General features: G+C 42.1%; 2 protein-coding genes across 4 annotated transcripts; both read left to right on the forward strand.

Moving 5' to 3' along the window:
* Positions 1-23,182: 23,182 nt before the first annotated feature.
* LOC124149597 (endothelin-converting enzyme homolog) lies at positions 23,183-71,183 on the forward strand. 2 transcript variants are annotated; one of them, XM_048385408.1, is made up of 25 exons: positions 23,183-23,326; positions 38,136-38,225; positions 39,567-39,706; positions 40,751-40,843; positions 40,991-41,035; positions 44,424-44,459; positions 44,925-45,086; positions 45,957-46,040; positions 47,692-47,891; positions 48,562-48,741; positions 51,734-51,820; positions 52,505-52,638; positions 53,818-53,911; positions 55,994-56,122; positions 56,715-56,813; positions 57,957-58,034; positions 59,099-59,202; positions 60,804-60,862; positions 61,318-61,369; positions 63,645-63,712; positions 64,960-65,084; positions 66,327-66,392; positions 68,763-68,858; positions 69,182-69,258; positions 70,441-71,183. In XM_048385408.1, exons 2-25 carry the CDS (start codon positions 38,164-38,166, stop codon positions 70,538-70,540), a joined length of 2,370 nt encoding a protein of 789 aa, XP_048241365.1. In that variant the 5' UTR covers positions 23,183-23,326; positions 38,136-38,163; the 3' UTR covers positions 70,541-71,183. The 2 variants fall into 2 exon arrangements, with proteins under 2 accessions (XP_048241365.1, XP_048241366.1); XM_048385409.1 differs by lacking the exon at positions 40,991-41,035.
* Positions 71,184-77,469: 6,286 nt separating this feature from the next.
* Positions 77,470-106,700, forward strand: LOC124149593. Of its 2 annotated transcripts, none has more exons than XM_048385423.1 (10): positions 77,470-77,584; positions 87,062-87,161; positions 88,482-88,616; positions 92,718-92,789; positions 93,675-93,735; positions 96,205-96,320; positions 98,112-98,220; positions 103,244-103,299; positions 104,253-104,445; positions 106,475-106,700. In XM_048385423.1, the coding sequence occupies exons 1-10, from the start codon at positions 77,481-77,483 to the stop codon at positions 106,516-106,518; spliced, it is 990 nt and encodes a 329-aa protein (XP_048241380.1). In that variant the 5' UTR covers positions 77,470-77,480; the 3' UTR covers positions 106,519-106,700. The 2 variants fall into 2 exon arrangements, with proteins under 2 accessions (XP_048241380.1, XP_048241381.1); XM_048385424.1 differs by lacking the exon at positions 77,470-77,584 and adding an exon at positions 83,851-83,976.
* The last annotated feature ends 22,298 nt before the right edge of the window (positions 106,701-128,998 follow it).

Here is a 128,998-nt window from a genome sequence, read left to right on the forward strand (position 1 = left end):
TCAGACACAGTGTACTGACTCCGAGAGCCCACTGAGATACCATGCCACAGTTTAACATGGATACCCCACTCCGACACAGTGTACTGACGTTGTTCCGTGACTTGCTCACTGCCATAATCGTACCATGACGTGGTTTGTTGCCTATAATATCAACCGGGTTGCCTGGTCAAGACTTGATTAAAGACTTGGAATAGTGCTTAGTGGGACAATAAACAACAAACAAACCGTATTCAGTACTGTAATCACAGATCAAACTATTTGTTTTTGTTTAACGCCACATTTAACGCAAGGTTCCAGCTATATGGCGGCGGTCTGTAAATAATCCACCCTGGACTGGACAATCCAGTGATTGACATCATGCGCATCAATCTACGCAATTGGGATACGACGACATTCAAACTATCTTGGATAAATTGAATTTTTCTATTGGTTGAAAAGAATAGCTGAAACGTATGTATTTAGATTATTTGTCAGCGATCGATAGCTCATGACTCGAAGTAGCTCATCCCTTTTAAGCCCAGAAGCATTTATCAATTATGTTGAGTCAGCTACAAAAGAAAGACTTGTTTTGGCCGAGAAATAAAAAAACAGGTAACCGAGACACACATATAGTGTCTTGAGTTGACGTGTTATACTGCAGTTACGTTATGGTCATTCATGGTGGGATTGGGGGCGCGGGTGGCCCAGTCGTCCAAGGCGCCGCGATTCGCTGTGCAGAGTTGCGTCCCTTGGGTCCGCCAGAAACCTATGATTGTAGGTTCGAATCCCGGTTCGCCCCGATTATGTTTCTAGGTTTGTCAGCACCATACCCGTGCTCGTGGGTTTCACCGAAGTGGTAAACGTCTGAGACCTGTATCACTTCGGGCTTTATTCCAACATTAAGCTGACACGCCGCGATATGACTAGAATACTGTTAAAAGCGGCGTTAAACCCAACTCACTCACTCATGGTGGGACTGGTCAAGCGTGTCTAATGGTCACGGGGCCGAATCCCATTCTCTCCGATTATCCAGTTTATTATCTGTTATTCTTTTCTGATAAATACCCAGGACCAATTCGTCACCATACCTTTATTTCGGAAGTGATTCTCAGCACATTTTTTCACACTCGTCAGAGTAATTTAACTGGAGATATTTGCGTCTAGCTGTTAGAATCAGACTCCAAAAGAACCTATAGTAACTAACAGGTCAGGGTTTTTATCCTAATGGAATGGAGATATTATACACTGGATAATCGAGGATGGAGTCCCTAGTAGACAAATCTTTCGATGAACGGAATATGTTTATTAAAATATGTTTATCAACGTCAGTGTATATTGTGATGACAATATTAAGCCCATGTCAAAACACTATGACGAGCATGTCGACATACTTACTACATCCTCACATACTGCACAATGAAACATTCATTGAAAGATAAACAAACAAAATATTTTAGAAACGGTCTTAATGACCCCTTTGAGAATCTGGGCAGGTGAGCTCCAGTGCCGCACGCAGGTAGTAAGCGCCGGTGTCCCGGTATGAACTCTCCCCCCGGAGATTTTATACCGGTACAGATTCTTCCCCGGAGAATCTGTTCTGAAATAAAATCTCCCCCGGGCGGATATATTTCGCGCCCCCCTCAGTATAAAGTCTCCCCCCTGATTATTCGGTTTGTTGCATTGTCTTTAAGTACTATATTCTTTAAATAGTTATCTTTAATGTAAGGAGGGTTACTTTAAACATAGATTATGAAATATGGTCATAATGAATTGATATTTCAGCATATTTTATTTGGTAACTGTACCTTCCACCCTAAAATAATTATAAGACATAATCATACCTCAGTTATTGAACTGCATGGCAAGTATTTATAAAACGACCAGGGGAGGAAATATTCTGGGGGGGGGGAGAGATTTTATTTCGCAGCGTGGGTGAGAGTTTATTTCGTGAGGGGTGGAACTGTACCGGTATAAATTCGCCGGGGGGAGATTTTATTCTGGGGGCGAATATATTTCGCGACACCGGCTGAAGGGAATCACGTGATACAATATGTGACGTGGCCTATCGGTGTTCATGCTACAAGCCTCTGGTGGTTCTGCCTGGTACATACTCAATATTGATAGACTGTCGTTAAAAAGGAAATATCTCTGTTCGCGTCGTAAAATAACATCCTTTCACTCACGAACTCTGTAATGGTCAGTTGGGTATGGCTAGCTGCAGTTGGCGCGTCTTTGCAACTGTTTCCTGTGTACACAAAGCGGTGGTCAGTGGTGTGCAATGCACGATTTCCTGCTGCAGCTGCACGAGTGCCAATGCCGGATGTTGGCGCCACCTGTTGCAATGGGTAATATTAGGGTTTGAACTATTTTCCACGTGAGACATTGGTCATGTGATATATATTTGGACTGATAGAGATTATAGCATTCGTATGTGTGTCATTCTGATTTTAAAATGGTCCCTGTCGGATTGGAAATACATCCCCGTGAATTATTAGTATACACCCACGAATATAAGAACCTCATGAATTTTCCGCGATTTGTTCTACTTGCAAGTAACGAAGATAAAAGTGTCAACATGACGTCGACAATAATAGATTGTGACGTCATTATGCATAACGTAAACAATGGTGGCTACATTACATCAATATTGACGTAGGGCACGTGAAATAATTACACGTGTGCTTTGTATTTAAGAAATAAACGGCGAGTGGGAGTTGTTTATCGTGCAATAAAACACTAGTGTTTTATTGTACTATGAACAACGACCACGGATCGTTTAGTTTTTATATGAGATATCAATGATATGTACAGTCTCTTTAGGATGATGATAAAATGTATATCGTTCGGCCGTTTAGCGTTTATCTGCGTTGCCCAGCTACATCTATGGGGAACAATTCACTAGACACTCCCCTCTCAAAAATAACGTCGTCCAATTTACGACGTCATCAGGTTGCATGTGCATGTTAGAATCTTCAGAAATGACGTCATGACAGATGTTTATATAGTGAAATAAAATTACTCTTCGTTCTTCACTGTTCTTTGCGATTTATCGAGCACAAATGGAGCATCCAACGTAAGTCTAGATATCTGTCGCGACAGTTTAAACTGACTTCATTTCACCACGCGTAACATTTTACGTTAAATCAAATTGAAAGTCGCGAAAGTGGTCGGGTGCGTCACGCTCAGGGGGACCCTCGATCTATCGGTAGTCGTACATTGCAAACTTATATAACGCGATTATATAATGTCTGTAGTAGCTCTATGCATAACTAAAATAGACAACAAAGCGAATTTGATCCGTGTGACTATCTTGTTTGGTTTAATAAAATGTTGTAAATATCTCGTCATGAGATTCCTAAAACTCCGTCTCGTAACGTTCTGTGAAAGTGAATGACGTCTCATGGTGTTTTATGAATGAAAAAAAGTAGTTCCGGTGTGACAGAGGTCACGGTTATCCAATCAAAACGAATAAAACGAGGTCAACCTTGTACGACACACGTCACACTCCGTCGCAATGGTGCCTCAGCATAACACCACTGCCACAGGCTAATTTGCATATCACGTGACCGGACTTTTCTCTTGTTTGTAAACAAACGCGCTTTTTCAGAAATCAGTATAGAACGGAATAATGCAAGTATTTGGGGGCGCTTTACATATTGTTTTGCATATTTTAACTATATAGATATGCTACTACAACTGCGACAGTGAGTTGCATGACAATATATATTTATGCATCAAAGTGACCGTGTCGCTAGCTCTCCGTTGGGCTTCGATGACAGCACGTGGAGCCGTACAACCAATGTAAACATAGGATAACTACGCAAAAACAATTAGATCTTTACGTATTTGCATACTTTCTCAATGAAAATTAACCATTCCTTGACATTTGTTTATGAAAATGTGTAGACTTGTCAAACATGAAACGGATGAAAAGCATATGCAATATCTTGAATGGACTGTGAAGGATGTGACGAAACGTCACATGGCGCTGGCCTGTGGCAGAGGTACTATGCTAGCTGGCTGCCGGCCGCATGGAACTCTGGGTAGGAGGGATTCAGTAACCCATGCTTGCCGTAAAAGGGGACTATGCTTGTCGTAAAAGGCGACTAACGGGATCGGGTGGTCAGGCTCGCTGACTTGGTTGATGCATGTCATCGACCTCAAATGCTCGGATCGATGCTCATGATATTAATCACTGGATTGTCTGGTCCAGACTCGATTATTTTACAGACCGCCGTCATATAGCTGTAATATTGCTGAGGGCGGCGTTAAACAACAAACCAACCAACGTATGTACAGCGCGAAATACTGAAACAATCTTGAGTTATAAACTGTTAGGTCACTGAGTTTATTGTCCATCGATTGCTATGGACTCAAGTTGTCACGGAACATCTTCTACAGTCGCTAGATAACACGAGACCTCACCATGAGTTAAAAAAGGAACTCTAATGGTCGTAACTGCACGCACTTCCGTGTTTAAGTGCCAAATGAATGGCATTTCGCCGTCGTTTGTTTGATATTTTATTTTGTGTTTTTTTTTACATTCGCAACACATTCGCATTCAGAAGGAAGTCCTAGGCACCGCGTCCCTGAATGGCTCCGAGTACAGCAGACATATTTCACGCAAGCCGTTCCATTTTCAACTGTGCGATCAGTTGTCTAAACCGTTTTAGATGGAGTGGGTGAATATTGTGTTGTGCCGCAATCAACCAATTCCAGCTGTATCACAGAGTCTTGTAATAAAAAATAAGATCCTTTTTCTATCAGCTTACTCGTGGTCGAGACTTTCATGTAGTGGCAAACATCTCGGGAATTAGGGATTCCCCACATTTTAAACTGACGCGCCGTGATGTATATTCTTCACCTGCCGAATGATGCACACACTGTCTAGAGACCATAATAATACTCACCGCCAAAAGAAACGACAACCATAGAAACATATAGGGAAGTATGTAAGAGATGTTTCCAATGTGTCCCACTTTATGACAAAACCAACAATCAGTCAAGTGTTACCACAGAGTGCCTTTATTCTTATCACGATATGCTGCACATGATTTCCAAACTTTACACGCTAATCCTGCACGAGACAAATGGCGCTCATGGATCTATGACGTCACATGTGATGCGTTCATGAGCGTCGGTTCACACAACATACCATATGATGGCTGTGCACGGAACCAATCTAAAATCTCGTGACTATGAGAACATTATTAATATTATTAACCAACATGCATGGTATTCTCGTCCCTTTTGTCGATGAGTATATATACAGATGCTTTCATCTTACTTAGCCCATGTAAGACTGGTTCATGAGAGATCAATGGCCCTCTTGTGGTTGACGAAAATCGACGTACTGGTTCCATGGGGCTATCTTCACTTAATGATATCTCACGGGCCCAAGACCTATTCTAACCCGCCTTAGGACGTTATCCGGGAGTTACATATGGTCCCCGTGGGGATTCCGGGTTAGAACTGATCCCCACCAACTGGTCGGTCATACAGACCCTGAAACAAATATACTCAATACATCCCATGCAAGTCTATGATAGTGGGTAAATCTAGATTAATGTTTCTGAAAACGAAGAGCGTCTCTGGGTTTCTTTTCATTATATTTTACTAAGATAACAAAATTTAACAACTCTTATTTTTGTAATATATTTCCATTTCCGAGACTAGATCAACCCATCAAGCTATAGCTTTCGTTAGAGGCGATTTGATGGATAGGGTGATAATGCTCGGTGACTTATCTGACTGCGGGTCATCGTCATGGACGGATCGATGCTCATAATATCAATCACTGGTTTGTCTTGTTTAGACTCGTTTATTTGCAGGGCGCCGTTATATCTTCAATAATTATCTTAGGGTTGTCAAAGAACACATAAACTTTATTCAGTATTGTTTGTGATTGAACACGTTCCTCCAATGATCATATCAGCGTTAACCACGGTTTTTTTTATCACTGTGCTAACGTTGAAGTGCCTACATACAGTACTATCTTACGTTGGTCATGTTTTAAGGCATGTGTGTGAGTATTGGTCGCTTTTTCTGTTATAATCTATATAGAAACAATATCACGGCAGTGGAAGCCAAAGTTGTACCCAGATACGATCTTGGTCATATGCATAGACACCAATACCTAAAACCTCTTATGTGGGTTCGGAAAAAAAGACCTAAACAAATGTCTGGTAACTGAACTTTTGATGTCTTAAATTCATTTTCACCTGCTGTAAACATGTGTTTTGGTCAGACATGTTTAGATCAAAACAAGATTAGGAATGTGTTTAAATCCTAAACGGAAAACATATTTGGTGTGTTCTATCTGAACGCATTTAGGTCTAAACAAGGTAGTCCAATCAAATAGTCCAGCTATATGATGGTGGTTCGTGAATAATAGGGTCTGAGGATATCTTGAACATCGATCTACGCAAATGACATACGATGACATGCATCAACCAAGTCAGCGAGCCTGACCACCAGATCCCTTCTTACCACAAGCATAGACGCCTTTTACGGCAAGCATGGGTTGCTGAAGACCTATTCTATCCCGGAACTTCATGGGTGTTAAACATGTTTGATTCATATTATATGAAATATTAGATGCACTATTGTGTCTCTACATCCTCATTCTATAATATGCTGCACCACCTATGACAGGGAAAAACATATCTTTCCATCATACACAAGACAAATGTTCCTGATCTTTTAAGTGTATATTTAAATAGAATAACATCTGATGATCTCTATCAAACGTTGAGGGGTATGGTTAAAATCGGTCTATATATGAAGTACGTTTTGGAACTACAGTAAACTACGGATATAACGAACTCAAAGGGACCACTAATTTTAGTTCGTAATAACCGTAGTTCGTAATATGCATATATACAGCATATATTCATTAAAAGGCCGGGACTAAAAAATAATCTCGTTATATCGGTCAGTTCGTTATAAGCGTGTTCGTTATAAACGTAGTTTATTGTATATTCTCATATGATGGTTCATTGTCGCCAAAGACAAAATACAAATTCAATTGCAGTTATTAAACACCCAAAACAAATCGCAGGGAAACAAAACTTCACAGTCCCACAACACATTCCGTTGATAGATACAATCAAAATGATACCAAACCGTTTTCAAATACAAATTTCAGATAAAGAGTATTCAAATTAGCAATTACCCTGCCATAAAACGTTCACGGGCAATGTGGACTTAATATTCCGATCACTTCAAAGTAAAAACCTCTATTCACATCATCATACAGGCCTAAATTGATGTTATCGAAGACGCAAATGTCATTGGCAACACTGAATAGCACCGATATCCGCGGCAAGCGGTCCCCGAAAGACAACGTTTAGCTGCAGATTGACCCCCGGGCAATCTTCTCGCTCGGATTGACATGAATTTCCGTGTGTGCACACATCATCTAACTTCTATAAAGGCGGGGAATATCATACCGACCTACTGGACATTTAATCAGCGTTGTTTGGCTTTGTCTGGGACGGCCGTCTCTCGTTGGCCACGCGCGACATCACGGGTTAGCGCAGTTGACTGTGTGGTGGGCTGTGGACAGTAAGGCTGTATGGAAAAGTTGGCTTCCTGTTCTGTGACCCCGTGGGGGACGGTTCAGAAGGGGACCCCAGCATCCTTGCTTGACCCTGTGGGGATTCAGAATAGGTTCTCGTCACCCGTGTTTTTCAGCAAGCGTTGTTGTTTCTCTGTGGGAATAAATCCTGTCAGAATAATCCCCATGCAGCCCCCAAATCACACTGTAGTGAGTGAGTGAGTGAGTGAGTGAGTGAGTGAGTTGGGTTTAACGCAGCTTTTAACAGTATTCCAGTTATATCACGGCGAGTCAGCTTAATGTGGGAGGAAAGCCCGAAATGATGCAGGTCTTAGACGTTTACCACTTTGGCGAAACCCACGAGCACGGGTATGGTGCTGACAAACCTAGAAACATAATCGGGGCGAACCGGGATTCGAACCCACAATCATAGGTTTCTGGCGTGCCCAAGGGACGCAACTCTGCACAGCGAATCGCGGCGCCCCAAATCACGATGTATGGCCACAGATCCATGGTAAAGGGAGGTGAGGTGGAAATGGGGTTTAACGTCGCGTCCAAGATTATTGCATTTATATAGTGACGTGCATGCACGTGTGTGTGTGTGTGGCTGCGTGTACTAGTCCGGACTAATGCCGATTTATAGTGCTAGCCCACTGAGATACCACGCCGCAGTTTAACATGAATACCCACCCAGACATAGTACTTGTTTTAGTCCCGTAATGCCGATGCGCCAGGCAGGGTATCAACAAGTACCATCTTTTAACGTCTTTTGGTGTAACGTAGCCGGGAATCGAACCCCGAACCTTTCGCTCTCCTGGCGGACGCTCTACCACTAGACCACGGAGGCGGTCACATGATGTACAGAAGCGGCTGTAGAGTTTACAATAATGCAGTTCCTAACTTAGCATAACATATAAACAATGTAAAGTTTAGAGTTATCTTCTTGTTGGTACATGACATAAATGAAGTAACTGTGTCTATACTTTGATGTACATAATATTATTTTCATAATTCATCGTATCTGTAGCAAACTAACAAACAATATTTCCATCTTAAACTCGTCCAAAGAACAATGGATACATGATAATAAATCTCTATGTATTGTCATGTGTGTGCCAACTACTCAATAATCTATTCGTGTGTCAACTAGTAAATAGTCTATGCGTTACATCTGAATTGTGGCAAAGATATTCCTCATTTACAAAGATTAACATTCAAAATATTGTATTCTGCCGATATATGATAATTTATAAAGATTATACTTCACATTTGTTTGAGGAATCTACAATGGATCTCGATTTTTGAAAGTACACATCTGTACGAGTTTGACTTATCGATTATAATAACTCATTGTGATTCCTGTAATAGAATTTGATTTTTCCAGATTGTGGATGTATTGTTTGTTTGTTTGTTGTTTAACGCCACTCTTAGCAATATTCCAGCTTTATGACGGCGGTCTGTAAATAATCGAGTCTTGGCCAGATAATCTAGTGATTGACATCATGAGCATCGATCCACGCAATTGGGATACCAGGGCATGCATCAACCAAGTCAGCGAGCCTGACCACCCGATCCCATTAGTCGCCTCTTACGACATGCATAGTCGCCTGTTACGGTCAGCATAGGTTGCTGAAGACCTGTTCTACCCCGGATCTTCACGGGTGGATTAAACTATGAAGCCGAAGCTGCATGTCGAGTGTGTGTTACAGAACCTCGGAACTCCTGACAACGAGTTTGATGAGACTGCGCAGGTCGTTCACGTCTGTTAGCGATCCTGGCATGGCTAAGGGAAGCAACTGTTTTCAGCGAAATGCAAGGCGTTAGAACGTTGAGCCTCCCATACCAAGTATTGCATTTTGTAAATTAAACAAGTATTACATATGTATCAAGGATCGTAAGTTTATTATGTCTTATCTGTATCGTACCGCCTCCGTGGTCTAGTGGTAGGGCGTCCGCCCGGAGAGCGGAAGGTCCGGGGTTCGACCCCCGGCCGCGTCATACCAAAAGACGCTAAGAAGATGGTACTTGTTGTTACCCTGTCTGGCGCTCGGCATTAAGGGGCTAAAACAATGACTGGTCGGCTCGGAGACAGTATACTGTGTCTGAGTGGGGTATTCATGTTAAACTGCGGCATGGTATCCCAGTGGGCAAGCACTATAAATCGGCATCAGTCCGGACTAGTACAAGCAGCCACACACACACACACGTGCATGCACGTCGCTATATAAGTGCAATATTCTTGAACGCGACGTTAAACCCAATTTCACCTCACCTCTTATCTGTATCCAATGATTTTATACAAACTCGTTTTGTTTATTTCTGTCAACGTTACATCGCTAGTTCCTCTTCAGGGTAGCTGCCTCTGTCTGAACTCAACACGTTGCCTTCAGCCCGCTGCGCGTCACACATCATGATGACTTGTGCTGAAATTACAAATAGGACTAATTCACGTTGAAAACAAAGTATACATATTCTTTTTTCAAAATGGCGGCGATGTGAGCAGACGACAGGAAGTCAGTGTATTCCTACGCGGTGTGTAACAACCTCTCACGTCATTACGCTGTTTGAAGGAGGAGGGGAAAAGCAAGCAATCGTCTTGTTATGTAATTCGCGTGCCCTTGAAGTGAAAACTGACGCACGTAATTGAAGCGATTGGTGAAATATTGAGCGGAAGGAACGAGCCCTAGGACTTAATCCGCCGAACTGGGATGAGGGAAGGTCTATGCTTTAGCTGCAGTGGAAGACAGCTGACATTGAGAGCTTCAATCGCATGGTGAAATTGCTCAAACGCATCGACATCCTTTTGTGTACTTTAACTCACAATATTACACTAAGCTACGTTGACGAATTTGATGATGTGATAGAGGTTTCAAATTCTCTCTTATAAATACCTGAGGTGTAGTTGGTCAGGCGTTCTGACATGTGGAATTATATTGATTTGAGTTTGTGAATTAGGTTTCTTAAAAATCGTACACATCATTTCACTTGAGGAATTGGTCTAGACGATCAGGAGCGAAGTGAGAAGATCGCATAGACGTATTGTTTGCCTGTCTCAGAAAGAATAATTTGAAAACTGGAAGCTTTTGTCTCGGCGTGAGAGTGATCTTAGTGTCCAGTCGGGCCTTAAGTCAACTCTGGTCCGTTAAACTTGGTGTTATTTACATGTAACCCGCCAGGAAAATATCAGATGCTTTTTTTTGTCTCTGAGTGAGACTGGGAACGATGCTTTTGAAGCTTCGTAGACTTTTCGATCCTTTTCCTTGGCAGTTGTCAATATTTCAGAATTCATGGAATGCCAGTGATTAAATTTATTGGTTCCTACTTCTTCTAAATCTCAAGAGAGTTTATTAATGCCTACTCTTTGAAATTAATGTTTTGACAAGAGGAGTGAGTGATATTTTTAACGCATCAATCAACAAAACAACATGGCCACGAATATGAGAAGCTATTCATGATCAGGAACTCATAACCATTACCAGCGGGTGACATTTCCATCTAAATACAGGAACGACTCGTCGATGTCAACTTATATGCATATAACACTACGAAGGTACTCGTTACAAGTAAATTATCAACATTTGAGCACATCATCATTATGTAATCATAGGCGTCAATTTCAAATATTAACACTGTAATGCCCTCCAAATATAGTCAGTATAATGGAGGTGACCTCCATATATAGACAATATGATGTGATATGTCCTTCAGATTTAGACAATATGATGTGAGATGTCCTCCAAATATAGACAATATGATGTGAGATGTCCTTGAAATATAGACAATATGACATGAGATGTCCTCCAGATTTAGACAATATGATGTGAGATGTCCTCCAAATATAGACAATATGATGTGAGATGTCCTTGAAATATAGACAATATGACATATGATGTCCTCCAGATATAGACAATATGACAAAAGATGCCCTCCACATAGAGACAATATCTCATGTCCTCCAAATATAGTCACTAAAATGTGAGATGCCATACACACCGAGTATAACTTGTCAATAACTTTTCTCTCAAATATATTCTGAGTTTCTCTCGAAATATAAACTAAATATTATTAGTTGCAGCTGTTGCAGCCAGTACACATACATGCGCACACGGCAACCAGCTTGCACCATTGATGTAAGGTGTGCTTGTTAATTAGGCTGGCTTGGATATTGGCAGGTGATTAGAAGGTATATCCTGCCTTTGACGTAATTAAATCAATCTCAGTAAATTGAGTGTGAAGAGTTGATAGTTTGCGAGGGCTGGTCTGTGAACGCTACTTTTCTATTTTGAACTGTCCGAGTCATCGAGGGAATTGTATGCTTAATTTAGATACTTGGGACCCCAAATGAGTTCGAGACAAACGGAAATTCGACACCCCCAGCTCGAAAGATCCGAGTATAAATGATCGCAGGAATTCGCAGGGACCGGAAAGTGTAGTTCAAACAATCGGGAAATCGACATCGACAAATTCATGTTCGACACAACGTTAACTGGATGAGTGTGGTTTTACGCCGCTTTTAGCAATATTCGAGCAATATCACGGCGGGGGACACCGGAAATGGGCTTCACACATTGTACCCATGTCGGGAATCGAACCCGGGGCTTCGGCGTGACGAGCGAACGCTTTAACCACTAGGCTACCACACCGCCCCTCGATTCGACGAGGTTCGACTCTATGAGTCAACAATGAGAGTTGTACAGTGTCGTTAAACATGTATTTGAATTATGCACTTAGTTGTTCATTTGTACCCAGTATTCATTTTAGCCAGTACACGTCTTGTTGACCTTACATATGCATAATACCATGAGCTAAGCACATCCCCAGTACAGTTCTTATAGCCAGTATATATGCATTATACAATGGGAAGTGTATCTCACCAGTACAGCTCTTTGTGCCAGCATAAACGCATTATATAATTGGAGGTGTGTATCATTTTGCCAGTATATATGCATTATACAATGGGAAGTGTATATCACCAGTACAGCTCTTTTTGCCAGCTTATACGCATTATATAATTTGAGGTGTATATCATTTTGCCAGTATATATGCATTATACAATGGGAAGTATATATCACCAGTACAGCTCTTTTTGCCAGTATATATGCATTATATAGTTGGAGGTGTATATCATTTTGCTAGCACATACGCATTATACAATCATAAGTGTATATCACCAGTACAGCTCTTTTCTCCAGTATAATTATTATGTGTGCGAAGGGAGGTGTAAAAAGAATAGTTTGTTTCTTTCATATTCTCATATTATTAATGTCTCCCTTTTCACAAACAAACGACGAGCGCTACTGATACATTTGTACCAAAGATTTCCTGTTTGTGTCTGACAAAAAAATCAGGAAACGAAGATTCCGAAGATTCGCCGATCCGAAACATTTCGCCGTATCTACTGTGAACAGTTGCCGATCAATCACTGACTAGTTGTAAAACCTATTGCTGATTGATCGGCGATCATACGCTAAATCCAAATATGGGCAGAAGTAGTTGCACCGGTCTCAGCGATCGCCAAGAGGTTGTATCGCGGTCGCATTGTCTGTGTGAGTGTAGCTTTAAACAACAAACAAGGAACGCAACTCTGCAAAGCGAATTGCCACGCCTGTAACGACTAAACCGATGATCACAGGGAAGGTGACTTGAGACGTGGGTTGTAACTGCACGTGCTTGCAGTGTGTCATCTTTTCTGATACTCGTAAACCGCTCAACGTGGGTTCGAATGTTTCTAGGTTTGTCAGCACCATACCCGTGCTCGTGGGTTTCACCGAAGTGGTAAACGTCTGAGATCTGCATCACTTCGGGCTTTCCTCCCACATTCAGCTGACAACGTGATATAACTGGAAATACTGTTAAAAGCGGCGTTAAACCCAACTCACTCACTCACTTTCATACTCGTTTTCACTAGTTTCCTGAAGATTCCGGGGTAGAATAGGTCTTCAGCAACCCATGCTTGCCGTAAAAGGCGACTATGCTTGTCGTAAGAGGCGACTAACGGGATCGGGTGGTCAGGCACGCTGACTTGGTTGATACATGTCATCGATCCCAATTGCGTAGATCGATTTTCATGATATTAATCACTGGATTGTCTGGTCCAGACTCGATTATTTACAGACCGCCATCATATAGCTGGAGTGAGTGAGTATGGTTTTACGCCGCTTTTAGCAATATTCCAGCAATATCACGGCGGGGGACACCAGAATTGGGCTTCACACATTGTACCCATGTCGGGAATCGAACCCGGGTCTTCGGCGTGACGAGCGAACGCTTTAACCACTAGGCTACCCGACCGCCCCTCATATAGCTGGAATATTGCTGAGTGCAGCGTTTAACAACAAATCAACCGACCAACCAACCTTAGTGGTGTTGGTTAGGTGAGTTCCCGCAACTTCTATCCAAATGTTGATGACCTTAGGTGGATTTCATAAATTTGATAACTTTACAATCGAGAATTTATTTCAGGGTTTTAACAGTGCATTGTCACTGTCAGTGTCATGCCATGGTACACTGACCTATGGCAGAACGTGCATCACTAGTCAAGATTGTTTGTGAAAAAGGGAATTTGGCTGGTTGATATTGAATTAATTAGATTATCAGTTTACGCTTGTGTTGCATGGAATGAGTGATTGAGTAATTTGGTTTAACGCCGCTTTGAACAGTATCACTTTTACTCCCACGTGTCAGTTTGATGTGGTAAGAAATCCCGAAGTGATACAGGTCACAGACGTTTACCACTTTGGTGAAACCCATGAGCTAGGGTATGTCGAGAAACATAATCGGGGCGATCAGGATTTGAACCCACGGCCATAGGGTTCTGGCGTTCCCAAGGGACGCAACTCTGCACAGCGAATCGCGGCGCCTTAGACGACTGGGCCACCCGTGCTCCCCTTCTATGAAATCAAGATTCCCCCGTACTGAGCTTGACCCATCTTCCGAAGGGAAGGGAGTTAACTGACTATAAAAGTCCAGTTTCCACCCTTGCCGAACTAGGCTGGTATTATGGAGTTACATTTTGGCTGGACTAACGAGTCTATGCATAGTCCAATCAAAATCGTGCAACGAAATCGAAATCCGGTTCGTAGACTGTCGTGCAGATTTCGGTCGATTTCAGGATTTGCAAAGCATGTGCACCGCCGACTCGTTGTCAACAGATATTTTCAAAATCTTTTTATGTTTTTAATCAAGGTGCTCACGCATTGCGCGATGTAAGACCCGTTTTATCACAACATAGACCTTGTTTATCCATCAGATCGTCTTGACTGGGCGCCACTGTTTTGTTTGAAGCAAATGCAAATGTTACGAGAGGTGGAATCTGATTGGTCTTAAGGAGAGGCTTAGAAGGGACATAACTCGGAATAGCCACTGGTGGCGCTACAATAGAGCCCAGGAATTCCAGCCTCGCTCGGCAAAGGTGGAAACTGGACTTTTAAAGCCAGTTAACTCTCTTGCCTCGGGAAGATGAGCTTGACCCGGAAACGTCTTGAACCAGACAGATAACAGATACCTGTATCAGATAACAGAAAACCTCTACAGTATTAATAAAACCTCTACACCTTGAACATTAGACTAAAATCTAGTCTCTGAAATGAACATATCGTACATAAAAAAAACAGTTGTTCAGTTATCTTAATAAAAATATAATAAAAAGGAGCCAAGTGACTCTCTCCTGATACCGCAGTGATCTAGACTTGCCAAACATTATAGACTTGCATGGGCTGTATTTGATATATATTTGTATCAGGGTCTGTAAGACAGACTACTTGAACATACATGCAGTTGTTGACACTAGGTATAAACACAACCCTGTCTACCCTGGTGTGTATCTGGATGTCGGGTTTTTTTCAATGGAAGCCAGACATCACTTAGACAGCAATGTCTCCCGGTCAAGTCTATGAGATGGCATTTGTCCTAAACTTCATCTGTACCATTTCTTGTTCAGAGTGAGTGAGTGAGTGAGTGAGTATGGTTCTACGCCGCTTTTAGCAATATTCCAGCAATTTCACGGCGGGGGGCGCCAGAAATGGGCTTCACACATTGTACCCATGTCGGGAATCAAACCGGGTCTTCGGCGTGACGAGCGAACGCTTTAATCACTAGGCTACCCCACCGCTGCTTGTTTAAAAGCATAATTCAAGACGTCAAAGCCAGAAGATAACAAGTCTCGATTATCCGCAGAAACAGACTACATGAGGCTTGAAAGTCAAAACAGTGGTGAAAAGGATATGACCGGTTCATAAAAAATCAGTACGGTGTCATTTTTACAAGGATGCTTTTACAAGGATGTTCTTGATTTCCAAAACATTTATGGATTTCCTTTCATTACACATGATCAGAAACCTTAAGCCTGTTATAGATGGGGGTCTAAGTTTGTAGACAGAAAAATAATCAATAATTGACACCCTGGTGTATTATAGTCCGTTTTCTGCAAAATTGAAATGATGAAATGCAAAATAAATATATATCTGAAAGAAACAATTCGTCTTAAATGGAATTAAAGTTATTTATTTGTCCATACCTACAGTAAACTACGATTATAACGAACTCAAAGGGACCACTTATTTTATTTCGTAATAACCGTAGTTCGTTATATGCACATATACAACATATATTCATTAAATGGCCGGGACTAAAACATAAGCTCGTTATATCGGTCAGTTCGTTATAAGCGTGTTCGTTATAACCGTAGTTTACTGTACTCTTCACCATCATTTCGTGTTGAAATAAATGGAAAAGTTTTTTTTAACTATCATGTAATTGTTGGTGGTTTGACGAGTTGTGTCTCGGATTTATATGTACAGTAAACTACGGTTATAACGAACTCAAAGGGACTGCTAATTTCAGTTCGTTATAACCGCAGTCCGTTATAAATATATATACAGCATAACTACAGCACATAGTCGGGACCAAAAAAGTAAGTTCGTTATATCTGTCAGTTCGTTATAAGCGTGTTCGTTATAACCGTAGTTTACTGTATTTTGCTTTTCATCGGTACGATTTTTCAGCATACGGACTGTAGTAATTTTTCCAGGCAGAATTGAAACGTCAGTAATATATGTGCGTCCTACATGACTCACAATGTAAACTATGTGTCTCGATTTGCGAGGTGAAGTGAAAGGGTTTAAAGTCGCGTTCAAGATTTATATAGCGACGCGCATGCACATGTGTGTGCTGTTTAAACTAGTCCGGACTAATGCCGGTGTTATCATGCTAGCCCACTGAGATACCATGCCGCAGTTTAACCTGAGTACCCGACTCAGACACAGTATACCCGGAGCCGAATGGTCCTTGTTTTAGCCCCTTAATGCCGAAGGCCAGGCAGGGTAACAACAAGTATCAACTTCCAACGCATTTCGGTATGACGCGGTCGGGGATCGAACCCCGTACCTTCCGCTCTCCGAGTGACGCTCTACCACTAGACCACGGAAACGGTCTGGGTCTGTATGTGTGATAGTTAGTGTCAGGTACGTCCCTGGAACATATTGAAACCTTCTTAAAATGTTTCAGTGACCATAGAGACCACAGATATGGATCTGTGCATGTCAACAACAACAACAACAACAACAACAACAACAACAACAACGACGACAACAACAACAACAACGACAACAACAAAAACCAGTGCATACAATGAAATGCTCAAGAAATCATGTTGTCTAGTATTGGTCTTAACTATTATTTACTGACAGGTAATAGAAAGTTTTACAATTTTGTGTTTTTATGTTTACTGAAAATTTAAAGAAACTTGTTAAATTCGATTATGCGTATCTAACCATCACTCATTTCTGCAACAGTTTGTACAATGTTATCTATGGCTGGGTAATTTTTGTGTAAAAATAAATTGGTTCAATAAAGACTGGGGTAAGACATGTACATACAACCACATGCCCCGTACCTTGTTTGAAAATGTAAATTTGTGCCGAAAGACGCAAACGTTTCAGAGATAAGATGTATAAGATACCCACAAGCAGTTGTGTATTATGTGATTTATTTCTTAATGTAATTAAGTTTTTTATCAAATTATAATTAAAAAAATAGAACCATGTAGAATTAAGGAAGCGAATTTATGGTTGCAACTTCTTTATTATGAGGAACGCAACGTTTCGGAGTATATGCTTACCCCTTCATCAGGTGAATGAATGCTATGAGGCAGAGTGCATAGATATATTATGTACATGTAAGAACAACAAACGTAATAAGGTAACAAAAGGTCTAAACTCAATTATCTGCTGGCTTCCCTTGTTACGTTTCCAACTTTTGTTAACTTATTACTTTTGTTGTTCTTAAATATACATATATCATCATCATCATCAGGTGAATGAATGCTATGAGCCAGAGAGCATATATATATATATATATATATATATATATATATATATATATATATATATATATATATATATATCGCTCATAGCATTCATTCACCTGATGGAGGAGTAAGCATATACCCTGAAACGTTGTGTTCCTAATAATGAATAAGTTGACATCCATAAATTCTCTTCCTTATGTTTATCACTTCTCAATGCCTTTCAAAGACTTCATGTAGAATTATTCCTTGAGTGCTCCCCAAAGGCAAGTACAGTTCATTTTAAGAATATGATATCGCTGACTAAAGATATTTTCAGGTGAAAATCAAACACAAGATACATTCAACTGAGATGTATAATTTTTTTTACCCCTCATTTTACACGCTAATGGACATGGTCTGATCCTTAATATGATGAGGGGGCACGGGTGGCCCAGTCGTCTAAGGCGCTTCGATTCGCTGTGCAGAGTTGCGTCCCTTGGGCACGCCAGAAACGTATGATTGTGGGTTCGAATCCCGGTTCGCCCCGATTATGTTTCTAGGTTTGTCAGCACCATACCCGTGCTCGTGGGTTTCACCGAAGTGGTAAACATCTGAGACCTGCATCACTTCGGGCTTTCCGCCCACATTAAGCTGACACGCCGTGATATGACTGGAATACTGTTAAAAGCGGCGTTAAACCCAACTCACTCACTCAGATGATGATGATGATGTTAGGTTCCTGACTGCTGGGCCTTTTCTTTAGACTGACACGTTAATGTGTGAACCCCTCTTGGCATCCATCATCAACTGTGTCTGTTCGTAACTAAGTGAATTATACTGAATGATAAAAGCGCTGTCTTTTATATGGCGCTTTCTTTTTAATACAAAAACACATCCTGATCGTGACTTGGGTACAGTGTGCAGACCGCTCCCCTCCCCTTCCCAGTTTTCCATCTCCCGTTCCATCTCCTGCTCTGATTTCCCATCGTGAAGTAGGATGTCTGTCTTTATTTCGTACATAAAGAAATAAACATCCTTGTTGCTTCGTAAATAGGTGAGAAACGTGATTGGCCATTTCTTCAATTTCCGCTTGCACCATTCACATGTGTGTATCCAGTCTTCGGGAATGGCGAGTGAGTGAGTGAGTGAGTTGGGTTTAACTCCGCTTTTAACAGTATTCCAGTTATATCACGGCGTGTCAGCTTAATGTGGGCGGAAAGACCGAAGTGATGCAGGTCTCAGATGTTTACCACTTCGGTGAAACCCACGAGCACGGGTATGGTGCTGACAAACCTAGAAACATAATCGGGGCGAACCGGGATTCGAACCAACAATGATAGATCTATTGCGTGCCCAAGGGACGCAACTCTGCACAGCGAATTGCGGCGTCTTATCCCAACTGCATTGATCGATGCTCATGATGTCAATCACTGGATTGTCTGGTCCAGGTTCCATTATTTACAGACCGCTGCCATTAAGCTGGAATATTGCTGAGTGCGGTGTTGAACAACAAACAAACATGTTCACTGTGACGTTGCCGCGGTGATACCTCAAATACCCCATTACGTCTGTCAAGGTCAGCGCCTAGAGAATGTTATGCGAGTCAACGCTGTGTTCTCTGTCTTTGATGTTTTGAGTTTACTGGGCACAGAGGGGAGCTTTTGATTGGGTAGATGTTTTAAGAGCCACCAAATGAATCCCTCATTAGTTTATTTGCAAACTGGTAAATATGTATAACAGACCCAGTTGAAAAAGTAGCTCCATTTCGAAAATTAGAGGCGAGATGAGGTGAAATTATGTTTGACGTCGTTTTTAAGATTATAGCACTTATTGAGCGTGTTGAAATGAGGAGGTGTTAATTGGTCTTGTAGCTGGTATATATACCACTAGTACACCTCTCGTGGCTAGTATATAGACATTAAACAATGATTGAGTGAGAGAGTTGGGTTTAACACCGTTTTTCACAGTATTCCAGTTGTACAACAGCGTGTCAACTTAGAGCCCGAAGTGATGCAGTTCTCGGACGTTTATCACTGTGGTCAAACCCACGAGTCGTTTATTTCTTAGATGAGACATCAACATTATCTACAGCCTCTTTCAGGAGTTAATAATACTTACACAATTTACAAATATTTAATAATTTAAATAATGATGACTCCCTGAATACAATCCGATCTAGGCAGTTTCGGATAAGTCTATCTGATGAACAGGGGGATAAGTTTGTTATTTCCTTAATATTCTCACAACCACAAACAGCTGACGGCCATTATCTGTACCTTTTCTCCTATTACGGAGTGCAATATCTCGGCTACTTTTAGGTGCGATGTTTCGGCCACTGCGTTTATTTGCATTGACCGGCTACACCTAAGAGGAACAACTCACTGTGCTCTCGAACTCTCGAAATAGCGTCGTCCAATTTACGACGTCATTAAGTTGCGAACGTATGTTCGAATCTCCAGAAATAACGTCATGATAGAAGAACGTTTTATCGTGAAATATAATACATGTATTATGAGTTGTGTGTTCATCCATACGGTACTTTGTATGTATATATATGATGATGGTGATGATGATGACTATGATGTTGATGATGATGATGATTGTAGTTAATGTGGTGGTGAGGTGAGGTGAAATGGGGTTTAACGTCGCGTCCAAGATCATTGCACTTATATTGACGACGTGTATGGACACAGTGTATGTGTCTGCTTGTACTTGCGTGAACTAATGCCAGGTATATAGTGGAAAACACTTTATACTGACTCCAGGCAGACCAGTCCTTGCTTTAGCTCCTTATTGCCGAGCGCCAGGCATAGTGACAACAAGTACCATCTTTAACGTCAGTCGAACCCACGACCCTCCGTTCTCCGGACAGACGGTCTATCCACTAGACCACGGAGGCGGTTGAGAATACGGAAGACATTAATACATCTGTCTGGACAATTCTATTCAGATTGTTCATGCTATCTGTAATTCCTAACTTTAATTGGTTCACACAGAGGCTTCAAGCAGCAAAATATGTGTTGAAAGTCTACCACTAGGCCACGGAGGTGGTCTGTAGTTAATGTAAATGCTGTGGTATGTGTATATATCCGTACCGCTCTTTTGCTAGTATATATGCAGTGAGTTATATGTATAAACTTAGCACATATGCAGTGAGTCGTGTATATAAACTTTGCACATATACAGTGAGTCGTGTATATAACCTTAGCACATATGCAGTGAGTCGTGTATATAAACTTAGCACATATGCAGTGAGTCGAGTGTATAAACTTAGCACATATGCAGTGAGTCGAGTGTATAAACTTAGCATATTTACAGTGAGTCGTGTGTATAAACTTAGCACAGATACAGTAAGTCGTGTGTATAAACTTAGCACATATGCAGTGAGTCGTGTGTATAAACTTAGCACATATGCAGTGAGTCGTGTATATAAACTTAGCACATATGCAGTGAGTCGAGTGTATAAACTTAGCACATATGCAGTGAGTCGAGTGTATAAACTTAGCACATATACAGTGAGTCGTGTGTATAAACTTAGCACATATAAAGTGAGTCGTGTGTATAAACTTAGCACATATACAGTGAGTCGTGTATATAAACTTAGCACATATACAGTGAGTCGTGTATATAAACTTAGCATATTTACAATGAGTCGTGTGTATAAACTTAGCACATATGCAGTGAGTCGTGTATATAAACTTAGCATATTTACAATGAGTCGTGTGTATAAACTTAGCACATATGCAGGGAGTCGTGTATATAAACTTAGCACATATGCTGGGAGTTTTGAGTCGTGTATATAAACTTAGCACATATACAGTGAGTTGTGTGTATAAACTTAGCACATATGCAGGGAGTTTTGAGTCGTGTATATAAACTTAGCACATATACAGTGAGTCGTGTGTATAAACTTAGCACATATGCTGGGAGTTTTGAGTCGTGTATATAAACTTAGCACATATACAGTGAGTCGTGTACATAAACTTAGCACATATACAGTGAGTCGTGTGTATAAACTTAGCACATATAAAGTGAGTCGTGTGTATAAACTTAGCACATATAAAGTGAGTCGTGTGTATAAACTTAGCACATATACAGTGAGTCGTGTATATAAACTTAGCACATATACAGTGAGTCGTGTATATAAACTTAGCACATATACAGTGAGTTGTGTGTATAAACTTAGCACATATGCTGGGAGTTTTGAGTCGTGTATATAAACTTAGCACATATACAGTGAGTTGTGTGTATAAACTTGGCACATATACAGTGAGTCGTGTGTATAAACTTAGCACATATACAGTGAGTCGTGTATATAAACTTAGCACATATACAGTGAGTCGTGTATATAAACTTTGCATATTTACAATGAGTCGTGTGTATAAACTTAGCACATATGCAGTGAGTCGTGTATATAAACTTAGCATATTTACAATGAGTCGTGTGTATAAACTTAGCACATATGCAGGGAGTCGTGTATATAAACTTAGCACATATGCTGGGAGTTTTGAGTCGTGTATATAAACTTAGCACATATGCAGTGAGTCGTGTATATAAACTTAGCACATATACAGTGAGTCGTGTATATAAACTTAGCACATATACAGGGAGTCGTGTGTATAAACTTAGCACATATACAGTGAGTCGTGTACATAAACTTAGCACATATACAGTGAGTCGTGTATATAAACTTAGCATATTTACAATGAGTCGTGTGTATAAACTTAGCACATATGCAGTGAGTCGTGTATATAAACTTAGCACATATACAGTGAGTCGTGTATATAAACTTAGCACATATACAGGGAGTCGTGTGTATAAACTTAGCACATATACAGTGAGTCGTGTACATAAACTTAGCACATATACAGTGAGTCGTGTATATAAACTTTGCATATTTACAATGAGTCGTGTGTATAAACTTAGCACATATGCAGTGAGTCGTGTATATAAACTTAGCATATTTACAATGAGTCGTGTGTATAAACTTAGCACATATGCAGGGAGTCGTGTATATAAACTTAGCACATATGCTGGGAGTTTTGAGTCGTGTATATAAACTTAGCACATATACAGTGAGTCGTGTGTATAAACTTAGCACATATGCAGGGAGTTTTGTGTACACCTCACAGCTCCGAGTCCTGGCGTCGCGACCATCTCCCACTCAACGCTCCAGCAGCTCAGAGCAACTAACTCAACTCTCCCTTCCCTCTGGGTCTGCGCTCCCGGGGAGGCAACCAAGACAGGAACGCTACAAGCGCTCCCAGTAAGCATGCCATGTGGAGGGACAAGCCCAGGGAGGTTACAAAGGGGTTTAAAGGAAATCTCTCAACCAAGATATGTGAAGATAAATGCAGGAGAGCCGGATCTCTTATCAGTTGGAGATTATAAATTTAGGTAAGCGAGGCTGCTGGACTCACTTGGATTCTGATAGTGCGAGGGTCGGTGCCGCGTCCTCTTTGACGGACTGGAATATTGAAACCTTTTGCTTACAGGAGAGAAAGGTAAGCACTCGGTGCCAGTACTATATGCAGAGTGACATGTTTGGTATCTATTGATGTGCTAGGATGTTATATATATCACCGGTTTATCACTGTTGACGTCACTACACAGACTCATAGAGTGCCCCTGCTCAAAGTTTTAGTACAAGAAATAGGATTTAATTCCCGGAAATTCTGTAGTAAAACTGTTTCGAAACCTGTAAATACTTTATCACTGTAATAATCGTATCCGTGTCTTCGGGATAAGAGAAACACATGGGTTTCCTGTCTGTTGCGTAATCTCTTTACTGTCGCGCATCTGCCACATCACACTATTTGATCACTGTACCTTTCGCGAAACTGTTAGCTCACCTTACCAACATACACCGTCAGTGAACAGTGACATACATGTCAAAAATAACAATGAACCTATTTCTGTTTAGAATAGATTATTGTGTTTGACAACAATAGGAAATCGCATGGTGCTTGATCCGACATACTTAATACGAGGTGTTTGATAGCACAGTGGATTTTTACGCTTGTCCGGCAGGACAGTTGGGTTGGTGAGGTGAGGTGAGGTGAGGTGAGGTGAGGTGAGGTGAGGTGAGGTGAAATTGAGTTTAACGTCGCGTCCAAGATTATTGCACTTATATAGCGACGTGCATGCACGTGTATGTGTGTGTGTGGCTGCTTGTTCTAGTCCGGACTGATGCCGATTTATAGTGCTAGCTCACTGAGATACCATGCCGCAGTTTAACATGAATACCCCACTCAGACACAGTATACTGACTCCGAGCCGACCAGTCCTTGTTTTAGCCCCTGAATGCCGAGCGCCAGACAGGGTAACAACAAGTACCATCTTTTGGTATAACGCGGCCTGGGATCGAACCCCGGACCTTCCGCTCTCCGGGCGGACGCTCTACCACTAGACCACGGAGGCGGCCACTGGTGGTCGAGACTTTCATGGAGTGGCAAACATCTCGGGAATTAGGGATTCCACACATTTTAAACTGACACGCCGTGATGCATATTCTTTACCTGCCGAATGATGCACACACTGTCTAGAGACCATAATAATACTCACCGCCAAAAGAAGCGAAAACCATAGAAACATATAGGGAAGTATGTAAGTGATGTTTCCAATGCGCACGTGTATGTGTGTGTGTGGCTGCTTGTTCTAGTCCGGACTGATGCCGATTTATAGTGCTAGCTCACTGAGATACCATGCCGCAGTTTAACATGAATACCCCACTCAGACACAGTATACTGACTCCGAGCCGACCAGTCCTTGTTTTAGCCCCTTAATGCCGAGCGCCAGACAGGGTAACAACAAGTACAATCTTTTAACGTCTTTTTGTATGACGCGGCCCGGGATCGAACCCTGGACCTTCCGCTCTCCGGGCGGACGCTCTACCACAAGACCACGGAGGCGGTCCACTTGGGTTGGACTGTCCATTGCAGGGTTAATCACAGCCAAACTGACTAGTCAATGCCAAGCGACGAGTAATGAAAACTGGGTTTATTTTACCCAAATGGATTATAGCTGGACTTCGAGGGATTCCGGGAAAGATGATGTCACATGCAACTGTTTTCTTGTTTCGCGGGGATGGTTGAAACATTCCCTCGTCACGCCGAAGACCCGGTTCGATTCCCGACATGGGTACAAAGTTTGAAGCCCATTTCTGGTGTCCCCCACTGGGATGTTGCTAAAGGCGGCGTAAAAACATACTCACTGAATCACTCTTGTCCCGCGAGACGTGGGCGGTCATACCTTGGGTGGATCGGTGCTCATAACATCAATCACTGGTTTGTCTGAACAGACTCAATCCATTATTTATAGACGTTATATGGGTGGAATTCTGCAGAGCACAGCGTTAAAGTTTTGAATTATGCAATGAGTTTTATTTAGGAATGATATAACAATTACTGCTTATATTCTGTCTAGGAATTATATAACTGCTTATATTCTGTCTAGGAATTATATAACTGCTTATATTTTGTCTGGGAATTGTATAACTGCTTATATTCTGTCTAGGAATTATATAACTGCTTATATTCTGTCTAGGAATTATATAACTGCTTATATTTTGTCTAGGAATTGTATAACTGCTTATATTCTGTCTAGGAATTATATAACTGCTTATATTCTGTCTACTCTGCGCTCACGCAAAAGGCCCGGGCTGGTTCCCACGTAGGTACAATGTTTGAAGCCCATTTCTGGTGTCCCCCGCCGTCATATTGCTGGAATATTGCAAAATGCGGAGTATAACCATACTCCTTCACTCACTCACTACTCTGCACATATGTTGAACATCCTGGTCTGTTGATTTGTACAACGGGTTTTGGGAATCAATGACCTGCTTATAGCCTCTAATGTGTTTACGCAAAAGGAGTCATCATCATATACCGTTATATTATGTGTACATCAATATCAATTGGTGCTTTTTCTATTCGGTATATATGGGGGCACGGGTGGCCCAGTCGTCTAAGGCGCCGCGATTCGCTGTGCAGAGTTGCGTCCCTTGGGCATACCAGAAACCAATGAATCCCGGATCGCTCCGATTATGTTTCTAGGTTTGTCAGCACCATACCCGTGCTCACGCACTATTCGGTATATTACGTATTCTATACTATAATGTTCCTTAAATCAGTCAGATTTCCGAAACAATATGGTATAGCGATGTATTTAAGTCGTAATTCGATAGCGGAATGGGGCAGACTCATGCCATTATTATAGAAGTAATCGTAGCTTTTGATTGTTTGTTGTTTAAAGCCGCACACAGCAATAGTCCAGCTATAGATGTAGATGCTGTGGCAGATGTAGTGATAGTAACAGAGGTTGTAATATCCATCTACTGCCTTCACATTCACGATACGTGCATGCCCAAGATTCATTGAGATCATCGCATTGTGAATACATACGTAGACTACATATATTTGTGAATATAAAACGTAGACTACATACATGTGTGAATACATACGTTGACAACATACATCTATGAATACATACGTTAACTACATACATGTGTGAATACATACGTTGACTACATACATCTGTGAATACATACGTTGACTACATACATGTGTGAATACATACGTTGACTACATACATGTGTGAATACATACGTTGACTACATACATGTGTGAATACATACGTTGACTACATACATCTGTGAATACATACGTTGACTACATACATGTGTGAATACATACGTTGACTACATACATGTGTGAATACATACGTTGACTACATACATGTGTGAATACATACGTTGACTACATACATGTGTGAATACATACGTTAACTACATACATCTATGAATACATACGTTAACTACATACATGTTTGAATACATACGTTGACTACATACATGTTTGAATACATACGTTGACTACATACATCTATGAATACATACGTTAACTACATACATGTGTGAATACATACGTAGACTACATACATGTTTGAATACATACGTTGACTACATACATCTGTGAATACATACGTTGACTACATACATGTGTGAATACATACGTTGACTTCATACATCTGTGAATATGTACGTTGACTACATACATTTGTGAATACATACGTTGACTACATACATGTGTGAATACATACGTTGACTACATACATCTATGAATACATACGTTAACTACATACATGTGTGAATACATACGTTGACTACATACATGTGTGAATACAAACGTTTACTACATATATGTGTGAATACATACGTTGAATACACATATGTGTGAATACATACGTTGACTACATACATGTGAGAATACATACGTTAACTACATATATGTGTGAATACATACGTTTACTACACATATGTGAGAATATGTACGATGACTACACATATTTGTGAATACATACATTGTGTATGAATACATATATATATATATATATATATATATATATACACATATGTGTGAATACATACGTTTACTACACATATGTGTGAATATGTACGATGACTACACATATGTGTGAATACATACGTTTACTACATATATGTGTGAATACATACGTTGACTACACATGTGTGTGAATACATACGTTGACTACATACATGTGCGAATACATACGTTAACTACATATATGTGTGAATACATACGTTTACTACACATATGTGTGAATATGTACGATGACTACACATATTTGTGAATACATACATTGTGTATATGTATATATATGTGTGTGAATACATTTATATATATATACACATATGTGTGAATATGTACGTCGACTACACGTATGTGTGAATACATACGTTTACTACACATATGTGTGAATATGTACGATGACTACACATATGTGTGAATACATACGTTGACTACACATATGTGTGAATACATACGTTGACTGCACATATGTCTGAATACATACGTTGACTACACATATGTGTGAATACATACGTTGACTACACATATGTGTGAATATGTACGATGACTACACATATTTGTGAATACATACATTGTGTATATGTATATATATGTGTGTGAATACATTTATATATATATACACATATGTGTGAATATGTACGTCGACTACACGTATGTGTGAATACATACGTTTACTACACATATGTGTGAATATGTACGATGACTACACATATGTGTGAATACATACGTTGACTGCACATATGTGTGAATACATACGTTGACTGCACATATGTGTGAATACATACGTTGACTACACATATGTGTGAATACATACGTTGACTACACATATGTGTGAATACATACGTTGACTACACATATGTGTGAATACATACGTTGACTACACATATGTGTGAATACATACGTTGACTACACATATGTGTGAATACATACGTTGACTGCACATATGTCTGAATACATACGTTGACTACACATATGTGTGAATACATACGTTGACTACACATATGTGTGAATACATACGTTGACTACACATATGTGTGAATATGTACGATGACTACACATATTTGTGAATACATACATTGTGTATATGTATATATATGTGTGTGAATACATTTATATATATATATACACATATGTGTGAATATGTACGTCGACTACACGTATGTGTGAATACATACGTTTACTACACATATGTGTGAATATGTACGATGACTACACATATGTGTGAATACATACGTTGACTGCACATATGTGTGAATACATACGTTGACTGCACATATGTGTGAATACATACGTTGACTACACATATGTGTGAATACATACGTTGACTACACATATGTGTGAATACATACGTTGACTACACATATGTGTGAATACATACGTTGACTACACATATGTGTGAATACATACGTTGACTACACATATGTGTGAATACATACGTTGACTGCACATATGTCTGAATACATACGTTGACTACACATATGTGTGAATACATACGTTGACTACACATATGTCTGAATACATACGTTGACTGCACATATGTGTGAATACATACGTTGACTACACATATGTGAGAATAAATCCACCGACTCCATAGATTCGATGAAAAGTGAAATTCATCTTCAGTGACTAAACAAGTGCAAGATGTTTCATGAATAGTTAGCTCCTGGGAATGCACTTTAACCACGATGTAATGCCAGGGGTGGTTGTTGTTGTAGAGTGAGCAACCTAGACTATGTTACCACTGTGGATTTTATATATTAAACATTTTGCGTTTAAGCCTTTCTTGAGCCGAACTCATTTGTTTACGAGCAATGTAATCTGCGACAGCAAATGCATTGTTGAACAGAGGCCGTTATAATTACAAAATGTATACTTAAAGTATACGATATGTGACCTGGTGTTTCGTGTGTCTTCGTAAACCGCAGATCTGTGCTCATAATATCGATCACTGGTGTAGCTCTGCTCAGACTTGCTAATTTACAGACAATGGAAATAGAGCTGAAATATTTTTGACTGCTGCTTAAAACAACATTGTTGTTTGTTGTTCAACGCCGCGCTCGGCAATAGTCCAACTATATGACGGCGGTTTGTAAATACTCGTGTCTGTACCAGACAAACCAGTGATTGACATCATGAGCATCGATCCAAGCAATTGGGATACGATGACATGCATCAACCAAGTCAGCGAGCCTGACCACCCGATACAAATATTTCGAGTGAAGTTAAGCGAGTGACAACAACGAAATATCGGAGCAGCATCACGTCAACAAACGTACACACGGACTGACCGTATTTTTCAACAGAAACAATAATTATCTCGGGAAAAGTCGCCCCCTCCAATGTTCTGAAAAACACGACGCATTGTTCCCTCTTCAAGCAGCTGCCGGACTCCCTTGATTTCCAAATAGGGCCTGCTACTAACGCCAACAACGGATTACCGTAATCCCCGCACCAAGCAACTAATGGCCCTGGCTGGCTCTATAGCGCTCTGGCATTACGCTCGGGAACACGTCGGGCATTTCACGGCTCAAGCCACTCGGACGTCATAGGGCAAATCACGACGGAAATATACCTCTGCGGTAACCAGACGTTACGGCCGGTTAAAATACAGTTTTAGTTGAACTTGTTGAACTGTTGGTTCTCGCAGCTATATAGAGATAAGCGCAGGATAGAGTGAGTGAGTGAGTTGGGCTTAATGCCGTTTTTAACAGTATTCCAGTTATATCGCGGCGGGTCAGCTTAATGTGGGAGGAAAGCCCGAAGTGATGCAGGTCTCAGACGTTTACCACTTCGGTGAAACCCACGAGCACGGGTATGGTGCTGACAAACCTAGATACATAATCGGGGCGAACCGGGATTCGAACCCACAATCATAGGGACGCAACACTGCACAGCGAATCGCGGCGCCTTAGACGACTGGGCCACCCGTGCCCCCTTATTGCAGGATAGACATGAGCCCAGTCCATGTTATGGTATGCTCTAGTGACATGAAGCATACCATTTGATTTGACAGATAGAAACGTGTTCAAAAGAATAAAGTATGTCTTTATATTACCATGTGGTAAAATAATGAATTGGTCGAAGGCGCTGCGTTAGTTGTGCAGAGTTGCGTCCCTTTGCTGCTTGGATCTGGTAATCATGGGTTCGAAATCCATTTACATCCCGATTGTGAGTACTCTGTTTGTCATCCTCAGCTCACTAAACAGTGGCAACCATGCATGCAGCCTGCGTCACGTTGTTGTTACATTAACCCTTTAGGCTGATTGAGTATGGTTTTACGCAGCATTTAGCCATATTCCAGCAATATCACGTTCAAGACATCCTCAAGGGTCCCCGGTGGCCAAGTCGCAAGTCGTGAACGTGGGTTCGAATCCCAGTTCGCTCCCGATTTTGTTTCTAGGTTTGTCAGCACCATACCCGTGCTTGTGGGTTTTACTAAAGTGGTAAACGTCTGAGACCTGCATCACTTCGGGCTTTCCTCCCACATTAACCTGACACGCCGTGATACAACTGGAATACTGTTCAAAGCGGCGTTAAACCAAATCACTCACCATGACATCTTGGTAGAGGGTTTGTTTCTGATACCACAGACATCGCTCAGCCTGAATGTAAACCAACCCCTCCCAGGCAAACTGTATGTTATGTACAGACGCGATTAATCCATAGACAAAAGCGCTTGTTTAGAAAGATATTCTTGACCAAAGTTCCAACCGCAATTAATAACAATTATAATAGCTGTATATAAAGACTGTTTGATAACTTTCGTGACGTTTTATTTACAGTTATTTCAGAGATGAAGCGTACTTTGAAATTAAATGCCTGGCATAAGAAAACAAGATTAGAAATTGATAATCAAAGCACGGTACCAATCAGCATTTGATATTTAATCTTTATACGCACAGGAGATAGCCCGCGGAAGAAATCGCAATTAAATTAGACCAATTTGTATTATATTTCTGACTACATAATTTCTCGTTGGCCGTTTTATGATGAAGTACAAAAATACAAGAGTGCGTTTAACGATACATGTCATTGTATCCAGTTCTTGGCGGAGATATATATATATATATATATATATATATATATATATATATATATATATATATATATATATATATATATATATATATCATGGATCTAATTTCTAATTTCAATATATACCATCCAGATTCAGGTTATAGAATGAACTATTTCACAATGATGTTTCTGAAGCTCTGCGCCGAGTACCGTAGGTTCCGAATGAAATCTCCGGGCATCAAAGCTGACAACACAAAGTGTTTATCACCTAAATGCAGATATACTGAAAAGTAGTTCTGCTAAATAGCCTCGAATAGACCATCTAGAAAGCAAAACAGTGTACACTCATTGAACAGAAAGTTCCGCATGGCCACACGCAACTCTTCGGGAGACCACTTCACCACCGTCTCTACCCATGTCCGACGTTGTAAACGTTGTGTAGTAACGTCATCACCGATTTCATCGCTTACTTAGATACAACCTAAAATAGCCGAGTATAATCAGCCCACCGTTGTAGAGCCGTCTCACACTCAGAAAATTCGTATCATTTCGAGCGTGGGTAAAGTTGACCTCTTTAATTCTGAATTAACGCCTGCGAAACATGAAATGGAATTTCCACGTGGATGGCGCGAGATGAGAATACTAGCCCTTAACGCTAGCGTCGCGATACATTCATCGCCGCCTCCGGCCCTGTGGCATAATTTTCAATAACAAACCCCCCTCCTTGAGAAAAGAGCTCATCAAAGGGAGATTATATTGATCACCGAGGAGTAATGTCAAGGTCAAATTAGTGCCGACGTTTCTCGCGAGGAAACGCGTTGGTGACATTTATGTTTTAGGCTTGAGAAATTGTTTCTAGTTGTTAGGTAAGGCCATCCCTAATGGACGCTTGGCTGATTGGAGATTTTCTCATTTTATGCGAAAATCCCTGTAGTACCTTCAGCAAATACGGAACTTTCAGAGCGCAGGGCTGCAAAGCCGATTTACCCATGCCCAAAATAAATACGCATTCCCTTTAGGTTGTGCCATGGACGACATGGTTCTTTGAAGCCATCCTTTGTTTTAACAAGCACTTAATATTATTGAATACCACAAAGCTGATATTTCCAGGGGAACGAGCACCATAGAGGTGATACTTTTCAAATAAATTGATTTTGTCTCCAAGGACTTGATCCTGACAAATATCGATATCGAATGGTTGAATTTACCATCGCTTGGGAGGTTCTCTGTCTCCGCTTGACATTCTTCACCGTTTTGGATACGATCATGACAGCCGTATAAATTACTGCATTCGGTGGTCCTGGCTTAACAATGAACGACTGTATGTTGTGTTACGCCGCAGTGGCTAATATACAAGGAATATCAAGACATATTCGCGTATGGGCCATGAGAACCAGTGGCTGATATCATGAGCAACGGTACGAGCCGTCGGGGAATGATGCCAGACGTTGAGGCAATTCACTCATTGCGACAGTCAGGTCACCATTCTTATGAGACTTTTAGGGGCAGTCGGGTAGCCTAGTGGTTAAAGCGTTAGCTCGTCACGCCGAAGACCAGGGTTCGATTCCCGACATGGGTACAATGTGTGAAGCCCATTTCTGGTGTCCCCCGCCGTGATATTGCTGGAATATTGCTAAAAGCGGCGTAAAACCATACTCACTCACTCACTATGAGACTTTTCGTGACTTTAACCCTACTCCGTGTCTTGTGGACAGAGCGTCTGCCCGGATAGGTCAGTTGGTCAGTTGTTCGATCCCCCTGGCCGCATCAAACCAAACGACGTTTAGAGATGGCACTTGTTGTTACCCTGCCTGGTGATCGGCATTAATGGGGCTAAAACAAGGACTGGTCGGCTCCAAGTCAGTATACTGTGTCTGAATGGGGTATCCATGTTAAACTGCGGCATGGTATCTGAGGGGCTAGCACTATAAACCTGGCGTTAGTCCGGGCAAGTTCAAGCAGCCACATACTATGTCCATGCACGCCGCTTTATACGTGAAATAATCTTGAACGCGATGTTACTCCCCATTTCACTTCTCCCCTGCATTCGTGACCAACTCGTGTTATTCCGGGACAAGCCGAATAGCGACTCGTTCCCCTCATTCGTCACCACTCGCCCCTTTCCGTAGCCTGGAAGAAGACTCGTCCCCCTATCGATGAATGTTATGTGCGAAAATACGACAAACCAATCAGAATGCGCGTATGATTTCAAGTTCTTCGTCAAAGAATCCCTCAGAAATATTTTTGATTTTACATATGTCTTGCATCTAAAAATATACCCAAGACACAGTTAAATGTGTTCAATCATACTGTATAATTGCAGATGTCTCGATGGGCTTTAAATTGCATCTGAAATATATATAATATATGGGGAAATAAATGTGAACCATTACGCAACGAGTTGACAATTGTTTTAGGTATGCCCGTCTGCGCTAAGACGGAACCCGGTCGCAAAAATGGCCATGAGAGGGGCACGAGTCGCTATTCGGCTTGTCCCGGAATAACACGAGTTGGGTCACGAATGTCGTGCCCCTCTCATTGCCATTTTTGCGACCGGGTTCCGTCTTAGCGCAAACGGGCATACCTAAAACAATTGTTAACTCGTTGCGTAATGGTTCACTTATCTTTCCCCATATTATATATATTTCAGATGCAATTTAAAGCACATCGGGACATGCTATGTTATACAGTATGATTGAACACATTTAACTGTGTCTTGGGTATATTTTTAGATGCAAGACATATGTAAAATCAAAAATATTTCTGAGGGATTCTTTGACGAAGAACTTGAAATCATACGCGCATTCTGATTGGTTTGTCGTATTTTCGCACATAACACTCATCGATAAGGGGACGAGTCTTCTTGCAGGTTACGGAAATGGGCGAGTGGTGACGAATGCAGGTTACGGAAAGCTGACTGTGGAGTATTTTAAACTCAAGACAAACACCCACAACGTTATACAGTAAACTACGCTTATAACGAACACGCTTAATACGAACTGACCGATGTAACGAACTTATTTTTTAGTCCTGGTCAATTGCTGTATATATGCTTATGACGAACAACGGTTATTACGAACTATAATTAGTGGTCCCTTTGAGTTCGTTATAACCATAGTTTACTGTGCTTTAGAACTGAAGAGACGAACCAAGACTATACGATACAGATAATATAGCCAACGCCGAGCTTCGTTTTGAATAGTCTCCCTTGGAAAGGTCCATTTCACTCGCTTCGCCGCGTGAGAAAATTTGTGAGTTCTTTATGTCGATTACTTTGTTGGAGTATAATGTACATAAACTGTGACATATATTTCACCAGTTCGCTCGAACACAATGCTAGGGAGGCTAATCGTATCTCAGTCCTAATTGCAGAGGCTGACGGTCGGTTAGGGTTTAGGGTTTCTTTGTGCTGGTGGTCCTTGAAGACTGGACCCCTTGCGTCCAACAGCTGCTCCATTGACCCCTTCATTCTCTTCATTGATGAGGCCGCCTCCGTGGTCTAATGGTAGAGCGTCCGCCCGGAGAGCGGAAGGTCCGGGGTTCGATCCCCAGCCGCGTCATACCAAAAGACGCTAAAAGATTGTACTTGTTGTTATCCTGTCTGGCGCTCGGCATTAAGGGGCTAAAACAAGGACTGGTCGGCTCGGAGTCAGTATACTGTGTCTGAGTGGGGTATTCATGTTAAACTGCGGCATGGTATCTCAGTGTGCTAGCACTATAAATCGGCATCAGCCCGGACTAGTACAAGCAGCCACACAAACACATAGACGCTATATAAGTGCAATAATCTTGGACGCGACCTTGAACCCCATTTCACCTCTTCCCTAATGTCCCCTTAGAGTCGGACCGCCCCCGTGGTCTTGGGTAGAGCGGGTTCGATCCCCGGCCTGCGTCATACCAAAAGAGGTTAAAAGATGGTTCTTATTGTTACCCTGACTGGCTCGCGGCATTAAAGGGCTAAAACAAGGAGTAGTCGGATCGGAGTATACTGTGTCTGAGTTGGGTATTCTTGTTAAACTGCGACATGGTATCTCAGAGGGCTAGCACTATGGTATCGGAGTTGGCCTGACTAGTACAAGGAAACACGGAGATGCACGATCCTTTGCTATTTCCAGGTTGAAAATATGACTTTGTTTTCGTGTTAACCGCTCGTAACAAGTTTCAGTTCATCACATACAATACACCAGGGTAAGTCTATGGCACGGGATCGTTGCTACTTTGTGAGTACAGCGAACGCCGTCGTTGACGAACAAGTGCCGTAATGTGTCGACCTGATTCCCGTGTGAGCAGTTTAGGTCAGTCAATCCAATCGAATGCGCCTCGTAAATCTAACCAATCAACTTGACCCACACATCAGCACATCTGTATTTGCCAGTGCGCAAAATATCACACTTCCGTCTTCCTCAGTGACAAGCGAGCTGTCATCCAAAGTTAATTGGAGGGGCCATTTATGGGTTGAACACCTGCAAAATATTTACAATACTCTTCCAAACGATAATTTATCAATCACTCACTTATGTAAGCGCCGTATGTGTCGTAATGTTTTAGCATTACTTAGTAAGTGATTTATGTATTTGTACGTTTTTCATGGAAGTTTAAAAACTTCATTTTGCTATTTAATTACCACCTAAACAGAACCTCATCACCGAGAATTACATTGTCACAAGTAGGCTGATGAACAAATGGATTTCACTAACACAGTTTCTGAACGGATTGCGCTAAATTGTTTAAAATAAGGTCGCATTTCCTCTATCATTATAAAAATAAATATCTGTAAATATATTTTCGAATCCGGATATGAACAAAGTATTGCCAATTTAATCACATATAATGTTGACTTGTAGATGCAAAGATTCCAATGCTGTGTATGTAGTAATCAATAGTCGCAACCATTCTGGCCCAAACCAAACTGTCTCTCTCAATCCATATATGTTGGAAAAGATCTTGAATACGCAGCTAGATATAACACTTGGCATTTCAGTTTCATTGGGCCTACAAACTAATTTTCTTTGAATTGTTTTGCATATTTTGAAAGCAGTTACTTAGCTCACCTGACCAAAGATCGAGTCAGACGAAGTCCTGCTAGGCCGGCAGTAGAGTGTGCAAGAAGGATATCTAACTATTGGACATCGCAATAATATGGACATAACATTAGACCTTGTATTATTGCCGATAAAGAATCATTGTTTCCAAAAGCCATCAAACATGGGTGTTACTTTTTCTTTTTAACCGGCAGTTTATTATAGACAACTGATTCCGGTTCAGTCAAACCGGTGTTTGGTAGGGCGGGGTACGATGACACACAATCAGCCATGTGGTTCTCTCGCCACGCCGAAGACCCGGGTTCGATTCCCCTCGGGGTACAATGTGTGAAGCGATTTCTCGCCGTGAGAGTGCTGGAATATTGCGGCGTAAAACCATACTCGCTCACTCATTTTAGTCGGCTCTTTCGACCCACCCAGAATTTTTCGGAGAATGTGAAGACTCCAAAACACTGCAGTCTTCTGTTACTCAGATTGTCAGACGGGCTGTATTCATGGTAGCTAACCTGGGTACTCTCCCAATGTCAGTCAACAGATTGGGAGGTACCAAACCTAAGGCACCGAGAACAATGGGGAGTCGGACAACTTGGTTCTTGGGATGCAAGCGTGACATTTCGAAAGCGATGTCTGCATATTTGCCATGTTTTTCCTCAATCTTGTCAATCACATTAGTGTCAAAGGGGTCAGAAAATTCAATGATATAAATGATTTGATTGGATTTATCAAAAAGGATGAGATCAGGTTTTTTGGCCTGGATATGTTTGAGGCTGTATACGGGCCTATTCCAAAGGATTTTGTATTTATCATTTTCCCTGACGCTCTCTTCATATTCTGGGTCATACTATGGATGGACCTCTGTGCCAACAACACAAACATGGCGAAGACGGTAATAAAAGGATCGAGCAACTCCATCATGTCGCTTAAGATACTGTGTCTGTGCATCCTCCACAATGTGTTGGACAGTCTCATTAAATTCATTACATAATCTACATTTCATATTCACATTTTGATGCAAAATCACAAATTGACGGTTTCGAGTTGGAAGTGACTGGTCCTGAGCAGCAAACAGAAAGCCTTCTGTTTTACTTTTGAGGCCAGACGACTTCATCCAAGTGAAGGACTCTGCAACATTGCTGATCTTCTCAACACACTGCACGTAAAATCGATGCAGTGGTCGTTCAGATAGCCTCTCCTTGAAAAACTTGTCTGGGCCGATTTGATATGGCACTTCGCTTGGTTGACACTCATTTCTGTACTATCCAGCAGTACAGAGACATCAACAAAAGCAACACCGACATTGAGATTAAGTCCCACATCCTTGGCTCGTTTTAGGAAACTGTGGAATGCCTTGTTTTCATCATGAGTCTTGACATGCTTTACAAGAGGATGATCAGACAAATAAATGTGTGCAAAAGTGCACAAAACAATTCTATCATGAAGAGCCTCCACATTAATCAGACCACGCCCTCCCATCATAATTGGTAAATATAAGCAATTGAGGGAAGAGCGAGGGTGGTGGGATCTATTGTCTGACACGATTCTTTGTGTGAGGGTGTTAATAACCTGAATTTCCTGTTTCGTCCAATCAACAACATAAAAAGAATACGGAAGGACGGGCACAGCATAAGTATTTGTGGCGTTGACTTTATTGCCAGCGTTCAGCTCTGAACTCCAGATTTTCTTCAGTCTACATTTGTACTCTGCCCGGAGTTTGCCCTTGATATGGGCATTCTGGAGTTTGTTCCACAAGATGGTCAATAACTCCTCCTCCTCCTCCAAGTAAACTGACTGATCCTCACCTCTTCTACCTTGCCACGTTTCAAATGAAGAATTTTGCATTTTTATTATTATTATTATTATTCCAGGTTCGACATCCTTACCTAATCAGCGGTGATGGACGAAAAGGGAGCTAACTCCTACCGGTTGGCGGAGGGGGGAAACGGGGTCGTACCCAGGTTGGTTGCAAGGTTTCCGACAACAAACTTACAAATAATCCCAAAGTGTAGTTGTGGAGATGTGGTAAACACGTGTTATTGTGTCACATGCTGCACTAATTTAATCTGCGATAAGGGGGCACAACGCGCTGTGCAGAGTTGCGTCCCTTGGGCACGCCAGAAACCTATGATTGAGGGTTCGAATCCCGGTTCGCCCCGATTATGTTTCTAGGTTTGTCAGCACCATACCCGTGCTCATGGGTTTCACCGAAGTGGTGAACGTCTGAGACCTGTATGACTTCGGGCTTTCCTCCCACATTAAGCTGACACGCTGTGATATGACTGGAATACTGTTAAAAGCGGCGTTAAACCACACTCACTGACTCATCTGCGATAAACCATATGAAGGGCAATGGGGTAGTCTAATGGTTAAAGCGTTCGCTCGTCACACCCAACACTTGGGTTCTATTCCACACATGGGTACAACGTGGGAGCCCATTTCTGGTGTCCCCCGCCGTGATATTGCTGGAATATTGCAAAAAGCGGCGTAAAACCATAATCACTCTCTGAAGACATGAAAGTGTGCCAACCTGTGCATGTTCCTAGGCTCCAAGATTGAGGCCCCCAGTCTCTTGTGAGGACTTAACAGCCAGCACTGTCAGAATAAATAACACAATCCTAAATTATTGCAAACATTAGCGGTTGGAGTTGAAAAGGTTCATTAATCGTGATCAAACACCACCAAAACACGAGCTAAAAAGAATTACAGAAAAACAGCGCTTGAAACATGGCCGATTTCCAGCGATGAGTAGCGTCCCTTGGTCGTGCCGGGATCCGCTGATTGCGGGTTCTTATCCAAGCGTGGCACCGATTATGGACCTTGATCTGTCAGCACAGTGCCTGTTCGAACCCACATGATCAAATGACATATTATAAAATAATGGGATTTAAAGCAACGTATCTCCTGTTTCGTTCCTTGTTTAACGTCAGTCTTTCTGTCCGTCGTTACTGGGGGCTACGGGTCGCCCCGTTAGAAAAGTCTGCCAATGCTCTGTTTGATTTACAGCGCACTTCAAGACTTGGATGCAAATCTTAAAATCATTTCCTTCATCAATTACCTACATATACGTCTGATATATTTAATCGAACTTGAACACTGAAACAGGGTTCCACATCAAAGTGAAACTCGGATATGGATTTCGGAAAACAAGATGGCGGACCCCACGAAAAACCCCCCGCTTTTGTATTCAATCTAGAAACTTTGGATGAAACAATGTAATGGCATTTAGACTGATATTAAACGGGGGCCGGATGTGGGAATACTGCATTCATCTACTCACTAGAGCGTCTTCTGCATTTAAGTGTATCCTACAAAAGTTCACAAAAGATGACGGGACGGGAGAAGGTGATGCTGTGTTTCTCCGTCTTCCTCGCCATCTGCACCTTCACCCTCATCATCGGCCTTGTTGTCAAACTAGAGATGAAGACAACGTCGGACTGCTGTGAGTACACATCGCCACCTCAAGGTCGGCTCCGTCTCTTCATATCGGAAGCAGGCGAAACGCAAAAAGAGCCGTGAACCAGATAAGCTTCGCCTCTGTCCTACTCATTACCCAACACCCTACCCACCCCACGACGCGCATGCGCAAAAGTCACTTCCTGCAGCGGACTACTTCAGCAGGACAATGCTATTCTTTAAAATGCATTTCAGAAAAACGCAAATTGTATTACTAAAGTTAGATCACCGGGACAAGGGCGCCCTGTCTAAGGCGCCGCAATTCGCTGTGCAGAGTTGCGTCCCTTGGTCACGCAATAGATCTATCGTTGTTGGTTCGAATCCCGGTTTGCCCCGATTATGTTTCTAGGTTTGTTAGCACCATACCCGTGCTCGTTGGTTTCACTAAAGTGGTAAACGTCTGAGACCTGCATCACTTCAGGCTTTCCTCCGAAATCAAGACATTGTGATATAACTTGAAAACTGTTGAAAGTGGCGCTAAAACCAAATCACTCACTCACGGGTATCCAATGTTGCAAATGATATTATACTTGAAGGAACTATATACCTATTCTCCTTGAATCAATTTCCTGAAAAAACTGCTTTTTAGGATCGATTTAAAACAAGTACTCCAGCCCTAATCGGAAATTACAAAGGTAGCAGTTTTAGAAAGTTTTTCTTTAAAGATGGCGACCCATGAAACCGTACCGTTCGAAAGGAAATATGAATCAGACCGCGTCGCGTTTGTATGCGATTCTTTAATTGTCAGGTACTGTAGTACTGATATATCTACCGTCGTCATGTAGCTGGAATATTGCTGAGTGTGGCGTCATCAAACAAACAAACATTGGAGCCATGGAACTGAGTTTGTCATTTTGATGAAGCAGAATGACTCGGAGTTGCTTATAAGAAGTCTGTGGTTCAGTATATGTCAACAACACACCAGTTCCTGTGTGTTTCACCTAATTGGTCAACGTCTATGACCAGCGTCACTTGTGTTATATACCTGAAATACCGTTCAAAGCTCACTCACTCACTGATGTGTTTTCAGCCTCTGGGTCTCCAAGCAGCGTGTCTCCGAATGGCCAGGGCACCGCACAGAACCAGGGACAGGGGCCCCAAACACAAGTTTCCCCCAGACCAAGTAAGTTAGATACAGTGAAACCCTGGTAATCGGGACGGAAACTGTCCGGATAAACACATTTCCGGATTAATGAGTCACTGGTAGAAAGAAGGTAGTGGATAGGCATCGCTCAAAATAATTACAAACGCAACGTTGACTACATTTCAGCACCAGCCCCGCAAAGTACAGGCACACCAGCGACATCGGGTGGACGTGAGTTGGCTAGCAACATCGCCGACTACTATGCAGTATACGCTATTGCGCTTCTTGCAACATGTTTGAAATATTTTACAGCCGTTACATCTACATATTTCTACAACCCAATAACCCCGTGGGACGGAGCATGTCCTAAGCACCTCACGGTTGTCGTAGAGCCGACTAGATTGGGGATCGGGTGGTCAAAATAAAGTATACGCTATTGCGCTTCTTCCAATATACAGCCACACAAAGATCTGAGGACATCCCAGAACGACCTTTCATCCGACCAATGAGAGGTCGCATACCATATCACGAAAGTGACAGTCGGAATGTGTTTTCTAATCATGTAACCTCGAAAAGATTACACGGGGTATTCCAAACGACAGTCGCGGACTGTACGACTGATTCCGTCAAAGTCATCGTCTGTCTGTGGCTTCAATGGAATACACGTTTTAACGGAAGAGACTTTGCATCGCCCGTGGAAACTACTGCCACACAATCTAGGCCGTCTATAAGACATCCAGAATGTTCGTTGTTTAGTTTTCAAATTTTGAATTAAGAACTTTGTCAAAATATTTTTCAAAGCGTAGTATGGAATGGAAATTGACAGTTTGAAACTAGTGCCGTAAAACTCAAGAAAGCTGCGTTCTGATTGGCTAATTGCGACTTCTTGTTAGTTCTTTCATTGGTAGTTCAAAGTTAGCGAAAGGTAGTTCTGACGTGACATGTAATGGGATGTCCTCAAATGTTTGTTTAGCGGTAGCGAGGACTAATATCTGATTTTAATGATATTGTTTGAAACATTCTACACCTGTGAGATATTTCTTTTACACCTACCAATCCCATGGAACAGAACAGGTCGGCGGTACCTCACGCTTGACGTAAGAGACGACTAGACTGGGTATCGGGTGGTCAAAGTGGAATCATGCGCTCTTCCGCTTCTTCGTATTTGTTGAAACATTCTGCAGCTGTTAGATAGTTCTAGACTTTTACACCTTCTTGTCCCCTGAGACAGAAGAGGTCCACTGGGACGTGAGAGTGGTCAAAATGGAGAATACGCTCTTAAATTGTGCTTCTTGCAACATGTTTGAAATATTTCACAGCCACTTATATATTTCCCCATACTTCTGCTACCCACTTCCCCCTAGGGCGGAACATGTCCCAATCTCCTCACGGTTGTCGTGAGAGCTGACCGGCTGGTGGTCACAATGTGTCACAATGTGTGACCTGGTTAACTGTGTGTAATCGTGCTCCATCACGTGGATTGTTACTCAAGCTATCAACCACTGGTTAGCTCCGATTGCAAAAAGGAAGCTTTGGTGAAATTGTTAGAACGCTAAATGCGGCTTCCGAAAATCATTCTCTTACTACACTTGTCACTACATGTCCTACTACATGCGCCAACAACATCCTCTACTACACTTACTACATCTTCCTGTGCTGCTACGGCATCTTGGCCAGTCGCTCAGTCGCCTAAGCGCTGCTATTAAAAATGCTGCTTCCCTACTACTACTACTACTACTACTACTACTACTACTACTACTGCTGCTGCTGCTGCTACTACTACTACTACTACTGCTGCTGCTGCTGCTGCTGCTACTACTACTACTACTACTACTACTACTACCACTATCACTTTCACTAGTGCTCCTCCTACCACTACTGCTACTACTACCACTACTACTGATACCGGCATCACCACCACTACTACTACTACTACTACTACTACTACAACTACCACTACTACTGATACCGGCACCACCACCACCACTACTACTACTACCACTACTGCTACTACTACCACTGCTACTGATACCGGCACCACCACCACTACTACTACTACTACTACTACTACTACTACTACTACTACTACCACTACTGCTACTACTACCACTACTACTGATACCGGCACCACCACCACTACTACTACTACTACTACTACTACTACTACTACTACACATTATATATGTGCTTCTACTGCACGTACCACATCTAGTATGATAAAGATGATTGTTAGGTATGTTTTGGCAATCGTTTTTAACCTGATTTCTGATTTCTTAAGCCAAAGAATTAAAACCGATTCACATTAAAAAAAAGTATACTGTCGTTTGGTGTTGCTTCATCTTCCACTACGACATCTTCTACTACATCTCCTACGTCTAACACTGCTGCTACATCATCTACAACGACAATTACAATACTTGAAACATCTTCCACGACTGGGCACGGGTGGCCCAGTCGTCTAAGGCGCCGCGATTCGCTGTGCAGAGTTGCGTCCCTTGGGCACGCCAGAAACCTATGATTGTGGGTTCGAATCCCGGTTCGCCCTGATTATGTTTCTAGGTTTGTCAGCACCGTACCCGTACTCGTGGGTTTCACCAAAGTGGTAAACGTCTAAGACCTGCGTCACTTCGGGCTTTCCTCCCACATTAAGCTGGCACGCCGCGATATAACTGGAATACAGTTAAAAGCGGCGTTAAACCCAACTCACTCACTCACTCACTCTTCCACTACGACATCTTCTACTACTACTACTACTACTACTACTACTACTACTACTACTACTACAGCTACTGCGTCTAACACTACTGCTACACTCTATAACTACAGTACTTGCTTCACCTTCCTCTACGACATCTTCTACTACAGCTACTCCAGCTATTACTACAGCTACTACGTCTAACACTGCTGATTACTATTAACAACTACTACTACTGCACATACAGCTGCTGCTGTTACTACTACTACTACTACTATATCTAAACTGCTGCAACTACATCTACAGCTACAATAATTGCGTCCTCTTTAACAACGACATTTGCTGCCACAACTACTACGGCTACAGCTGCTGCTGCTTCTGCTGGTCATATTAGAGTGTATTTCTTCCGTAAAACTATTACTACATACATATACTAACGTCATTACCTGGTCACAGCAGCTACTTCTACTACAGTAACATCAACGTCAACTTCACCAACTACCTTGCTGATGCGGCAGATACCTGACTCTCCCATATAGCTGACCTGCCGTGATACAACTGAAAAAACTGTTTTAAAAACAGCATTAAACCACATTCACTTTTATTTACTTGTCTTCATTTATAAGGGGTGGCACGGGTGGCCCAGTCGTCTAAGGCGCCGCGATTCGCTGTGCAGAGTTGCGTCCCTTCGGCACGCCAGAAACCTATGATTGTGGGTTCGAATCCCGGTTCGCCCCGATTATGTTTCTAGGTTTGTCAGCACCATACCCGTGGTCGTGGGTTTCACCAAAGTGGTAAACGTCTAAGACCTGCATCACTTCGGGCTTTTCCTCCCACATTAAGCTGACACGCCGTGATATAACTAGAATTCTGTTAAAAGCGGCGTTAAACCCAACTCACTCACTCACTCATTTTGTCTTTCAGGAGCAGCATGTACTTCGAAAGATTGCGTCAGGGAAGGTGAGCTACACAGACAGCGGGAAACATTGTGATAACACAGACTGATGTGCTTGCGAACTGCAAGAGTAATCTGACCCGTCATTCAGTTCCGTTCTTCCCAGGACCTGAATGTGGCGACAGTTTTAACTGTTTAATTTTGGGTTTAATTTTCAAATATTTGTAAGCTGAAAGCTGATCACTTGGTGTGTGGTTACGAATGAATTGTCAAAATGCGCAAAAACGATGAAAATAATCAACCAACCAACCAACCAACCAACCAATCAATCAATCAACCAACCAACCAACCAACCAATCAACCAACCAATCAATCAATTAATCAATCAATCATTCAATCAATCAATTTGGAACAATGAAAGTCCTTTTTAATGAGACAACAACGAAACAACATTGAATGTAAGGGTTTGATTTAGGAATTGTTTGATTTGTTTGATTTGTTTGACTCATTGTCGTGTTCGCACCTTTCAGCTGCCAGTCTAATAAATGCGATAGACTTCACCGTTGATCCCTGTGACAACTTCTATGAGTTTGCCTGCGGGAACTGGATGCGGAGTCGAACTATCCCGGACGACAAGTCGGCCTACCAGAGGTTCACGGAGGTTCGAGACAGCGTCCAGCTCAAACTGAAAGGTGGTGGCACTCCCTTAACCGTGACCTTGACGATGGATAAACCTACTGTGTAATCGGGCATAGGCTGCTAGTGAGGTTTTTCACAATCTCATTAAAATCAGATCTTAGTTCTCGCTACCGCCAAACAAAGATCTGAGGGCATCCCATTACGGGTCACGTCAGACCGACCTTGCGCGAACTTTGATCGACCAATGGAATGACCAATCAGAAGGCAGCTTTCTCGTGCTTTACGGCACTAATTTCAAATTGGCGACTACGCTTCGAAACATATTTTGACAAATTCTCGATTACAAATTTGAAACCTGAACAAACGAACATTCTGGAATGGCTAATAGATGGTCTAGATTGTATGGATTCAGTCGTTAAACCCGTATTTATCATTCGGAGTTAAAGTTTTCGAGGCTGCATTCTGACTGTCACTTTCATAATCTGGTAAGCGACGCTCTGATTGGTCGGATGAAAGGTCATTCTGACGTGACCCCTAATGGGATGTCCTCAGATCTTTGTTTAGCGGTAGCGAGAACTGAGGTCTGATTTTAATGAGATTGTGTTTTTCATGAGGTCAAGTCGTTTATGCGCCGTATTTTCATGTGCAGAGTTGCGTCCCTTAGGCGTTCCAGGATCCTATGATCGCTGGTTCGAATACTCGATTGGATCCGATAATGTTTCTTTGGTTTGTAAGCACCATGCCCCTAATCATGGGTTTTACAAAAGCGAAACGGTCAAAGACCTGACACGCCTTGGCTCGTAGATGAAATACTCTTTATTGCAGCGTTGAACCCAACTCGCTCACTCACTCCCCAAATTACAAATATGAACATTTGCGCAACTTGCGACTCACTCAGAAAGTCATGCTCTGTATTCTTTCAGTTGAGTTGGAGAAACCAATCACTTCCACGGACATCGAAGCTGTTCGAAAGGTCAAGGTCATGTACAAGTCCTGCACCAATGAAGGTGAACACAAACTATTCCTGTTACACTTTTAAGCAAATTTCCATATTCAACTGATGAGAGGGAAGATAACTACCCCCCTAAATCAATTTCGAATGTGACCACCTCGACTAACCCTTCCCCTCAAATCCCACGGCCTTAAACAAACCTAATCTTTCTTCTTAAAAAGCACATTAAGTAAAATCGAAGGATTGAGAATACAATTACAAATTGTTTATAGTTCAAAATCCAACTAGTTTGATTCTGCCTTAAATGCCTAGATATTGATGGAGTCCTTTTTATCAAATCCACCTATAAATTATTTGTCGTCTCCGTGCGATTTTATTCTTAACCGATTCCGATAAACTTGCCATCATCTAGCCGTATGCCCATGTCAATTTACCGGAGTAATCCTCGGGGGCCGGGACGTGGAGAGATGGCGGTCTTTACTGATAAATCACAAGCGTTTTAGTTCAAGTTCAAAAGGGACACAGCGTATCGGTTCCTGCTGTCCTAGGCTTGATGTGCAAATATTGCAAACAACGGCGTAAAACCCAGTTCATTCATTCCCAAGTCATGCATGTTAAACCTACACGTGTGTTTCACTGGTATTTTGACATTTACGCTAAATGGAATCTTGCTTTGGTGGATAATAGAGACTCGTTTGTCAGCACCATACCCGTGCTCGTGGGTTTCACCGAAGTGGTAAACGTCTGAGGCCTGCATCACTTCGGGCTTTCCTCCCACGTTAAGCTGACACGCCGTGATATAAGTGGAATTCTGTTAAAAGCGGCGTTAAACACAACTCACTCACACCAAAATGAGGGAATTGGAGAGCTACGTTGTGTTGACGAGCTGACATTGCCCGACAGTACACCAGCGGTCTGGGTATTTGATATGGACACTCATATTGGTCCCATGGCATAGGCTACCCAGATGAGAACAATCGTACAACTTATATCCTTATATAGAAGCAAGTTTGTTTGTTTGTTTGTTGTTTAACGCCGCGCTCAGTAATATTCCAGCTATATGACGGCGGTCTGTAAATAATCGAGCCTGGACCAGACAATCCAGTGATTGATATCATGAGCATTGATCCACGCAATTGGGATACGATGACACGATTGTATCATCCAAGTCAGATTCTGAAGATCAATTCTAACACGGATCTACACGGGTTTCTGAGCAATTAGACTTGCAGTGGCCATTTTTCCGTTGCGGTCGGACAACATTAAACGTAGCTTTCGGAACTCCCCACTGGGACCCCAGGATAGAACATGTCCCCGGCACCCTATTGACAAGAGACAACTCCAATGGGTCCCCCGTGGGGATTCCGGCTCGAAATGCTCCCCAGCTACCTGTGCTGGTCGTAAGATTCCACAAAATGGATCGGGTTATTTATTTATTTATTTATTTATTTATTTATTTATTTATTTATTTATTTATTTATTGTGTGTGTGTGTGTGTGTGTGTGTGTGTGTGTGTGTGTGTGTGTGTGTGTGTGTGTGTGTGTGTGTGTGTTAGCCCCTTAGTGTCTAGCGCCAGACAGGGTAACAATAATACCATCTTTTAACGTCTTTTGGTATGACGCGGACGGCGGACGCTCTACCACTAGACCACGGAGGCGGTCCCTCATTGATGCCATGTGTTGATATGCCACGGTGACCTGTTGCAGATGTGATCACCAAGCGGGGACTTCACGTGACGGAACCACTGCTGCAGGAGCTTGGCGGGTGGCCGGTGACGGGTGGGTGGGACGAGTCCAAGTTTAACCTTGTTGACCTCCTGGTGAAACTCGGCCTCTACAACAACATGGTCCTCATCGACACTGGCGTCTCCCCCGACGACAAAAACTCCTCTGTCCATATCATAGTGGTAAGATTTTATTATCCCGTGCCTTGACTGAGGCTTTGTCTCTGAAAATATATAATTTTGAAAGAAACAAACAACTCTGTTTAAATTGATAAAGAATCCCAGTGAGAAGGGAGATTCAGAAGTTGTGGAAAATCTAGACTTGCTTCACTATGGAATTACAGTAAGGGTTGGGCAGAGGGGAAAATATTATGGTTCAGGGACTTTGAGACAGGCTTTCCTGCACCCTTTACCAGAAAGCAATCTTAGCTCTGCGATTGTCGTAAATCAGTGTTTAAGATGTGATTAACGGTCGTCTTCGCACTAAGACCTTTTTTCTAAAGATTTTGGTATTTTGCTGAAAAACGAAATAATTAAACTTTCAAATGCGCAAAGATCATTCATAGATTCACCGATACCCCTAGCCGTTTGTGTTCATGTAAATTCTTTCATCATTTTCATATTCACGTCACGTTTTATAAAGATGCCAAATGGAATATAGACAATGTGAAGAGAAAGATATATTTCTCATCCCACGGATCCTTTTTTTCCAAAAACAATTTGAAGTTTCTAACCATCTGCCAAATTTTGGAAAAACATGTATCCGAATACCAACGAATAAAAAAATAAGCACGCGCTTTACAATTTGGTTGCACCGTCATAAAACACTCACTCACTCACTCTCTATCCCTAGATTGACCAGGCCCAGCTTGGCATGCCGTCACGTGACTACTACCTCAAGCCGCGAGGCGACAACCACATCATGGTGTACCAGAACCTGGCGACAGAGGTCGCCGTCCTGTTTGGCGCTGATCGGACACAGGCTGAACAACAGATGAAAGATATGGTGGACTTTGAAATCACCATTGCCAATGTAAGTAACATAGCCAGCTCGCCATAGCAAGACCGCAGCTAGGATTTTCATAATTCGTATTCACTACCTAAAGAAGTTAAGAACAATTAAATTACATGAAAGAATCGGGTGGTTATTTATTTCTTTTGAGTAGTATTTTATTCATAAAATCCAGGTCGCTATAGCAAGACCGCAGCTAGGATTTTCGTAATTCATATTCACTACCTAAAGAAGTTAAGAACAATTAAATTACATGAAAGAATCAGGTGGTTCTTTTGAGTAGTATTTTATTCATAAAATTGATTCGTTAGTCATTCCTCGGTTGTCGTACCACATTTACAACTACTCGAAAGACGTTATGGACACATTCACAGTAATAATGTGAAAGAAAATTAATAATCTTTTGAGTAATATTTCATAATTAAGAATGGACTTCAGTATTTCATATCCCCTTGTTTACGCAAAGTGTGCACACCGTTTTGTACGTCAATATCTCCATATATGAACAAAAACTTTTGAAGTCAGCTCTTATTGAACCATTTAAACAAAAATCTAAAGTCAAAGGTACAGAATCAGTGACATCATGCAAAGCAATAATGAAACACAGCCAACGAACGTGGCCCGCTGGTGGGCGTGGCCTAACCTCTTCAGGTTTATGGAAATGAAACGGAAACGAGAAGTATTACTTGGTTAGCTTATATAATGACATGGAATCACTTGGAATTTATTTATTTAAGGATTGATTGTGTGTGTTTTTTCGGTTCATTGAGGTATGAATCGAAAAATCGATGTGCAAACAGTCAATGCTTATAATTAAAATCGACAACGTAAAACATGTTTTATCTACAATAGTTTAACCACAAACAGGTGTATATATCAAAGAAGACAAAAATGACGACATTGATAACTATTCCAGGTGTAGGAATACATACTGTGGCGTGACATGAATCAGGTGATTGTTAAATTTATGCACATAACTTGACACGCCTACATAGTCAGTAGCCAATCAACGGAGAGTAGGATCAAAACAATGTTCTGTCAATCAAGGCAAGAGGCAAGAAGAAGTGCAACAGTCAGACTGTATAAAAAAAATAACGAACCGGAACAAATATGTCCGGGAGAAGGCGGTTGTTTCAAATGACATGGTCAGTTACCGACAGATTCAAACATAAGTTCCCTGAGAACGGGAAAACCCAGTTAAAAAAAATGCTAGAAATGAAACCCGAAGACATAAAAGTTGTGGAACCGAGCCGAGCGGGAAAAAACAGGCGAGCGAGCCTGCACGTTTGCTGTTTCATTCCTTCTCGGCCTTCGGTCCCAAAGGGTTGTTTAGACAATGAATATGCACGAATTTCGCTAAGTGTCCTGTGCATGACTGTCGATACTCTTCAATAAAAAAGGGAATTCCCTCGAGTGTAATTTTGGGATTTCCCGACATTCCGTAGTAATAAAAGTAGTCCGCCTCAGTGGGCGTGGCTTAAGCTTTTACATTCATTGGGAAATGAATGCAATAACACGTGACCAATTCAACTAATCAAAATTCAGGAATATCAATGAACACAACGGAAATTTAATTATTTAAGGATTGACTGTGTATTTTTTTCGGTTCATTGAGGTATGAATAAAAAAACCGATGTGCAAACTGTATGAATCTGCGTAGCGGATTCTTACAAAAGTTTGCACATCGGTTTTTCGATTCATACCTCAATGAACCGAAAAAAATATACAGTCAATGCTTATAATTAAATTCGACAACGTTAAACATGTTTTATCTACAATAGTTTAACCCAAAACAGTTGCATATATCAAAACAGACAAAAATGACGACATTGATAAACATTCCAGGTGTAGGAATATATACAGTGGCGTGACATGTATCAGGTGATCGTTTAATTTATGCACATAACTTGACACGCCTACACAGTCAGTAGCCAATCAACGGAGAGTGGGATTAAAACAATGTTCATTAGACCTGTCAATTAAGGCAAGAGGCAAAAAGAACTGCAACAGTCAGACTGTAACGAACCGGAAAAAATATGTCGACCGAGAGAAGGCGGCTGTTTCAAATAACATGGTCATTTACTGCGTGATTCAAACATTACTTCCCTGATTACGGTAAAACTCAGTTAGAGAAATGCTAGTTAGACATGAAACCCGAAGACATGAAAGTTGAACCGAGACGAGCGGGGAAAAAACAGTCGAGAGAGCCTGCACGTTTGCTGTTTCATTCGTTTTCGGTTTCAAACGGTTGTTTGGAAAATGAATATGCATGAAAGTCGCTAAATGTCCTGTGCATGACGATATACGTGAGCAGAAAGGGAATTCCCTCGACTGTAATATTGGGATTCCCCGACATTCCGCAGTAATAAAAGTAGTGCGCCGCGGTGGGCGTGGCTTAATTTTTTACATTCATTGGGAAATGAATGCAATAACACGTGACCAATTCAGCTAATCAGAATGCAGGAATTTCCATGAACACAACGAAAATTTAATTATTTTAACATAAACGTACTTCGTAAACAAAGATTGCTTTAATGGTTCTCACGAACCAGGTGTCTTTCCACACGGCAACCATAGCGCCACGGTTATGGTAAAGTTACGTCCAAGGGCTAAAATAAACCAGCATGTTTTCGCGAACACCTGGGCCCACTTGCACAAAGCGATCTTAGCGCTAAGATGATCTTAACTCCCATACTTTAACATAGGCTTACAATAGTCGTAGCGCTAAGATCGCTTTGTGCAAGTTGGCCCTGGTGTCATCACTGATTTTCAGTGATCCATTTACATATTTTTGGACTGCTATTTTGCCCTTTAAGTCCAATGGAATGTGTTTCGGCGGATAATCGAGTCTGATTGTTCTCTGGCGTTGAGGTAATATATTTATATGGGTTATATTGACTGAATAGGTAGAAACTATTCACCTTGATAGTGAGCCTTGTTTAACGTCGTGGCGTTCACCCCAGTAGCAAATCTCAGGTGTTGCTCGCCCTTCACTCATCCTGCTGTGTTCCAGCTGACTGTGGCCCAAGCTGAGAGAAGAAACATGGACAAACTCTACCACCGCATGAGTGTCAGTGAACTGACAGCCTCCATTCCCGGGGTAAGACCAGACAAGTACTGTACGGATATCAGAGAAGTAATATATGGATATCAGAGAAGTAATGTATGGATAACAGAGAAGTAATGCATGGATATCAGAGAAGTAATGAATTGATACTAGAGTACTGTATTGATATCAGAGAAGTAATGTATGGATATCAGAGAAGTAATGTATGGATATCAGAGGATGGATATCTCAACCAAACCTGGTTGTCATATTCGGAACTTCAGCAGTCCTATCACTCAAACATTACTGAGGCATTTGGGTAGCCAAGTGGTCACAGCGTATGCCCGGCTCAAGTCCAATGTGTGAAGCCCATTTCGGGTTTCTGCCTCCGTGATGTTGCTAAATGTGGCGTAAAACCATGCTCACTCACTCACTCACTCACTCAGACCCGTGAAGATCCGGGGTAGAATATGTCTTCAGCAACCCATGCTTGCCGTAAAAGGCGACTATGCTTGTAAGAGGAGACTAACGGTATCGGGTGGTCAGGCTCGCTGACTTTGTTGAAGCATGTCATCGTATCCCAATCATCGATGCTCATGATGTCAATCACTGGATTGTCTGGTCCAGACTTGATTATTTACAGATCGACGTCATATAGCTCGGATATTGCAGAGTGCGGCGTTAAACAACAAACAAACAAAACAAAACACTCACTCACGCTTGTCTGTTTGTATTCAGTTTGACTGGCTAGGGTATCTCAAGGGCGTATTCGAGCCATTCAACCAGACCATCACAGCCTCCGAGCAGGTCGTGGTGTACACGCCTGACTATATCAAGAACATGCTTCAAGTCATCAAGAAAACCCCTTCCAAGTAAGTTTGATTGCACTTATTATCACAGTTGAATTATAACCACGAATTGATGAATTGCCCTCAGGAAAAATGCTTTATGGAGTTGCATCCCTTACCAGTAGCAGGATACACTGGCCGTGTGTCAGAATCCCTGATTCGATTGTGACTTCGTTTATCATCACCTTACATGGGCTCTTTTGTTTCGCCGATGTGGTATACACTTCTTAGACATGCGCCAATACTTTTAATTCGGGGGGGCGGTCGGGTAGCCTAGTGGTTAAAGCGTTCGCTCGTCACGCCGAAGACCCGGGTTCGATTCCCGATATGGGTACAATGTGTGAAGCCTATTTCTGGTGTCCCCCGCCGTGATATTGCTGGAATATTGCTAAAAGCGGCGTAAAACCATACTCACTCACTCACTATCTATAATTCGGGCTTTGGCGGACACGTCATGATGTAACTGAAATTCACTCACTCACTCTTAAACCTCAAACACTATATAACATAACTATTCAAAACCTCACTGAACCCAACCCCCGAACTAGTTCAAATAATTCTTCATCACGATATGGCTGAAATATTGCCAATGTGACGTTAAATCTTAACTCACTCACTCACTCAAATAATCCTTAATTGTTTCAGTTTTGCAATGAGAGATTATTACCACTACGATTCGACCAGCATGACGCCTCTCTAAGCAGAGATTTATTCAGTCCTCTTGGCAGGAAATTTTGAAAAAACCCGTTATTTTGAGCGAATTTCACTTCTACAAAACCATAACATTAGTTATAACTGTATACATTATGCTGAAGATGGTGCCATTACTGCAGCTTGAATTGGGAAATGTGTAATTCCAATTTGGTATTTTTACTGACATTTATTTGCTGCAGATTTAGGGCTGGACTAAAACTTAGTCTCTGAAAATATATTACTTTGACAGAAACAAATAACTCCAATTAAAGAAGCTTATGTGAAATGGGAGATTCAGAACCTGGGTTAAATCTAGACTTGCTTCATTTTGACTTTTGCATTATTTTAATGGCGGAGCCGAAGGAAAATAATATGGTTCAGGGACTGAGAGACTAATTAGGGGCTGAATATCGGCCTCTGGGCAGAGCGAGACAGATCCCCGCAGTGTGTCTGTATCAGCGTGTTAATATGATCTTCTCTTGTAAACTGACCCCCCAATGTCGCCCACAGAACAGTGGTCAATTACCTGATGTGGCGTATCATGATGAATCGTGTGAACAACTTGGACGAGCGGATCCGTGACATCCAGCGAGACTACAACAAGGTACGAGTAGACTACAGATACACTTACTGACGTCACGCTTCCCAGGGGTCACCCTGTGGGAGACAGGGGGCAGGGGCGAAACTACTATTGCAGCAGTAAAGCAATTGCTTACCCCGAAAGAAAGCATAATTTTTGTTTAAACCTAAAAAATATTTTTTATTTTATTTAAGTAAACCTGAAACTCTACACGGTCGAACATGATATTTATTGTCAAACTTGAAAATCGGAATCTTTACGCGCTTTAGGATTTTAGTGGTAGATGGTTTGCTCGCACAATTAGTTTCATCATAATGATAGGTCGGCTCGCGTTCAAATATGAAAATAAATAAATAAATAACCATCACATACAACGAATGAAGATGTAAAAACAAAAAAGTAATATTTTCGATTCGTTTTAATGTTCAAATTTCATTTGACATCCTAGATGTTTCTTGAATAAAAGTCCAAAATGTGTATAAATTACTAAAAAAATATATATAATAAAAGCCTACCATTATTTGTTGCAAATAAAATCTAACATAAACAGTCCAAAAATGCAAGAAATGGCGTTTAAGAGCATCTATTTTTTAAAGGTTTCGGGGGCGGTGGGGAGGGTTCACAGGAACTCGTTATTGGTCAGTATAGGGGTATACATTTTTATTAACTGACCAATAACGAGTTCCCGTGGGAGTGTTGTGTAGGACGGACGTAAGGCTGTACGGACTTCCCTTGTCTTTCGGGAGTGAAATCAGAACCGTTGGAAGCGCTCGGTAAATCACCAACGGAAGTTAAATTTAAGTGCAGTATTTCAGCCATAAAAAATGATGGCAAAGGACAGTAAAATAAGCAATACTATATGACATAAATACTGGATGATGTTGTTGACAGGATCCAGACTTAGGTCTGATGGTAACAGCTGTGGGGAGAGGCTGGTAGATTCACTCCAAGCCGAGACGAATAGTGCTGATATATATCGGAGGATATCATACCATTGTACAACCTCATAACACAAAATATACTCCCCGGGGAGCTGAGAATGACATTCGAGAGCACACTGATCCATTGACCGGGGTAATAATGGTGTAGTGATTTGAGCATACTAGTGTGTGAGTGTGTGTTTGTTTGTTTGTTGTTTAACGCCGCACACACCAATATTCAAGCTATGTGGCGGCGGTCTGTAGATAATCGAGTCTGGACCAGACAATCCAGTGATTAACAACATGGGCATCGATCCATGCAATTGGGATCGATGACATTCATCAACCAAGTCAGCGAGACTGACCACCCGATCCCGTTAGTCGCCTCTTACGACAAGCGTAGTCGCCTTTTACGACAAGTGTGGGGTGTGAGTGTGTGAGTGTGTGAGTTTGTTGAGGTGCGAGTGAGTGAGTTGGATTGAACGCCGCTTTGAACAGTATTCCAGAGACGTCACGATATACTAGTGTTTGGAATCTGGCGCATTATAAATATACTCGGTTTTTAAAGCATACAGAGTTTCTTATTCAATAGGGGCGGTGGGGTAGTCAAGTGGTTAAGGCTTCGCTCGTCACGCCGAAGACCCCGCTTCAATTCCCGACATGGGTACTATATGTGAAGCCCATTTCTGCTGTCCCCCGCCGTGATATTACTGGAATATTGCACAAAAAAAGCGGCGTAAAACCATACTCACTCATCGTCAGTACTATACGGGCTTGTATGTCCTTCGACCATGGATCAACTCGCTGCACATCCCTCTACGGTGGCACTTTATTAAATCTAGCATATTTGGCTTGACTGCGTGGACTTTGCAATCGCTGGGGATTCGTATTACAAGGCAGCAAGCCTGATAGAATTGTTTACCCATGTTAATGAATATTTGATTTTGAAATATTTTAAAAAAAATTGGTGTATTTTAAATTATGAATATGTGTTTAAAGACATGCTTTTATTGTAGCTCATGTGGTTCATGGTTTACTTTTAATGTACGATTTTTTTTATATTGCAATTTTTTTTATTGTATACGTTTTTTCATGAATGTATAACACGCTCCCGTCGTTATATAATGCCGATGCGACGTTAAACGTTAAATCACTCACTCACTATTAAATCCCGTGCTCCGTCCAGGTCATATTCGGAACCAAACGCATGCCGCCAAAATGGAGGATGTGCGTGGACTACGTCAACAACAACATGGGCGACGCCGTGGGCAGACTCTTCATCGACAACTACTTTGACAGGAAAGCCAAGCAAAATGTAAGGGATCATTGCGTAGAATTTGGTGTGGCGTGCTGTTCAAATTTTGACCTTTAAACTCTAAAAAAAATTTTTTTTCTAATTCTTGAATGGACTTATAAAGCTCAGAGGCCGATATTCAGACCTAAAAGTTAGTCTGTCCCACAGTCCCTGAACCATATTTTCCCCCCTCCGCCCAGCCCTTTCTGTAATGCAAAAACCTTTTTGCTACCATCATCATGACACGCCATGATAAAACTGCTGTATACACTCTGTTTTCTCACAATATTAGAAAACATACCACTCGAAAGATATCGAAATTTTGGTTATATCGTATGAAGCGCTCATAAAATATGTGTAATACTGTTGATAAAGGGACACGTTTGGTACAAGTATATACAGTAAACTACGGTTATAACGAACTCAAAGGGACCACTAATTTTAGTTCGTTATAACCGTAGTTCGTTATAAGCATATATACACCATATATACAACCAAAGGGCGGGACTAAAAATAAGTTCGTTATATCGGTCAGTTCGTTATAAGCGTGTTCGTTATAACCGTAGTTTACTGTAGTCTTACCAAGCTGTCACCGGCCTAATTGTCCTTGCAGGCTGTCACGATGATCCGCTACCTGAGGGACTCCTTCGAGAACCTACTGCGGAAGGCGACCTGGATGGATGAGCAGACCCGGAAATACGCCCTTCATAAGGTATATCTGAGATAATGAGTGAGTGAACAGGGTGAAACTACCGCTGTAGCAAAAAAGCAATTGCTTACACCGAAAGAAAGCACAATTATTGTTTACACCTAAAAAAGCAATTTTTTTAAAAGAAGTAAACCTCAAACTCTACACGGTCGAACGTGATATTTATTGTCCAACTTGAAAATCGGAATCTTTACGCACTTTTGGTTTTAGTGGTAGATGGTTTGTGACGAAAGAAAACCGCGCTCACACAATTAGTTTCATTATACTGATAGGTCGGTTCGCGTTAAAATATGATTTTAAAAAACAACAACATTACATACTACCAATGAACATAAGAAAACACATAAAAGTAATATTATCGATTCGTTTAATGTTCAAATTTCATTTGACATCCTAGATGTTTCTTGCAAGAAAGTCCAAAATGTATAAATATTACTAATAAAAAATATAATAAAAAATTACCATTATTCGTAGCTAATAAAATCTAACATAAATTGTCCTAAAATGCAGGAAATTGCGTTTAAGGGCCTCTAATTTAAAAAAACCTTTAACTAGCGGGTTCACATGATAAGATTTGCTTGCGGTTAGAATTAGTCTAGTTGCACCCCTGGTGAGCTGGACAGTTATATCACGGTGTGCCGTCTTCTTGTGGGACCGAAGTGAGTGATTGAGTGAGCGAGTTGGGTTTAACGCCGCTTTTAACAGTATTCCAGTTATATCGCGGCGTGTCAGCTTAATGTGGGAGGAAAGCCCGAAGTGATGCAGGTCTCTGACGTTTACCACTTCGGTGAAACCCACGAGCACGGGTATGGTGCTGACAAACCTAGAAACATAATCGGGATGAACCGGGATTCCAACCCATGTGGGACCGAAGACCGACGTGATGGGGGGTAGACGTGAAATCCACAAACACGGGTATGGTTCAAAGAAACCGGCGAACCTGGATTTGAAACCACGATCATATGTTTCTGGCACAGCCAAGGGACGCAACTCTGCCTAAACTGCAAGGAATTATTCCCTTTTAAACACAACGTATTCATGGGAATTGCGTGGACAGAGCACGCCGGCAAGTTATTGCCACCGCTATCAACCTGCCTTATCGTGATGCACAGCTCCTTAGAATGATAAACATTTTTTCTGTTCCAGGCCGAGGCAATATTGGAGGAGATCGGTTACCCTGACAACATGCTGAATGACACCATTCTCAACGATGAGTATGGGGATGTAAGAAACTTACTTTTTGTGTGTTGCTATGATTTTTTTGTTTGCTTGTTGTTTAACGCCACGCTCAGGAATATTCCAGCTATATGACGGCGGTCTGTAAATAATGAAGTCTGAACCAGACAATCCAGTGATTGACATAAAAAGCATCTATCTACGCAGTTGGGATACGATGACATGCATCAACCAAGGCAGCGAGCCTGACCACCCGATCCCGTTAGTCGCCTCTTACGACAAGCATGGGTTGCTGGGGATCAATTTTAACCCGGATGTTCACGGGACGTTGAGTATGGTACTGTTGTGACAACGCTGTAGTCAGGGTCCGCGAAATCATTTTGGGACAACCAGGGCTTTAAAAGGTTACTTTGTTCACACTCTGGATTTATTTCACAGTTGTTATTTCTTAAAGTCCAAAGTATTTTAACACGGCATTCGATGCAATATACCACATCCACTTTCTATTGACCATGGGGTCAGTGAAATACAAGTCATCGCACCAAGCCGTAACATTGATTATAATAATAATAACATTATTTGAGAACTGTTTCTGATATTTACTGCAGACCTAAGGCCAAATATCGGCTTCTGGGTCGAGATTCATCCCTGCACTACCCTGTCTAACATTCTCACTTCGTCTGAGGATTCATTTGTCAGAAACAAAATATGTAATTGATTTATTTTGTTTTCAAGTTTTTATAATTTTCATGTATTTTCCGGAAATTAAAAAAAATAATTTGTATCATAATTCATCCCCTGAATATATTGTGGTCGGTCCCCAAAACTTAAATGCAAAACTTAAACTGATTAGGATGTTACTTTTTAAGGTGTTCAAAACAGTTACATCTGCGCATATTGTTCTAACCCTAAAGACGGGAAGATTTATTTTTCTTAATTGGTCTTTTTCAAACTCTATTATTGAAAATTGTACGAAATATTTATATCAGTAGTATCCATCTTATTGAACGTTTGTTTCTATGAGCAAATAAAAAAAATACATTTTGTTTTCCTGCATTTTGTTCTAAGAGCAAATAAAAAAAATACATTTTGTTTTCCTTTGGTGTATTCAGGTGGATTTCAACGAGACGACGTATTTTGAGAATGTTCTGACGCTAATGAAGGACCGCGTCAGAGACAACGCCTGGTATCTGCGCCGCCTGGTGGACAGGGAAGAGTAAGGGAGACTACTCCGCATTCGGGTTTATGTAGCTAAGCTTGTAGTTATCCAATCTCATTAAAATCAGATCTTAGTTTTCGCTGCCGCTAAACAAAGATCTGAGGACATCCCATTACGGGTCACGTCAGAACGACCTTTCGCGAGTTTTGACCGACCAATGAAATGACTGACAAGAAATCGACATTAGCCAATCAGAAGGCAGCTTTCTCGAGCTTTACGACACTAGTTTCAACTGGCGACGACGCTTCGAAACATATTTTGACTTCTTCTCGATTACAAAAATTAAAACTGATAAGAAGAACATTCTGGGATGGCTAATAGAAGGTCTAGCTTGTATGGATTCAGTCGTAAAGCCCGTAACTATCGTTCGGAATACCCCGTGTTAAAGTTTTCGTGGCTGCATGATCGGGAATCACATTCCGACTGGCACTTTCATGATCTGGTAAGCGACGCTCTGATTGGTCGGATGAAAGATCGTTCTGACGTGACCCCTAATGGGATGTCCTCAGATCTTTGTTTAGCGGTAGCGAGAACTAAGATCTGATTTAAATGAGATTGGTAGTTATCATCTAGACAGGACCCCAGTCAAGCTGATCTGTACGAGCTAATAAACGGGGTTAAGATTCTGTCGTCATCTGGAGCGGTGACCAGTTATGATCGAGCGCGTGAGTGTGAGTCAGTCAGTCAGTGCTTGTGATTTGATTGTTCGTTGTTTAACGCCGCACTCAGCAATATTCCAGCTTTATGGCGGCGGTCTGTAAATAATCCAGTCTGGGCCTTACAATCGTGGCTGACATCATGAACATCGATCCACGCAACTGGGATACGATGACATGCATCAACCAGTCAGCCAGCCGATCCCATTAAACAGGCATGGGCTGCGGAAGACCTATTATCTAACCGGATCTTCACGGTAGCGAGCTTGTGAGAGTTGAGGAGAATGAGATAATGAGTGAGTGAGTGAGTTGTGTTTAACGCCGATTTCAACAGTATGTCGGCTATATGTCATTATGTCGGCGTATCAGCTACCTTTGGGAGGAAAGACCGAAGTTCTGAAGGTCTTAGACGCGATGACAAACCCAAAAATATTATCAGGGCGAACCGAATTTGGAACCCACGATCATGGGTTTCTGCCACGGCTAACACTGCACAGCTAATTGCGGTGCCTTACATGACTGAACTGTCCTTGCCCTCCCGGCACGTCAGTTTTGATATCTACTTTTTTCATGTGAAAGCGCAGCGCTCGATAAGCGGATACTCTCACAACTAAGGGACGCAACCCTGCATAGCGATTTGCGGCGCCTTAGAGCTCTGGGCCATCAGTGCCGCTCGGAGTCGGGTCACACGCAGACGGTGTTCACTTCGTTATGTGTTACCAGTACATATTAATATTCAGAAGCTAGTTTTTAAGGAAAACAAAAGATTTCAATGTTTCAACACATTAATTTATTTTAGTATTTGTGGCATACAAAGCTTAACATGAATTGTGTTTCATCTTGGGAAATAATTGAGTAGAACAAATCCTGGAACGGATTTTTATTTGATTTTTTTGTCGATTTGTTTCTGTCGATGAATAAACGTGATGGCGTTTGTTTTAGGTGGACGACAACCCCCGCCATTGTTAACGCCTTCTACAGCCCCAACAGAAACTCCATCAGTACGTAGAACTTCGTCATTGGCCTCAGAAATTATGTTTCTTTTTAATTCATGCATTGTAAAATAATAGTTCACAAATATAAAATATGATGCCGTAATTTCCTCTTCAGGAACATAGATGGGTGAGTGAATATTGTTTCTCGCCGTTATTTGTTATTTATTTAAGATTAAGAGTATTGGTAAATTAAGCCTAGGATTATAAGGCTAGGGTTATTGATGAATCCAGGCGAGGATTATATGTAAATCAAGGCTAGGATTATCCATGAATTAATGATTAACGCTAAGATGAGTTCACAGTTAGTCTGACATCCCTTGAGACCAGATAAAGATATTCTTGAATTGTCACGTTGTCCAAGTTGAAAATATCCATCAGGCTTAAATTCTGGACTTTAAGTCACTGTCTTCCTTTGGTGTTACCACGTGACCTTCAAACATGCATTACGTCTGTCCCTCCAGCATTCCCCGCGGCTATACTGCAGCCTCCATTCTACAGCAAGGAATACCCCATGTAAGTACGCTGTGTGGACCGCCTCTTTCTGCCAGGGAGGTGGAGGTCGGCGGTTCGATCCCCTGTCCTCGTACCAGAGACGTTAAAATGTGGTACTTGTTCTTACCCTGCCTGGCGCTCTGCAATATGGGGGCAGTGGGGAAGCCTAGTGGTTAAAGCGTCCGCTCGTCACGCCGAAGCCCCGGGTTCGATTCCCCACATGGGTACAATGTGTGAAGCCCATTTCTGGTGTCCCTCGCCGTGCTATTGCTGAAATATTGCTAAAAGCGGCGTAAAACCAAACTCACTTGGCACTAAGGGTGAGTGAGTGAGTTGGGGCTTAACGCCGCTTTTAACAATATTCCAGTTACATCGCGGCGTGTCAGGAAAGCCCGAAGTGATGCAGGTCTCAGACGTTTACCACTTCTGTTAACCCCATCTTCCCGAGGCAAAAGAGTTAACTGACTTTAAAAGTCCAGTTTCCACCCTTGCCGAACTAGGCTGGAATTACTGGGCTCGATCGTAGCGCCACCAGTGGCTATTACCAGTTATGTCCCTTCTAAGCCTCTCCTATGGACCAATCAGATTCCACCTCTCGTATCACTTGCGTTTGCTTCACACAAAATGGTGGCGCCCGGTCAGGACGATCTGATCCGACAGTTTACGAATCGGATTTCAATTTCGGTGCGCGATTTTGATTGGACTATGCATAGACTCGTTAGTCCAGCCAAAATGTAACTCCATAATACCAGCCTAGTTCGACAAGGGTGGAAACGGGACTTTTAATCTATGTCTATGTTAATCTATGTTAACCTGTGGCGTGGTAGGTCAGTTTGCACTATATGACCTACTATATAAAGTCCGAACTGGTGCTTGAACGTCTCCTCACTCAACGTTGTATGTACAGTGAGACCTCGCTAATCTGGACAAAGTCGTTCTCAACGAAACTATCAACACCCAATGTCCCATCTCGAGGCAAGAGCGTCGACTAAATAACAACCTGCAAACAAATTTTATCCTTTCGAAACTTAATATCTTTTTTGGTATTTCCACTCAAAACCATGTAACAAATCATATTATTATATTAGCAAAAAGATTCATCTACATATCAAACATAAAACAACAAGATTTATCTTTCGAGCAATTTCTTTCACTACTAAAAGACACAATTTGTTTGGAAAGTTTTATCGCTAAACAAAATAATCAATTTAACCAATATGCTCAGAAATGGCAAAACTTACATCTCATAATCTAACGAAGCAGTTGAAACATACTACCTGTTAATTAGTAATCATCTATTTCTTGTAAACAAATATTTATAATCTCCCTCAGTTTGAGAAGACGACATATCCTACACAACCTGCCTGTCCTCACCTATGGAAACTATAACTTGTGTTAATACTGTCATATATTAATACCTACACTTGTAACAATATACATGAAATGGAAAAATAAATAAAAAATGTAAAAAAAAGAAAAAAGAGCGTCGACTAGCCTTTTTATCAAAGTCTTGTTTCCACCCTTGCCACATCAAGCCCACTTTCAAGCATCACTAAATCTGATTGGACAATCGCATATATGGATAGTCCAATCAGAGAACCGCTCACAAAATCTACATCCATGACTGGTACACCTTCGTATGACAGTGATTTACCAGTGCCTGTCCTTGTTGACACGGATATGTATTTTTCATCTTTTAATCCCCCAACGGTTGCCTATGTCTTTGTTTCAGGGATTAAATCGCGGATGTTTTCGTTATCTGATCGACTAGGTCGTCGCCTATGGTAGTCGCCATATTTGTGAAGCTATACGATCTCATTGGATATCGCGTTTCCATTTCAAGGGGCACAACTCGTTATCTACGCGAGGTGGCGCCAGGGTCGAGCCAAGAAACGTGGCCCTGGTGTGGCAAGGGTTAAAACTATGCTTTAATATAGGCTAGTGGGCACGCTTGCCTCGGGAAGATGAATGCAAACGTGCGGTTTATAAACTGTCACGGTTGGTTGGTTGGTTTGTTGTTTAACGCCGCACTCAGCAATATTCCAGCTATATGACGGTGGTCTGTAAATAATCAAGTCTGAACCAGACAATCTAGAGGTTGATATCATGAGCATCGATCCACGCAATTAGGATCGATGACATGTATCAACCAAGTCAGCGAGCTTGACCATTCGATCCCGTTAGTCGCCTCTTACTGACACCCATTGAACTGTTTCTTATGACAGCCACGGAAACGTTTTCTATAACACCAATTGAAGTGTTTCTTATGACAGCCAGTGAAATGTTTCTGTTCCAGGTCCCTTATTTTCGGCGGAATAGGAATGGTCATTGGTCATGAAATCACGCACGGCTTTGATGACGAAGGTACTGTAGACGGTGGACCCACTTTTATGACAAAAAGTTCATATTTTTAAATTCTCAGAATGTGTAACTTGAGTAAACAATTGTGTGTAAAATAAATGTCATGAATGTTACACTCAATATAGATCATCAGTATCACGTTTGCCTCGGGAAGATGAACGAAATCGTGCGGACTATCAACTGTTTAGATTAACAAATCTCGGTTTGTTTGTTTGTTGTTTAACGCCATGCTCGGCAATATTCCAGCTATATCATGGCGGTCTGTAAACAATCGAGTCTGGACCAGACAATGCAGTGATTGATATCATGAGCATCGATCTTCACAATTGGGATACGATGACTGCATCAACCACGTCAGCGAGCCTTACCACACGATCCCATCCCGTTAATCGCCTCTAACCACAAGCATGGGTTGCTGAAAACCATTTCTAAAACAGTATCTTCACCGAGGTCGTTATCGAAAAACGAGCCAAATATGAAATATGTTTTCATAAGCAATCGCCCCTGTACAAGGTGCAGGTCCCAGGACACAGTCAATGCCTCTGTTTGCTGGTGGCGACACGGGTGGCCAGACGCTCAAGGTGCCGCAAATTGTTGTGCAGAGTTGCGTCCCATAGGCGTGCCAGAATGATTGGGCCTATGTTTGTGGGTTCGAATCCCTGATGGGCAATTATGTTTCTAGGTCTGTCAGCACGTGGTCCTGTGCACAGCGCACAGATCACAAATCAGGTGAAGTTAAGCAACGCCGGTCTCGGAGAGTAGTTGATGGGTGACCACGTTCAGAAGCTTGACTCCTGAGAGTTTCTAGGGCTTCGGTCCTGCCCCACACTAAAGCACATGTACCACATGTGGTGTCTCCTTAGGCAAGTGACTTTGTTCGAAATGTGCCTCTGTTCACCCAGCAGTGAGTGGGTACCCGGTAGGATCAGATGGTGGCTGTTAACCTTCTAGCGCCTCACAGGCAGCTTGGGTTGTATACTCCCCAAGGAGCTGAGAATGAAAATCGAGTGCTCACTGATCCATTGACCGGGGTAATAATAGTGTAGCGTTATGAGCATCCACTTGGTGAATGGAATCTGGCACATTATAAATGCACTTATTGTTATTATTAACCGTGCTTGTGGGTTTCACCAAAGTGGTAAACGCGAGAGACCTGAATCACTTCGGGTTTCCCCCCATATCAAGCTGCCAGACGTGAAGATAACTGCAAGTGACTATTGACCCAACTCACGCACTCCCTTTGTATGCAGGTCGCCAGTACGACATGGTGGGGAACTTCCATCAATGGTGGACCAACTCCTCTTTGGCCAAGTTCACCAATTTAGCCAAGTGCTTGGTGGACCAGTATTCCAGCTTCTCCATTAAGGAAGATCATGTGAGTACCTGAGGAGACCATGTGAGTACTTGAGGAGATCATGTGAGTATCTGAGGAGATCATGTGAGTCCCTGAGGAGATAATGTGAGTACCTGAGGAGATAATGTGAGTACATGAGGAGATCATGTGAGTATCCGAGGAAACCATGTGAGTACCTGAGGAGATTAAGTAAGCTTTCCTTAACCACCTTGGTCTCGGTAATCAAGTTTTCCTTTACCTTCACATTTCTCCAAATAGAGCTGATCTTAGCCTTCACAAATTCTCAAAAGTTAAAAGCTATTCTTAACCTTCACTGTTCTTGGGACTTTAGCTATCCTTTACTTTTGAAGTCATCTTTAACCTTCTCAAAATTGAACTGCTCTTAACTTACAAGTGTCCAAAGTTGGCATTTCCTTCACTTCTTGTAAATGTGGAAGCTCCAACATAAACACATTTGTATGGACAAGGAAAATAGTTGTTCCCCAAATTAAATCGTTCACTGTACACGCTGAATGGTCTAAAAGAAAGCGTGTTGCTGTTTCAGAATAAGAGTATGTGTTTTAAAGCACTGGCTATCTTTTGTCTCACGCCACGCCACGCCGCGCCACGGCATGCCACGCCACCCCACCCCACCCCACCCCACCCCACCCCACCCCGCCCCACCCCACGCCACGCCCAACTGCCTTTGCATCGCAAAATAATACATTGTCAGCCCCTTATGAACCTTACAAATGACAAGTCCCAATGACAATGGGAGTCTTAACAAAATCGACCTCCTCCGTGGTCTACTGGTAGAGCGTCCGCCCGGAGAGCGGAAGGTCCCGGGTTCGATCCCCGGCTGCGTCCTACCAAAAGACGTTAAAAGATGGCGCTCGGCATTAAGGGGCTAAAACAAGGAATGGTCAGCTCGGAGTCTGAGTGTACTGTGTCTGAGTGGTGTATTCATGTTAATCTGCGACATCATTGGCCTCAGTGTGCTAGCACTATAAAATTAGTCCAGAGAAGTACAAGCAGCCACACACACATAGCTCGTTCCTATATAAGTGCAATAATCTTGGACGCGACGTTTAACCCCATTTCACCTCACCACCACCTCACCTCACCTCACCTCACCTTAACAAAATGAATCCTCACAAATGTTGTAACACTATGCTATTGTTTATAGTTATCTCAAATGCTTTACTCTTCACGATCCTATGTCTTGCAGTTTTATAGAGAAACGACTCCATTTGTCTTGTGTTTAACATAGGAATTGCATTTCAGGTGAATGGCAAGATGACCCTTGGGGAAAACATGGCGGACAATGGCGGAATCAAGGCATCCTTCGAGGTAGGTTCTGTCTGTCAGACTGGTTGATTTACTCTCAGCTGTATAACCCCGTGGCACGGTCTGTTAATAATCCTGTCTGGGCCGGACAAACCAGTGGTACGATGACACGCATTGATGTGAGCGAGCCTGGCCACGATTCATTTTGATGGTTGCTAGGGACCAATTTGAACCTGGGCCCCGACTGAGATTCCCGGTCTACGACAAGCATGGGGTGCTGGGGATTCCCAGTTGACAAGCATGGGGTGTTAGGGATTCCCAGGTGACAAGCATAGGGTGTTAGGGATTCCCAGTTGACAAGCATAGGGTGTTGGGGATTCCCAGGTGACAAGCATGGGGTGTTGGGGATTCCCAGGTGACAAGCATAGGGTGTTTGGGATTCCCAGGTGACAAGCATGGGGTGTTAGGGATTCCCAGTTGACAAGCATAGGGTGTTGGGGATTCCCAGGTGACAAGCATAGGGTGTTGGGGATTCCCAGGTGACAAGCATAGGGTGTTGGGGATTCCCAGGTGACAAGCATGGGGTGTTGGGGATTCCAAGGTGACAAGCATAGGGTGTTAGGGATTCCCAGGTGACAAGCATGGGGTGCTGGGGATTCCCAGTTGACAAGCATGGGGTGTTAGGGATTCCCAGGTGACAAGCATAGGGTGTTGGGGATTCCCAGGTGACAAGCATGGGGTGTTTGGGATTCCCAGGCTACGACAAGCATGGGGTGTTGGGGATTCCCAGGTGACAAGCATGGGGTGTTGGGGATTCCCAGGCTACGACAAGCATGGGGTGTTGGGGATTCCCAGGTGACAAGTATGGGGTGTTGGGGATTCCCAGGCTACGACAAGCATGGGGTGTTGGGGATTCCCAGACGACAAGCATGGGGTGTTGGGGATTCCCAGGCTACGACAAGCATGGGGTGTTGGGGATTCCCAGGTGACAAGCATGGGGTGTTGGGGATTCCCAGGTTACAAGCATAGGGTGTTAGGGATTCCCAGTTGACAAGCATGGGGAGTTGGGGATTCCCAGGTTACAAGCATAGGGTGTTGGGGATTCCCAGTTGACAAGCATAGGGTGTTGGGGATTCCCAGTTGACAAGCATAGGGTGTTGGGGATTCCCAGGTGACAAGCATAGGGTGTTTGGGATTCCCAGGCTACGACAAGCATGGGGTGTTGGGGATTCCCAGGTGACAAGCATGGGGTGTTGGGGATTCCCAGGCTACGACAAGCATGGGGTGTTGGGGATTCCCAGGTGACAAGCATGGGGTGTTGGGGATTCCCAGGCTACGACAAGCATGGCGTGTTGGGGATTCCCAGGTGACAAGCATAGGGTGTTGGGGATTCCCAGGTGACAAGCATAGGGTGTTAGGGATTCCCAGTTGACAAGCATAGGGTGTTAGGGATTCCCAGGTGACAAGCATGGGGTGTTGGGGATTCCCAGGCTACGACAAGCATGGGGTATTGGGGATTCCCAGGTGACAAGCATGGGGTGTTGGGGATTCCCAGGTGACAAGCATATGGTGTTAGGGATTCCCAGTTGACAAGCATGGGGAGTTGGGGATTCCCAGTTGACAAGCATGGGGTGTTGGGGATTCCCAGGCTACGACAAGCATGGGGTGTTGGGGATTCCCAGGTGACAAGCATAGGGTGTTGGGGATTCCCAGGCTACGACAAGCATGGGGTATTGGGGATTCCCAGGTGACAAGCATGGGGTGTTGGGGATTCCCAGGTGACAAGCATATGGTGTTAGGGATTCCCAGTTGACAAGCATGGGGAGTTGGGGATTCCCAGTTGACAAGCATGGGGTGTTGGGGATTCCCAGGCTACGACAAGCATGGGGTGTTGGGGATTCCCAGGTGACAAGCATGGGGTGTTGGGGATTCCCAGTTGACAAGCATGGGGTGTTTTGACACAAACTGTACCGATAAACAAATGATTTTAAGGAGGGATTCTTTGACCAAAGGACTAGTGAGTGAGTTGGTTTTAACGCCTCTTTTAACAGTATTCCAGTTATATCACGGCGTGTCAGCTTAATGTGGGAGGAAAGCCCGAAGTGATGCAGGTCTCAGACGTTTACCACTTCGGTGAAACCCACGAGCACGGGTATGGTGCTGACAAACCTTGAAACATAATCGGGGCGAACCGGGATTCGAACCCACAATCAAAGGTTTCTTGCGTGCTCAAAGGACGCAACTCTGCACAGTGAATCGCGGCGCCTTAGGCGACTGGGCCACCCGTGCCCCCATCCAAAGGACTAGTAACCATACGAGAGATCTTATTAGTTTGTTGATCGATCGATACGTCAGTCTTGTGGCAGTTTACGGAACGGGGCCAGCGGTAAAGAATGACATTGATACTGATGGAATTGTTACGGTCTGTTTCAGGCTTACCGGAAGTGGGTGTCCGAAAACGGAGAAGAACCGCCACTTCCGGGTTTGGAACTATCACATGAGCAGCTGTTCTTCGTCAACTTTGCTCAGGTAACGGGAGGCGAATATTGTGGCATTAATATCTTCTCTAAATTGGATTCAGCAATAAAAATGTTCTCCATTCTTTGACCTTACTAGCTGCGCACCATGGGAGGATCCTGGATTTTTAATAGGGAGGGGTCCAAAATATCAAAAGTCACTCTCAGATACACTTACTGCCTAAAACATACCACATTTGGTTTTCAAAACGGGCCCACCCACCCCGAAGCCTGGACCCTCCTGTGTGCACACACACCAGATAGCCATTAACGCCCCTTCCGAAACAACCAAGCGTGTCTCATCTTGATTCTTTCTCCACGTGAATTTATTTGCAGGGATGGTGTTCATTGAGCACTGATGCGGCTCTTCACAACCAGATCATCACCGACCCCCACAGTCCCTCCAAGTTCAGGTGAGACAGTCATTGAGGGAGTGGGTTAATTAGGTGTGAGCTGACATGTCTGTTTGATTGTTGTTTAACGCCACACTCAACAAAATTGAAGCGATAATAATCGAGGCAATCCAGTGATGACATCACGAACATCGATCTAATTAATTGAGATACAATGACATGTATCACTGCGAATGACCACCCAATCCCATTAGTCGCTTCTTACGACAAGCAAGGATTGCTGGAGACAAGTTCTACCCCGGATCTTAAGTGTGTGTGTGTTTGTGTGTGTGTGTGTGTGTGTGTGTGTGTGTGTGTGTGGGGTGGGGGGGGGGGGGGGGGGGGGGGGGGGGGGGGTCATTTAACCCTGAAGGGCTTACCTCATTGGTTAGGCAGACAAGGCGTCCGACCTCAGATCAGAAGGTCCGTGGTTCGAACCTGCCCACTGAACCTCAGTAGCCTACTATATGGCCTATACTGTGGAGGGAGGAGTGTGTATAGCAGAGCGTGGAGCCCAAATACCTTCCCGGAACGGAATTTCTCAGCCGCTACATTGACAATCAGCAGTAATATTTTTGTTTTGAAGTAGCCAAGTCGTCTAATACATCGCATTTAGCGTCTCTTAGTGGTGCCAGAAACGTATTATCGTGGGTTCAGATCCTTTTGTCGCCCTAGCCATGTTTTTGGGTTTGTCATCACTGCACCAATGCTCGTGAGTTTCAACAATGTGCTACTTGTTACCCTGTGTCCCTGTTACTCGGCATTAAGGGGCTAAAACTAGGATTGATCGGCTCGGAGTCAGTATACTGTGTCTGAGTGGGGTATTCATGTTAAACTGCGGCATGGTATCTCAGCAGGCTAGCCATATTAACGGGCATAAACCCCGACTAGTACAAGCAGCCTCACACATGTGCATGCGCGTGTCTGTATAAGTACAATAATCTTGAATGCAACATTAAATCCCATTTCACCTCACTCAGGGCTTACTCGCTCCCTGCTTCCCTCACTCACTCACTCACTCACCCACTCACTCACTCACTCACTCACTCTTTCCCTCACTCACTCCTTCCCTCACTCACTCACTCACTCCTTCCCTCACTCACTCCTTCCCTCACTCACTCACTCACCCCTTCCCTCACTCCTTCCCTCACTCACTCCTTCCTTCACTCCTTCACTCACTCACTCTCGTTTCCATGGTTTCAGGGTTATCGGCACAGTGTCAAATTCGGACTACTTCAGAGATGCCTTTAAATGCAGTCCCAAAACCAAAATGAATCCGGACAACAAGTGTGGCGTGTGGTGATTGGCTTAGACATGGAGCAGTCTGATTGGTTGAAAGTTGGCGCAATGTGATTGGTTCACATCTACATGGCAATCGTGTGTTGTGAAAAACTGATATTTCAACAGTGTGGAAAAAACTGTGATTGCGAACAATTACTTGAATGGATAATGGTGATTCCACATGTCAAATCACTCAATTGACGAATTGTGTTTTATGGGGATGATGTATTCTTGAAAATCGAACAGGAACATCACATCAGTTTAGATTACAAGACAAGGAAAGAAAATTCGCTTCGTACAATGAACACTCTCATTAAAATCAGATCTGAATTCTTGCTGACCCTAAACAAAGATCTGAGGACATTCCATGCTTTCTGATTGGCTAATATCGACTTCTTGTTTGTCTTTTCATTGGTCGGTCAAAGTTCGCGAAAGGTCGTCGACGTGATAGGACGTCCTGAGATATTTGTTTATGGGTATCGAGAACTAAGATTTGATTTTAATGAGATTGTGAAATGAAACATGAAGAAAGGTGACTAAATGTATGTTATATATACACATACTGATGAAATAAAATAACGGAACATGTAACAAATGTTTCATATCGACATTATTAAGACAAACAGTAAAATACATGGGCGGATACAGAGGGGGGGGGGGGGGGGAGGTGCGGGGGTGCGCAACCTCCTTTTTATTTCGAAAAAAATCTTTATTTCTGTATAAATTACCACCCTGTCACCACATTATCTTGTGGGTAAATACGGACTTTTGTGCCGTTCCCTTATTTCGGTTCATCAGTATATGTTAGAAACGATCAGGTACTATTGATATTGATATGTCCGTTCTGATATATCTTTGTAGAAGATATTATTGTCTTATGTAATAATATTTATGTACGTCACGTGAGGTTATTGCTAGTTAAACATGTCACTATTTCTATTTTTGTTTGTAAGTAATATATGTTGGTTGTTGGTGTTAAGAAAATATTTGTTTCTGGAGAATGTTTGTTTTGTCTGATGCTTTGGGTGTGATCCATTGGTTCAACGTGTAATTGTTTGATATCGATAATAGTTCAATACAGATTACATAGTTACAGAATAACTCCACAAATCGGAACTACAGATCTGCCCATCGGGAAATAATTGTTTTTATGTGCAAAAAGTGCAGAAATAATTCAAATGATCCGTAATCCCGTGTAACGAATAGAATATTTAATAAAAACATATATCCAAAATAAAGTATACCACGAGTTTCAAAGACTATGAAAGAACATCAAAAGCATGTAGAAAGTCAATATGTATATAGTACATTACAGCTGTGTAATGTGTAAAACTGTTCATGGTATCCGAACAAAAACGTTACTACTGACAGAGACACAAAGACACATGGCGGTCAAAAGTGAGTTTCACAATATCACTGTCACACCAATGGTTGAACACGGCTTTAAAAACTCCGAAAGCACATTTAAAACCAACTTAATACCGAGAATGTCCACATTGGGCATCAATGCACGCCTGAACACGACGTCGCACGATGACCTCAAACGTCGGATGACGTTGGGAGTAATCTGCTGCCATTCAAGGAGACGTTGTTCCAGATCTTGACGTTGACTGGAGCCGTTGGTCGTCCTCTGATCTTTCGGTCAACGAGATCCCATAAAGGGTTCATATCATGAGAACATGCCGGCCAGGGTAAAACGTGAATGGCCACGTTGTTCAGAAAGTTCTGTTTGAGCCTTGCCGTATGCGGTCTCCCATTGTCTTGCTGAGGACAATGCCACTTGGCTGTTGCTGAATGTTGCCGATGGCGATTCAGAGTGTCGTAAATAACAACGAGCCTCGTTTTGACATCACCGCAGATACCGCCCCCAAGTGGCTGAACGTGTTGAACACAATTTGGCACCAAACGTTCACCTACTCGTCTGTATACTCGCTTCCGACCATCATTTCTGTAAAGCAATATCTACTCTAATCGGAGAACATGACCCCGTGATATAACTGGAATAATGTTAAAAGCGGCGTTAAACACAACAAACTCACTCACTCTTATAATATGGCTAGCCCGCTGAGATACCATGGCGCAGTTTAACTCTTATATATATATGTCAGTCGAGTGACTCTGTGTCCCAGTGCCGTCGCTGTCGTTGCCGTCGCTGTCGTTGCCGTCGCTGTAATATAGCGGTTTCGGAGATGAATGTTCCGGATGTGGTGGTCTTCAATGGGCTTTTACGCCTGTCTGTCTGTCTGTTGTAAACGTTGCATCAATCTGGTGATGGTGACACGGGTGCATCCAAGCGTCCTTGCAATGGCGGCGTGCGTGGCTCCATGTTGCGCCATACCAAAGTCTCTTCTCTGTGTAAAGCGGTTAAACGTGACATATTTCCTGGGTGCTCTTGTGTTATGTGTTCATAACGTGCCGGGGCGGTCGAGTAGCCTAGTGGTTAAAGCGTTCGCTCGTCACGCCGAAGACCCGTGTTCGATTCCCGACATGGGTACAATGTGTGAAGCCCATTTCTGGTGTCCCCCGCTGTGATATTGCTGGAATATTGCTAAAAGCGGCGTAAAACCATACTCACTCACTCATAACGTGCCGTATCACCAGTTTTATGCGGCACTTTTGCACGTGCATTTCGTTCTATGTAGCCCAAAGTCGTTTCGGCAAAAAATAATTTTAAATATTCGATCGACCAAAACATGGATTCAGTTTGTTAATCCCTCGTGCGTCTTTGAGCCAATAAATTGCTGAAACTAGAAGGATTCATAGGGTATATATTCTGTTGTTAACTGCGTTTTTTTCTGTATAGATACCAAGAGCTTTTGCTTTTGTGAGGAACAACAGTATGTTTGGATTGAACCATATATGATTGTATATCTGGACTGGATTAGAATATTATGTATGAATGAGTTCGGAACTTGGAGCAGGACCACTCGATGTATTTGACAATAACAATTCTAGTCGCTAGAAGTATCGCCCTAGCCCAACGCCCACAAAGGTTTTTTTTATTCAGCCTCGATTATCCACTGCATGATATCTCCATACTGTTATGATAAATATGATAGTGATGGGGGCTCGTGAAGCCATTTACGGAACACAGCTGTTGTGGTGAATGGGTCCAGGGTATTTACGGTAACAGACAAAAAGACACAATACACTAGATACGCGGGGATGCACTTTTCTTTAACTTGAAATAAAGCTGAAATGCGTCAGTTCCATGGCAATATCGAAAAATGTTCGTATAACATCTCTCAAACAAGGAAGCCATCGACCGATACCCAAAGGTCGCGGGCCTAAAGTAACACGTGACCATAATGCGTTTCAGTGGAATTCCCTTTCTGCACACGGTACCATTTTACAACTGCCAGTTAGGATATGTGTGTAGTGGCTGCAAATAGCACAGTGGCGTAAACCTGTTTGTGCATAGGTCTTCAGCAACCAATGCTTGTCGTAAAAGGCGACTGTGCTTTTCGTAAGAGGCGACTAACGGGATCGGATGGTCAGGCTCGCTGGCTTGGCTGATACATGTCATCGTATCTCAATTGCGTGGATCGATGCTCATGATGTCAATCACTGGATTATCTGGTCCAGATTCGATTATTTACAGACCGCCGTCAAATAGCTGGAATATTGCTGAGTGTGGCGTTAAACCGAAAAAAATAAACAAACAAACAAACAAAACTGTGCAAGCGGGAAAGTCGAAGTTACATCGAGTTTGTGTCAACAAAGTTTCAACCCATTTTTTATTTCGTGATATAAACGGAAAATTCTCTCAGTCTAGTTCCCGGAGTAATCCAAATGGTTATTTGATAAGATGTAGGCCTATCACGAGGGCAATACAATATGATGTACCCTCTTTGTGTCCATTCAGAGGATTCGTCAAACCATATGCCCCGAAGGAAAAGCTACCACGCATGTCTCGTACCACAATTTTAAAACGAATGAGGATTGATAGGACAAGTGTTTGTTTGTCGCCATATTGACTGGTAAGCTCCAGACAACACGTGCAACAAAGTCCATGTTAAGTTACATTATGCGATACCGTTTCGCTGTAAGGAGAGATCGGCAAACTGTCTGTTGCCATGGCGACGTGGTATACAAGTTTTAGTTGTACACGGCAGGACAAAGCAGGGTACATGGAAATTTATCAAAACGTCACATTCAAGTATGTAACATGTAAGATAATACAATGACTTAACTGTATGTGTTGTGTCCATGTTGACGTCTGTACATAATCTGTGTCGGTCTGCAGCCAGTCATCACTAAACAGATTCAGTGTTCTTTACGAAGGATGTAGGACGTGAAGGATACTCCAAGTGTTTGTACCGAATAAACTGTCGTACCGTATCGGGTGTGTTGTGTTCTTTGACATCATAAAACGTGTTTTGTTTGACACCCATTGAGGAATACGAGGCAGAATAGATCCCAGTACATAATGAGCGTCTCCTATTGAAGAATACGAGGAAGAATAGATCCCAGTACTTGATGAGCGTTTCCTATTGAGGAATACGGGGAAGACTAGATCTCAGCACTTGATGATCGTCTCGCATTGAGGAATACGGGGTAGAATAGATCCGAGTACTAAATGAGCGTCTCCTATTGAGGAATACGAGGAAGAATAGATCTCCACTACTTAATGAACGTCTCCTGTTGAGGAATACGGGGAAGAATAGATCCCAGTACTTAATGAGCGTCTCCTATTGAAGAATACGAGGAAGAATAGACCCCAGTACTTAATGAGCGTCTCCCATTGAGGAATACGAGGAAGAATAGATCCCAGTACTTAATGATCGTCTCCTATTGAGGAATACGAGGAAGAATAGATTCCCAGTACTTAATGATCGTCTCCTATCGAGGAATACGAGGTAGAATAGATCCCAGTACTTAATGAGCGTCTCCTCTTGAGGAATACGAGGTAGAATAGATCCCAGTACCTAATGAGCGTCACCTATTGAGGAATACGAGGTAGAATATATCCCAGTACTTAATGAGCGTCTCCTATTGAGGAATACGAAGAATAGGATCCCAGTACCCCCTCATTGTCTCCCTTTAAGGAATAAGTGGCAAAATAGGATATGGTACCCCTTGCTTGTCTTCTCTTGTGGAATGAAGGAGAGGAAAGGTCACGGAAAGGTTGATGAGATACATACTGTTGCACTACAAACACACGTACATCCCGTTAAATAAAGCAACGAACAGGAAACTATAATTCAAATACATATTTTTCTTGAAGCCCATTGTGATGTGTTTGTTGTTGTTTTACGCCGCACTCAGCAATATTCCAGCTATATGACGGCGGTCTGTAAATATTCGAGTCGGGACCAGACAATCCAGTGATTGACATCATGAGCATCGATCCACGCAATTGGGATACGATGACATTCACCAACCAAGTCAGTCGCCTCTTACGACAAGCATAGTCGCCTTTTACGGCAACCATGGGTTGCTGCATTCGTCACCACATATTCGGCTTGTCCCGGAATAACACGAGTTGGTCACGAATGGGGTTCCTGAAGACCTATTCTACCCCGGATCTTCACGGGTCTGAGCCCACTGTGGCAAATGAAGGTCCATGTGTCCATGTTATTTAGTGGATAACGACCAAAGTTCAGTTTATACATAACTTATTCGTTAAGTCTGAAACAAATAATTTTGGCCTCACTTTAATGTTTAACCCTCAAATAAAATTAACATATGGTCGTCCCCTTACCTAGAAACTACCAGAAATGGGTTTCACATATTGTACCCATGTTGGCAATCGAACCCGGGTCTTCGGCGTGACGAGCGAACGCTTTAACCACTAGGCTACCCCACCGCCCCTAAACCTTCCATAGGTCTTCAGCAAACCATGCTTGCCGTAAAAGGTGACTATGCATGTCGTAAAAGGCGACTGACGGGATCGGGTGGTCAGGCTCGCTGACTTGGTTGATGCATGTCATCGATTCCAATTGCGTGGATTGATGTTCATGATATCAATCACTGGATTGTCTGGTCCAGACTCGATTATTTACAGACCGCCGTCATATAGCTGGAATATTGCTGAGTGCGGCGTTAAAAAACCAACCAACCAACCAACTAAACCTTCTAAATGCGATAAAAGATAGGAGGGTTAACAGTGGAGTTTGGGCAAACCATAAACGACTTATTTTCAAGGCATGGTCTCACCTATATACCAAACTAGATAAACTAAAGGACAACTGGATGGTTGTGTGTTCGAATCCAACAGGGGAACAATATGCGACTCCCATTCCTGGTGTCCCTACTGTGATATTTCTGGAATATTGCTAAATGCGGCGCAAAACCATACTCACTCAGTCGACTTGAACAACACCAAAAGCGTCGTAAATGCTCACTCACACACTCACACTCACACTCACACATATAAAATATTTGAAGTAGTACAGAGTGTTTATTTCCCTAAATGGTTGAGGATGCCGTTTTGCATCTGGTTGTCGTATATATTGGTTGGTTGGATGTTGGTTTGTTGTTTAACGCTGCAATCCAGCAATATTCCAGTTATACGACGGCGGTCTGTAAATAATCGAGTCTGGACCAGACAATCCAGTGATTAATATCAAGTGCACATTAGTAGACGTGTTCATAAATACTGACGACATGCAGCCTGTCACCTAAAATAATAATAAATCTCTGAACTTTTGGTCAATGATAATCATAACCAACAATTGATAAAAACGAGTGCGGAATTTAGCACAGAAAAATCACATAATTTTTTAACATTGATATATTTTTCACAGACTGATGATTTTTTATATTTACTCTTTGAATAAAAATATTATAAAATTCATTAATATGTAGCTTTAACCTGTTGTATTGAAATAGCACACAAAATCAAATTTCCTTCTCCAAAAATATTAATCGAAAGTAGACCACCGATCAGACCGCGCAGGTTCGCGACCTACTTTCGGTTTCCGGTGAAAATGTGTCATGTGACGATGTAAACAGTCAAAATGGCGGACGACACAGAACTTATTTGGGATCATGCGGCCGATGTCCAGTTTGAGAGCAGCGACATGTCTCGTGGGGTGAAGCATGGCCATTCTACATTCTACGGGTAGGAAAAGTGCATGTGATCGGGTCACGCAAAGGCGTCGTTGGTCCAATTGCGACAGGCAACAGGTGCTTGTTGCTCGCTCACTGCATGCTGTGAAAGTTTCGCTACGTTGAGTCAAGGCCGCTGTGAACATGGTAGATCTAAACAACTACTGCAGAAGCGAAGGATATCATACTGGTTACTGTCATTCCCCAACACAAAAGTGGCGTTCCTTTTTGTGGATTTATTTTTTGGCAGCATAAAAAGTCGTTGTGCAGAGTTTCTTACCCTGGCCTAGAATCCAAGATTTGTGTGATAATATTATGGGTTCAAAATTCCAGTTATGAGGGTGCCACCCCGCCCCTCTCTAGGCATCCGACATACCACTTAATTTGTCTTGTCCCATTTTAGAACTCTTGAGTCATGCCAGAGGAAAAAAAGCTGATACAAGTAAATTTGACTGGGATTTTCATATAGAATGCATGACCATTTGTAGCAAAGAAATTCCTACACACAGAAAGTGCACACATGTAACCCAGAAGGTAAAACAAATTTTAATTTGCATGTGGTACCTTCAGAATCAGGAATTAGGCTGTCACAAATTGCGTAGATCGATGCTCATGATGTCGATCACTTGATTGTCTGGTCCATTATTTACAGCCTGTTGTCATATAGCTGGATTATTGCTGAGTGTGGCTTAAACTCACTCACTCACATATTGTCTGATTGGTCGTCCGGCAAGGCCAAGATAATTTTTGAGGCATTGAGTTTTTACTTTGACTATCAATAGTTTTCTTTGGGTATTTTCAATATGTTGTTTCTCCATTGCATTCAGTCTATTGGGTATTTTGACACGAAGGAGTGGACCTTTTCTGTTCACCTGAGTGAGTGTGTGAGTATGGTTTTACCCCGCTTTTAGCAATATTCCAGCAATATCACGGTGGGGGACACCAGGAATGCCCGGGCTTCACACATTGTACCCATGTCGGGACTTGAACCCGGGTCTTCGGCGTGACAAGCGAACGCTATAACCACTAGGTTACCCGACCGCCCCCTGTTCACCAGAATAAAAGTTGAAATAAAATTGACCTTCACATATTCTGTTTCTAGTGTTACTGTAATCTCTGAAATGACAAGGCCTTTGAAGCTGAAATTGAGAATGTCATTTGCCCAATAAGATCCCCCATCCACTTCTGAAAGGGGAAATGTTTTCTGAAAAACTATTTAAGTCAGAGAAATGAAGTTTTACACATTGACGTTACTGGTTTGAAAATTGGTGTCATAAATTCATTGTTTTACAGAGTTATGGCCCTTGCTCCCTGCTTTACACTTTAGTGCATACTGCGTGAAATGGGGACAAGTTTTTTCAGAAACTTCTGAAAGTTTGCATGCTAATCTAAAAGATACTTGTCAAGACTGAGTTTGAAAATTGATCCCATAAATTATTTTTTTACAGAGTTACAGTCCTTGATCCATGTTATTTTTACTTGGTGCATCGTGTCTGCAATGGGGACAAGTTTACTCAGAAACTACTGAAGTTACTTGAGTGAAAGTGTGCATGCAAATTGAAGAGATACTTGTCAAGACTGAGTTTGAAAATTGATCCCATAAATTATTTTTTTACAGAGTTACAGCCCTTGATCCATGTTATTTTTACTAGGTGCATCGTGTCTGCAATGGGGACAAGGTTGGTCAGAAACTACTGAAGTTTGCTTATATTAGAAATACTTATCAAGACTGAGTCATTTTTTCCAGAGTAGTGGCCTTTTGTGTGTATTAATTTCACATGGAATCAATTTTTCTGATGACATAAAGCGGTCCAAGTGCCTGTCTCTTCCTTAGGCTTTATAGGACTCTTTATTATAGTTTATATTCACTATATGAACAAACATAATTCTAATGTGCCCCATGGAGGGGAATAGTGATGACGCTGTTTTCTTGTTTAACATGTATTGTGTAAATCTGATGGGGCCTAATGGTGGAGCGTCCGCCCAGAGAGCGGAAGGTCCGGGGTTCAATCCCTGGTCGTGTCATAGCAAAAGGCGTTAAAAGATAGTACTTGTTGTTACCCTGTCTGGTACTCGGCATTAAGGGTCTAAAACAAGGACTGGTTGGCTCGGAGTCACAATACTGTGCCTGGGTGGGGTATTCATGTGGCATGGTATCTCAGTAGGCTAGCACTATAAATTGGCATCAGTCCGAACTAGTACAAGCAGCCACACACACACACTTGCATGCACGTCGCTATATAACATGCACGTCGCTATATAAGTGCAATAATCTTGGACGCGACTTTTAATCCCAAGCAGCAAGTATGTGATGCACAAAGCTGAAGTATCGTGTGAATGATAATAGATCATCTTCCTGAGGCAAGGGAGTTAACTGACTATAAAAGTCCAGTTTCCACCCTTGCCCAACTAGACTGAAATTTCTGGGCTTGATCATAGTGCCACCAGTGGCTGTTTAGAGTTATGTCCTTTCAATATCCCTCCTATTGACCAATCAGATTCCACCTCTCATATTACTTGCATTTGCTTCAAACAAAATGGCAGTATCCAGTCAAGACGAGTTAATCGATAATCAATATCTATATTGTGATAAAATGGGTCTTACTGTGCAAAGAGCATCAAATCGTGTGAGCACCTTTATCAAAAACACGAAAAGATTTGGAAAAAAACTGTTGATGACGAGTTGGCGGTGCACATGCTTTGCAAGTCCAGCCAAAATATGAGTCCATAATACCAGCCTAGTTCAGGAAGGGTGGAAGCTGGACTGTTATAGTCAGTTAACTCCCTTGCCTCAGGAAGATGGTAATAGATGTGGGAAGATGGTAAAAGATGTGAGAAAATAAACATGTTCAAGGTAGTTCAAGGAATCAGGAGTGGTACCTGTGCGAATCACAATGTTGCAAAAATAAGTGGTTGAATTTGCTAGAATTTATTGCACCAAGTTTGCTTCACCTCACTGTTGATCTTCAGTCACCATAAGGTTGAAGCTGAAATAAAGCAGTGTTCCTGTTTACCAGTAATTACCAGTTTTTTTACCAGTAAAATTAGACTTGGACCGGTAATTCATGTCACTGCAAGTTCCTCTGGCCCGGCAAATAATGTACCTAATGAATCCTTTTTATTGAACAAAACATCGGCAATATTTATATAAGTATAGTTTTCGAACGAAGTCAGCTTGTCTGTTGCCATCCTTGTTCCCCTTGTCTACTTTTAGTGCAGGGACATGACATTTTGCATTGCTTCAAGGTTAAATATATATTTGTAGTGATTTTGTCTTGAAATATTAAAAAATTAGAGAAATTGTGACTGAACTTTGTGTGAATGATGTGTAGATCTAACTAAGTTACCTCAGAGATGATTTGATTGCATTGAACATAATGTTGAAAGAATTAAACCAGGTAATTTTCATACTGTTTTTATTTGTTGAAAGTTGGGACTGACAAAAATTAGGGCGAACTGGTAATTCTTAGAGTTTCAGAAGCCAGCGGGAACGCTGTATAATATTTCTTTACACAGGTGGGGTACAGAGATTTGTTACTGTATTTTCAAACCTTACCTTGATGACTGTCATATCAGATTACTAGACTAGACGCAGTCACAGGCCCAGATCACATTACATCACCTTGATCATGATAATACTGATTGTATACCACGTCTATCATCTCTATAATTGTCCCCTAATGATGGTCACAGGGATGTGTATATATTTGTTGCTGAGGCAGTGATCTGTACATGGATACAAGCTATTTAAACTATTCCTATGTTTCACAGGCTTAGGCCTTACTTCACACGTTTTATTAACCAGGCTTTGAAATTAACAAGTCTGCTAGTTTAAGACGAGTAAAGTTCTTGAGAACTAGTGACATTTCCTTGTCGACTATCACTTGTATCATTAGGTTGATCGTGTAGCAGATCTGTAGCAGATCATTTTTGTGGACCAGCATTAAAGTCATAGAGTCCTTGTCATTATTCTGGTATTAAAAGTTCAAACTTTAAGGGGTCCCTAGTAACCATGGTAACAGGAGAAGGAGAACCTCAAGGATCCCAGGCCTCCCTTACCGTCAAAAACTGCAGAAGGTTACGTTAGGTTTCACTTTTGGAAACTGTTAGACTAAAAGCGAAAATATATTTGATTTTGGTTTGCTGCCATGTACAGTGCCCACCCCGACCTACTTTACAGCTAGGGGGATGGGGTAGTCTGGGGGTTAAACGTGGCACTTGTCACACCGAAGGCCCGGGTTGGATTCCCCACATGGTTACAATGTTTGAGCCCATCTTGCTTGGTTCCTTTGCCTTCCGCTTTGAACAGAGTGTGATAGTACAGGATGTTTGCTAATTCTCACTTGTTCACTTGCTTGCTCCCTCTGTCACTCACTCACTCACTCTCCTTCTCTTCATCACTCACTCTCCTTCTCTTCATCACTCACTCACTCACTCACACACTCACTCTCCTTCTCTTCATCACTCACTCACTCACTCACACACTCACTCTCCTTCTCTTCATCACTCACTCACTCACTCACACACTCACTCTCCTTCTCTTCATCACTCACTCACTCTCCTCTTCATCACTCACTCACTCACTCTTCTCTTCATCACTCACTCACTCATTCTCCTTTTCTTCATCACTCTCACTCACATACTCACTCTCCTTCTCTTCATCACTCACTCACTCACTCTCCTCTTCATCACTCACTCACTCACTCTCCTCTTCATCACTCACTCACTCACTCACTCTCCTCTTCATCACGCACTCACTCTCCTCTTCATCACTCTCACTCACTCACTCACTCTCCTCTTCATCACTCACTCACTCTCCTCTTCATCACTCACTCACTCACTCACTCACTCTCCTCTTCATCACTCACTCACTCTCCTCTTCATCACTCACTCACTCACTCACTCTCCTCTTCATCACTCACTCACTCTCCTCTTCATCACTCACTCACTCTCCTCTTCATCACTCACTCACTCACTCACTCACTCTCCTCTTCATCACTCACTCACTCTCCTCTTCATCACTCACTCACTCACTCACTCACTCTCCTCTTCATCACTCACTCACTCTCCTCTTCATCACTCACTCACTCACTCACTCACTCACTCACTCTCCTCTTCATCACTCACTCACTCACTCACTCACTCACTCACTCACTCACTCTCCTCTTCATCACTCACTCACTCACTCTCCTCTTCATCACTCACTCTCCTCTTCATCACTCACTCACTCACTCTCCTCTTCATCACTCACTCACTCTCCTCTTCATCACTCACTCACTCTCCTCTTCATCAATCACTCACTCACTCACTCACTCACTCTCCTCTTCATCACTCACTCACTCACTCACTCACTCACTCACTCTCCTCTTCATGGGGCGGTCGGGTAGTCTAGTGGTCAAAGCGTTCGCTCGTCACGTCGAAGACCCGGGTTCGATTCCCGACATGGGTACAATGTGTGAAGCCCATTTCTGGTGTCCCCCGCTGTGATATTGCTGGAATATTGCAAAAAGCGGCGTAAAACCATACTCACTCACTCACTCACTCTCCTCTTCATCACTCACTCACTCTCCTCTTCATCACTCACTCACTCTCCTTCTCTTCATTACTCACTCACTCACTCTCCTTCTCTTCATCACTCACTCACTCACTCACTCACTCCTAAGGCAAAAAAAGAAAATGACTTGTGTTTCAACTAACCAAACCAACGCAACGTTTCAATTGCTACCCGGATGTTTTTATCAAAGTCAAGAAACCCTTAGTTATTAAAATTTGGAACAAAATCATTGTTAATTTAGCTGTTTTGACCTACAAATTCAAGACATTGCATTTGACATCAGTTCTAAGCAAGCCATAGTGTTTACCATCATTACCACAAAATATTAAAGAAAAAAACAACCCCACCCACCGACCACACCTTTTGGATCCATTTTACCTGAAGCACAAGCATTTTTATATTTGGCCTAACATATGACTAAATACTCAGTGGCTTAAACAGTATGGGGATTAATTGTTTGATAGGCATTACTTACAAGTTGACGGATGACAAAGTAGACACAATTTATGGATAACAACTGTTATTGATACTGCATGTACAGTAATTAAAAAAGCTGTTATCTATAAATTGGGTCCACTTGTTTCAGGATTCCTGTGCAAGAATGTATCTATTCACGTAACAAGATTGTAACAAGTACTGTCTGGCTTGTCACTATCTGTTGTGAGGAAGGTTTCACTTACCCCCAGCGGTATATCTGTCATATCAAACAGGCAGTTATCACACACCAGGTGTGACCACACTGGTCAACGCTGAACACCACAAGGCTGAGTGTCCTTGGACTGGCTGTATGCACACAGATGACCTTGGACAGGATGTAGTTGTGAGATATAGTAGTTTCAGGATATGGACGGGTTTGTGACATTAATTTTTATTTATGAATTTATTTTTCCATGCAGTCATATCTTCATGTATTGTTTCATAATTGTTTTATGTAGTTATTGATTAATTGATGGCATGATGGATCCAGTGTCCGCGGACACCGCAATTCAATGTGTAGTGTTGCACTCACTTTAGGAAATCTATCATACTAGTTTAAATCTCAGATTCTCACTCACTCACTCACTCACTCACTCACTCACTCTTTTAGGAAATCTATTGTATTGCTTTGAATCTCAGATTCTCTCACTCACTCACTCACTCACTCACTCACTCACTCACTCATACAAGTATTTTGTCAGAACTGGTATTTCTTTAATGTAGTCATCCATCAATTACTTGTCATTTTATCAGTTCCACATGCTTGTGAGGACCGATTAAAGTGAGTTGTGTTTGATTCTGCTTTGAAGAGTATTCAGTTATGTGTAGGGTTGGCATATTGGCACATACATCGTATTGCACTATAGCGCAATACGGAGAGCTGTATTGCGATACATATTGGGGCCAAAAAATATCCAGACTTCAGATTGCGATTCAGATAAACGAGACTGTCATCAATATGGAATGTTATGTAACAGTGTGAAGTGTGTGCTGTTTACATGTTTTAGATAGGAACCCTGTCCATCGAAATGCCTCAAGATAGTAGATATAATTTATACAATTATATATAATTCTTTTGTGACAGTATTGGAAAAAAATAAAAAACACAAGGGTTGTATTCCGATACGTATATTGCTGACGGCCGTATTGCAATATACCGGTATACCAGTAACATTGCACACCTCTAATGGTGTCAGCTTGAAGTGGGTTAAAGGTTGAGAAATATTGTAGATGTCAACCACTGTCCAGACAGATATATAGATATAGATATAGATATAGATATAGATTAGGGCTGGGACGAGTCCAAATTTACTACCCGGGTACCCACCACCCTATTACCCGGCCCTACCCGGGTACCCGCTGTAGATATTTAGAGATAGGTACAAACTATCCGATTTGGAAAAGTTTGACCTCAGCCCTGGCAAAATGTATTTAGATAGATCTAGATCTACACGTATAAAACGATCTGGTCATGCATACACTGAAGTTTACTGCATGAAGTTTTATCTTTATTCCAACATATAAAAGTCAGAAGGAATGGGTGCATTGTCAGAAAGAAATTGGAACATTAGTGACTTATAGCGTAACCATAGAGTTTTAGATAATTTTTGTTATTAAACAATATACCGAGTGACTAACCACGGGTCCGGGTAGTCCTGTGGGTATCCGGGTCCTACTCAGGAACCACCCGACCCGGGTACCCGAGTTACCCGTCCCAGCCGTTATATAGATATTTGTCTTTGTGCTGGCAAACCTACGTCCCTGATATGGAGTTTGAACCCACGATCAGTGGATTCTTACACAACTAAGACCGCAAGGACCATCTTCCTGAGGCAAGAGAGTTAACTGACTATAAAAGTCCAGTTTCCACCCTTGCCGAACTAGGCTGGTATTATGGAGTTACAATTTGGCTGGACTAATGAGTCTATGCATAGTCCAATCAAAATCGCGCTCCGAAATCGAAATCCGGTTTATACACTGTCATGCAGATTTCGGTCGACTGCAGGATTTGCAAAGCATGTGCAGCGCTAACTCGTTGTCAGCAGGTATTTTCCAAATCTTTTTTCATGTTTTTAATCAAGGTGCTCACATGGTTTGATGCATTTTGCTATGTAAGACCCGTTTTATCACAATATAGATCTTGATTGTCGATCAGATCGAACTGACCGGGTGCCACCATTTTGTTTGAGGCAAACGCAAGTGATACAAGACGTGGAATCTGATTGGTCCATAGGAGAGCCTTAGAAGGGACATAACTGGTAATAGCCACTGGTTGCACTACGATAGACCCCAGTAATTCCAGCCTAGTTCGGCAAGGGTGGAAACTGGACTTATAAAGTCAGTTAACTCTCTTGCCTCGGGAAGATGGCAAGGATGGGTACAGAGATTTGAAAAGGGAGGGGTAGAAAATATCTAAATCCTCTCACTCTCAGCGTGTGTGTTGGGAATTTTCTACAACATACTACTTGGTATGGTCTATTTTTTATTTCCAGGCCACGGTGAACATCTGGATGATAATCTGCAGAATGAAGACACTCACTCACTCACTCATTCACTCACTCACTCACAGTGTGCATCTCAGCTGTGACAACACTCACTCACTCTTCACCTCTGTTTCAGGCAGACATGTGCATCTCAGCTGTGACAACACTCACTCACTCACTCACTCTTCACCTCTGTTTCAGGCAGACATGTGCATCTCAGCTGTGACAACACTCACTCACTCACTCTTCACCTCTGTTTCAGGGCAGACTTTGTGCATCTCAGCTGTGACAACACTCACTCACTCACTCATTCTTCACGTCTGTTTCAGGTCAGACTGTGTGCATCTCAGCTGTGAATACACTCACTCACTCACTCACTCACTCCTCACCTCTGTTTCAGGGCAGACATGTGCATCTTAGCTGTGACAACACTCACTCACTCACTCACTCACTCACTCCTCACCTCTGTTTCAGAGCAGACATGTGCATCTTAGCTGTGACAACACTCACTCACTCACTCACTCACTCTTCACCTCTGTTTCAGGGCAGACATGTGCATCTCAGCTGTGACAACACTCACTCACTCACTCACTCACTCACTCTTCACCTCTGTTTCAGGGCAGACTGTGTGCATCTCAGCTGTGACAACACTCACTCACTCATTCTTCACCTCTGTTTCAGGTCAGACTGTGTGCATCTCAGCTGTGAAAACACTCACTCACTCACTCACTCCTCACCTCTGTTTCAGGGCAGACATGTGCATCTTAGCTGTGACAACACTCACTCACTCACTCACTCACTCACTCACTCACTCACTCACTCACTCATTCCTCACCTCTGTTTCAGGGCGGACAGTGTGCATCTGAGCTGTGAAAACACTCACTCACCCATTCCTCACCTCTGTTTCAGGGCAGACAGTGTGCATCTGAGCTGTGACAACACTCACTCACTCACCCATTCCTCACCTGTGTTTCAGGGCAGACAGTGTGCATCTGAGCTGTGAGCAGGCCCATGAACTGATCAGTGTCCTGGAGTCCACAAGGGAGATAATCCTGAATTACATTGACAATGTTGAGGTGTGTATCCATAATGTCTACAATTACCGTTGTAAAGTACCCGTGTAGGTCCGGGGTAGAACAGGTCTTCAGCAACCCATGCTTGTCATAAAAGGCGACTAGCGGGATCGGGTGGTCAGGCTCGCTGACTTGGTTGATGCATGTCATCGATCCCAATTGCGTGGATTGATTCTCATGATGTCAGTCACTTGATTGTCTGGTCCAGACTCGATTATTTGCAGACTGCCGTCATATTGCTAGAATATTGAGGATATTTGTGTTCTCTTGACAAAAAACAAGTTTGGATGCTGGATTCATCACAGGGGTCAACTGTTAATAAACTGTTTGAATTATCATGACATTGGATAGTTAAATAGTTCTTGTTATGAAAATGTCTGTAGAGATTTTGTCTTTTATTAATGCAAACAATTAACATTTAAAATCGATTTTCTAATGGAGTGTGTATTCCACTGTATCATGGCATGATAGCATCTCAGAGTGAGTGAGTGAGTATGGTTTTACGCCCCATTTAGCAATATTCTAGCAATATCATGCCGGGGGACACCAGAAATGGTCATCATACATTGTACCCATGTGGGAATTCGAGCAAACGTTTATACATCTAGGCTGCTCCACCCCAACCCTACCCCCACCCACATCCACATCCCCACCCACCCACATCCCCACCCCGACCCGTCCCACCCACCCCACCATCCCCACATATGGAGAGAGTGCTATGGAAACCTACTGATAACTTTTTCATTTCACAATGTTGATGAATGCCGTTTATTCCAAATTCAATATCTGGCCTTCAAATACTCAATAACACCTGCAAAATCTGAAAACACATATCTTCCATTGTCTTCTGCATGAGATACAAATATATTATGCTACACAAAGTTAATTATGCCCAAGTTGATTTGTAAGCTAATAAACCTTAAACTATGTAGTAGGTGAGGTGAAATGGGGTTTAACATCGTGTCCAAGATTATTGCACTTATAGTGTGTGTGTGTGTGTGTGTGTGTGTGTGTGTGTGTGTGTGTGTGTGAGTGAGTGTGTACACTAGTCCGGACTGATGCCGATTTACAGTGCTTGCCCACTGAGATACAGTATACTCACTTTGAGGTGACCAGGCCTTGTTTTAGCCCCTTAATGCTGAACGCTAGACGGGGTAACAACAAGTACCATCTCTTCGCGGCAGGGGATCGAACCCTGGACCTTCTGCTCTCCAGGTGGACGCTCTACCACTTGACCACGGAGGCGGTTTAAACTACATAGTAAACCAAGCGTTGTCATTGGTCAGTTCTTGATTCTGCATCACATGTCTCTGGATGTTACAGGAATCTCAGCCCCACATCGCGAGAACGAGTCAAGGATGTAATGGCAGTCACTGTCCCCCGTGTCTTCGGACACTCAAGCAGAAAGTTTTCCCCAAGATCTCGAAAAACATCACAGTTGTAACCATTGTCCTCCAGGTAAGAAACAAGCTTCGATGTTTATGTTTAGTGGTACAGCCGAAATACTGTTCAAAGCGGTGTTAAACTTATTGGTCGGAGCACATACAAGGATTTATTTATATATTTAAACATACCAGGTTTCATAAATGTCACTTGTGCCCTTGGGTCATATCACGTCACATGACAACAGTAAAATGTTTCTGTCATCTGGACAGCATTGTTGACGTCATTCGAATCTTGTTGTGACATGAGGTCGGATTGACATTCGAATCCTGGTTCGCCCCGATTATGTTTCTAGGTTTGTCAGCACCATACCCGTTGTTGGTTTTCGTCGAAGTGGTAAATGTCTGAGACCTGCATCACTTCGGGCTTTCCTCCCACATTAAGCTGACACGCCGTGATATAACTGTAATACTGTTGAAAGCGGCGTTAAACACAATTCACTCACTCACTCACCAGTTCTGTCCCTTGGTCCTGGCACAGCAACTGTCGACTGCACACCCCAGTGCAGCTAGTAGATGTTTGTTCCCACTCCTGTTTTTTGGTTCTACATATCGTGTATATACAGAAAAAATCCTGGAACTTTAGCTCCTGTGTTTATTGTATTTTATTGGTTGGGTTCCCGTACTGAGTACCCGGTCGGAGGGTGGATTATCTAGTCTGTGGAGACTTACGTCTTCAACATCGAAGTCACGGCAAGGCCTGGCCGCATCGACTGTGGTCGAATCCCAAAACTCGCTCCTATGTCTTCACTCGTCAGATAACAGAAATATTCACTCATTTCATAAAATTGGTATTACACGGGAGGGAGTTTAGTATTCTGTATTGATGTAATTGTGTGTGATTATGTGATCCAGTTAATTGCAATATCATTAAAATCAGACCTTAGTTCTTGCTACCGCTAAACAAAGATCTGAGGACATCCCATTAGGGGTCACGTCAGAATGACCTTTCATCCGACCAATCAGAGCATCGCTTACCAGATAGTGAAAGTGACAGTCGGAATGTGATTTCAAATCATGCAACCTCGAAAACTTTAACTCGGAACGATAGTTTAACGACTGAATCCATACAATCTAGACCATCTATTAGCCATTCCAGAATGTTCTTTTGTTTAGGTTTCAAATTTGTAATTGAGAATTTGTCAAAATATGTTTCGAAGCGTAGTCACCAATTTGAAAGTAGTGCCGTAAAGCATAAGAAAGCTGCCTTCTGATTGGTCATTCCATTGGTCGGTCAAAGTTCGCGCAAGGTTGGTCTGGTGTGACCCGTAATGGGATGTCCTCAGATCTTTGTTTAGCGGTATCGAGAACTGAGATCTGATTTTAATGGGATTGCAATTAATGGGTAGGTTTCTCGACTGGATAAAGCCAACGGATAAAAATGATATCCGTTGGGGTCATATGCGGATAGAGATGCAAATATCAAAGGTCAAGTAGGGACTACTTTCAGTGTTTCAGTCGCCCTTGTCTTTCGGTGATCGAGTCAGAATCAACCATCGGGAATCTGGATAAACTACAGGGATAATTGGTATCATTATCAAAAGAACAGTCTAATATACTGAAAATCAGTGTCTAACTGTGATGTAGCTAAGGCATTTTACAGGTTTTGGCAATTTTGGAGATATAAATTGCGAAACAGTTTTGCGAGGGCACTAGGCCTAGCAAAGTGGGATCAGTAGCCATATCTGTGCTTGTAGACCTCTGCGGCTTGGAACCTTTTCCACAAATTAAAAATAGTTGTATTTGGCCGAAATATGTTGGAATTGTTACCTATTTTGTTTTGGTGCCGTGTGTACTGCACTGACTGCACTTCTTAAAGTTATGAGAGGACAGGCTGACTGTCAACAACGTCTGACCGTGGCCGTGTGACGTCTCATAGACTAGGGTTGGGTAGCTTCTGTTTGACAAAGGGCAGTAACTCTAGCGGACCGACCGATGGACTACCGTGAAATACAAGTAAAACAAGTTGTGTAGGCAGTTGTTGTTTTGCGTACATGTTGTTTTGCCACTGTATAAGAAACAGATTTCAGATGGAACTATTTTGGCTACTGTCACTGTCCAACTGACACATCACTGACCCTGTGACGTAATATATATTAATGCGCACATTCCAGGAAAACTTGCAATGTTTCGGTAATGTTTGTGTGAGATGGAAAGCGATTTTCAAGCACAGAATTGAAGAATGACATTATATGATAAAGAGACCAGGGCTTGCTAAATACAATGTTTATTCCTAATACAGGATATTCACTATCCCCAAACACACTCATTATTTCTTATACAGGATATTTACCTAATACAGGATATTTACCATCCCCAAACACACTCGTTATTCCTAATACAGGATATTTACCATCCCCAAACACACTCGTTATTCCTAATACAGGATATTTACCATCCCCAAACACACTCGCTATTCCTAATACAGGATATTTACCATCCCCAAACACACTCGTTATTCCTAATACAGGATATTTACCATCCCCAAACACACTCGTTATTCCTAATACAGGATATTTACCATCCCCAAACACACTCGTTACTCCTAATACAGGATATTTACCATCCCCAAACACACTTGTTATTCCTAATACAGGATATTTACCATCCCCAAACACACTAGTTATTCCTAATACAGGATATTTACCATCCCCAAGCACACTCGCGTGATACCCTCTATATGTTTACGACACAAGTGTCTTAATTCTGGTATCTCGCGATTACCAGTGTGGAAAACAAAGTATGACATGATCACAAATATAATGTTCTATTTATTACCGAAGAAGATGTCTACATGCAGAGACGAATTTTAGTGTTTACCTATAAGGACAGCAAGTCGCAACAGAAGCGGAACCACAATTTGTCGAATGATGTCAACAATCTTCTGTTCTGACCTTGTTTCTAGTGTGACGTCATTCCAACCTCACATCACAATAAGATTTGAATGACGCCAACAACGCCGTCCGGATGATGGAAACAATACACTGTTGCCTCGTGATGTGATATGACCCAAGGGCACACACGATTTATATGAACCCCGATTTGTTTGTCCTCGTAGGTAATATATAGAGGTTATCACGCCAGGGTGTTTTGGGATGGTAAATATCCTGCATTAGGAATAAACATTGTATTTAGCGAGCTTTGGCGAGCTAAAAACATAGTGTTTATTCCTAATGCAGGATATTTACCATCCCCAAACACACAAGCGTGATAACCTCTTTATCATATAATGTCATTATTTAATTCTGTGCTTCAAAATCGCTTTCACTCTCTCACATACATTACCGAAACAGTTTTCCTGGAATGCGCGCATTAATATTTATTACGTCACAGGGTAAGTGGTGTGTCAGTCGGACAGTGACAGTAGCCAATATAATTCGAACTTAAATCTGTTTCTTACACAGTGGCGAAGTAACATATATGCAAAACAACAATAGTTTTTAATTGCCTTTCGCGGCAATCCATCGGTCTGTCCGCTAGAGTAACTGCCCTTTGTCAAACAGAAGCTACCAAACCCTAGTCTATGAGACGTCACACGGCCACGGTCAGACGATGTTGACAGTCGGTCTGTCCTGTCATAACGTTAAGAAGTGTAATCAGATGTACACACAGCAACAAAACGAAACAAGGTAACAATTCAAACATATTTCGGCCAAATCCAACTATTTTAATTTGTGGAGAAGGTTTCAAGCCGCAGAGGTCTACAAGCACAGATATTGCTACTGATCCCTCTTTGCTAGGCCTCGTGCCCTCGTAAAATTGTTTCGAAATTTATATCTCTAAAGTTGCCCAAACTTATAAAATGCCTTAGCTACATCACAGTTAGACACTGATTTTCAGTATATTAGACTGTTCTTTGATAATGATAGCAATTATCCCTGTAGTTTATCCAGATTCCCGATGGTTAATTCTGACTCAATCGCCGAATGAAGAGGGCGACTCCATGTTTGTTTATAAACAGTGAAAGTAGTCCCTACTTGACCTTTGATATTTGCATCTCTATCCGCATATGACCCCAACGGATATCGTTTTTATCCGTTGGCTTTATTCTGCCGAGAAACCTACCCATTATATGATAAATATCAGTTACCGTAGTAACAGATTGTTTTCATTGCAGGCCTTGAATTTGGTGATCCTCACATTGATTGACTTCTGGCCCAAGAAGGATGACCAGACTGTACTGATTGCGGTATGCTTGTTCTTTAACGTTTTTCCTTAACCACACAAAATTTTATTATATGAGATTCAGTATTCGGTTCCTGTTGTGTTAGATTCATTGTTGACATCCGTCCCTAGCACAGTGTTCATATAAAGCATGAGAATGTTAGATACTAGAATGGTCTCTGTTTCTTTCTTCCTTGCAGAAGTTTCAGTTTTGTGAATGGTCATTGTACATATAATGTTGTTTAGCACCGCACTCAGCAATATTCCATCTATATGACGGCGGTCTGTAAATAATCGTGTCTGGACCAGACAATCCAGTGATTGATATCATGATTTTGTTTGTTTGTTGTTTCACGCCGCACTCAGCAATATTCTAGCTATATGACAGCGGTCTGTAAATAATCGTGTCTGGACCAGACAATCCAGTGATTGATATCATGATTTTGTTTGTTTGTTGTTTCACGCCGCACTCACCAATATTCCAGCTATATGGCGGCGGTCAGTAAATAATCGAGTCTTGACCACATAATCCAGTGATTGATGTCATGAGCATCGATCCACGCAATTGGGATACGATGACATGCATCAACCTAGTCAGCGAGTGCAACCACCCGATCTCGATAGTCGCCTCTTATGGCAAGCATGGGTTGCTGAAGCCCAATTCAAACCCGGATCTTCACAGGTTCAAATTGTGTCCTAAAGCTCTGCTCATGATACAGTGTGTAGAAACATGGGAAAATCTGTTTGTATGGACAAAATGGAGGATGTCACTGTTATATTAATTGACTCAAATCTACTAAATATGTATTTATTGTCTTAATAACTTCCTTTGATGTAGAAAATAAGTTATCATGACAAATGGGATTGGCTGTGTACCGGTATCGTAATGTTGAATGCTGTATGTCTTCAGAGTGCTACATCCATGATATTGCTGCAGGTGTTGAACCTGATCGCACTTGTGTATACTTCAGGTGAGTGTCCGAATGTCAGGCGCTGTCCGCAGTAGGGGCTGTCGGGTAGCCCAGCGGGTTAAGCGTTCGCTCATCACGCCAAAGACCCGGGTTCAATTCCCGACATTGGTACAATGTGTGAAGCCCATTTGTGGTTTCCCCCGCCATGATTTTGGTGGAATATTGCTAAAAGGGGCGTAAAACCTCACTCACTCACTAACTGTCTGCAGTGTTAGCATCAATGATAGAAAGGCTGGGACGGGTAACTCGTGTACTCAGGGTCAGGTGGGTCCTGAGTAGGACCCCGGTACCCACAGGACTATCCGAACCCGAAGTTAGTCACATGATATATTGTTTAATGACAATAACAATAATTGAGTGAGTATGGTTTTACGCCGCTTTTAGCAATATTCCAGGAATATCAGACCGGGGGGACACCAGAAATGGGCTTCACACATTGTACCCATGTCGGGAATCGAACCCGGTCTTTGGAGGGATGGGTTACCCGGTCAGGTCTGGTAGAAGAGGGGTCAGATCCTGGGTAGGTCTGGTAGTAGAGGGGTCAGTTCCTGGGTAGGTCTGGTAGTAGAGGGGTCAGTTCCAGGGTAGGTCTGGTAGTAGAGGGATGGGGTACCTGGGTAGGTCTGGTAGTAGAAGGGTCAGTTCCTGGGTAGGTCTGGTAGTAGAGGGGTAACCCGGGTAGGTCTGGTAGTAGAGGGGTCAGTTCCTGGTTAGGTCTGGTAGTAGAGGGGTCAGTTCCTGGGTAGGTCTGGTAGTAGAGGGGTAACCCGGGTAGGTCTGGTAGTAGAGGGGTCAGTTCCTGGGTAGGTCTGGTAGTAGAGGGGTCAGTTCCTGGGTAAGTCTGGTAGTAGAGGGGTCAGTTCCAGGGTAGGTCTGGTAGTAGAAGGGTCAGTTCCTGGGTAGGTCTGGTAGTAGATGGGTCAGTTCCTGCATGGGTCTGGTAGTAGAGGGGTCAGTTCCTGGGTGGGTCTGGTAGTAGAGGGGTCAGTTCCTGGGTAGGTCTGGTAGTAGAGGGGTCAGTTCCTGGGTAGGTCTGGTAGTAGAGGGGTCAGTTCCTGGGTAGGTCTGGTAGTAGAGGGGTCAGATCCTGGGTAGGTCTGGTAGTAGAGGGGTCAGTTCCTGGGTAGGTCTGGTAGTAGAGGGGTCAGTTCCTGGGTGGGTCTGGTAGTAGAGGGGTCAGTTCCTGGGTATATCTGGTAGTAGAGGGGTCAGTTCCCAGGTAGGTCTGGTAGTAGAGGGATAACCCGGGTAGGTCTGGTAGTAGAGGGGTCAGTTCCTGGGTAGGTCTGGTAGTAGAGGGGTCAGTTCCTGGGTAGGTCTGGTAGTAGAGGTGTCAGTTCCTGGGTAGGTCTGGTAGTAGAGGGGTCAGTTCCTGGGTAGGTCTGGTAGTAGAGGGGTCAGTTCCCGGGTAGGTCTGGTAGTAGAGGGGTAACCCGGGTAGGTCTGGTAGTAGAGGGGTCAGTTCCTGGGTAGGTCTGGTAGTAGAGGGGTCAGTTCCTGGGTGGGTCTGGTAGTAGAGGGGTCAGTTCCTGGGTATATCTGGTAGTAGAGGGGTCAGTTCCTGGATAGGTCTGGTAGTAGAGGGGTCAGTTCCTGGGTAGGTCTGGTAGTAGAGGGGTCAGTTCCCGGGTAGGTCTGGTAGTAGAGGGGTAACCCGGGTAGGTCTGGTAGTAGAGGGGTCAGTTCCTGGGTAGGTCTGGTAGTAGAGGGGTCAGTTCCTGGGTGGGTCTGGTAGTAGAGGGGTCAGTTCCTGGGTATATCTGGTAGTAGAGGGGTCAGTTCCTGGATAGGTCTGGTAGTAGAGGGGTCAGTTCCTGGGTAGGTCTGGTAGTAGAGGGGTCAGTTCCTGGGTGGGTCTGGTAGTAGAGGGGTCAGTTCCTGGGTAGGTCTGGTAGTAGAGGGGTCAGTTCCTGGGTAGGTCTGGTAGTGATTGGGAATGTTGAATTTGTTTTCCAACTAGCAGTATCTTAAAACTTGATAAAACAAGAAGGGAAACGTTTCCCACCTGATTAACTTGACAGGGTTCACATGCCGTGATATTACTGCAACAATTCAAATATGCAATTGCGGAACTCTTTCTTCCAACTCATTTACTGTCTCAGCCTAACTCGATGCCGTTATGTTGGATTCCCTTTAATCTTTAATCCGTTGAATTCCACCCTAGTGGTTTATTGCCAAACTTACCGTACATGACTGTAGATACCGGTAAGCTGAATTTTGAGGAACAGAAAAAAGATTCTGTAGAAAGGGGTATGGGTTGCACTTTCATCAAACTCTTTTTCTGTTGGTGGAAAAACTCGGGTATCGCTTCAGGTGAATGAACACCTCTACAACAAACTTAGTCAATGAAAATGTGAAATTTGTGAGTGAGCATCACTAGACATGATGATTTACCATTTCAGTATTGCTAGGCATTGTTTGATGTGTGTTAATACTTGAAACGTTACTACCATTGTCCCATGGTTTCAGTGTTCTTGGCCAAGTTGTTGACAAGGCGGCGAGTGACCGCCTTCGTCCTGGCACAGAACTACATATCTTCCCTCTTCCTGTTTGCTGGCCTCTACACACTTACCTACAGGCTTCAGGTAGGTGTCTGTCTCACCTACAGGCTTCAGGTAGGTGTCTGTCTCACCCACAGGCTTCAGGTAGGTGTCTGTCTCACCTACAGGCTTCAGGTAGGTGTCTGTCTCACCTACAGGCTTCAGGTAGGTGTCTGTCTCACCTACAGGCTTCAGGTAGGTGTCTGTCTCACCTACAGGCTTCAGGTAGATGTCTGTCTCACCTGCAGGCTTCAGGTAGGTGTCTGTCTCACCTACAGGCTTCAGGTAGATGTCTGTCTCACCTACAGGCTTCAGGTAGGTGTCTGTCTCACCTACAGGCTTCAGGTAGATGTCTGTCTCACCTGCAGGCTTCAGGTAGGTGTGTGTCTCACCCACAGGCTTCAGGTAGGTGTGTGTCTCACCTGCAGGCTTCAGGTAGGTGTCTGTCTCACCTACAGGCTTCAGGTAGGTGTCTGTCTCAGGCAGGTGTCTGTCTCACAGGCTTTAGGTAGGTGTCTGTCTCACCTGCAGGCTTCAGGTAGGTGTCTGTCTCACCTGCAGGCTTCAGGTAGATGTCTGTCTCACCTGCAGGCTTCAGGTAGACGCCTGTCTCACCTACAGGCTTCAGGTAGGTGTCTGTCTCACATGCAGGCTTCAGGTAGGTGTCTGTCTCACCTGCAGGCTTCAGGTAGGTGTCTGTCTCACCTGCAGGCTTCAGGTAGGTGTCTGTCTCACCTGCAGGCTTCAGGTAGATGTCTGTCTCACCTACATGCTTCAGGTAGGTGTCTGTCTCACCTACAGGCTTCAGGTAGGTGTCTGTCTCACCTACAGGCTTCAGGTAGATGTTTGTCTCACCTACAGGCTTCAGGTAGAAGTGTGTCTCACCTGCAGGCTTCAGGTAGGTGTCTGTCTCACCCACAGGCTTCAGGTAGGTGTCTGTCTCACCTGCAGGCTTCAGGTAGGTGTGTGTCTCACCTGCAGGCTTCAGGTAGATGTCTGTCTCACCTACAGGCTTCAGGTAGGTTTGTAAGTCTCACCCGCAGGCTTCAGGTAGGCGTGTTGACTCTACATCCTCTCTCACCATGTGCATGGCGATGAAGGTTAGTGTTTCATTTATCTTCTTGTCAGGTAGGTCAGTGGCGAGAGTGTTAACTTACCTCATGGCAAACCATGTTCAGTTCTGGACTTGGATAAAGTTAGTAAGTCATTTCAAGTTCGTCACAAGCCTAGCGTTTGGGTCTTTCTTTTAGCCTTGAAAAGTGGCTCCAGTTAATGAACCATGATTTGATGGTGTTCTTTTCAAATGTAATTTCAATATTTGTATGACATGTAACTTTTACACCAAATAAATGATCACATAAGGATATTTATGGCCACAGAAGTTTACTTTCATCTGTTTGTTCACATTAAAACAACACTTTGTTTTCTAACTTCGTATTTAATGTTTTTCAGTATGAATTATGAGTAGGTCTGCTATTTTATTGGGTGTTCATCATTGGCCCAGTCCTCTCTGGTGCCCCAATTGGCTATGCAGAGTTACGTCCCTTGGGCACACCAGAAACCTATGATTGTGGGTTCGAATCCCGGTTCACCAAAATCATGGGTTTTAGGTTTCTTTGCACCATACCTGTACTCGTGGGTTTCACCGAAGTGGTAAACGTCTGAGACCTGCATCACTTCAGGCTTTCCTCCCACATTAAGCTGACAAGCCGTAATATTACTGGAATACTGTTCAAAGTGGCGCTAAACCCAACTCACTCGCTCACTATTTTCAGATTGTTTTATATTTCTGTGTCTGGAAGTGTTCCATGTTAACCCTTACCTCTGTTCCCGCAGCCGTCCTCATGGAAGTTTATCCAGGAAGATCTGAACTCTGATCCTGTCTTAGTGGCCGTCCTGTATGCCAAATTCCTCTTCTTCTCCGTTTCCACGGCAACATTATGTGGTAAGCAGACATCATGGGTACATATCTTTAAACAAGGATTAACATCGTCTATTTTCAAGTACAGGGGACTCTAAGCAGTACATGGGGACACAAGGTGTGAATATAGGGTCTAACTATTGTCAAGTTCAGGGACTCTCAGCAGTACATGGGGACACAAGGTGTGAACACAGGGTCTATCTATTTTCAAGTACAGGGGACTCTCAGCAGTACATGGGACACAAGGTGTGAACACAGGGTCTATCTATTTTCAAGTACAGGGACTCTCAGCAGTACATGGGACACAAGGTGTGAACACAGGGTCTATCTATTTTCAAGTACAGGGACTCTCAGCAGTACATGGGACACAAGGTGTGAACATAGGGTCTATCTATTTTCAAGTACAGGGACTCTCAGCAGTACATGGGACACAAGGTGTGAACACAGGGTCTATCTATTTTCAAGTACAGGGGACTCTCAGCAGTACATGGGGACACAAGGCGTGAACACAGGGTCTATCTATTTTCAAGTACAGGGGACTGTCAGCAGTACATGGGGACACAAGGTATGAACACAGGGTCTATCTATTTTCAAGTACAGGGGACTGTCAGCAGTACATGGGACACAAGGTGTGAACATAGGGTCTATCTATTTTCAAGTACAGGGGACTCTCAGCAGTACATGGGGACACAAGGTGTGAACACAGGGTCTATCTATTTTCAAATACAGGGGACTCTCAGCAGTACATGGGACACAAGGTGTGAACACAGGTCTATCTATTTTCAAGTACAGGGGACTCTCAGCAGTACAAGGGGACACAAGGTGTGAACACAGGGTCTATCTATTTTCAAGTACAGGGGACTCTCAGCAGTACAAGGGGACACAAGGTGTGAACACAGGGTCTATCTATTTTCAAATACAGGGGACTCTCAGCAGTACATGGGGACACTAGGTGTGAACACAGGCTCTATCTATTTTCAAGTACAGGGGACTCTCAGCAGTACATGGGGACACAAGGTGTGAACACAGGGTCTATCTATTTTCAAGTACATGGGACTCTCAGCAGTACATGGGGACACTAGGTGTGAACACAGGGTCTATCTATTTTCAAGTGCATGGGACTCTCAGCAGTACATGGGGACACAAGGTGTGAATATAGGGTCTATCTATTTTCAAGTACAGGGGACTCTGAGTAGTACATGGGGGGCACAAGGTGTGAACACAGGGTCTATCTATTTTCAAGTACAGGGGACTCTCAGCAGTACATGGGACACAAGGTGTGAACACAGGGTCTATCTATTTTCAAGTACAGGGGACTCTCAGCAGTACATGGGGACACAAGGCGTGAACACAGGGTCTATCTATTTTCAAGTTCAGGGGACTCTCAGCATTACATGGGGACACAAGGTGTGAACATAGGGTCTATCTATTTTCAAGTACATGGGACTCTCAGCAGTACATGGGGAAACAAGGCGTGAACATAGGGTCTATCTATTTTCAAGTACAGGGGACTCTCAGTAGTACATGGGGGTACAAGGTGTGAACATAGGGTCTATCTATTTTCAAGTTCAGGGGACTCTCAGTAGTACATGGGGGTACAAGGTGTGAACATAGGGTCTATCTATTTTCAAGTACAGGGGACTCTCAGTAGTACATGGGGGTACAAGGTGTGAATATTGGGTCTATCTATTTTCAAGTACAGGGGACTCTCAGTAGTACATGGGACACAAGGTGTGAATATAGGGTCTATCTATTTTCAAGTACAGGGGACTCTCAGCTGTACATGGGGACATAAGGCCTGAATATAGGGTCTATCTATTTTCAAGTACAGGGGACTCTCAGCTGTACCTGGGGACATAAGGCCTGATTATAGGGTCTATCTATTTTCAAGTACAGGGGACTCTCAGCAGTACGTGGGGACACAAGGTGTGAATATAGGGTCTATCTATTTTCAAGTACATGGGACTCTCAGCAGTATATGGGGGCCCAAGGTGTGAACACAGGGTCTATCTATTTTCAAGTACAGGGGACTGTCAGCAGTACATGGGGACACAAGGTGTGAACACAGGGTCTATCTATTTTCAAGTACAGGGAATCAGCAGTATATGGGAGCCCAAGGTGTGAATATAGGGTCTATCTATTTTCAAGTACAGGGGACTCTCAGCAGTACATGGGGGCCCAAGGTGTGAATATAGGCATTGCATGTGGCATGGTATCTGAGTGGGCTCTCGGAGTCAGTAAACAGTGTCTGAGTGGGGTATTCATGTTAAACTGCATCATGGTATCTGAGTGGGCTTTCGGAGTCAGTATACTGTGTCTGACTGGGGTATTCATGTTAAACTGCATCATGGTATCTCAGTGGGCTCTCGGAGTCAGTATACTGTGTCTGAGTGGGGTATCAATGTTAAACTGCGGCATGGTATCTCAGTGGGCTCTCGGAGTCAGTACACTGTGTCTGAGTGGGGTATTCATGTTAAACTGTGGCATGGTATCTCAGTGGGCTCTCGGAGTCAGTATACTGTGTCTGAGTGGGGTATCCATGTTAAACTGCGGCATGGAATCTCAGAGGGCTCTCGGAGTCAGTATACTGTGTCTGAGTGGGGTATTCATGTTAAACTGTGGCATGGTATCTCAGTGGGTTCTCGGAGTCAGTATACTGTGTCTGAGTGGGGTATTCATGTTAAACTGTGGCATGGTATCTCAGTGGGCTCTCAGAGTCAGTACACTGTGTCTGAGTGGGGTATCCATGTTAAACTGCGGCATGGTATCTGAGTGGGCTCTCGGAGTGAGTATACTGTGTCTGAGTGGGGTATTCATGTTAAACTGTGGCATGGTATCTGAGTGGGCTCTCGGAGTCAGTATACTGTGTCTGAGTGGGGTATTCATGTTAAACTGCGGCATGGTATCTCAGTAGGCTCTCGGAGTCAGTATACTGTGTCTGAGTGGGCTATCCATGTTAAACTGTGGCATGGTATCTCAGTAGGCTCTCGGAGTCAGTATACTGTGTCTAAATGGGGTATTCATGTTAAACTGAGGCATGCTATCTGAGTGGGCTCTCAGAGTCAGTACACTGTCTGAGTGGGGTATTCATGTTAAACTGAGGCCTAGTATCTCAGTGGGCTCTCAGAGTCAGTATACTGTGTCTGAGTGGGGTATTCATGTTAAACTGAGGCCTAGTATCTCAGTGGGCTCTAGGAGTCAGTATACTGTGTCTGAGTGGGGTATCCATGTTAAACTGCGGCATGGTATCTCAGAGGGCTCTCGGAGTCAGTATACTGTGTCTGAGTGGGGTGTTCATGTTAAACTGCAGCATGGTATCTCAGTGGGCCCTCGGAGTCAGTATACTGTGTCTGAGTGGGGTATTCATGTTAAACTGCGGCATGGTATCTCCTTGGGCTAGCAGAGTCAGTATACTGTGTCTGAGTGGGGTATTCATATTAAACTGCGACATGGTATCTCAGTGGGCTCTCGGAGTCAGTATACTGTGTCTGAGTGGGGTATTCATGTTAAACTGCGGCATTGTATCTGAGTTGGCTCTCAGAGTCAGTATACTGTGTCTGAGTGGGGTGTTCATGTCAAACTGCGACATGGTATCTCAGTGGGCTCTTGGGGTCAGTATACTGTGTCTGAGTGGGGTATTCATATTAAACTGCGACATGGTATCTCAGTGGGCTCTCGGAGTCAGTATACTGTGTCTGAGTGGGGTATTCATGTTAAACTGCGGCATGGTATCTCAGTAGGCTCTCAGAGTCAGTATACTGTGTCTGAGTGGGGTATTCATAATAAACGGCGACATGGTATCTCAGTGGGCTCTCGGAGTCAGTATACTGTGTCTGAGTGGGGTATTCATGTTAAACTGCGGCATGGTATCTCAGAGGGCTCTAGGAGTCAGTATACTGTGTCTGAGTGGGGTATTCATATTAAACTGCGACATGGTATCTCAGTGGGCTCTCGGAGTCAGTATACTGTGTCTGACTGGGGTATCCATGTCAAACTGCGGCATGGTATCTCAGTGGGCTCTCAGAGTCAGTATACTGTGTCTGAGTGGGGTATCCATGTCAAACTGAGGCATGGTATCTCAGTGGGCTCTCAGAGTCAGTACACTGTCTGAGTGGGGTATTCATGTTAAACTGAGGCCTAGTATCTCAGTGGGCTCTCACAGTCAGTACACTGTCTGAGTGGGGTATTCATGTTAAACTGAGGCCTAGTATCTCAGTGGGCTCTCAGAGTCAGTATACTGTGTCTGAGTGGGGTATCAATGTCAAACTGTGGCATGGTATCTGAGTGGGCTCTCGGAGTCAGTACACTGTCTGAGTGGGGTATCCATGTTAAACTTTGGCATGGTATCTCAGTGGGCTCTCAGAGACAGTATACTGTCTGAGTGGGGTATTCATGTTAAACTGAGGCCTAGTATCTCAGTGGGCTCTCAGAGTCAGTACACTGTCTGACTGGGGTATTCATGTTAAACTGCGGCATGGTATCTCAGTGGGTTCTCGGAGTCAGTATACTGTGTCTGAGTGGGGTATCCATGTTAAACTGCGGCATGGTATCTTAGTGGGCTCTCGGAGTCAGTACACTGTCTGAGTGGGGTATCCATGTTAAACTGTGGCATGGTATCTCAGTGGGCTCTCAGAGTCAGTATACTGTCTGAGTGGGGTATTCATGTTAAACTGAGGCCTAGTATCTCAGTGGGCTCTCAGAGTCAGTACACTGTCTGAGTGGGGTATTCATGTTAAACTGCGGCATGGTATCTCAGTGGGCTCTCAGAGTCAGTATACTGTGTCCGAGTGGGGTATCCATGTCAAACTGTGGCATGGTATCTGAGTGGGCTCTCAGAGTCAGTACACTGTCTGAGTGGGGTATCCATGTCAAACTGCGGCATGGTATCTCAGTGGGCTCTCAGAGTCAGTATACTGTGTCTGAGTTGGGTATTCATATTAAACTGCGGCATGGTATCTCAGTGGGCTGGTACAAACAGCCACAGGTTGCTAAATAATCTTCAACTTGATGTAAAAACCAAATTGACATCACCTCGCCATGTTTTCAGGATCTGACAATGCTCTGCCCAAGGACTGGTACAACTGTCTTTTTGCTGCAGCTCAGGTACGTCGCACCCTGCTCAAATATACATGCATCGATTGATTGGTTATTGATAGTTTTCAGGGATGTAATAGAATGAAGAAGAGTGATCAACACGCTTAGGGACATCTTTACCTTTTGATTTTATACAATCACTGATCACTGTCATATAGCTGGAATATTGCTGAGTGCGGCGTTAAACAACCAACCAACCAACCAACATTGCAATTATCACTTAATTAGTATAGTAACAATGTCAGAGGGAAGTTAGGTGCATTTCTGTTAATCTGTTACACCAAACCAATAGTAGTGGTGGGATACACTAATGCATCAGTGGATCGCGATTGTGTACTCGATACAAGTACCGATCACTATCGCACACTAAGTAAAAGTATTGATTCTTACCTTAAATTTACTCTTTAATAAATGTTACGCTTAACACTAATTACTAGTGAAAATGAATAGTGAAAACGTCAGTATTTTCATCCATTGCGCCATACTTGACACTGCCGAGTGTAAATCGTTAGTGTGCCAGGTATTTGGCCATCCTGTCTATGAAAAAGATGGCTTACGCACCACAGATAAGAGCACATGTATCATGATACATACCGAATCGTGAGCAAGGTATCGTGATACGTATCGGATCGCACAGTTGGTGTATCGTCCCAGCCCCACAAACCAACTTGATCCTGTAACAAAGGTGTCGATGGGAGGGAGCTTAGTGGATATGGTTTGGGGATAGGTTTCTAGTTTCTATAGGTTTCTAGTTTCAAGGTTTCTGGGTTTCTAGTTTCTAGTTTCTAGGTTTCTAATTTCTAGGTTTCTGGGTTTCTAATTTCTAGGTTTCTGGGTTTCTAGGTTTCTAGTTTCTAGTTTCTGGGTTTCTGGGTTTCTAGGTTTCTAGGTTTCTAGGTTTCTAATTTCTTGGTTTCCATGGAAACAGAATTAATTTCAGTTATCTATCGTATGAATTACAGATGTTGCTAAGTTTCGTCTACTTCGCCTCCATTCTGAGTCAGTCCATGACGCCAAAACTTGCCGACATTATTCGGAATACGGAGTCCCTGCCAGGCCCAAGGTCATCCCCAAGGCCAAGGTCATCCCTGTCCGGACGGAGAAACCATGGTTCTTTCGGCAGTCGAGAAAGTGTGGATCGCCAATACTCAATCAGTGAGTACCTCTTGTAAACCTATCGCGAATATTGTCCATTAGCTTGGCCGGTACTTTTATTTTGGTAATAACCTCTTAGGCTAAAAAATAATAGTCTTGGCTCTGAAGGCACTGCCCGCATCATCATAAAGTCTGCCGCAGGTTTCGTTTTTGTTTCCATTTTCCAAAACATGAAAAAATCCTTATACATTAAAACAATGGGATCCAATATAGCACACAGTTACTTCCCTTTACATGCACACTGCTTTACTGTGCATCTTGTGCACCACTATATCCACACTATATTTTCAAAAGTCATTGCCTGAGAACCAATTCTTATATTTTTTTAGCCTATGGTGACTAGGAACGTGTGGAAGCCTCTAACGACACTTAACCGCCTCCGTGGTCTTGTTGTAGAGCGTCCGCCCAGAGAGCGGAAGGTCCGGAGTTCGATCCCCGGCCGCGTCATACCAAAAGACGTTAAAAGACGGTACTTGTTACCCTGTCTGGCGCTCGGCATTAAGGGGCTAAAACAAGGGCTGGTCGGCTCGGAGTCAGTATACTGTGTCTGAGTGGGGTATTCATGTTAAACTGCGGCATGGTATCTCAGTGAGCTAGCACTATAAATCGGCATCAGTCCGGACTAGTACAAGCAGCCACACACACACGTGCATGCACGTCGCTATATATGTGCAATAATCTTGGACGCGACGTTAAACCCCATTTCACCTCACATCTAACGGCACTTACAGTTAGAAACTGCTCAAATTGACCATGCATTATGAAAGAACTGTTATACATTTGTGCACAAACATCTAAAACTGTAACTCAGTTTAAGCCAAGTTTAAGCTTTAAAACATCTCATCCCTCTGTTTTAAGTGCATTGACTACGAGAAGAGAGGGTTTTAATACATGCATTCCTGGTATGGGTCATCTGAGACCTTAGGTTCTCTCACACCCATTGCTAGTTATCAAATGCTCCACAGTTTGCTCCGTAGAGTTGCTTCCCTTAGGCATGCAAGAATCCTATGATCAAATCCCGGTTTCTTGAGTGAGTGAGTGAGTGAGTGAGTGAGTTGGGTTTAACGCCGCTTTTAACAGTATTCCAGTTATATCGCGGCGTGTCAGCTTAATGTGGGAGGAAAGCCCGAATGATGCAGGTCTCAGACGTTTACCACTGCGGTGAAACCCACGAGCACGGGTATGGTGCTGACAAACCTAGAAACATAATCAGGGTGAACCAGGATTCGAACCCACAATCATAGGTTTCTGGCGTGCCCAAAGGATGCAACTCTGCACAGCGAATCGCGGCGCCTAAGACGACTGGGCCACCCGTGCCCCCCCTTGTCTTTTTGGACCTACCTCCCACATTGAGCTGTCACAGGCACCAGTTGGGAAACCTATGAAGATCCAGATTACAACTGGTCCTTAGCAACCCATGCTTGTCACAAGACACGACTATATGGATCAGGTGGTCAGATTTGCTGACTTTGTTCATTGTCATTGTATCCAAATGCATAGATCAATGCTCATGATGTCAATCACTGGATTGTCTGGTTCAGACTTGATTATTTACAGATCCAGATATAGCTGGAATATTGCTGAGTGCGGCGTTAAACAACAAACAAACAAAAGTTTGGAATCAGGAAACTTCATTTGTCTGCCACGTCTTGTCAAGTTGTATACATAGCACTGACTTGGCACACATATGCCGACAACGAGTATTGTTACATAAACACGCTACGTCAATCTTTCTTGTCAACTACAACAACACATGCATCGATAGAAGCACTGACGTGCGTGAAAGGTTCCAGATTTACAGTATATCAGAGTTATCTCCCTTCTCAACTCTCTCAGCAAGCTCCTCACAGTGATATCCTGTTTGTGGAGCTCTCAATACTATATGGTCTCCAGTCGCAGCTCCCCATTGCTAGAATGTCTACAACCACACTTAGGCTTGAACTCACGAACACTTGATGTGCGAAGTAAAACAACAAACAAACAAACAAACAAACAAACTCTACTTGACATGCCACTTCCTGTGTTTCAGATGACAACCATGTGGTGAACGTTGATGACGAAATGATCACGTGACAGGGCGTGAGTCACGGACAAGAGACATCACCTGTGTTCATCTAGTCATGACGTACAGACACTCCATTCTACAACTATCTAGTGCTGCTAGTGTCTTTCTAGCCAGAACAAAACGGGGCTTGCTGTTAGTCCAACTCATGCAAACATTCTGTGCGTGCACTGGCACATCTAGGGGTGGGGAGGGGGGGGTTGGACCCTTTTGTTTCAGTGTGCTTTCTTAACAGCCTGTGACATCCCTCTTGCATATGTTTTTGTTCATTTTGTGTCTCATCAATATTCCATGGGTGTGTATACAATACATTCCTCTATCTGATAATGCCAATTTGCAATGTAGTCGCTGTTTTTAACTACGAAATCAAACAATGGAATTGAGTGAGTGAGTATGATTTTACGCCGCTTTTAGCAATATTCCAGCCATATCACAGCTGGGGACACCAGAAATGGGCTTCACACATTGTACCCATGTCGGGAATCGAACCCGGGTCTTCGGCGTGACGAGCGAACGCTTTAACCACTAGGCTACCCTACCGCCCCTCAAGCAATGGAAAGAAAACCAGTGCATGCAGACCAATGAGAATTCAGTTTACATCACCAAACGGTAATGATTTTTGCTCGACGTGTGTTCAACTTGTGCCAAAGCCTTGTGGTATCTGATCTACACATTGCTTGATTATCAGGCAGTAGGGCTGGGACGGGTAACTCAGGTACCCAGGTCGGGTGGGTACTGAGTAGGACCCGGGACTACCCAGACCTGTGGTTAGTCACGTGATTATATTGTTAAATGGCAAAAATTATCTAGAACTCTATGGTTACACTATAAGTGATAAATGTTTGCATCTCTTTCTGACTATGCACACATTCCTTCTGACTTCATATGTTTGCATGATGATAAAACTTCAGTCAACTTCAGTGTATGCATGACCAGATCATTTTATACGTGTCTCTAAATTTATTTTGACAGGAGTATGGTCATGCATTTCCTAATCGAACATTTTGTACCTATCTCTTGAGACATACAGCATTTACCTGGGTAGGGTAGGGTAGGGTAATAGGGGGGTGGGTACCCGGGTAGGGTCTGGTAATAGGGGGGGGGGGGGGGGGGGGGGGGGGGGTACCCGGGTAGGGTCTGGTAATAGGGGGGGGGGTACCCGGGTAGGGTCTGGTAATAGAGGGGTAGGTACCCGGGTAGGGTCTGGTAATAGGGGGGTGGGTACCCGGGTAGGGTCTGGTAATAGAGGGGTGGGTACCCGGGTAGGGTCTGGTAATAGGGGGGTGGGTACCCGGGTAGTAAATTTGGACTTGTTCCAGCCCTATCAGGCAGTGTGTGCACAAAGTTCCTGCACGGAGTAGGGCTCATTGGACTTTCACTGGACTGCCATGAGTTAACACAGCCTCATTCTATTACAGGGTTTTACCTTGACGTACGAAAGTTGGTCGGATCATATTCTTTTTTACATCCGATCTTTGTGCATTGTTTCAAACCCTGTATTAGTTGACTAAAAATAGACACACATCAAAACGACACGCAAAGCTGCTATATATATTCACACATGATGTAGGAATGTAGTGTATACAAACCCGTGAAGTATTGACGATGTTTGTGTCTTTGGCTGTGTACATGCTTATCCACAATTCTGAATCTACCTTAGGTGAGCTGTGCTGTATCTTAGCCATGGCTGTTTTATCCAGTGATATTTGTTTTGTTTTATATGAGTCGTCCAGACACATCATTGCTCTTTAGAAATCCAGTTGTGTGATTGGCCCTTGGTGTGAAAGCCAGTCCCAGTCAGGTTGTCGGCCTGTATTGACAACATGACGTGTCACGACGTCATGCCCACTGCTTCCCAGGGTGCATCTTGTGCCACATCAAAACAGTGAGTGAGTGAGTGAGTATGGTTTTACGCTGTTTTTAGCAATATTCCAGCAACATCACGGCAGAGGACACCAGAAATGGGCTTCACATGTTGTACCCATGTTGGAAATCAAACAAGGGCCTTCGGCGTGACGAGCGAACGCTCTAACCACTAGGCTACCCGACCGCCCGCAGACAGAGAAATGTACGTCGATGCACTTTCAAAATTAACCATGAAAGTCAAGGGGTCTTGTCATTCGCCTAATGTTAAATGTTGAAGAGTTTGGGGTCCCAAGAGTCATAGACCTGGGCTCGATTTAGTGATATAAGACACGCAAAAGTTCAACCTATTATTGCAAAATACAACCTAATATTAATGTACATGCACCAAGTGCACGTCAAAAAGTTTCGAATTTGCATCTTATTGACCCTACCCGTCCACACAAGTCTTAAGTATTTAGAAGGAAGTATATCTGTGTAGCTTGTGAACTGATAATGATTTTGGCGCTATTTGTAGATCAGCTGAACCAGAGGTGCATATCAGCTTATGTAAGCGACAGGTCATTTATTACAGGGGTGGGGGTTCTGGTGACATTGAGGGGTGCATGAAAAAATGACACAGCTAAAGAGGGGGTCGGCCAAACTATGGGAGGAGGGGGTTTCTATTTTTTAAATAAATAATAAGGGGGGACTGCCACACCAACATTCAGGAATCACACTGTTTTCCTATAGATGGATGTTTTATCATTGTGGAAGTATTAGAAAAAGTTATAAACTATTAATTATGTTTTTATTAAAAACTGTGAACATGGCAAGTGATTTTCCTGTGGGTGAGCAAGGGCGGATCCAGCATTTTTAAAATGGGGGGGGGGTGGAAATATCAAATTCCTCCCTCTAGATAACTTTACTGCCTACAACAAATTTTGTTTTCAAAAGTGTGTGAAGGCGGGGGTGGGGGGGTGTCCAGACCCCAGGGCCCCCCTTTTGGATCCGCCTATGGTGAGTTGGTGAGTTTGGGGTTTACGTGACTGATCGGTTGTTCGATCCCCGTCCTCGTCATTCCAAAGGACGTAAAAAGTTGGCACTTGTTGTTGACCAGCCTGGCGCTTGGCATTAGGTAAAAAACGAGGACTGGTCGGCCCGCAGTGTCGGTATACCTTAAAGCCTGTTTCACCTCTACTCGTAGTAGACAGTTTCCATTAGAGTTGTGTGTATATATCTACAGGTGTTACGGAACCAATATACCCGAGTTGTGTTCAGAGAATGTTTTTGTCTTGTATTCAAGATGTCATGAAATCCAGCTACATACTGACACACTTTCAAAATGCATAGTCAATTTTTTGTAATACCGTATTTTCTTGAGTATAGTGCGCACGTTTTTAAAAAAAACCCAACACAGCTGTGTAGAAGCGGATGCGCATTATACACGCCATGATGAGTTTTGATGCTTTTTTTCCTCCATCGCAAAGACATTACCATGAACACATAACACATGTCATGTAATCCATACTTGGCAAAATTGCTACAAAAATCGTATTAAGTTGTTCTGGGTATTTAGGCATGTTATGATCTCACACAATTATGTCTCATTTGATATGGCGCCATAGACGTGAGCACAAAGGACATATTTTCTGATTTAAAGTTGATTCTGCATTTTTTTTGTGTTTCAGTATACTAACTGCTGCAGTATTCAAAGATGTTCTTGGCTTTATTATCTGCATGTTAGTCATATATGTCATATAATGGTCTGGTTCCTTGGACTGTTCCGAATAAATATTTTGAATAATCAGTATCAGTAATCGAAGAGGTTACTATGCTTGTCGTAAGAGGCGACTAACGGGATTGGGTAGTCAGGCTCGCTGACTTGGTTGATGCATATCATCAATCCCAATTGCATGGATCGATGCTCATGATGTCAATCACTGGATTGTCTGGTCCAGACTCGATTATTTACAGACCGCCATCATATAGCTGGAATATTGCTGAGTGTGGCGTTAAACAACAACAACAAACAAACAGACAAAAAATGTCATCGAAGAATGAAAGTCAGGGGTTCAAGTGTCGGTTCCTAACAAAGGGGGGTAACTTTAAATATTTATCTGAGGTGTGAGAATGGTGATATACTGTTTCACGATGTTGGTCCAGTGTCTACAAAACACAGAATATGTTACTTTCATGAATACACAGACCACTTCACCATTCTCATCTTATTCCAGTGATTAATTACTTCATCAAAGATGTCTGTACTGAAGTCATACAATGGTACGCTATAGCAGACACATTGAGCCAGTTAGTTTTTGACCATTTTAACTATTTTTATAAAGAACAGTATATTTTAGTGGTTTTATTTGGTCCATTTGCCAATAGGAAGGAGGCAGAATTAATTAAAGACATACATGTATGTTGTCATTGTTGACTTGAGGTTATTAATTTTCTAAACTGAACTGTTGATATTAGTTAAACCATGGACACATTAACACTTAATAATCTATATTAAGGGCCCATGGTTAAACAAAATGTCTGTTTGATTGGCTTTCTAGAGGTTGTTTAATAAATAAACAACTCGTGGTCGTTGTTTATCGTACAATACAACACTGCAGGGAGAATAAACCGTGAGGGGAGTGCAGATGTATACTTCGTATAATAATATCAACATTAGGTGCAGCCTCTTTAATGATGTTGATAAAATATGCAAGCTTTTAGAAATAGTTACCTTACTTTTAATAATGATGACTCCTTGAATAGAATCCGACCTCGGCAATGTCGAAACACGTCCATTTTAGGAACAGGTAGGTTAAGTTTGGTATTTCCCACATATTCTTGCAATCCTCTCGTCGATTATTTGTACCCTTTCTCCATATACCGATTGTCGTATCTCTCCCACTTTTGGATGGAATCGTTCGGCCATCGCGTTTATCTGCATACCCCAGCTACTTCTACAGGGAACAACTCACTTGACACTTCCCTCTCAAAAATAACTTCATCCAAAATATGACGTCATCAAGTTGCAAGTGTAAGCAAGGATTATATCCTACCTAAAAGTTATCATGGGGAAAGTTTTACTCTAGAGTGTAGTATAGGATAGGATTAAACACACTGGTATGGGTTCAAATTCACTAGGGAGAATCATCCTGACCCTAGAGAATTTCATCCCCGGGATAAACAAATAGGGTAGGATAATACTCACTCTTACACAAGCACATATTCGAATCTCCAGAAATGACGTCCTAATAGAACAATGTTTTATCGTTGACTATACAACGCTTCGTTCTTCATTGCTCTTTGTGATTTATCGCGTAGCTATCTTATATAAGTAAAAAAGAAAAACATGCATCTCTATATATGGACGACAGCAAGGAGACCTGGCAGTTCCTACCATAAGACAATATAGTAACAAAATGGTGCTATACCGTATTCGACGTAATAAGCGCTGAGGGCACTCTTAAATAAGAAATATTGTTCTTATTAGAATATGATTTTGGTGAGTTGAATTGAAAGATCATAAATTTCGTGGGTTGTGCTGACAGCCTGAAGTTATACGTGACTGATTTTTCTAGAATTTAATTGCCCATGATTAAGGATGCATATAACACACAAGTCCGTATTATACACGAAATAAATAAGTCTTGTGTACATTGATCAATTGGAAGGGGTGCTAATTGGGATTGTTCACTAGCCAATATATTTGCAAACATAGCCGTGGGCGCTTATTACGTCGAATACGGTAATTTAAACATATTTTAAGATAAACACAGGAATGATAATTTTTATAACTTTTTCCTAACTTAAGTGTGGTCCATTAATTGGTCTTACCCATGTATTGAATTTATTGGTAGCAAATACACAGCTGGACAGTATTATTACATATTTATTTATCTTGCACATCATACAGCAACATACATAAAGCACACAATATTTCAGATACACAAAGATATGGTGACAAGTAGTATTACCCATCCGGATCAGAATAGGTCCCCTACTGGTTGTAAGAGGTAACCATGTGGATTGGGTGGTTAGACTCGATGACTTAGTTGATAGCGTGTCATCGATGGATCGTTCTTCAAAAATTGGATCACTGGATTGTCTGATCCAGACTTGATTATTTACAGGCTGCCTTCATTTAGCTGAAATATTGCTGAGTTGGTTGGTTGGTTGGTTTGTTGTTTAACGCCACACTCAGCAATATTCCAGCTATATGACGGCGGTCTGTAAATAATCGAGTCTGGACCAGACAATCCAGTGATTAATATCATGAGCATCGATCCACGCAATTGAGATTGATGACATGCATCAACCAAGTCAGCAAGTCTGACCACCCAATCCCGTTAGTTGCCATTTACGACAAGCATAGTTGCCTTTTACGGCAAGTATGGGTTGCTGGAGACCTATTCTACCCTGGATCTTCACGGGTTGATTATTGCTGAGTGCATCAACTAAGTCAGTGAGCCTGACCAATACTCAAATCTTAAAGACGAGATGGGATGAGGGTAGGCGGCTAGAGATGAGAGTGAAATTTGGGTGATTGTTTTATTCAATATATGCTCTGGGCTATGTAAAACAGATTATTTACACTGTCATCATGTTTTAAAAACAATATTCAAGCATTCTACCATCAGTATTTTTTATTTTTGTTTTATCGCAAGGCCACACGTTTTTTATTTTTTGTTTCACTGGCCCACCACCCTACTGTAGAGCAGCCGGAAAAGAAATAAATTAAACATAAAAATAATTATTTTTATTGTTGCTAGTAATATACACCATCAATTAAAAATGTTAAATATAATTTCCATGTCTACATCACTATCAGTGATTCAAGAAGCCAGCTGCAGTTTTAACTCCATGGCAGAATGACTTTTATATAAATAAATAAATGATTGACATATCGATTTATTTTTATTTTTATGTCGACCTGAGTTGTATGGAAAAGCTAGAATAAATCTGTGAAAAATTTAAATTTAAAAAGTGTGGCCTAAAGTATGAAATGAAGCCTTACCTAACTATGAAAAAGTTAAATAGGTCGTCTTTTATGCACACCATTTTGAAACTGTATTCATAATTTGCTCTTAATAAATTGAATATGGCTATTTTATTACATTTTCATTTTATTATTATTGTTGATTCATGGCATTGTTTGTATTCTAGTCTTGCTTGTTTTAGTTTCTGTGATATAACAAATAGTAAGTGCATGAAGTGCATGATCTTCTTAAACCCTCATTTCTGAGGGTATCATTATATACATGCCCATACAATGGTTCACTGAAGAAATGCAGATTTGGTGACAGTTTATTTGGTGTTATTGTTGAAAAGGTCCTTTTAACTATGCTTCACACAAATGGAACCAGACATTGTGAAAACTGTCGGCCAGGTCATTATATGGCTTGTTTTGTCAATGAATTGGCCCTCAATTTCACATTAGTTACAAGGTAAAAAGAACAACAATGTTTTGCCAAAATATTTGCTTATTTAGAGTAAATGATAAATAAACAGGTGACAGAACTGATCTGGCATAGCATATAACATCATTATATATATACACAGACCTATACCACATTTAATGGAGCCAAAAGGGAGACAACTGCATGCTATTGTTGTTTTGAAAAGTTTATTTTGGACATGAAAATAAAGAAATTATTAAAATAGTTTTGTGCGTTGTGGTTTGTGAAAGCAATGACATGGATGTTTGCAAAAATAATTCGCGGTATTTTTCTTGTAGGTGTTAAGGGTGGTCCAGTGGTTTCTGGTTTCAGCAGCTTACTCTGGGACTGATGGGTTTGAATCCCTGCTTCACCAATGCCATTGCTATTTTGCGTTGAATCGAACCTCTTTGAGAAGTAGTGGATTGAGTGTCTGCCCCGATAGTGGAGGTCCGTGGTTCCACACACCACCCATGGCTCCACACACTGTATCAATGGCTCCACACTGTACCCACACAGTTCCCTTGGTTCCACACTGTACTCATGGCTCCATGCACTGTATCCATGGCTCTACACACTGTACCCACACAGTTCCCTTGGCTCCACACTGTACTCATGGCTCCACACACTGTATCCATGGCTCTACACTGTACTCATGGCTCCACACACTGTATCCATGGCTCTACACTGTACCATGGCTCCACACACTGTACCCATGGCTCCACACACTGTACCCATGGCTCCACACACTGTACCCATGGCTCGTCACACACTGTACCATGGCTCCACACACTGTACCCATGGCTCCATACACTGTATCCATGGCTCCACACACTGCTCACACTGTACCCATGGCTCCACACACCATATCAATGGCTCAACACACTACCCATGGCTCCACACACCATATCCATGGCTCAACACACTACGCATGGTTCCACACACTGCTCACACTGTACCCATGGCTCCACACACCATATCAATGGCTCAACACACTACCCATGGCTCCACACACCATATCCATGGCTCAACACACTACGCATGGTTCCACACACTGCTCACACTGTACCCATGGCTCCATACACCATATCCATGGCTCAACACACTACCCATGGCTCCACACACTGCTCACACTGGACCCATGGCTCCACACATTGTATCCATGTGGGGAATCAAACCCAGGCCTGAGGCATTGCTTTAACCCCACCACTCCTGGCATAATGAGGTTTATGTGGTCAATATACAAAGGATGGGGGTCCAAAATATTAAAATCCTCTCTCAGTCAAGTTTACTGCCTACAACATGCTACATTTGGTTTTAAAAAGGGGAAGTTGGAGGTCTGTTTCCCCCTATGATATGTATGACTTTGCTGATTGTGTGTCATCATGCAGTCACATTGTTGCTCATGCTATCAACCACTGGTTTACCTGGCCCAGTCTCAAATAGTCACAGGCCTCAGTGATACAGCTGGAATACTAAAACTGCATAAAACAACAGTCATCAATCAGCATCTGGCAGACCAGTGATTGGTTGGTTGTTGGTTGTTTAACGCCGCACTCAGCAATATTCCAGCTATATGATGGTGGTCTGTAAATAATCAAGTCTGGACCAGACAATCCAGTGACCGATATCATAAGCATCGATCCGCGCAATTGGGAAACGATGACATGCATCAACCAAGTCAGCGAGCCTGACCACCCCAAAGCCTATTCTACCCCGGATCTTCACATGAAGACCAATGAGGAAGAACACAAACAAAAGAGAGTTACATTTAATTAGAGTTACATTTATTCAGATTCGTACATTTGTTCAGTTTCATGGGCGTCAGATGTGTTTTACGCCAATATTTTCAAAGGAGGAGGGAAAAAACCTCATCCTCATCCCCATCCCCTTAGGAACCTTTCAAGCAACTTCTTGTCCTTTCTTGGAAGAATAAGGGAGTTCTGGATGGTCCTTGCATCAAGAAGGGACACAACTCTAGATTTATCATGCATGCAATCCACTGACCCATGTATTTGGGAAATATGAATATCAAATTGGACGTTTCTAAAACATGCTGACAAATCACTACGTATTTTTGTGGGATATTTCAATGGAACCCCCCCCCAAATTTGATTACCGTAACTTCTTTGAGAGGCATTTAGAAGTTGGGGTACTAAGATTATCGCTTGCTTGATAATGGTGTTAGAACCTACCCTGAAACGTGGCTCCTAATTGTAAGAAAGAAGTAGTTCATTCATATATTTTATCCTTACTTAAATGTTTAATATCATGGTCTTACAGATGTGTCCACACACGAGGGTGATTGTTTATCCATGACTGTACTAAAACCTAAGTCACCCTTATTCAATGTAACAGGTAGACGACATGTGGCGGTACTGGCAGTACGTTTATATACTGATCAAGGACTGTTAGTACATTTATATCCCGATCAAGGACTGGCAGTACATTTATATCCCGATCAAGTACTGGCAGTACATATATATCCCGATCAAGGACTGTCAGCACATTTATATCCCGATCAAGGACTGGCAGTACATTTATATCCCGATCAAGGACTGGCAGTACATATATATCCCGATCAAGGACTGGCAGTACATTTATATCCTGATCAAGGACTGTCAGCACATTTATATCCTGATCAAGGACTGTCAGTACCTTTATATCCCGATCAAGGACTGTCAGTACATTTATATCCCGATCAAGGACTGTCAGTTCATTTATATCCCGACCAAGTACTGTCAGTACATTTATATCCCGATCAAGGACTGTCAGTACATTTATATCCCGATCAAGGACTGTCAGTAGATTTATATCCCGATCAAGGACTGGCAGTACATTTATATCCCGATCAAGGACTGTCAGTACATTTATATCCCGATCAAGGACTGTCAGCACATTTATATCCCGATCAAGGACTGGCAGTACATTTATATCCCGATCAAGGACTGGCAGTACATTTATATCCCGATCAAGGACTGTCAGTAGATTTATATCCCGATCAAGGACGGGCAGTACATTTATATCCCGATCAAGAACTGTCAGTACATTTATATCTCGATCAAGGACTGTCAGTACATTTATATCCCGATCAAGGACTGGCAGTACATTTATATCCCGATCAAGGACTGGCAGTACATTTATATCCCGATCAAGGACTGGCAGTACATTTATATCCCGATCAAGGACGGGCAGTACATTTATATCCCGATCAAGGACTGGCAGTACATTTATATCCCCATCAAGGACTGTCAGTACATTTATATCCCGATCAAGGACTGTCAGTACATTTATATCCCGATCAAGGACTGTCAGTACATTTATATCCCGATCAAGGACTGGCAGTACATTTATATCCCGATCAAGGACTGTCAGTACATTTATATCCCAATCAAGGACTGTCAGTACATTTATATCCCGATCAAGGACTGGCAGTACATTTATATCCCGATCAAGGACTGTCAGTACATTTATATCCCGATCAAGGACTGTCAGTACATTTATATCCCGATCAAGGACTGTCAGTACATTTATATCCCGATCAAGTACTGGCACAAGTTCTCTTTCTGTCTTAGAGCACCGACACTATATTTATGTGAAATGAAATAAATACTACACAAAACGTTTTTTTACCGGAAATCTAGTTTCAGTGCCCAAACAGTGAATTTCAAATATGTTTCACGAAACATGAGTTTCCCACCTCTATAAACAATATATATTACAGTACTTTATCAGCCTATAAACGTACTCCACGTGACCAAAATAGTGACCACCTCTTGGATAACAGTATTTGCATTGGCTCCAACTCAATTTGATAACTCTCCCCAAATACTTAATCTTTCTTCATGACATTCACCTTATATATATCATAGAAATATTATCATGAACATAATCTTAAAAAGGGCAATCGTTTCCATGACGATTATATTTTGAAATCGTAAAAAAACATTCCTGGTTCCATTTTGGCGAATTTCACCAGCTTATCAGCATTCTTTAAAAAATATGGTTGCTTAATTTGACCTTTGACCCGTGAGTAAGTCTGTTGGGGTTACGCCACTTCCATACGCAGTGAAACACAAAGCACTTGATGATCAAATAAACAACACAATGGATTTCTAACCCTCATCAACAAACAACTCTCAACATTGACAATAACACTAGACATGCAAGTGATGTGTATATTTATATATATTAATAACGACACAGAGTGATATAAAACAGTAAAATATTCACCTCAAAATAAAAAGATAACTTGACACCACTCATACATTCGACTAAATACACAGAATATAACATGCATGACTGGAATTCAATATGGATAAAACAAAGAATCCGAGATCAAATTTTAAGTGGAATAAAGGGAGGTAACTTTCGTATCTCCTTTTCGGCCTGTCATGTTCCTGACAAAACTTCAACAAATGTATAGATATAACATATTAATAATAAATGTTCATAACTTTATACCAAACAACCCGAATAATGATCAAGATGAGATGAGGAATATCAAAGATGTGTATTAATGTAAATATTCACATCAAATATTATGGTATACGGATTTTCGCTTACCAAACAGTATTGGTACATCAAAATAAAAATATATTGTGTTGGTCAACATATCATTTATTGGTCATAAACTGTCTGGCACTGAATCTAGTGGGGACAAATTGACCCTGCTGCATATATAATGTATATATTAACATATTCGACGTAATAACCGCCCAGGGCACTCTCAAAATTAGAAATAGGGGGCTCTTATTAGAATATTATTTTTGTGAAAAAAACAGAGTTGAAAGATAAATTTCGTGGTTTATGCTGACAGCCTGAAGTGTTTATGTACAACAGATATATTTTTCCAGAATTTATTAGCCCATAAATAAGGGTGCATATAACACACGAGTGCGTATTATACGCGAATAAATAAGTCTTGTGTACATTGATCAATCGGAATGGGTGCTAATTGGGATTGTTCACCAGCCAATTTATTAGCAAATGTCGCCGTGGGCGCCCATTAGAGTAGGGCGCTTATTATGTCGAATACGGTATGTACTAACTGCTGCAAAGGATTTGTTCTCTGTTTTACAGGACAGCAATTTTAGAGAGGAAATCAAACGCATTTGATCAATTATTATCTAAATAATCAATAGTTACTTTAGTTTTGTGTGTTTTTGTAGTTGTATCTGATATTTTTAATCCATCAAAGACTGAAAGGTCAGGAAAATAAAAATAATTTTTTTTGTAGATTTTTTTATTTGCTGATTGTGGCTTTTGATTCCAATAAGAAAATGTGTCGCCTTACACCAGCTATATAGCTAAGGTCAGGGAGATATGCTGACTGTTGATTATATATAGATATATTATTTAATAGTATAAAACCAAACAACCGACACAATGATCATACATAGTTAACATGTTACATCAGAACAATAGGTTGTTTCAGTAAACTTCCTCAAAAGTCAATGGATGGGTTAAAAAATAATGAAATTACTGTCACTATCTGGAAATGGTGAGTGAGTGAGTGAGAATAGTTTTTTACGCAGCACAACTGCACAATCAAGAGCTCACCTTGTTCCAGGGTTAAAATAGTTCAGATTGGTTTTAGAAACATGGCATAAGTGAAATAGTCGATAAAGTGGGAAAATCAGTTGGACAAAGGTTGATTTATTTATGGTGTTCTTGACATTTCAATCCATCAGTTATTTTAATGCACAAATATGATGCGGTCAGCAAAAGAGGCTGCATCTTTCTTACTTGTGCAGAAGAAGACAAAAAATTATTTTTTTAAAGAAAGTTGAAAATCAACAACCCATGTTCTAAGAGGTAACATATCTTATGTTAATGATATAAATATCAAATATATTGGATATTAATAAATTTTATAAGGGTAAATAAGGGAAAACAAAATGACAATAACAAAAAAACACACATGTCAATTCATATTAAGTATTTGACTAGGAAATTTGGCAAGGTATTTGGTTAATACAGTTCTACTCACATGAGGTTTTGATCGAGTGAGTGAGTGAGTGAGTGAGTGAGTTGGATTTTACACCGCTTTTAGCAATATTCCAATATCACGGATGGTAAAGACATTTTGATAATATGCTCATAAAATGTTTTGATTTGTGCTCAGTAAATATTGGATTTTGCAGGATATTTTGATAACATATTTTCACTAATTTGTATGCTGCTTCCAGCAATAGTCAGTCCGTGTTTGATCAGGCAAGTTGGCACGAGTATATATTTGATAATGCTGCTCCGGACAATGTTTTCCTACTTAAAAAAAACAACATTCTCCTGACAATTGATATACATAAAACCTGTTGCTGTGACAGCATTATTCTTAATAACTCTCAGCAAATAACAATTATAAGAATAATTTATCAGATATTGCACGAAAATATTCATCAGTTATATTAACAATTAGAAGAATTCATAAATACATTTCATAAATAATGAAGTAATAAAATACTGTTTGAAGTGGTAACATATCTTTGGAGTTAATATCTCGTTAATAATATAAATAGCAAATATATTTAATATTAATAAATTATATATGAGTAAATACGGTAAATATGGTAAAATCAAATCACAATACACACATCAACTCCCAATAAATATTTGACTTGAAATTTGGCAAGATTTTTGGATAATACAGCACTGCCTACATGAGCATTTCTACATATCCAAAGGTATGTGAGTGAGTGAGTGAGTGAGTGAGTGAGTGAGTGAGTGATTTGCTTTTTACACCGCTTTTAGCAATATTCCAATATCATGGCTGGACAAAATGCTGTGAACATGACATGACAATATACTAAAATACGTCCAAATGAAAATGCGTCATTTTACCAATGTAAGTAAGAGACATTCATATCTTTCGTATTAATTTCATGATTTACTTTATCAAAAATATAGTATCAGATATTGCACTTAAAATATTCATCAGTTAAGAATATCCACTTGAAAATTAACATAAGAGAATTCATAAATACATGTAATAAAAATGAAATAATTAAATACTGAAGTTCATGGTAAAATAAGGGGTGGTCGGGAAGCCTTGTGGTTAAAGCGTTCGCTCGTCAAGCCGAAGACCCAGGTTCGATTCCCGACATGGGTACAATGTGTAAAGCCCAATTCTGGTGTTCCCTGCCGTGATTTTGCTGGAATATTGCTAAAAGCGGCATAAAACCATACTCACTCACTCACGGTAAAATACATCATGGATTATCCAGGGAATGATACCTCCATTCTATTCTGAAAAACTTCTGGACACATTCGTCACCACAGTTTTGTGCCCATAACTGGTTCAAACGACAAAATAAAAAAACAAAAATAGCCATCCAATCAAATTACTCTCTTTCATGATTTCAAAAGTGGGGATGTAACTTGTCGGGGACTTACTGTTATGTGTTGTACAAACTTCATTATTTACAGACCGCTGTCATATTTATTATTTCTGAGTGTGGCGTTAAACAACAAACAAAGTCTCATCTTCCTGAAGCAAGGGAATTTATGACCATAAAAGTCCAGTTTCCACCTTTACTGAACTGGACTGGAATTCCTGAGTTACGTTCGTTCATTCGGAGATTTAACGTGCGCTTTCCGCGGGTAAAAAATTACACTTTAGCGTATCTCGCACACGGTCCTGAGTTACATTTTGGCTGGACTAACGAGTCTATGCCTAATCCAATCAAAACAAGTATTTGTCACAGAGTGACGAAATATCCCCCGCCTGTACACCATACTACCAAATATGAAGACAATCCAGCGATTAGTTCTTGAGATATTGTGGCAACACCGTTTTCCAACTCCAAAAACAGATTTGCCTGCTGTGACCTTGAAAATGGAGTCAAGGTCACCAAATCTGACAGGTGTATGCGGTGTCTGTATATACACTATAGTTCCAAATATGAAGACAATCCAGCGATTAGTTCTTGAGATATCGCGGCAACACCGTTTTCTAACTCCAAAAGCAGATTTGCCTGCTGTGACCTTGACAATGGGGTCAAGGTCACCAAAACCGACTGGTGTCTGCGGTGTCTGTATATACACCATAGTTCCAAATATGAAGACAATCCAGTGTTTAGTTCTTGAGATATCGCGGCAACACCGTTTTCCAACTCCAAAAGCAGATTTGCCTGCTGTGACCTTTAAAATGGGATCAAGGTCACCAAAACCAACTGGTGTCTGCGGAGTCTGTATATACACCATAGTTCCAAATATGAAGACAATCCAGTGTTTAGTTCTTGAGATATCGCGGCAACACCGTTTTCCAACTCTAAAAGCAGATTTGTCTGCTGTGACCTTGAAAATGGGATCAAGGTCACCAAAACCGACTGGTGTCTGCGGAGTCTGTATATACACCATAGTTCCAAATATGAAGACAATCCAGTGTTTAGTTCTTGAGATATCGCGGCAACACCGTTTTCCAACTCTAAAAGCAGATTTGTCTGCTGTGACCTTGAAAATAGGATCAAGGTCACCAAAACCGACTGGTGTCTGCGGAGTCTGTATATACACCATAGTTCCAAATATGAAGACAATCCAGTGTTTAGTTCTTGAGATATCGCGGCAACACCGTTTTCCAACTCCAAAAGCAGATATGCCTGCTGTGACCTTGAAAATGGGGTCAAGGTCACCAAAACCGACTGGTGTCTGCGGAGTCTGTATATACACCATAGTTCCAAATATGAAGACAATCCAGTGTTTAGTTCTTGAGATATCGCGGCAACAAACAGGTGGGACGTACGGACGGACGGACGGACGTACGGACGGACGGACGGACGTACGGACGGACGGTCGTGAATACTATATCCCCCGCTTCGCGCTTATGCGCGGCGGGGGATAATCACATAACGAACTAGACATCTGATTTGTAAACAACATGGATTTCAATGTGCAGTTTTCAGCTGACTGCACTGGATTTGCAAAGCACGTGTCCTGTCAACTGGGCGTCGACAGCTATTTCGTAAATCTTTTCTTGTTTTTAAACAAGGTGCGTATATGATTTGACACACTTCGTGGGGTAAGACCCATTTTATTACAATATAGATCTTGATTATCGATCAGATGGTCTTGGCTGGGTGCCGCCATTTTGTTTGAAGCAAATGCAAGTGATATGAGAGATGGAATCATTTTGGTCAATAGAAGGGACATAACTCGTAATAGCCACTGGTGGCGGTGTGATGGGGCCTGGATATTCCAGCCTAGTTTGGCAAGGGTGGAAACTGGACTTTTATAGTCAGTTAACGCCCTTGCCTCTGGAAGATGACAAAATCTTTGCTAAGTGAGTTATAAAACCAATAGAGATGGAGACGTCTAAATGGACACAGTGAGTGAGTGAGTGAGTTGGGTTTAACGCCACTTTTAACAGTATTCCAGTTATATCACGGCGTGTCAGCTTAATGTGGGAGGAAAGCCCGAAGTGATGCAGGTCTAAGACGTTTACCATTTCGGTGAAACCCACAAGCACGGGTATGGTGCTGACAAATCTAGAAACATAATTGGGGCGAACCAGGATTCGAACCCACAATCATAGGTTTCTGGCATGTCCAAGGGACGCAACTCTGCACAGCGAATCGAGGCGCCTTTGACGACTGGGCCCCCCGTGCCCCCCTAAATGGACACATCATCCACTGGAAAATAGCTGTTGAGGATGACTCTTATAAAGACAAACTATGTACTGATAACTTGATAACATGCAAAATACAAAAAAGAATTCATAGTGAAACCTGTGCAAGACACCAATATTCCAGACACACTGAAATATGACATACTGCAAATTACAAATGATGAAGGTTACATGCAACTACACACTACAAGAAATACAAAATGTAATGCTGAAACTTGATAACATGCAAATATAAACATCCAATCAATCATCTTTAATCCCTATAATTCATTTCACAAAAGTAGGTCAAATCATGATGACCAACATGGAGTATGTGTGAGTGAGTGAGTTAGGTTGAACTCCGCTTTTAACAGTATTCCAGTTATATCACTGTGTACCGGCTTTATTTTTATTTTTGTAACTTTTATCAAGGTTAAAAGTAGGTCAGAGTGACCCACTTTTCAATATAAAATATTTATTTTGGGAATAGCCGGGAAGGTAATTCAGTGTTGCGTTTGTCAATTTAGTCAGATACTATTCACGCATTACTCTTTCAACTTGGCGTGGAACAAGCAATATCTGTACATAACTAAATATATAATCTCCTTGTATGATGTATATGTAAAATCTATAGAAATGCACTGAGAAAGAAAAACAGGTCATACAGGACCCCCCACATTGTTTTATCGTATCGTAGGTATTCTTCATCTTTATACCTCAACATTCTGAGGATTCATTCCTACCTTAGTCAAGATCTGGATGGGAAGCACAAAGCGACCTTCGCCCTTCGAAGATTGTAACTCCCATACTTTCACACGACAGTCGTAGCGCTAAGATCACTTTGAGAAATGGCACCCTGGATAGCGAGGCACAAAGCGATTTTAGCCCTATGATGATCGTAACTCTGATCTTAGCCCTACAATGATTGTAACTCCCATACTTTAACATAGACTTACGACAGCCGTAGCGCTAAGATCACTTTGTGAAATAGCACCCTGGATAGTGAAGCACAAAGCGATCTTAGCCCTACCATGATCATAACCTTGATCATAGACCTACGATGATCGTAACTCCGAACTTAGACCTACAATGATTGTAACTCTGATCATAGACCTACGATGATCGTAACTCTGATCATAGACCTACGATGATCGTAACTCTGATCATAGACCTACGATGATCGTAACTCTGATCATAGACCTACGATGATCGTAACTCTGATCATAGACCTACGATGATCGTAACTCTGATCATAGACCTACGATGATCGTAACTCTGATCATAGACCTACGATGATCGTAACTCTGATCATAGACCTACGATGATCGTAACTCTGATCATAGACCTACGATGATCGTAACTCTGATCATAGACCTACGATGATCGTAACTCTGATCATAGACCTACGATGATCGTAACTCTGATCATAGACCTACGATGATTGTAACTCCCATACTTTAACATAGACTTAAGAGTGTCACAGCATGTATTTACGCGACACAAGACAAGGCGTATATAATTCTGAATATTAAGACAATCAGGGTAAGGGACCTCACAGAAGAGATCTGAAAAGAATCACATCCTCTATAACTCCAGGGCCCCGTTCCACAAAGCGATCTTAGTGCTACGTTGATCGTAAGCCTATGCTGAAGTATGGCAGTTACGACAAACTTAGCACTAAGATAGCTTTGTGGAACGGGTTCCAGGGCTCACATTTCGGAAAATGTACACTAACCCCTCGATCCATTCCCATGGTTCTTGCGATCTCAAATTACCCGCCTTGATTTCCATTAACATTTTACCAACCAATCAAACGTCCAAGAAAGAAGGGAATGGGTAAGGGAAGACTCGCCACCGCCAGTTGAAATTAACATGAAGACATTCTTTCCAACAAAAAGATTTTTTAGAGCTTTCCTTCACCTGTCAGTCAGTTTTACAATGTTGAATTTCTTGCAAACTCTATCGTAATCACTGGGATTGGCCGCCATGATGTTGATATCTCATCCTAACACTGGGGCTGGACTTTAACTCGCATTTTGATTGGTCTGTAGCAAATAAACTTGGCTAATGATCAACAGGGGCAGTTAATTCAAGATTGGGAGAACCACCAATCTCATTAAAATCAGATCTTAGTTCTCGCTACCGCTAAACAAATATCTGAGGACATCCCATTACGGGTCACGTCAGAACGACCTTTCGCGAATTTTGACCGACCAATGAAATGACTGACAAGAAATCGACATTAGCCAATCAGAAGGCAGCTTTCTCGAGCATTACAACACTAGTTTCAAACTGGCGACTACGCTTCGAAACATATTTTGACGCTTTATGATTAAAAAAAATTAAAACTGATAAGAAGAACATTCTGGAATGGCTTATACATATGGCCTAGATTGTATGGATATAATCATAAAACCCGTAACTGTCGTTCAGAATACCCCGTGTTAAATATTTCGTGGTTGCATGATTAGAAAACACATTCAGACAGTCACTTTCATGATCTGGTAAGCGACGCTCTGATTGGTTGGATGAAAGGTCGCTCTGACGTGACCCTTAATGGGATGTCCTCAGATCTTTGTTTGGCGATAGCGAGAACTAAGATCTGATTTTAATGAGATTGGGAGAACCACAGGAATGTAGGTTTACCGAATGCGATATATGGAGATATAGCGGTTGATCTTGACCCTGACATTACTGGAACCATCTGGGTTGGAATCAGTCTAGTTTCTGTGCACAGACACCTTTGAAACCCAAATGCAAATATTAAAAATATCAGAGAAGTTGGTCATCACTTGTCATCAAAACGATTCAAAATAAATGGGAACATATAAATAGCACATGTATCAAATTCGCGAAAGAAAATATTCTGATTAAGGCACAGTATTCATGTAACCACGCCTAATTTATTTGACAGTGACCTTGACCTTATTCAAATCAATAAGTGGCACACAGTAAATGACATTTTTTGTAACTTTCTTAATAATGGTATGCATTTCTTCAACATGGGGATTCCAGAACTGCATTTTAATTAAATTAAATCTTCTACTCCAATTCGACAACTCTCAGCCAAGATGTGAACTTTGAGTGACAAATTAAAATGACGGAAATAAAACGATTTGGCTTCATTGTCAAACTGGCAGTATTCGACAGAACATTGAAATGGACTTACTTACATTTGTTCAAGGAAAGATTCAACCATCATAAAAGTCATTCCTATTTCATTTATTTAAAGATCTGAAATATCCATACAGTTTAAAAGTTATTACTTTCCACTCAGAACTGAGTATGTTTGGCGTTGTGAGTGAAAGCTTTAACCACTAGGCTACCAGCTGCCCCTAGAGAACATACAAGCCTCCATGCCAACTGGAGTGAGTGAGTGAGTGAGTATGGTTTTACGCCGCTTTTAGCAATATTCCAGCAATATCACGGCGGGGGACACCAGAAATGGGCTTCACACATTGTACCCATGTCGGGAATCGAACCCGGGTCTTCGGCGTGACGAGCGAACGCTTTAACCACTAGGCTACCCGACCGCCCCCATGCCAACTGGATGATCAGAAGGTTCATATGACATGATCTCCTGTAGAAGATGTGTAGTAGATCTTGACGGTATTGATTCAGAGTAAAAATTTGATCTGAGATAATAATATTGCTAAGACGTCAGCCTTACAACTGATTTTGATTTGCCTTTAATTTGATTATTTGTTTGTAAAAGGAACAGATTTGATTTGATTTTGGATAATTGGTTGATTCAATTATAAATTATGATATAAAGTTTTTAGAAAATATATTTGTACAAAAGGAAAAATAAATTCCCACAAGTCACCAATGATGAGGATAAATGTTTCCAAAGAGTTTCTTAAAATACTTGCAAAATTTATGAAAAGTGTAAAAAAATGCATTAATACATCACGTACAACAATATTTTGCTATTACCAAGATCACAGATTTACCTAAAGTCACAATAATTTGAAAAACAAATCATTTAAAAAATGCTCTCTGATCACGTTATAACATCTTCTCAGAGGAGGGAAGGACAACAGAGTCAGACTTAGCGAAACTGTCTATAACGAAGGATAGACAAAACAGACAAGACAACAACCTTCCTGCTGTGCCCAGCATTCATTATCTGACTAGTCAAGTCATTAATCAGATCCTCATCAATAATTATTACATCAACACTGACTCAATCCATGATTGAAAACTAATCAATACAGCCAGACCGCCAGCAATCATCACCATGGCTTGCTGCAGTCACTGCTGGTTTCGCCATTTCTATTTCTAATGTCATTTCAGTTTTGAAAATAAATATAAAGTGGTATTAGGGAGCCTCCATTTGAATGGATGTTTTAGGGGGGGATAGTTTTGAGAACAATCTATTTTGTTTTCCCCATCTGTAACCATTTATTTACTATTCACGTAGTACAGAATACTACGTCCCTCATTCAGTCTTGCTGGACAATGGTATCAGGATCTATACCGAAACATTGCTTTTTACAGTATTAAAGAAGTTGTTATTCATAAAATTGTGTCTACCTTGTCATCTGTCAACTTCTAAGTAATGCCTATCAAACAATAAATCAAACAATCTATTCATTTTCACTATAAACACACAATTTTGACAATTGGATATTTTCCACAAAAGAAGCATTTCATTTTTTTCACCACTGCCAACAAACTATTCATTTGGGACATATTTCTGAATAAAATATTTATTTAATAATGTTTTCATGCTCATAATCAAATGGATGCAACCTTTGTATAAAATGTAAGTTATGTAAGAAAGACACTTATTTGTGTTCTGATAAAACAATCAAGAATTAACTTTCACTTTGTAAGTTCATTGGAGTATGAACCTTCATCATCCAGGTATGAACATTGGATCTAACTTGGTAAAGTGTTGTAAAAATCAAATACACATTCCAAATTACTCAGAATCCAGATTCATACCCAGGAAAAATATTTAATACCGACTACAACTAACTGTGAAAATTAATCTCCTGCAGATCTAATTTAACCCTAGCTATCTCATCTCTACAGTGACTGATTTTAGATATGTTTTCAGGAAAGTAGTATCAAACAGCCATTTTGTCCACACACAACTCATGCAGGGACACCATGGCAGACAATTTCACAACATTGAATCAAATAGGAATGTTGAACAATTGCTTCTCATCCCCACTGATTTAACATAGAAATCCACATCAAGACACAGGAATGTTCATTTAAATAAGCTGTATCAGATAAACAATAACCAATAGTGTTTAGCAAAATAGTTTCCTGCAGACTCATTATATGACACTCTTCAATACAAAACTTCAGGAGCATCTATAAGAAAACCCTCCCTTCAAACCTTTAATAGGAAATGACATAAATATTTTAGAACATGAGAGAAAATACGTAAACATTCAAATATGTTGAAAATTCCATCCAAAATAGATCGTCTATTTTCAAATGGTGAAACTTGAAAAAAAGTTGATTTCTTCAGAATTTAGGAGTTTACAAAACAATGTAGTTGCTTAGCAACTATCGCTTGGAGGGATTGTTCTGCAAAGCACTGGGTCTGTATGCAATATCCAACATTGTTGTCACGCGTAGGCTGGCATAAAT

The sequence above is a fragment of the Haliotis rufescens genome, unplaced genomic scaffold, assembly GCF_023055435.1.
Source record: "Haliotis rufescens isolate VD_foot unplaced genomic scaffold, xgHalRufe1.0.p SCAF_58, whole genome shotgun sequence".
NCBI classification, from domain to species: Eukaryota; Metazoa; Mollusca; class Gastropoda; order Lepetellida; family Haliotidae; genus Haliotis; species Haliotis rufescens.

What these genes read in the sequence shown, in the direction of transcription:
- LOC124149597 (XM_048385408.1), top strand. Translation starts at nt 38,164, where the DNA reads ATGGACGAAAAGGGAGCTAACTCCTACCGGTTGGCGGAGGGGGGAAAC. An exon ending in TCAACGATGAGTATGGGGAT is followed by an intron (nt 58,035 to 59,098) that starts GTAAGAAACTTA and finishes TGGTGTATTCAG; the next exon opens with GTGGATTTCAACGAGACGAC. An exon ending in TCTCCATTAAGGAAGATCAT is followed by an intron (nt 65,085 to 66,326) that starts GTGAGTACCTGA and finishes ATTGCATTTCAG; the next exon opens with GTGAATGGCAAGATGACCCT.
- LOC124149593 (XM_048385423.1), top strand. Translation starts at nt 77,481, where the DNA reads ATGGCGGACGACACAGAACTTATTTGGGATCATGCGGCCGATGTCCAG. An exon ending in TTGTAACCATTGTCCTCCAG is followed by an intron (nt 88,617 to 92,717) that starts GTAAGAAACAAG and finishes TTTTCATTGCAG; the next exon opens with GCCTTGAATTTGGTGATCCT. An exon ending in GTCTTTTTGCTGCAGCTCAG is followed by an intron (nt 103,300 to 104,252) that starts GTACGTCGCACC and finishes TATGAATTACAG; the next exon opens with ATGTTGCTAAGTTTCGTCTA.